Source organism: Dendrobates tinctorius, unplaced genomic scaffold (genome assembly GCF_039654945.1).
Source record: "Dendrobates tinctorius isolate UK_male_01 unplaced genomic scaffold, ASM3965494v1 ptg000059l, whole genome shotgun sequence".
Taxonomy (NCBI): domain Eukaryota; kingdom Metazoa; phylum Chordata; class Amphibia; order Anura; family Dendrobatidae; genus Dendrobates; species Dendrobates tinctorius.
Window position 1 is genome coordinate 12,400,477 of NW_027361727.1, and position 144,179 is coordinate 12,544,655.

Sequence of the window (144,179 nt, forward strand, 5' to 3'; positions counted from 1 at the left end):
CTCCGCTCTGTGTTCTCCAGGTCAGGGTTCAAGCCAACCTCCAGGCAAGATAGGTTCTCCTCTCCAGCACTCCGCCAACGTGTACCTGACTGAACGACTCCTCCAAGGCGAAGCACTCCAGTACTTAGTTACCCTGGAATGCCTCTCTCTAGGTGTTCCTAGTCTCTACTTGTATGACAGACAGCTGTAGCCTGCTTCAGGGGACTCTCACTCCAGAGTCCCGGCTCACTAATAAGGTGCTGTTGTGTCCCAAGTCTATGATGGGAGTAAGGTGTTAGCGGCTCACTACTCCACCGGTGTCTGTTGCTGGACATAAAAGATCCGATCAACCTCGGGGACCGGGCCCCGGCCTTTGCGCTCTGGACTGGAAGGGTTCTTTCTCTTACTCAACCCGCTTCCCACTGTCCTATTCTCCTTCGTTCCGATCTGTTCTGTCTCTCTTCTGGAAGGTTAGGTCATCAATCTTATCAGTCTCTTTCTATGTCTTTCCCGTGCCAGCAGCCCAGATCACTGGGACCTGCTGCAGCACGTCCCTCAGACATCCATCTTCTCTTCGTCTCACTCTCTCCATCTATCTCCCCCTTGACCTCACTCTTCCCACTCTCTTGTATCATCTTGCTCATCAATCATGATATCATGATATCATCTTGTATCATCAGGGAGTACACATAATACCAGAGCGCCCCCACAAGCAGTCAGGGAGTACACATAATACCAGAGCGCCCCCACAAGCAGTCAGGGAGTGCACATAATACCAGAGCGCCCCCACAAGCAGTCAGGGAGTACACATAATACCAGAGCGCCCCCACAAGCAGTCAGGGAGTACACATAATACCAGAGCGCCCCCACAAGCAGTCAGGGAGTACACATAATACCAGAGCGCCCCCACAAGCAGTCAGGGAGTACACATAATACCAGAGCGCCGCCACAAGCAGTCAGGGAGTACACATAATACCAGAGCGCCCCCACAAGCAGTCAGGGAGTACACATAATACCAGAGCGCCCCCACAAGCAGTCAGGGAGTACACATAATACCAGAGCGCCCCCACAAGCAGTCAGGGAGTACACATAATACCAGAGCGCCCCCATAAGCAGTCAGGGAGTACACATAATACCAGAGCGCCCCCACAAGCAGTCAGGGAGTACACATAATACCAGAGCGCCCCCACAAGCAGTCAGGGAGTACACATAATACCAGAGCGCCCCCACAAGCAGTCAGGGAGTACACATAATACCAGAGCGCCCCCACAAGCAGTCAGGGAGTACACATAATACCAGAGCGCCCCCACAAGCAGTCAGGGAGTACACATAATACCAGAGCGCCCCCACAAGCAGTCAGGGAGTACACATAATACCAGAGCGCCCCCACAAGCAGTCAGGGAGTACACATAATACCAGAGCGCCCCCACAAGCAGTCAGGGAGAACACATAATACCAGAGCGCCCCCACAAGCAGTCAGGGAGTACACATAATACCAGAGTGCCCCCACAAGCAGTCAGGGAGTACACATAATACCAGAGCGCCCCCACAAGCAGTCAGGGAGTACACATAATACCAGAGCGCCCCCATAAGCAGTCAGGGAGTACACATAATACCAGAGCGCCCCCATAAACAGTCAGGGAGTACACATAATACCAGAGCGCCCCCACAAGCAGTCAGGGAGTGCACATAATACTAGAGCGCCCCCATAAGCAGTCAGGGAGTGCACATAATACCAGAGCGCCCCCACAAGCAGTCAGGGAGTACACATAATACCAGAGCGCCCCCACAAGCAGTCAGGGAGTACACATAATACCAGAGCGCCCCCATAAGCAGTCAGGGAGTACACATAATACCAGAGCGCCCCCACAAGCAGTCAGGGAGTGCACATAATACCAGAGCGCCCCCACAAGCAGTCAGGGAGTACACATAATACCAGAGCGCCCCCACAAGCAGTCAGGGAGTACACATAATACCAGAGCGCCCCCACAAGCAGTCAGGGAGTGCACATAATACCAGAGCGCCCCCACAAGCAGTCAGGGAGTGCACATAATACCAGAGCGCCCCCACAAGCAGTCAGGGAGTGCACATAATACCAGAGCGCCCCCACAAGCAGTCAGGGAGTACACATAATACCAGAGCGCCCCCATAAGCAGTCAGGGAGTACACATAATACCAGAGCGCCCCCACAAGCAGTCAGGGAGTACACATAATACCAGAGCGCCCCCACAAGCAGTCAGGGAGTACACATAATACCAGAGCGCCCCCATAAGCAGTCAGGGAGTACACATACACTGCACTAATGTAGAATCCACACTACAAATATCAGACATTAGGGAATAACACAAGTCACAATACAGACAGGAGTGAGGTCTTGACCCCAGGAGCTACAGGCTGAGAACATGGCTAAAGTGCCTTCACTAGACCCCTGTACACCTGTATACTGTGGCCCAGACTTTATAGTGAAGGGACTGGAGTGATAACAGTGGGGAAAGCAGCGCTCTGTGTGTAGAGCCGGACTGCCCCCATCACTACAGTAGGACTACAGAGCCTGGCTCCTTCCTCACACGTGACTGGTCACATGGTCATGACATCATCACAGGTCCTTTCCCCCTTCCCTCTTTCACCTGCCATGTCTGAGGCTCACGCTGCAGTGTCCGCCTCGGGGCTGTGCGCGGTGTCCCTGCTCTGCTGCCTCACCCTGGCGTGTTCTTACGTGGGCAGCTTGTATGTGTGGAAGAGCGAGCTGTCCAGGTAGAGTAGCAGGTCCGGCGGAGGGAGCCGCATCCCCGGCTGCAGCACCTGCTGTGTGTGACACCTGTCTGTTTCCTGTCCCCAGAGATCACCCTGCGGTCATTAAGAGGAGGTTCACCAGTGTGCTCATCGTGTCCTCCCTGTCCCCTCTGTTTCTATGGGTTTGGAAAGAGTTAACAGGCTTCAAGGTAAATACAATAGTGTGTGGTGACCACCTCTGCCGTCTGCCCCGCCGGAGGTCCATCACCGCCTCTGCCGTCTGCCCCGCCGGAGGTCCGTCACCGCCTCTGCCGTCTGCCCCGCCGGAGGTCCGTCACCGCCTCTGCCGTCTGCCCCGCCGGAGGTCCGTCACCGCCTCTGCCGTCTGCCCCGCCGGAGGTCCGGCACCGCCTCTGCCGTCTGCCCCGCCGGAGGTCCGTCACCGCCTCTGCCGTCTGCCCCGCCGGAGGTCCGTCACCGCCTCTGCCGTCTGCCCCGCCGGAGGTCCGTCACCGCCTCTGCCGTCTGCCCCGCCGGAGGTCCGTCACCGCCTCTGCCGTCTGCCCCGCCGGAGGTCCGTCACCGCCTCTGCCGTCTGCCCCGCCGGAGGTCCGGCACCGCCTCTGCCGTCTGCCCCGCCGGAGGTCCGGCACCGCCTCTGCCGTCTGCCCCGCCGGAGGTCCGGCACCGCCTCTGCCGTCTGCCCCGCCGGAGGTCCGGCACCGCCTCTGCCGTCTGCCCCGCCGGAGGTCCGGCACCTCCTCTGCCGTCTTCCCTGCCGCAGCGCCTCCTCTGCCGTCTTCCCTGCCGCAGCGCCTCCTCTGCCGTCTTCCCTGCCGCAGCGCCTCCTCTGCCGTCTTCCCTGCCGCAGCGCCTCCTCTGCCGTCTTCCCTGCCGCAGCGCCTCCTCTGCCGTCTTCCCTGCCGCAGCGCCTCCTCTGCCGTCTTCCCTGCCGCAGCGCCTCCTCTGCCGCCTTTCCCCGCCGGAGCGCCTCCTCTGCCGCCTTTCCCCGCCGGAGCGCCTCCTCTGCTGCCTTTCCCCGCCGGAGCGCCTCCTCTGCTGCCTTTCCCCGCCGGAGCGCCTCCTCTGCTGCCTTTCCCCGCCGGAGCGCCTCCTCTGCTGCCTTTCCCCGCCGGAGCGCCTCCTCTGCTGCCTTTCCCCGCCGGAGCGCCTCCTCTGCTGCCTTTCCCCGCCGGAGCGCCTCCTCTGCTGCCTTTCCCCGCCGGAGCGCCTCTTCTGCCGCCTTTCCCCGCCGGAGCGCCTCTTCTGTCGCCTTTCCCCGCCGGAGCGCCTCCTCTGCTGCCTTTCCCCGCCGGAGCGCCTCCTCTGCCGCCTTTCCCCGCCGGAACGCCTGCCGGTAACACTTCTCTTGTCTGTCATGCTGCAGCGCGCCGTCACCCCCTTGACGGTCTATTCTGCTCAAGTGCAGAAGTATAACGATTGCAGACACTGTATGTTTGCAGCAACAGCCTTTTGTCTGTGATACTTCATCTTCCTACAGGGTTTTTTCTTCTTTTGCAACTATTTTGTTTTTTTTTTTTTTTTTGCCCCTTCCAAGAAATTGCTCCACTTTCTCCTACATTAGAAACTCAGCGTGTGCAATTCTGTGTTCTCTCTAGACAGAGGCAGCCATACTTTCTCTCATGGGTTTCCGCTTAGACGGGATCTTCACAGCAACCTTGTTACCGCTGCTCCTTACCATGGTAAGACGGGACGTCACGGCACTGGCAGCCTCACGCTTCATTTTCATGTTGCATTTATCACCTTTTCTTGTCTTCAAATGCAGATTTTGTTCCTTGGCCCTCTGGTCCAGCTGTCTCTGGATTTCCCGTGGGGTTTTCTTGATGGCTTGAAAGTTGCTTTTGGTAAGTATTTCTCTCTGAGTGCGACCATGGCACTAATGTAGGGACACTCTGTATGGCACTTTCATCCTGGGTCTTTTTTTTTTCTTGTCCTTGCTTGCAACCTGCAGATCCCTGTTTCTGGATGCTCTGTTTCACTGACATGCGATATGGCTTCGTAACCAGGTGATTGTGCCTCTTACAGAGGAGTTGGTCTTTAGAGCCTGCATGTTGCCCATGTTGGTACCATGTACTAGTCCAGGCACAGCTATTTTTACGTGTCCACTATTTTTTGGCATTGGTAAGTATAGAATTATATAAATGTAGTTTCCATTTACATATCTTTTCTGTTGCAAATTTTCAGATTTGTCCCACAACACACACGTTACATTGATTAACCCCTTACCCCCAAGGGTGGTTTGCACGTTCATGACCGGGCCCTTTATGAGGTGGTAACTCTGAAACGCTTCCATGGATCCCGGTGATTCTGACATTGTTTTCTCATGACATATTGTACTTCATGTTAGTGGTAAAATTTCATTCAAATAACTTGCATTTATTTGTGAAAAAAACGGAAATTTGGCAAAAATTTTGAAAATTTTGCAGTTTTCCAACTTTGAATTTTTATGCCCTTAAATCACAGAGGTATGGCACACAAAAAACTTAATAAGTAACATTTCCCACATGTTTACATCAGCACAATTTTGGAACCAAAATTTTTTTTTTTTTGTTAGGAGGTCATAAGGGTTAAAAGTTGACCAGCGATTTCTCATTTTTCCAGCACCATTTTATTTTTACGGACCACATCACATTTGAAATCACTTTGAGGGGTCTATATCAGGGGTCCCCAACCGCCGGTCCGCAGCCCAGCACCGGGCCGCTGCAGTGCCCTTGCCAGTCCGCGGACACAAGGGGAGCCAGGGGCGGTCAGTGGCGTAGCGGGGGCTGGGGCTGCGCGCAGCAGTTCTTAGCGGCGTGTGTAGCGGCGGCCAGGGAGCGATCCAAGCAGCTCCGCTGCCTGCAAGAGGGAATAGCAGGAGCGGAGCTGCAAGGACCCGTCCACTGCGTCCAGCTTCCTGCCCGCCGCCCGCGCTTCCTGTCTGACTGACAAAGAGAGGAGCGCGCCGCTGCTGTGTCAGAGCGAGGAAGCGCGGGCGGCGGGCAGGTGAGAGGAGAGACGTGGTGTCTGTGTGTATGTATAATGTGTGTGTGTGTGTATGTATGTCTGTCTGTGTGTGTACATGTATGTCTGTGTGTGTGTGTGTTTGTCTGTGTTTGTGTAGCCTGGCCCTGGAGGAGATGGGGACATGAGGAGAAGACCGTGATTGGGAGAGAAGGCCATGAGGGGGTAATGGGAGAAGGCCATGATGGGAGTGATGGAGAGACGGCAGTGATGGGGTGAAGGCAATGATGGAGAGACGGCAGTGATGGGGTGAAGGCAATGATGGAGAGACAGCAGTGATGGGGTGAAGGCAATGATGGGGAGAAGGGAGTGATGGGGTGGTGGCAATGATGGGGAGAAGGGGTGATGGGGTGAAGACAATGATGGGGAGAAGGGAGTGATGGGGTGAAGGCAATGATGGGGAGAAGGGGGTGATGGGGTGAAGGCAATGATGGGGAGAAGGGAGTGATGGGGTGGTGGCAATGATGGGGTGAAGGGAGTGATGGGGTGAAGGCAATGATGGGGGTGATGGAGCACTCATTCAAAACCTATGGTGAGTTGAGTCACATTATAAATGTTATTTAATTATAAGTATGCACTGCTACACCACAACCGTGTCCATAGCCCTGCCCCCTTATGACCAAAGCCCCGCCCCTGCCACACCTCCATCCCCGCCCTGCCGGGCCATGGAAGAATGGTCTTGCTTGAAACCGGTCCCTGGTGCAAAAAAGGTTGGGGACCACTGGTCTATATGATAGAAAATACCCAAAAGTGACACCATTCTGAAAACTGCACCCCTTAAGGTGCTCAAAACAACATTCAAGAAGTTTATTAACCCTTCAAGTGCTTCACAGGAATTTTTTGAATGTTTAAAAAAAAAAATGAACATTTAACTTTTTTCACAAAAAAAATACTTCAGGTCCAATTTTTTTTTTATTTTACCAAGGGTAACAGGAGAAATTGGACTGCAAAAGTTATTGTGCAATTTGTCCTGAGTACGCTGATACCTGATATGTGGGGGGGAACCACTGTTTCGGCGCATGGCAGAGCTCAGAAGGGAAGGAGCGCCATTTGACTTTTTTAATGCAAAATTGGCTGGAATTCAGATGGAATGCCATGTCACGTTTGGAGAGCCCCTGATGTGCCTAAACAGTGGAAACCCCCCCCCCCCACAAGTGACCCCATTTTGGAAACTAGACCCCTTAAGGAACTTATCTAGATGTGTGCTGAGCACTTTGAACCACCAAGGGCTTCAGAGAAGTTAATAACGCCCGGGCGTGAAAATAAAAAAATCATATTTTTTTCCACAAAAATGATGTTTGCCCCCAATTTTTTATTTTCCTAAGGGTAACAGGAGAAATTGGACCCCAAAAGTTGTTTTGCAATTTGTCCTGAGTATGCTGATACCCCATATGTGGGGATAATTTTATTATTTTTCCCTAACTAACGGGGTGATAACGGGGGGTTTGATTTACTATTTATGGCGGTTTTTATGTTTGGCAGCTGTCATATGCTAAGTAAAAGACGCTTTTTATTGTAAAAATAGTTTTTGCATCACCACATTTTGAGAGCAATAATTTTTCCATATTTGACCCACCGAGTCATGTGAGGTCTTATTTTTTGAGGGACGAGTTGACATTTTTTATTGGTACCATTTTCGGGCATGTGACATTTTTTGATCGCCTTTTATTCTGTTTTTTTGGACGCAGAATGAACAAAAACCAGCGTTTCATGAATTTCTTTTGGGGGGTGCGTTTACACTGTTCCGCGTGTGGTAATATTGATAAAGCGGTTTATTCTTCGGGTCAGTACGGTTACGGCGATACCTCATTTAGGTCTTTTTTTATGTTTTGGCGCTTTTATGCAATAAAAACAATTTTATATAAAAAATAATTATTTTTGCATCGCTTTATTCTGCGAGCTATAACTTTTTTATTTTTTCGCTGATGACGCTGTGTGGCAGCTCGTTTTTTGCGGGACAAGATGACGTTTTCAGTGATGCCATGGTTTTTATATCAGTCTTTTTGATCGCGCGTTATTGCACTTTTTGTTCGGCGGTATGATAATAAAGCGTTATTTTTTTGCTTTGTTTTTTTATTATTTTTTAAGGGGTTTCGCTAAAGAGGTTAACAAATGGGACAGTTTTATAGGGCGGGTCGTTATGGACGCGGCAATACTAAATATGTGTACTTTTATTGTTTTGGGTTTTTTTTTTTATTTCTAAAAAATGAATTTATTAGGGTTTTTTTTTTTTTTTATAAATTATTTACTCTGTCGCCTCATTGGGGGACACAGAACCATGGGTGTTATGCTGCTGTCCACTAGGAGGCGACACTATGCATAATCTGAAAAAGATTAACTATGGCTCCTCCTCTGCAGTATACACCCCTGGACGGCGTCCGCCTTCTCCAGTTTTTGCTTAGTGTCGCAAGGAGGCACACCTTTTTTCCGTTTTTCTTTTTCGTCCGGATACAGATTTTTAGGGGTGCCCAGTTGAAGTGGAGATGGCTATTCCCCATGTCGCTCCTTCCACAGTCCCTCGGGTACTGGTCCAAAGTTGAGACCCCTCTCCTTCCCCAACCCCTTTGGGGTCTGGGTTGAGGTCGAGGCGAGGATGAAGACCCCCTGACGGTGACAGACGCACCCTCCCTAATGCCCCTCAGGGGGCATTAGGTTGAGACACCTCAGGTAGAGTCGGTGAATAGGTAGCAGTCTGCACCAGGGACCCCAGACCAGCTGTGGGATCCTGCTGGGGCCGGGGGAGGGTGCAGGCAGACATGGAACAGCAGAGACAGGGCTCCCTGCGCCCCGTCTCTGCAGCAGCAGCGGCCTCATAGCGCCTCACAGGGACCCCTAATCAGGAACCGCTACCCCCACCGCGAGCCAGTCGCCCATTCCGGGGGGGTCTGGTGCAGATCCGACCCCCTCCCGGACTACCGCGCCGCCCTGGAGCCCTTCTGGGCATCAGATCTCTACTTGAGACCGCGGCTTCGGCCTAGCTGAAGCCGCCGCCTTTTCTCCGCCCGCCCCCCCGATGACTAAAATGATACTCTATAGTGTCAGAGGAGGGGTGGATCGAGGCAGAAAGGGTGCGTTTTTACATAGCCCAGCACGCCCTTTTCAGCTCTCCGCCCCAGCTCTCCGCCCCCTCCTTTCTCTCCTCAGCGTCCCGGTGGCCATTTTTTGGCTGCAGGCCATATCCCACAACGGACGCATGCAGCAAGCAGGAGAACCACAGCAGTCTCCGGGGGGCACAGAACTGTAAATTGGCGCTGGACCTAGGAGCACACTGGTGGGGTAAGATCACAGCTGGGTTCTCTTTACTCAGCTGTGAATCCATATTACCTATACGGCTCTCTGTGAGTTCCTCTGCGTAGCCACCCCTGTAGCATCCCTGAGAGCCAGCGTCTGTGCACTATGCCAGGCTCAAGAAAGAGAACCAGGCAGGACTGTTTCTATGCATTCTGCGCAGCCTGCAAAACCACTCTCCCCAGTGGCAGCACGTAGCCGCACTGCCGGGATTGCATCCAGAACTCTGGGTCAGAACCCCAGGGAGTCCCTACCAATGCTTCAGTATCAGATACCACGCTGGAATGGGTTACTCAGATGTCACAGTCTATGACACAGTCCATAGATAACTTAACCGCTACATTGCTGCAAGCTCTGCAGGGTTGTGGCTCTGCTGTGAACGTTGCCCAGCAAACGGACAGCTTGTCTCAGGAACATGCTGTTTCCGACTCTCACAGACGTAAACGGACCCACAGGTCGCGATCACCTGCGTCGTCCTATAGCACACGGTCAGCCCCCCCAGGGAGAGGCACCATCATTCCAGGTCACCTAGGCAGTCCCCTATCAGTGACAGACAATGCAGTTCTCCACAGAGATCCCCTACCACATCGCCCACCAGGGAACGTCTTAGCGATACACAGGATTCGGAAGGCATCTGTGACTCCGACTCAGACAACGAAACGGAGAGGTCTGTGGTACCTTGTCCCCCTAGCAATACAGCGCTAGTTGAGGACATAATTTCTGCCATCCATCAGGTGCTGGAAATTTCAGATCCAGCCTCGGAAGCCCCAGGACATAAGATTTACTTTGAAAGTGTTCTGAAACCGCCTAAGGTCTTCCTTAATCACCATGAGTTTCAAATGATACTTACTAAGCAGTTTTCGCAGCCCGAGAAAAAATTTGCCAATTGCAAATATCTGGAAGTGAAGTAACCCTTCACCCTCATGATTTTCATTTGGTCAGACATGCACTGTGAGGTCTTATATAGACAGGTGTGCGTCTTTACAAATCAAGTCCTCTCAGTTTAATTAAACACAGCTGGACTCCAATGAAGGAGTAGAACCATCTCAAGGAGGATCACAAAGAGATGGACAGCATGTGACTTAAATATGAGTGTCTGAGCAAAGGGTCTGAATACTTATGACCATGTGATTTCAGTTTTTCTTTCTTCATAAATTTGCAAAAATTCCTACATTTGTTTTGTTCAGTGAAGATGGGTACAGATAATGCATTAATGAGAAAAAAAATGACCTTTTTAATTTACCAAATGTTCGCAATGAACCAAAGAGAGACAAATTTAAAGGGGTCTAAATACTTTCCGTACCAACTGTAGACTAAGTTAATTGAACCCATAAATGCAGTAACATTAATAAAATGTACGGAGTTCAAGGTCAGTGTCGAGTTAGGTTATGTGCATACATCTTTTCCAGGAGGCTAACCCATTGAATTTTTTGAAGAGGAAGGTGATTCCAAAAATGCTGTTTTTTTCCTGAAGCATCTTTTTTTAGAGTTTTTTTTTTAGCATCCAGATGCCATCCATTTACATGGACTGATCTGAGAAGCTGTTATAAAGACTGATGAAACTCAGTTCATTTTTCTTGCACGTGAAAATAAAATGGACATATGAATGAACCCTAAGGAAAAGAAAAACTCCTCTAAAGAAAGCGTTTCCTATTAAAGTGGTTGTTTGGGATTTTAACATTGTTGGCCCATTTCTAGGATAGGACATAAATGTATGACCCATTTGGGTGTGACACCTGGCACCCCGTTGATCAGCTTTTCCAGGTATTGGCCTGCAACTGCTCATATGCTGAGCAGCACAGCAACGTCTACAGAATAGTGGCCGTGGATGGAAACTGCACATCCACCCTCTGTTGATTTGAATAGGGCACTGATGTGCAGTACCCGGACTTGGCCACTCTGCAATCAACTGCGCTGTGCTGTGCAGCTCCGCAACTGGGCTGACAGCGGGAACAACTGATCCACGGGGGTGCAGAGTGTCGCACCCCCATCGATCAGACATTGATGACCTATTCTAAGGATAAGTCAATGTTAAAGTCCCAGACAACCCCTTTAAATGAATGAATTCACCTCTGCTATACCTGTAGCTTATGTACTAGAAAAGAGAACACCCTTTTGTTCGGACACACAGAACCTTGTGCTGCTTAAGTTGATGAAGAAGGCGATGATGATGGGTTCATGATATAGTGCCTGACTAGACAAAGCCGCTTTACAAGACTTGATTATGAATGCAGACACTGACTATTTCTATCATTAATAATACTGGGTGCAGGTTGTGCTCTTCTTGCTCATTGCTGAGATAACAGATGGGCCTGTCCATTCACGTCTCTTTCCACCACATTTTGGTAACCAATGAAAGCATTGATCATCCCCGGGACAATTGTTGGCTATGAGTCATCTCTATAAGCTCAGCATTTATTTATTAAGTGCTTGGATAATAATTGAAACAAAACAAGAGAAACTTTCTTTTATTAGAGTTTTGATTTATCTGGTGAAAACTGGTGGCATTGCAAAATGAACAAAACGAACTGCCTAATACTGGATAGATGTACGAACAGAGCATCAGAAATAGGAAAGTGAATCAGTGTCATGTGGAAAGGGTAGGAGTAGCTCAGAATTAGGGCTCATTCCCACTTGCAATGAAATCGGACAAATGCAAATCCGATTAAAAATAAGATGCGTCAATTCTGGCACTTAGCCTCGCACTTCTCACATGCCCTGCAGCGGTGGCAAGTGTGGTGGTAGTTGGGGGGGTTGATGTCACCTTTGTATTGTCAGGTGACACCAAACCCCGAGGTTAGTAATGGAGAGGCGTCAATAAGACTCCCCTATTACTAAGCCCATTGTATGAAAACACACACACCCAGAATAAAGTCCTTTAATTGAAAGAAAGACACCGATTCCTTTAATACATCTGTGCATCTATCCTATGTGTATTTACTGTATGTAATCCATCTATTCTACGATGTCGGCTCCTGCTGTGATTTTACACTTCATAGCTGCTGAATTGCCGGCTTTTATTCTATCTAATATATCACACACTCAGGAACAGGCACCGTATTCTGCTTTAACAGTGTAACTTTACGTGATAACAAACAATCCATGGCAATTTCAGTACAGCACAAGTTCATGTTTTCAGCCTGAGCTTTCCCTCTCAATGCTGGCTCCTCTAGCCTGTGAGATGCTCTTTCTGGCTCTGCAATCCCCATATTCCTGCACCCACTTTCCCGTACTGGTTCCCACTATGGCTCCCCTTCACTGGGAGATGAAAACGGTTCCTCTTTCCTGATTCGAGCCATAGGCTCGTATTCTTTATGGGACATCATTGTACCAAGTGGCGGCTGACAGCATTCTTCTTTCCTAAGCGTTCTGTGCCTTTCTGTACGGTGTGGCCCTCTGGCCTATTCTGCCTTCTCCTGAACCACTCTCCAACACTTTCTTAACTTTACACTAATTGTGGTCACTAAATCCTATAAGGATAGAAGCGCTACAATCCCTCCCCCATTATGTAGCAATGTCCCCCATTGTGGGTGCATCCTGGTTTATGAAACACCCCTTTAAGCCGCCTCCATGGAAAGGGTGTCCCGTAGTTCTCACCTCAATAAGGAAAACAGCCTCCAACCGAATCTGTCTGGGAGCTGTAGTGGGATGCAGGAGAGTCGTCTTCTGTTAATGGTTGACTTGGGAAACCCTTGTCCACACTCCATACACACTCATAGGTGATGAGGTTGGAACACTTAGCCATTTATTCCCCTCTATAAATAAATCTGTTAATGTTGTCAAGTAACAGCAAAATAAATAGTATTACACAATATACAAATACAGACACAAGATGGGGTTGGCAGTAAACTTGAATGTTAGGGATGGCGCTTCCCCTTTAAATCACATGCACAATAGCATCACTTAAACTACAAATGACTGCACCAATGGAAACACCACATTCTAATGTTGGTGCCCAGTTGCCACAGATGTTGGCACGCTTGCAGAAACAGTTGGTGCACTCAATATAATAAACAAAATTCCCTACATGGCTTGCCCTATTATAATTCCTCATGCATTGAACCACAAATCCCAGCAATGCTCCATTATAGCTAGCTTTAATACACTTCCCAACAGTGGATTCACAAGTCCTTGTAGTAGCTACTCCGTAATGTAGCAGTTCGGCCATCACACAAGCTTCCAGCCTATGAGTTCAGCTGTGTCATCATACTGACTATTAACTTCATTCAAGCTGTCAAAGATAAGAATACTCATTAATAGTTGGAATAATATTCAATTATTTATTTTTCAATTTCCTATCAGTATGTATTTGGAGTGTGGGAGGAAACCGGAGAACCCGGAGGAAACCCACGCGAACACAGGGAGAACACACAAACTCCTTGCAGTTTTCTTTGGTTGGGTTTGAACCCTAGCGCTGCAAAGCAACAGTGCTAACCACTGAGCCACCGTGTTGCCCAATAGTCTTCAATGTGGCTCTAATTATGATAGGCCTCATGACGAAGACATAAATTAATATAGAAGTCACTTCATCTGTGAACTCTTCTCAGCACAAAAAGTCTGGTAAATGTCGAGAACAGATTCCAAGCCCGGAATCTGCTTCTTTATGCAGCAGGAAACTCACATTATTCCGTGAGTATGTCTGACTGCGGAAAGTCCTATAAGTGATATGTCCATAAGTGAGTACAGAGACCGAGCCCGGAATCTGCTTCTTTATGCAGCAGGAAACTCACATTATTCCGTGAGTATGTCTGACTGCGAAAAGTCCTATAAGTGATATGTTCATAAGTGAGTACAGAGCCCGAGCCCGGAATCTGCCTCTTTATGCAGCAGGAAACTAGCATTATTCCGTGAGTACGTCTGACTGCGGAAAGTCCTATAAGTGACATGTCCATAAGTGAGTACAGAGCCCGAGCCCGGAATCTGTCTCTTTTTTTCTGACATGTTTTCGTCTTGTAGAAGAGTCGTCACATCTGGCTGGATTCTTTATTCATTGACAGATCACACTCAGGCCTCTCTCTGGAATAGTGATCTGCAGAAATAACAAATATGACTGATTATGACTGAAGATGAAACAACTGGATATCATATATAAGTGGCATGCAATGTACTCCTGGTTACTGAATTATTGCCTTGCAAGAAAAGATTTAAGATAATTGATATTTGCTCATTCTTGGGTTAGGACTATACCCTCTATTCATATAGAGATGGCTGTCAACAAACTTCAGAATGGAGATTAATTACTTTTTGGTGATTTTAACATTGATTCAAATGGTTACTTAGACTCGACTGCTCAGACAGGGTAACTATCCCAAATATTAGACTAATGGCTAAATAAAGAAGAACTACAAGATGTATGTCGGTGTCTAAACATCTCTTCAAGGCAGATCACACACTACTCCGAATCATTACTAGAATGAAATTTGGTTCTCACAATTATATTCTCTTTATCAAAAATGTAAAAAATGGCTACTGGTCAAAAGACACAATCTGACCATTCCCATCTTATCGTACCTTTAAGTTTTCCTCAGGTCCAGCCATAAAAAATTCCAATTTAAGGAGATGCAACTATTATCGCCTTCAGGAGACAATCTATAAAGAAAAAATAGAATCAGGATTATAAAATGATTTTATAAAATAATACAGAAGGCTTATCTATATATACAGTAGAGCATTAAACCTGACGTATTCTACCAGTACATGCGCTTCTCTCCATGAGACACACTATGACATTGTGTTACGGTGGTACTTTACTCCAGTGCAACTCCACAGAGTATTTCCTTCCCAATTTCCTCTATGCTCGAGAGACTGTGGGAAAATGGGGTAAACTTTACCCATATTTTGGATTTGTCCATTTTTAAAGGAATTGTGGAAAGAAACTTCGAACTTATTCCCATGAATTTCTAAATCCAATATTACTCCATAGTTAGTAGTATTACAGCAAGTTGTAGAAGACATTCCACCCGAATTTCAACATATCTCTTGTTACATCTTTTTGGTGATTAAACATTTAATTACAACAAAATTAAAGCAAATAATTCATCAATATCAGACGTAATGGAAGGCGCATCAACACACAATATTAGAAGTTCAACTTTGTACTTGGGTTTTAAAAAAACTTTTTTTTACCTATATTGAGTTGGATGAATGTCATGATGTAAATGTGTTTTTTTTTTAACACATGCTAAATCCACAACTTAAAAACTAAAGGAGGTGTATTACCAAAATATACCAGATATGTACCAAATTAAATGTTTGTAAATATTATGTGCAAAATGCAACATTATAATAGTCGGTTTATTCCTAATAATAATGAGCAGCCTTGACTTTACTTTCTATCCTGTAACTTCGCGTTGTTACCCCATTCTTCCCTTTTTATCGCTCCCCAGTTTATAGTCCTTGTAAACATTATTGTAAAATTTGAAAATGTTAAATAAACAATTGAACAAGATGACCGGACATTTAACTTTTTTTCACCTGTGCCGTCATTCTCCTGAAACTATCATTGCTCGTCATTTTATTCCTGGGGCTCTCAATTCTCCCTTTATGTAAATCTAGTTTTTATTTTTTTTTAAGTGGGTATGACTTTCAAAATGTTTCTCTTTTTGAGAAATATCTTGATGATCATGCCTAGTTGGCTAAAATGCTTGATAAATATACAGGAAGACATATATCAGGAATGGGGAGATACGAGAGCCACAAACAACGCCAGAAAAAGAGCGGAATTTACACCAGGCTAAAATATATGCATAATTAGTTATGGAGCTTTGTTACTCTCATGTTATGGAGCTTTGTTATGGAGATAGAGGTATTATACAGATGCTGGGGATTACAGTTACTGATTATGGAGCTAATGCTAATCCAAATTAATTCTGCAAGAGATATGAGTGGGTAATGAACATATTTCTGTATGTACCTTCAGACTCTGTCTCTGCCGTCTTGCGGTCTTTTTCAATAAAGTGGGCACATGCCAAGAAGAATCCTCCTCCAATAGCCACGGCAACGGGACAAAACATGAGGGCGTACTGTAAACGGTGGAACCTCCATAAAGCCGTGTCTGGATTAAGACTTTTGAAGGTGTTGGATATCTGAAAATATGACAAAATAAATAGTTATGTATGGTTAATGAAAGTAAAAAAAAAACATAATTGACTGGACACAGTTACACTGACAGCAGTCAATGGATAACAATGAAATCTGGTGATCATAGAACTAAAAGGTGCCTCACTGCAGATAGTGGAGGAGCTTCCATCCTCCAAACCATGAACAGCACCGGTACCAGTTTCCACAGCCCCAGCACTACACATTGTCTAGAGACAGAATAGCACAATCTCAAACACAGATATCATAATCAGAATTCGGGATTTAAACAACCCGAATAAATATGGGCATCAACCCTGTGGAGCTCCCAAACAACATTCAAACACCAAAACATGGTGCAAATACACCACCAAAGGACAAAGGAATTTTTTAAATAGAATAAAATGTTATATTCTTTAATAGCATAATAAATAAAAAAGACAATTAATGAATTAATAGTGTATATAAACAGAGCTATCCGAATATGGCCACAGATGCCAAAATGTAAAACATGATGCTACAAACAAGACAAAAGGCTACTTTCACACTTGCATTTTTTTGTGCTTCGCTGCGTGCGCAGTGCAAACGCGCATAAAAAATGCATCATGCGCACGTCAGCGCTCCCATAGACTTTGATGTGTTTTTGGGTGAATTCCGTGCGCATGCGTTTTTTTTGAGACAGGTCGGACGCACCAAAAATGCAACAGGTTGCATTTTGTGCACCTGGGTGCACACTACGAAAAAATGCATGAGCATACAAATGCATACAAATGCATGACAATGCGCACCCATGTTAAATATAGGAAAACACATGCGCATGTATGCGCAAAACGCAGCGCAAGAAAATGCAAGTGTGAAATCAGCCAAATCAAGGGAAAAGGTAATACATTATTATTGACAGTATCCCCAATCAGAATATCAGTTCAAAATAAAGTGCCAGAGCATATTCTCCAAAGATATAGGGATGACCAAATCCTAAATGCATATAGGCAATACTACAATAGCATGGAGATTTCTCCTAGTTCTCTGGTCAGTGATCTATCACATAGAACTCACCACCTAGTAAGCTAAGGGGCCATAAATACTATAAATAGTTCTTACCCATATTGATGTCCATCTGTAGCCACATGCCCCGACGCGCATTTCGCAATGGCTTCCTCGGCGGGCTGGGAACCCCGAGGATCCCTATATCTTTGGAGAATATGCACTGGCACTTTATTTTGAACTGATATTCTGATTAGGGATACTGTTGATAATTATGTGTTACCTTTTCCCAAGATTTTGTCTTGTTTGTAGCATCATGTTTTACATCTTGGCATCTGTGGCCATATTCAGAGACCTCTGTTTATATACACTATTAATTCATTGATTGTCTTATTTATTTATTATGCTATTAAAGAATATAACATTGTATTGTCTAGAGACAGGACTGATGTGACATCCTCCTTCAGCAGATGATCTATGACAACTCCAGGACATCTTGTCTTTGGAGTTCTCCTGCCGGGCACACAAGGTAAGAATAGTTTGCTGGTGCATAGCTTCCATATATTGTCCTGCTGGTTAATGTATGTGTATGGATACTACTTGTATGTTCTGAATGTCTGCTGTCTGCAGAGGTAGAATTCGCAGAAAAAATTATCATTAGGCCATGAACATTCATTTGCAGGACACAACGTTCCTAAAAGCGATTGTTCATTTTCCTAAATGTGACCACCTAATAAATTATCTAATTACTTAAAGTGGTTATGTAAAGAAAAGATCAATAATACAAATGAAAATAAGCAACTTTGCAACAGATCTTATCTTGGACTTCAGAAAGGCGGATATTAATAGACTCAGAAATAGGGTAGGAGAGGTCCAATGGTTGGATGTTCTAGAGGACAAATGTCCAAGAAGTATGAGAGATTTTCACTGCACAATCCGTAACAATTCCGAAAAGAAGGAAGAATTGGAAGTATTTAAAGAGACCAAGATGGATGAACACAGAACTTAAACACTCGCTAAAAGGGAAAAAAATAAATATATATCAAATGGAAAGATGGGGCATATCTTAAGAATAATGTATTGCTGTTTGCAGGGAATGCAGGGCAAGCGTTAGAAGAGCTAAAGCCAGTAATGAAATTAAGCTTGCAAGGTGAGGACAAAAGCAGTAACAAAGGATTTTGGGGGTATGTGAAAAGCAAAAGAAAAGTCAAAAGACAGGATTTTTACAAAATGAAAAGAGTCAAGTGGTCAAAATTGATGTTGAGAAGGCCAAACTTTTAAATTCAGATTTTGCCCCTGTGTTCTCTAAGAGAGCAAATGTAACATCAAATGATCATTGGTGTGCTATCGAAGGAATAAATTGATTCACACTATCCGTAAACAGAAATATCGTGAGAGAACACTTAGACAATTTACATTAATTTTAATTTCCTGGTCCAGATGAATTACATCCTATGATTCTAAAAGATGTAGCAAAAGAAATTGCAGAGCCACTAGGAAAAAACCTGGAAGAACAGGAAAAGTCCCGTAAGATTAGAGAAGGGCAAATGTCCCTATGTGCAAAAAAGGAAAGACGTTAGAACCAGGAAATTACAGGCCAGTGAGCCTTATTTCTATACCAGGAAAGATCTTTGAACAAATTATTAAACAGCATGTATGTCAGTACTTGGATAAGATTACAAGTAACTAACAAGAGCCAGCATGGATTTGTAGCAAACAAGTCATGCCAGACTAATCTAATTTCCTTCTATGATGGAATCTCTAACTGGGTGGATCAGGGAAATGAGGTAGATATTGTATATTTTGACTTCAACAAAGCATTTGATAAAGTATCTCATACAATCCTTATTGAAAAAATGACAAGGTATGGGATTGACAAGGCTACGGTTAGGTGGATTCATAAATGGCTCAGTGATCGTACTCAAAGAGTGGTAATAAATAACTATTTATTACCACTCTTTGAGTACGATCAGTAGCGCATCCAATTGGAAGAGTGCTTCAAGTGGGGTACTACAAGGCTCTTTCCTGGCCACAGTGTTGTGCAACATTTTTATAAATGATCTAGATAAGGGAACTGAAGGTAAACTGATCAAATTTGCAGACAATGAAAAGCTAGGAATGAAGAGCTAACAATAGAGAAGATAGAGAAAGGACTCAGAAGGATCTAGATAAACTTGAATAATGGGCAGTGACTAATAGAATTATATTTAACATGGAGAAATGCAAGAATCTACACGTGGGCAAGAAAAACTAAAATTCCAATTACGGAATGGGAGGAATAGAACTAAGCAACAGTTTGTTTGAAAAAGACGGTATACTAGTAGATCACAGACTGCACATGAGATAACAGTGTGATACAGCAGCAGCAAAAAAGGCAAATGCAGTTCTAGGATGTATTAAGAAAAGCAGAAAAGAGTCTAGATCACGTGAAGTAATTATCCCCCTCTACTCCTCTTTGGTCATACCTCATATGGAATACTGTGTCTAGTTCTGGGCACCACATTTTACAAAAGACATCGAAAAACTGGAGAAAGTTCAGAGAAGAGGTACCAGGATGGTGAGCGGACTGCAAAGTATGTTCTACGAGGAACGGTTAAAGGATCTGGGAATGTTTAGCTTGCAAAAAAAGCTAAGAGGAGACTTAATAGCTGTCTACAAATATCTGAAGGGCTGTCACAGTGTAGAGGGATCACCCTTATTCTCATTTGCACATGGAAACATGAGAAACAATGGAATGAAACTGAAAGGGAGAAGATACAGATTAGATAATAGCAAAATGTTTTTGAAAATGAGGGTAACCAATGAGTGAAACAGGCTACCACGAGAGGTGGGAGTTCTCCTTCAATGGAAGTCTTCAAACAGAGGCTTGCCAGACATCTGAGATGGTTTAGTGAATCCTGCATTGAGCAGGAGGTTGGACACGATGACCCTGGAGGTCCCTGCCAACTTTAACATTCTATGTTTCTAGGATGTTCAAATGGAAAAAGATGTATGAATGTAGCTTTAAAGTGATGTGAAAATATGTAAAAGTTATTTACCAGCCTGATGACATAGGAGCTTCCGACAGTCCCCAGCTCGGACACTATCATAAATATGGCTTGTGCTGTTGATCGTCTTGCAGGAGATACTACATACTGAAACAAGAGAATATTCTGAGTGAGCAGAAGTAAGTCACGGGACGCAGCAAGATAAGAGAACATTGGCAAAGTGAACATATGTGAAACAGAAGTAAAGAGCACAGTCAGCCAGGATTGAAAAAAAAGCCCAGAAGCCCGTTATGTACTGAGATTTTATTAAAGAAGTTTTTAATCTTCTTGGGCCAAGTCTATTTTGGAGTTTAGTTGGGAATTATCCAACAAATGCTTGGATACAGCCAGGATTAAGGGGCCTTGATGGGTGAAACAGAACATACAGGCTGACTACATAAATATAATTTTAGCTTTGCTAAGTTTAGCGCTTTTCTCCACTCACCTGGCGAATATCAGCCGAAACGGAGCAGTTCAGATTCAGACACATGAGTCCGATGGACATAAACACCTGCAGAGATAAGGAACAATACATATACACATTATAGAATGTAGTAGATAAGCCCCGAAAGGCAGTGGCCGCAGCTTGTAGTGGAAAAGCGAGGTGACCGGTTCCCTTTAATCCATTCATCCCCAGTTTCCATACATTCCTAGACAGCCCCCGCCATAGTCTATGATTTCTACCGCTCATTACATCCGTCCTATTTCCGAGACCCAGTAAGGTTATAAAGCAATCTACACATCAGGTACTTACATATGTGGCCACGATACTGATGTTTCCCATAAATAGAGCCACGGCCAAGAAAACGATGCAGCCGAGCAGGCCCGAAGCACAAACCATCGGGTCGGCACGAGGGTTCTTCCTATATATCTTGGCTATCTTCGCACCTGTTACAACTCCCAAGATGCCAGAGATGCATGAAATTAACCCAAAGATCGGACTGCAAAGAAAAGTGGTAAAGAGATTAGTGAAGGAGCTCGAATGAATGAAATATAAATAATTTGATACAATAATTATTTAAAATATAATTTTTTTTTAAAGAGAAAACTGGGGTAGAGGGAATATTAAATTCCCAACAGTGATTGTCAAATCAAAGTTTGGTAAACTTGTACCTGTGATAGTCACCGCCGACTTCAGTCTGATTTTGTGCGCTCTCTTGTATGATGTCCCGGGCACGGTGCAGGAAGATAAGACCGTAGGAGCTGATGGCACCGGCAGCAAACTTTACAGCCGTCATGCCAAGAGTGCAAAACATAAAGCTTGGGCTGCAGAAAGGGAAAAGGGGAAAAAAACATGTAAATAATGTAGAAGTCACGGGGTAGATCAGTGACATCAATCAGTGCACAGAAAACACCTACTTTTTAATGAGATTTTTTACATCATAAATCCATGCTCTGAAGCTCAGCGGTTTGCTGTTATTTCCCTCTGCAGCTCCTCTGGTCGGCTCTTTTACAATCACACTCATGAACAGGAGTCCTATCATGCCCAGAACAGGGGAGAGCTGTGTAGATGAAGAAGGAGACATCACATATTACAAATACAGAGGTGTCCTCAGAAGAAAAGACTAAAGGGAATTAAAGGGCATCTATCACCAGGTGTTTTCTGCAAATATGTGAGCAACATAATGTAGGGACAGAGACCTCTAATCCAGCGATATGTCACTTGTTGCTCTGCTTGGTGTAGTTTTGATAAAATCTCTGTTTTTTCTGATGCAGATCTTGCAGAGCTTCTGAATGCTGAGCCCTTTATAACTCCGCCCACACCAGCTTTTTCTGTGTACAATGTATATAGGCATAAAGCTACCAATCAGTGGGGGAAGGGGTTACACAGAGCAGGAGGACTATGTGGCATGAGACAACTAGTCCCCTCCTCATAATTTCCTGCTGATAAAACAGTGATTTTTTTTTCTAAACAACTATAAAGAGCAGTAAGTGACACATCGCAGGAATCAGGTCCTCTGCCCCTACAGAGGCCTTGCTCTCAGATTAAATGATAAAAATATACTGGCAGATTCCCTTTAAAACCATATACGAGTTATAATTAAGATTCACAGTTTGTCCACAAGATCCCTCAGACCTATTACTTACCAGAAAGGCTATTCGCCAGTCGCCAGAGAATGCCCTTGTAACTTCAGAGCCAATGATGTAACCAAGACCACTGTAATAAACAAAAACAAAGTTGTCATCATTTCTGCACACACAGAAACATATAAGTGTGCGAGTGTCTTTCTACGGCTCCTCCTTTCTGATTAAGGATTCCTCATTACTTGCGGGGGGTTGTAAGATGCCATCCATATGTCTTGTACATGCATGCATCTGCAGTGCACAATCTGGGCGGCCGGAGAAAGTCCACAACAAGTCCGCCTTGTCGGAATTCCTCTAATCAATAAATAGGTCCACACTCACCGGCCAATAAATCCTGCCACGTAATAGCAGGAAAGTGCGCGGCTGCGCCGGTCTCCCACATACAGGTCGGCAATGATTGAGGGAGCAGTAATTCTAAAGCTTGCCTGTGCTGCTCCCAGCAGTCCAGTGGTCAACAGAAAAACTGGAAAATACTGTGAAAACACAAAAAGATATTCAGTGACTATTCAAGAAACTTTTCTTCGACATCTAAAGAAATACCATAATAGAAAGATTTGTAACTTTCCCTAATTTTGAGCCGCTCCTGCTTGTGGTTACAAATACTAATGCAAAATACTGATCTAGATACAAACAGGTGAGAGGCTTTACAGCTCCTGCAGACGTCTGTGGATCATGGTCCGATCACTGACTACAATGCACAGACCACGTGATGGTGATGATCGGGTCGGAAGACCCGCGGCCTGTCCGTGCATTGCGCTCCATGATGGCATCGAGATCCACAGATGCTTCCTGGCATCAGAGGCGCGTGACCGGAAGCCATCTTCTGAGCTTCCGGCCATGACTTAGGTGTTCCGTTCTCCAGCTTCAATGGTGCAGTGCGCATGGCCGTCAGTTCAAACTATGGCTCCCGGTCATGGGCAGTGCACGTCTGAAGCCAGGTAGCGTACACCCAGCTGCAGAGGTGCAGTGACGATGCCGAAATGTGCAGCGCCCGTGTGCGGGATGTGCAGGAGCTGGCGATGACAAAAGCTCCGGAAAATTATGTTATCACTCCCACAGGGGCGTGATAACATGAAAAGGGCTGACTAGTCTGGGGCAACTAACGACCCAACACCTAGTCAGCGCCTCCATTAGCACAGGAAATGGGGACAATATGAAGGCTTTATTAACCTCATTTTTACAGATAAATATTCTACAGGGCTGGTGAGGCAGGAATTTACTCCTAGATAAGTGAGTGCTGCTGGTTGGAGGGCGTGGAAGACCTGACAGGTTCAATTTATGCTCAGTTTACCTCATTGGGAACGAAGATCCTGCCGATACTTATTGCAGACCGGACGGCCATGCATGTACACGCAATGCGTTTCCTGCTCCAGCGGTCTCCCAGGTATCCAAAGACTAGACCAAACACGACATTGCAGACTGTGAATGCTAGAATGGGAAGGGAAAAAACAGGTCAAGAAAAACATTTCTATATTATTGCAATTTTTAAATTTGAGGATTATTTAGACTGTTGCACTTAAACACTTCTCCCGTCCTCGTCACTTTAGAATAAGATTTTATATTGAAATTTTACCTAATTTTAGAAAGCTGGATCCATTGTCATCCATTTTAAAGGCGGCTTTCAGGTAAGGCATCGCTCCTGCCAGAACAAAAAGAGGAACACAAGTGATTATTGTAATCAGAGAAGTGCAGGAAGAGACGTCACAGCAACTAACGAGCCTTCTCGTTGGCCATGAAGATTTCTTTCCTTTTATGTTGCAGTTAGGGGCTTTCTACACCCTGCCCCACCGACATAACCCACTGTGCCCCTACCTACCTACAACAATGAAGAAAGCCATGGTGTTAACTATATTGATGCAGGATAGAATGACTACAGTGCTGATGGAACGTTTGCTGGAAACTCCTGTCCGCTCGTGCAGGTCCTGTGTTTCGCCGTTTTCATCCTTCTCTTTACAGTCAATGTCTATTTTCACATCATCAGCTAAAATTGGCACTTTGGTGAGATCACTGAGAGATGTCATGTTCACAGAGCCCTGCAAACACTGGAGAAAAACACAGAAGATGGTACAAATATTACATTAGTCTCAGTCTGTGGTGCTCAGTGATAATGCAGTGTATGGTATAATAAGCAAAGAATAATAAGTTAAAGTCCCGTAGGGGAACTAAAAAATAAGGTAAGAATCAATAATTCTAGAGGGAAATCTATATCTGTCCCTCTATAATCAATTGCAGGTTGTGTCTCCCCCTGGGAAAGACTTCTGTAACTCTTTAGGCTAAGTTCAGACTTACCTTTCTCTCTCTCCAACGGAAGGCGCTGATAATAATAAATAATTAACGCTTTCTATAACAAGTTTTGCAACACACAAATTGTGACTGCAACGCACAATAGAAAGTGACTGGGGTCAGGCCGTCGCCCATAGGGATACACAGGGACCGCCAATTGTGACATCATCAGCCTGTCACATAGGGTTCTAAGTCATTGTGATGTCATCATGCAGTCCATAGGTATACGCAGGGACCGCCAATTGTGACATCATAAGACTGTCACTGGGGGTTCTAAGCCATTGTGATGTCATCATATGCAACATTCCTAACTGGAGGTATTTGCTAATATTTTTACACCTACTGCATATTGAGATAGGATCGTGGAGATGGGAATACCCCTTTTATATAATAAAAGAGGAAACTATGCAATTAAACGCCATCTCTTAATACATAGCATCCACTAGTTATATATATGGCATTGTCCCTAATTATATAGCATCCTCTAGTTATATATGGCGCCGTCCCTTATTATGTAGCATCCTCTCTAGCTATGTATGGCGCCGTCTATTATGTAGCATCTTCTCTAGCTATGTATGACACTGTCCCTTATTATATAGTGTTCTCTGTAATGTTCAGTGCTATCCCATTATTACTTAGTATCATGACTTATTATAAATAGCACCGTCCTTTACATAGCGTATTCTCATTATTTTTGTTAGTCTCAGCGCCTTCTCTCTAGCACATAGTCCTCTCTTATTAGATATAAAATGACTGCTGATGGGGCAGCATCTGACTAGAAGACCAGTCCATCAGCTCCTCCATCAGAATAGAAGCTTTCCCATGCTCCATCACCCATCACTGCATTACATTATCTAACAAGCGAGGACGGTATATAATAAAGCAGAAAATAACAAAGATAACAAGAGAATTTGACATGTAAAGTACAAGTACTTTGTTGTAAAAAAAAAGGAGGGAGGCCCAGACATATTTCTTGAACAGGGTTCCCAAGCTGTCAGTGTTCACCCCTGGGTACAATCATGTATATATATGTATATACACATATACTCTCATACTGACCTATATGTATACAAACGTACTTTCACAACTATAGCGGCACAAACATACTGTATATACTCGTGTATAAGCCGAGATTTTCAGCACTTTTTTTGTGCTTTTCAGCGTGTTTTCACACCCCTCTTGGCTTATACATGAGTCATTGCTGGTGGGGGAGGGGGTATGGGGGAGCAGAAGACATCATACTCACCCTCCTGGCCTCATCGCTGCATATCAGTCCCTGCATCTCAGTCCGGGCTCCAGCATCTCTCTTCCTGTCTTCCTTCCAGTGCTGAGTGGTAACTTGGTACCGCTCATTAAAGTAATGAATATGCACGTGTCTCCACTCCCATAGGTGTGAAGCGCATATTTATTTCTTTAATGAGCATTACCACGTGACTACTCAGCATCAGAAGACAGGAAGAGAGATGCCGGCGCCTGGGCGGAGATGCAGGGACTGAGATGTAGCAGTGTCTGGATGGTGAATAGGACTGGGGGGAGTGTGAGCCATGCAATATTCACCTGTCCCCATCAGGGAATATTTTAATATGGAGCATCTTATGGGGCCATCATTAACCTTTGTGCAGCATTATATGGGGAATATTTTAATATGGAGCATTTTATGGGGCCATCATTAACCATTGTGTAGCATTATATGGGGCATATTTTGATATGGAGCATCTTATGGGGCCATCATTAACTATTGTGCATGATTATATGGGGCATATTTTTCTATGGAGCATCTTATGGGGCCATCATTAACCTTTGTGCAGCATTACATGGGGCATATTTTTGTATGGAGCATCTTATGGGGCCCATCATGAACTTTATGGAGCATTATATGGGGCGTATTTTGTATGGAGCATCTTATGGGGCCATCATGAACTGTATTGCGCATTATATGGGGTGTGTTTTGTATGGAGCATCTTATGGGGCCATCATGAACTGTATGGAGCATTATATGGGATTCCTGTTTAAATATGGATATTTAAAAACATTTAACCTACCGATGTCTCAATTAATTTCACTATTATTGGTATCTATTTTTATTTATGAAATTTACCAGTAGCTTCTGCATTTCCCACCCTAGGCTTACACTCGAGTCAATAAGTTTTTTGTGACAAAATTAGGGGCCTCGGCTTATACTCGAGTATATACGGTACTAAAATAAGATAATAGCTTTATCAGTGGTGAAGCACTACAAATCCCTTATCTATCTATCTATCTATCTATCTATCTATCATTAATGTATCAATCCATAAGGAGGAACATTAATTTCAATATATACTGCAATACTGTGTTATTGTAGTATATAGTATAAACAATCAAACAATTATAGGTTTACATCCCCTAGTGGGACTAAAAACATAAGGTAAAAATCAACAAAAAGGTGAAGAAAAAAAAAACAAATAATAAAACATAAAAATTTAAATCATCTCCTGTTCCTAATTAAAACATAAAGAGATAAAAACATACATATTTTGCATGAATGTGTCCACAAAAGCAAGCATTTTTTTTTCAAAAGTAAAATGAATGGTGTTCTTCAAAACAACAACTCATCTCGCAAAAAAACAAGCTTTCACCTGACTGTGAGATCAGAGAAATGAAGAAGAGGAAATATTGACCTTTTCCTGAAACAGTTAATGCCGATTACAAGAATGTGTCTCTCCTGTTATTGGCGATGATTCTATAGGGAAATCTATATCTGTCCCTCTATAATTATCTGAAGGTCGTGTCTCCCCCTGGGAAAGACTCCCATAACTCATTAGATTAAGTTCAAACTTACCTTTCTCTCTCTTCTCTCTCTTCCTTCTCCTCTCTCTCTTCTTCTCCTCCTCTCTCTTCTCCTCTCTCCTCCTCCTCTCTCCTCTCTTCTCCTCCTCTCTAGCGCTGATAATAAATATCGCTTGATAATAATAAATATCGCTTTCTATATCAGACTTTGCAACACACAACTCGTGACTGCAACGCACAATAGAAAATAACTGGGATCAGACCGTCGCACATAGTTTTACACTGGGGTCAATTGTGACATCATCAGTGTGTCTCAGAGGGTTCTATTGTGTGATGTCATCAGCGTGGCACCGAGTGTTCTAAGTCATTGTGAATCAGCGAGTCACAGAGAGTTCTGTTGTGATGTCATCATGCAGTGCATGTGCAGTACATACAATCATGGCCAAACATTTTAGCATCCTTGAAATTGTTCCAGAAAATGAAGTATTTCTCCCGGAATATTATAGCCATTACACATGTTTCGTTATACACACGTTTATTTCCTTTGTGTGTATTGGAACAACATAAAAAAAATCAGAGAAAAAAAAACAAATTGGACATAATTTCATACAAAACCCCCAAAATGGGCTGGACAAAATTGTTGGCGCCCTCAAATTAATATTTGGTTGCACACCTTTCGGAGTAAATAACTGCAACCATCCACAAGCTTCTTACATCTCTCAACTGGAATTTTAGCATTAAACCAGGAGGATTTGTGGTTATCATCCGCGCTGCTGTACAAATAACGGTCCAGACGCGTAGAAGCTGAAGAATGGCGTTTTACTCTCTCAACACGTTTCGAAGTCTACAGGACTCCTTCATCAGGAGCTGCTATAATCCTACAATATGACCTCATACTGTTAAAATAGATTCCACATTCAAATCTGGCGCCAAAGGGAATCACATGTCCAGCAGTGTCAAAGCTCATGACTCTGACACTTAGCACAGCACATGACAGTTCAGGTTGTAACATTCAACACAATAAAAAGGAATAAAATAGATTCTAGAGATTTATAGATTTATTTAAAAGAAAAAATAAAAAGAAATAAGAACGAAAAGGAGCAACTGCAGGCAAGAACTTGCTCCAAAAAATTACGTATGGACCGAGTTTTGCAGACCCATCTAATGAATGAGCCACAACTCGAGATCGGAAAACTAGTTAAAATTAATAATTGATGATTTTGAATAAAAAATTAGTGATTTGAAATAAAAAAATGTATTTAAAAGGTTGAGATTACCACCATCAGGAATAATGGAGCAGAAGAAAAGGTCACAAAAGGAAAGAGCAAAGAGGACAGGAGATCAATCCCCAGCAGCGCACCAGGCAAAAACAACAACTAAAAAACAGTCCGCACCTCACACATTACACCAGGAACCCCTTGTTCAAATGTTTACAATATCATTATTTACAAGCAATTCATTTAGAAGAACCATTTACATTGAAAGTCGTAGTTTGAAGTGGTACTAACAATGGTAGATCCATTGTATCAGATCAGTATATGAACATGATATAATATCATTGACAAATCCATATAAAATCATTTACAATCTCTTATAGAAGTCACAGATGCATACACAGCACTGATTAAAAGAAATAATAAATATTATTCGTTACAAGGGATGAGAATTGTTATAAAAAAACCCTCTGTAATTTCATTTAGACCATGCGGTTTTATGGTATTAAGTTTGTATATCCAGTATATTTCTTTCCTATGTAATTTCTGTACTCTATTAGGGGTATCTCTGGGGATATGATCAGTTGGTTTTGAGTCGCCCTCGCTTCACCCAGGGCAGTGGGGTACTCGGTACCGGGCCGGTGTCAGGGGGATGATGTGTCACAGCAGCGGTGACCCGGTCCATGACTCAGGGCCTCAATATCAATGGCGGTGGTGTTTGGTTGTAATGTAAAGTTCGTGACGCCACCTGTGGTGTTCGGCAAATATGATGTTAGGCCGACGCTGCATGCAGATCCTCTGGGACTGATGGTGTGTGCAGCATAGATGGTAAAGCTCTCCACAGGCAGAGCTGTAGACCCAAGGCAGTGTATATGCTGTAATGGCGGGGAGACGAAGATGGTGTAGGTACAGGTACTCAGGTGTAGCGGTGCGGAATAACTGGAGGACACCAGGGCGTGCGGTTCCAAAGCTTTACTCACTGTTTGCAGTTCACACACATGCCAGCCTCCGCGCTGTGTTCTCCAGGTCAGGGTTCAAGCCAACCTCCAGGCAAGATAGGTTCTCCTCTCCAGCACTCCGCCAACGTGTACCTGACTGAACGACTCTTCCAAGGCGCCTTTAGGGGCGAAGCACTCCAGTACTTAGTGACCCTGGAATGCCTCTCTCTAGGTGTTCCTAGTCTCTACTTGTATGACAGACAGCTGTAGCCTGCTTCGGGGGACTCTCGCTCCAGAGTCCCGGCTCACTAATAAGGTGCTGTTGTGTCCCAAGCCTATGATGGGAGTAAGGCGTTAGCGGCTCACTACTCCACCGGTGTCTGCTGCTGGACATAAAAGATCCAATCAACCTCGGGGACTGGGCCCCGGCCTTTGCGCTCTGGACTGGAAGGGTTCTTTCTCTTACTCAACCCGCTTCCCACCGTCCTTCTCTTCTCCTTCGTTCCGATCTGTTCTGTCTCTCTTCTGGAAGGTTAGGTCATCAATCTTATCAGTCTCTTTCTATGTCTTTCCCGTGCCAGCAGCCCAGATCACTGGGACCTGCTGCAGCACGTCCCTCAGACATCCATCTTCTCTCTCACTCTCCTCCAACCCACTAACTAACTACTTAACTCTTGACCTCACTCTTTCCACTCTCTTGTATCATCTTGCTCCATCCGCCTCCCAGCACATCTCGTGTTACGAAGCAGGGTTCCACGAGGGGTGCTCTGCTAACCCCCCAGCCTGAAGCTGTTAGGTGGCCCCACTGAACTATCCTGTGTGTGGAATGCAGGTGTGGAGTCTGGAAAGGAGTTCCCACCCTACCTGGATGGTGGGGCACTACACCTTAGGAGAAGGTGCAGTACCTCTGTGGCGACTGAAGCCTCAGGGGCGCCAAATACCCCCCGTTAAACACAGCACGTCTGCGGGCTGCAAGACATAAAATTAACAGTACAGGAACACACAAAAAATTTTAAATGCCAATTAAGAAAACCTATCTAATCTTCCTAACATAAGAGGCACATCTCTTAAACGTTATAAACAGACTAACTTCCTATCTCAATATCAAAAATTTTTACTTAAGTGCAATTCTTAATTCAAAGTGCTATACTCAACACATTTTCTTTATTACATTTCTTTCTATTATTCTTCCTTCAGTTACTCTCTTTTCACTGGACGCAAGACACTGACCATCTACTCTTGGCCTATCACCTGTCGCGTTCAATTCTCATATTCTTTATTCAAGTTTCACATTCTATCTCAAAACTTTCCTAATTCTCTGTATCAAATATTCAGTAAAAGACATTTACTTTTCATAAGACACAACATTATCAAGTACTTTATCATAAAACATTCTAAATTCTTGTAAAGTGCTGAACACTGCTCCCAGCCAGGATTCTTGCAGTGTCCGTTGAGGTAGACATCATTCTTCGAAGAGTGTCCATTCAAAAACATAATCTTCACAAAGTGTCTATATATAAAGGGTATCTTCGCAAAGACTTCCATATGTAAAACCAAGAGAGAGCACCCAAAGGGGTGCAAACTATTTACAATAAAAGTTTTGGACCAATCAGCGTCTATGATCTCCACAGTTCAATTTCAAAAATAACGCTGCCAATTAAAAACTAGGCAACATGATGCAAAAAGTAGAAAAAGGCACAACCGGTCCAACTGACCCTCCTGGGTAACGAGATTTGTATATTTTTCTTTCTTTTCTTTACTGGTGATCCCCTCCTGGGTTTCTGGAACAGGTACTGGAACCAAGGTAATCATTAGCCATTTTTAAGTAGGCTTCCTCCCACGGTGTCAAGCCAGAGATCCTCTGAGGTTGCCGGGTTGGAGTCAACTTTGTAGTATCTGCAGACCTGGTAGCAGGTACCTGGGTGGTTTGGATGGCTGTTGTACGTGGAGGGGCATTGACGGGTTCCGATGGCAGGTACCTCTCAACAAATTCAGCTGGGATTCGGCGTACATTCAGGGTGTACCATCCCCTGAGCTCCTCATGGCGGGTAAACGTCACATACTTCCCAAGCTGCAGGTTCCTGTCGGGGTGTCCCTTCTGCAGGTGGGGTTCGACGTCCCTCCTGTTGAAAAATAAATCACTTATCCTCTTGGGGTCGGCAATGAATTCAAACCCCCGTTCTTGATTGACATTGAGGACCTGCCCCATCCAGCAGCGTCCTGGGAACTGTAACGTCCAGTACGGGCCCTCTCCTTCCTCCTCAAATCGGGGCCTACTACAGCCAGTCTCCGCTGTTCCCTCTCCCGATACTCAGCTGCTAGCTTCTTGATAGTAGCTCGGCGATGGGCCTCACTCTCTTCTGCCTCCTCCCGGGATCTACCGCTGCCGGTTGGAACCTGCGGTACCACCGTTGAGGGTTCCGGTGTCTCCCCCTGGGGACTGGCTTCCCGGTCCCACACCAGGTCTAGCACAACCTGACCAGCCGCTGCAGCTACGGGGCAACCCCGGGCCTTCCCGGGTGAAGGGGCGTCAGATGTACCTGAGGCCTCCCGGCGGTGCGGTCCAGGTGTTGGTGGTGGTGTAGCCGGTGGCGGCTCCGGATCCGCGGGGGCCTCAGTCAGGACCTGCGCAGCCGCAACAGGTCCGGGCGGGAGCACCATCTCAGCTCCCGGGCCCTCCGGTGACTTCTTCGGGCGAGCGGCACTCAGCTGCACAGACAGCGTGGAAGTGAAAACCAACGCTGCCGGAGGACAGTCTAGTGCAGCGGTGGCAGGTACCGGTGGAGAGGGTGCCGCCGGTGTAGGCTCCTCCGGGGCGTGCTGCCATCTCAGCTTCTCCAGAGCTTCTCTCTTCAGCTGCAGATTTGTGGTCAATGCTATTATGTCATCTTGCAATCGCTGGCATATTGCTCCGGACTCAGGGTTGGAGCCTTCAGCCATGGCGTCGGGGGTTTGCACTTCCCCACACTCCGCAGGCCTCCTTCCCTTGCTTCCCAAGATGGCGTTCTGGCGTTCTCCTTGCTCCGCCCTTCTGCTCGCCTCTGGCTTCCTCTGCCCATCCTTCTGGGGGCGGCGTCTTCTTCCAGCGCCTCCATACCAAGCCAGTATACGAACCCCTCAGGGGGTGGGCCATACATCTGTCACATAGTAATTCAGGCGGGGAAGGCACAATACTCTTCGCGGTCTTTTCTCAGGACCTCCCATCTCCTCACGCCCTTCTTCTCCGCGCCAGCGGCCATCTTTAGGACTCATATCACAGTCTATCAAATTTGGTCTTCTGCACATTTTCAAAAGTCAAAGTTCAACAAGCCACAGGCACACAGAACCCGATAGTGTCGGGTCTCGTCATCCTGTTTGTGACGCCAAAAATTGAGTCGCCCTCGCTTCACCCAGGGCAGTGGAGTACTTGGTACCGGGCCGGTGTCAGGGGGATGATGTGTCACAGCAGCGGTGACCCGGTCCCTGGCCCTGAGCCTCAATATCAATGGCGGTGGTGATTGGTTGTAATGTAAAGTTCGTGACGCCACCTGTGGTGTTCGGCAAATATGATGTTAGGCCGACGCTGCATGCAGATCCTCTGGGACTGATGGTGTGTGCAGCATAGATGGTAAAGCTCCCCACAGGTGGAGCTGTAGTCCCAGGGCAGTGTACACTCACTGGCCACTTTATTAGGTACACCATGCTAGTAATGGGTTGGACCCCCTTTTGCCTTCAGAACTGCCTCAATTCTTCGTGGCAGAGATTCAACAAGGTGCTGGAAGCATTCCTCAGAGATTTTGGACCATATTGACATGATGGCATCACACAGTTGGCGCAGATTTGTCGGCTGCACATCCCTGATGCGAATCTCCCGTTCCACCACATCCCAAAGATGCTCTATTGGATTGAGATCTGGTGACTGAGGAGGCCATTTGAGTACAGTAAACTCATTGTCATGTTCAAGAAACCAATCTGAGATGATTCGAGCTTTATGACATGGCGCATTATCCTGCTGAAAGTAGCCATCAGATGATGGGTACATTGTGGTCATAAAGGGATGGACATGGTCAGCAACAATACTCAGGTAGGCTGTGGCGTTGCAACGATGCTCAATTGGTACCAAGGGGCCCAAAGAGTGCCCAGAAAAAATTCCCCACACCATGACACCACCACCACCAGCCTGAACCGTTGATACAAGGCAGGATGGATCCATGCTTTCATGTTGTTTACGCCAAATTCTGACCCTACCATCCGAATGTCGCAGCAGAAATCGAGACTCATCAGACCAGGCAACGTTTTTCCAATCTTCTACTGTCCAATTTCGATGAGCTTGTGCAAATTGTAGCCTCACTTTCCTGTTCTTAGCTGAGAGGAGTGGTACCCAGTGTGGTCTTCTGCTGCTGTAGCCCATCTGCCTCAAAGTTCGACGCACTGTGCGTTCAGAGATGCTCTTCTGCCTACCTTGGTTGTAACGGGTGGCAATTTGAGTCACTGTTGCCTTTCTATCAGCTCGAACCAGTCTGCCCATTCTCCTCTGACCTCTGGCATCAACATGGCATTTCCGGCCACAGAACTGCCGCTCACTGGATTTTTTTTCTTTTTCGGACCATTCTCTGTAAACCCTAGAGATGGTTGTGCGTGAAAATCCCAGTAGATCAGCAGTTTCTGAAATACTCAGACCAGCCCTTCTGGCACCAACAATCATGCCACGTTCAAAGGCACTCAAATCACCTTTCTTCCCCATACTGATGCTCGGTTTGAACTGCAGGAGATTGTCTTGACCATGTCTACATGCCTAAATGCACTGAGTTGCCGCCATGTGATTGGCTGATTAGAAATTAAGTCTTAACACACAGTTGGACAGGTGTACCTAATAAAGTGGCCAGTGAGTGTATATGCTGTAATGGCGGGGAGGCGTAGATGGTGTAGGTACAGGTACTCACGTGTAGCGGTGCGGAATAACTGGAGGACACCAGGGCGTGCGGTTCCAAAGCTTTACTCACTGTTTGCAGTTCACATACATGCCAGCCTCCGCGCTGTGTTCTCCAGGTCAGGGCTCCAGCCAACCTCCAGGCAAGATAGGTTCTCCTCTCCAGCACTCCGCCAACGTGTACCTGACTGAACGACTCCTCCAAAGCGCCTTTAGAGGCGAAGCACTCCAGTACTTAGTTACCCTGGAATGCCTCTCTCTAGGTGTTCCTAGTCTCTACTTGTATGACAGACAGCTGTAGCCTGCTTCGGGGGACTCTCGCTCCAGAGTCCCGGCTCACTGATGAGGTGCTGTTGTGTCCCAAGTCTATGATGGGAGTAAGGCGTTAGCGTCTCACTACTCCACCGGTGTCTGTTGCTGGACATAAAAAATCCGATCAACCTCGGGGACCGGGCCCCGGCCTTTGCGCTCTGGACTGGAAGGATTCTTTCTCTTACTCAACCCGCTTCCCACCGTCCTTCTCTTCTCCTTCGTTTCGATCTGTTCTGTCTCTCTTCTGGAAGGTTAGGTCATCAATCTTATCAGTCTCTTTCTATGTCTTTCCCGTGCCAGCAGCCCAGATCACTGGGACCTGCTGCAGCACGTCCCTCAGACATCCATCTTCTCTCTCTCTCCTCCAACCCACTAACTAACTACTTAACTCTTGACCTCACTCTTCCCACTCTCTTGTATCATCTTGCTCCACCCGCCTCCCAGCACATCTCGTGTTACGAAGCAGGGTTCCACAAGGGGTGCTCTGCTAACCCCCCAGCCTGAAGCTGTTAGGTGGCCCCACTGAACTGGAGTCTGGAAAGGAGTTCCCACCCTACCTGGATGGTGGGGCACTACACCTTAGGAGAAGGTGCAGTACCTCTGTGGCGACTGAAGCCTCAGGGGTGCCACAGATTTATTTTTAATTCTTTAAAATCTTTATTGTGCACAATAGTGAAATGCCTAGATCGTCCATATAATAAAAGAACCCTCCCTGCGTGATGCCCCTCTAGGTTGCTGTCACTACTGACAGTGGCATCAGTGGTTACATGCCCACAATTGGTCCTAGCACCGATCGTGGGCATTGCTGCAGGGTGTCAGCTGTCACATACAGCTGACACCTGCACCCGATCACCGGAGTCCTCAGCGTGAGGCCGTGCGATCAGTGCGCCATACTAGTACTGCTGCTTGCAGGAAGGGGTTAAACAAGGCATAGGACCTTATGATACTGTATATTCTTGATCTTTAATAGGTTTTCTATTTTGACGATATCATGTCGTTATGCTCTGTGTTTTCACAGTAACCGTCTCAGAACAGATGGATTACCGCAAACAACGAAAAAGCGCGGCTTACACGATTGGACAAGGTCTTTAGTGAGGGATCGGGTAGTTTTTTTATACTTGAAATCCAGGGAAACTACTGATTTAACTAATAAATACAAGGAATTACTCAACAAATGCACCCACCTATGGTGGAGAAAAGCATTCCTAGCGAGATATATTTAACCCCTTCCCTACATTTGCCGTACTAGTACTGCAAACCGCAGTACTAGTACGGAGCTGCTATTTACGGTCACCATGCTGCATCGTGCGGTGACCAGGTTAAGATGGCTGCTGTCACTGACAGCAAACATCCCTGCACCTCACCCTGGGGGTCTGTACCGTCCCCCCATATTGGCGACTGCTGTGATTGGCTGGTCAGTTCTGACCAGAGAATCACAGCAATGTGACAAAGTTAGTAAAGAAAAAAAAAAAAAAAGTGGCATGCTGTGATCGGTGTTGTGTGACACAACAAAAATCCCAGTGGTCATAATGGGTGGGTTGATTGCGATGTTACCTCACCTGATTAACCCCTTTGGCATTGATTGGCCAGAAACTGTTATTCAGCCAAACAGCACCAAAAAGGTTAATCTAAAATGGTGATCACCGCCCTGCACTCCATCTTTGTCTCAGATTTGGCATGCAGAGCGGGTGTATAGCATTTTTGCCTGTTTTAGCTTGAAATAAATCCCTGCAAATCTGGAATAAGAGTGTGCGGAGAACGTCATGCTCCTTTATGGCTCCCATACAGGCTCGGACTGGCCCATAGGGTAACAGGGGAATCCCCCATGTGCAAATCTATTCCCCCAACCTTACTGTATGGGCAGTATTGGTGGTCATAATTCACTTTATTCTCTCTGTACAGAAAAAAGCAGCATCTCATTTATTAACCAAACTACCCAGTTTATTATATAGAGACATGGGTAAATATGTGAACCAGGGCCTTGTAATATTTGTATACAGGTGAAAAGTGGGCCCCCATAGTCAATGTTACTGGTGGCCCCTTGGCACCCCAGTCCAACACTGCTCCCATACACATTAGATAGCTGTCGGCTGACAGATCTTTGGGCAGGAGCGTTCTCAACTGACGATGTGAGAGCCGCTGTCACCCTCCTCCTCTGGCAAAGGCTTATCCCAAGGAAAATAAAAGATTTGGCAATGAAATCCAAGGATAATTGTAGGATAATTAGGTAGGACACATATACATTTATTCTATTATATCAGTTCCACCTTCTGCAGACTGCACAGAAGAGTATCATTGGATGACTGATTGGTAATTGCCCATAGATGTGGCAGACTAACCTATGGTGTAACCAGAATCCGATGAGTCTTGGTAAAAAATTTGTACCTGGGGTCCCCTTCATGTTGGTCAGATGTATTAGCCCTTGTAGCTTACTAAATCCTATAAGAACATACGTGTTACCACCCCTCTCTCATTATGTAGTAATGTCCCCCATTTTGAGTCCATCCTGATATATATGTCCCCCATCCTGGGATATATGTCCATTTTTTTGCATATGTCCCACATCTTGGCATATACTGCATGTCTCCCATCCTGGGCCCCATCCTGGTATATATGTCTCCCATCCTGGGCCCCATCATGTTATATATGCCCCCCATCCTGGTATATATGTCTCCCATACTGGGCCCCATCCTGGTATATATGTCTCCCATCCTGGTATATATGTCTCCCATCCTAATATATATGTTATAAATAAAATAAATAATCTTTATTTTTATATAGCACTAACATATTCCGCAGCGCTTTACAGTTTGCACACATCATCATATATGTTCCCCATTCTGGTATATATGTCCCCCATCCTGGTATATATGTCCCCCATTGTGTTATATATGTCCCCCACCCTGTTCTATATGTCCCCCATCCTGGGCCCCATCATATTATCTATGTCCCCCATCAAGGCACATATATCCCCCATCCTGGTATATATGTCCCCCATCCTGGGACCCATCGTGTTATATAAGTCCCACATCCTGGTATATATATCCCCCATCCTGTTATGCACACATGGTCAAAATTTTTGGTACCCCTCATTTAATGACAGAAAAACCCAGAATTGTGACAGAAATAACTTGAATCTGACAAAAGTAATAATAAATAAAAAAATCTATGAAAATAAATAAATGAAAGTCAGACATTGCTTTTCAGCCATGCTTCAACAGAATTTTAAAAAAAATTAAACTCATGGAATAGGCCTGGACAGAAATGATGGTACCCCTGAAAATAATGTGACAAAAGGGACATGTTAAATCAAAGCGTGTCCACTAATTAGCATCACAGGTGTCTACAGTCTTGGAATCAGTGAGCGGCCTGTATAGAGGCTACAGATACTCACTGTGCTGTTTGGTGACACGGTATGTATCACTCTCAACATGGACCAGAGGAAGCAAAGGAAAGAGTTGTCTCAGGAGATCAGAAAGAAAATTATAGACAAACATGTTAAAGGTAAAAGTTATAAGACCATCTCCGAGCAGCTTTATGTTCCTGTGACTACAGCTGCACATATTATTCAGAAATTTAAGCTCCATGGGACTGTAGCCAACCTCTCTGGATGTGGCCGCAGGAGGAAAATTGATTGGAAATCAAAGAGATGGATAATACGAATGGTAACAAAAGAGCCCAGAAAAACTTCTAAACAGATTAAAGGTGAACTTCAATCTCAAGGAACATCAGTGCCAGATTTCACCATCCATCGTTGTATGAGCCAAAGTGGACTTCATGGAACAAAAATCATAAAAATGCCAGACTGGAATTTGCCAAACTACATGTTGACAAGCCACAAAGCTTCTGGGAGAATGTCCTATGGACAGATGAGACAAAATGGAACTTTTGGCAAGGCACATCAATTCTATGTTCACAGACTGAAAAATGAAGCATATCAAGAAAAGAACACTGTCCCTACTGTGAAACATGGAGGAGGCTCTATTATGTTCTGGGTCTGCTTTGCTGCATCTGGCACAAGGTGTCTAGAATCTGTGCAGGGTACAATGAAATCTCAAGACTATCAAGGGATTCTAGAGAGAAATCTGCTGCCCAGTGTCAGAAAGCTTGATCTCAGTCGCAGGTCATGGGTCTTGCAACAGGATAAAGATCCAAAGCGCATAGCTAAAAACACCAAAGAAAGGCTAAGAGGAAAACATTGGACTATTCTGAAGTGGCCATATATGAGCCCTGACCTAAATCCTATTGAGCATCTTTGGAAAGAGCTGAAATATGCCATCTGGAAAAGGCAGCCTTCACACACGAGATAACTGAAGCAGTTTGCTCTTGAGGAGTGGCACAAAATACCTGTCGAGAGGTGCAGAAGTCTCATCGACAGTTACAGGCACCTTTTGATTGCAGTGATTGCCTAAAAAGGTTGTGCAACAAAATATTAAGCTAAGGGCACCATCAATTCTGTCCAGGCCTATTTCATAAGGTTTTTTTTAATATTTTTTAATTCTGTGGAAGCATGGTTGAAAAGCAATGTCTGACTTTCATTTTCATAGATTCATTATTTATTATGACTTTTGTCAGAGTCAAGTTATTTCTGTGGAAGACTAATTGGATATGGACCCTTAATACCGTCCAGCCGCATGGCCTCAATGATTACAATACTTTTGCACCCTTTTCTCTGACCACCATATCTACTATTTTTTATCCTTTATGTCTAACATGTATTTTACTATTTTATTTTGTGGTTTTAGTGTCCTTTTTATGTTATTAGTTATTTATTTATCTCTTACAGGTTTTCTACATGTACATGTATATACAGTGCCTTGCGAAAGTATTCGTCCCCCTGGAACTTTTCAACCTTTTCCCACATATCATGCTTCAAACATAAAGATACCAAATGTAAATTTTTGGTGAAAAATCAACAACAAGTGGGACACAATTGTGAAGCTGAACGAAATTTATTGGTTTTTTAAAATTTATGTGGAAATTCAAAAACTGAAAAGTGGGGCTTGCAATATTATTCGGCCCCTTTAACTTAATACTTTGTTGTGCCACCTTTTGCTGCAATTATAGCTGCAAGTCGCTTGGGGTATGTCTCTATCAGTTTTGTACATCGAGAGACTGAAATTCTTGCCCATTCTTCCTTGGCAAACAGCTCGAGCTCAGTGAGGTTGGATGGAGATCGTTTGTGAACAGCAGTTTTTAGCTCTTTCCACAGATTCTCGATTCGATTCAGATCTGGAATTTGACTTGGCCATTCTAACACCTAGATACTTTTATTTGTGAACCATTCCATTGTAGATTTTGCTTTATGTTTGGGATCATTGTCTAGTTGGAAGACAAATCTCCGTCCCAGTCTCAGGTGTTTTGCAGACTCCAACAGGTTTTCTTCAAGAATGGTACTGTATTTGGCTCCATCCATCTTCCCATCAATTTTAACCATCTTCTCTGTCCCTGCTGAAGTAAAGTAGGCCCAAACCATGATGCTGCTACCACCATGTTTGACAGTGGGTTGGTGTGTTCAGGGTGATGAGCTGTGTTGCCTTTACGCCAAACATCGTTTGTCATTGTTGCCAAAAAGTTCAATTTTGGTTTCATCTGACCAGAGCACCTTCTTCCACATGTTTGGTGTGTCTCCCAGGTGGCTTGTTGCAAATTTTAACCCTCCGTCAGGAACAATATTCGCACTAACTCGTAATGGAACAATGTGCCTGTCAAGCACAGGCTAGAAAAATGCCTAGAATATCTAATTTTCTCAATTTCAGTGATCAAAAAAGTGATCAGAGACCTTCATAGGGATGTAATAAAAGAGACTACACATTATCAGGTGCAAAACAAACCCATTTACTCAACATAAAAGTAATAACTTTGATATACACAAATTTCAAAACTCCCACCAAATAGCCCCCAATGATATCAAGTAACTGTTATTAAAAAGAGAAAAGTTTGGCACAAAAACATTTTCTAGGCACCTAGAATAATATTACACACAGAATTAATCTGAATTAGATCCTGAAGGTTCCCCAGAAAAAACACATTTGCAAAGCAAAGAGCAAGAATTGCAATACATTTTTGCATGTGTCAGGCAGATTGCATGATGACATTTGAGACATTCATAATTAGAAAGCCTTCTGTTCCCGCTTTCCATGGTGCAGGTGGTGCATCTCCTTCTTTTGGGAGGTAGTACAGGTGTTGGATTTTCAGTATCAATATCTGGGCGGAATCTTTTGAGCCTAACTTGAAGGCCAGAGGGGATACCGATGGTTTTCATACTTCTCCTGCGTAGCTCTCCAAGCATTAGTTCATGGGCCAATTGTTTCAGGTACAATCGTCTGCGGAGTGGTTCAAGCTGGTTTTCAAGGTAAATGATTTGTGAATTTATACCACCCAAATTTAGCATAGCGAAAAATATGACCATTGGCCAGCGCTTGGTGTTTCTGCTGACGCTGAAAGTTGAGCACATCTGATCAGCTGTATCAACACCCCCTTTGGTTTCATTATAAAATGTAATAATCTCTGGTTTTTGTTGTGCTTCAGATTTAGGATCGATGGCATCATCATTATGAAGCGTTGAGAGAAGAAGTACATTTTTTTTCGCGTGGTACATAGGAAACTAAAACCTTTCCATCATGGAATGCAAACATACTGCTGTACTGTTTTCTCCCTGTCACAGTAACAAGCTATGGCGGCAATTCTTTTTTATTTTTTCTTACAGTTCCGACATATGAAAGCTTCTGCGTTTTTAGATAATCAGTAAGATCACAATTTGAAAACCAATTATCAGCAGTTATATTGCGACCTGATCCAAATAAGGGCTCAGACATTTTTTTCACAACATCAGTGGGTTTGTTGCTGACACAGTAAGGACCATCTGGCTGTTTTCCAGCATAAATTTCAATGTTGCATGTGTAGGTCTTACTGGCATCAACAAGGGCATACATTTTTATTCCGTATTTGCTAGGTTTTGATGGTATGTATTGACGAAATGCGCATCTGCCGCGAAAACCAGGGAGCATTTCGTCAATTGTGACATTTGCCCCAGGGCGATAGTTTATCTTACAGTTTTCCACAAATTTTTGGAATACATCGCGAATTGGAGCAAGCCGGTCATATGTTTTACGTTCGGTTCGGGTAGTTCTGTCATCAAACCGAACGAATAAGAATCTTGAATCTTTTTAGAGACATAACAAGGCTAAATTTTTCAATTCCATCACTTTCTATACCCCAAAGTTCCTCCAAACTTTGCCGATTTGCCCTATAAGCTCCTGCAAGGTATAATAATCCCAAAAATGCACGCAGTTCGATTTCATCCGTGGGCTTCAGGATTCTGTCACAGATGAACTTGTGCTTTATACTGTCTATATATTGATTAGTGTATATGACAATAGAGTCCAGAATGTCATCTGTGAAAAAAGTATTCCAGCATTCAGCTGCATTTTTTTGCATTACGTGCTGTTCCCATAACTGCAGGAAGGTGAGTGATAATGTTATGAGGTTCCATACGTTTTTTTATGGGTGGATTCTTGTTCCATTTGATTTTTTTATCTTTTCCCATATAATAAGATTCTATATCTTCTTCCTCCTCATCACTGTCACCATCTTGCTCTGTTTCAGAATTTAGTTCACAGACTTCCACCTCATCATGAGAATCAATCTCACTTTCTTCAAAATCCTCATTCATTGTGGGGTCTGCATCATCATCATCATCATCATCTAACAGCATGTTTCCCACTTCCTCAACCTGATGGGGTTTTGAAAGATCATACATTTTCTTCTCCATTTCAGAAGATAATACGTTGGTATACACGTAATGTGGATCCTCTTCTTTTTTAGTCATTGCACTGCACTTTATTTATAAATCACATTATTATGATAGTATGGCAGCACCATAATAATGTACAATTGATTTTTTTTATTTGTGCACTGCACTTTATATTACTGCTTACATTATTAGGCTAGCATGGCAGTATTATATCTTTGCAATGTTTTATTTTGATTTCTATACGGCTTCCTCTTTATTATTATCCCATATCCTAGTGTGCGTCCTTGTCTGAGTTTTTATTATTATATATTATTCTTTTACCCAGCTGTTACCATTCACTATTACTTGTGTACAGTAAAGATTACTTTTATATCATTACATTGGGATGTTTATTGGTCGGTTTTTCCTTTCTTCCCCCCTTTTTTATCATATTTTAGTACCAACTGTCCCTTGCTCCTAATTTAGTCTGGTCTGCTTGGTCATATAATTTATATTACTGATTCATTATGATTTATTATAATTAATTGATTTATGACCTAGTTACACTACTGTTCAAAAGTTTGGGGTCACCCAGACAGTTTTGTGCTTTCCATGAAAACTCATACTTTTATTAATCAAATGAGTTGCCAAATTAATTTAAAATCTAGTCCAGACATTTCCAAGGTTCGAAAAAGAGATTTTTATTTGAAATAATAATTTTCTCCTTCAAACTTTGCTTTCATCAAAGAATGCTCCCTTTGCAGCAATTCCAGCATTGCAGACCTTTGGGATTCTAGCAGTTAATTTGCTGAGGTAATCAGGAGAAATTTCAGCCCATGCTTCCAGATGCCCCTCCCACAAGTTGGTTTGGCTTGATGGGCACTTTTTACGTACCATACGGTCAAGCTGCTTCCAAAACAGCTCAATGGGGTTGAGATCTGGTGACTGCGCTGGCCACTCCATTACAGATAGAATACCAGCTGCCTGCTTCTTCCCTAAATAGTTCTTGCATAATTTGGAGGCGTGCTTTGGGTCATTGTCCTGTTGTAGGATGAAATTGGCTCCAATCAAGCGCTGTCCACAGGGTATGGCATGGCGTTGCAAAATGGAGTGATAGCCTTCCTTATTCAAAGTCCCATTTACCTTGTACAAATCTCCCACTTTACCAGCACCAAAGCAACCCCAGACCATAACATTACCTCCACCATGCTTGACAGATGGCATCAGGCACTCTTCCAGCGTCTTTTCAGTTGTTCTGTGTCTCACAAATGTTCTTCTGTGTGATCCAAACACCACAAACTTGGATTCGTCTGTCCATAACACTTTTTTCCAGTCCTCTGTCCAATGTCTGTGTTCTTTTACCCATATTAATCTTTTCCTTTTATTATCCAGTCTCATATATGGCTTTTTCTTTGCCACTCTGCCCTGAAGGCCAGCAGGCCGGAGTCGTCTCTTCACTGTAGACGGTGACACTGGCGTTTTGCGTGTACTATTTAATGAAGCTGCCAGTTGAGGACCTGTGAGGCGTCGATTTCTCCAACTATAAACTCTAATTCACTTGCCTTGTTGCTCAGTTGTGTCCCACTTCTCTTTCTACTCTGGTTAGAGTCTATTTGTGCTCTTCTCTGAAGGGAGTAGTACATACCATTGTAGGAAATTTTCAGTTTCTTGGCAATTTCTCGCATGGAATAGCCTTCATTTCTAAGAACAAGAATAGGCTGTCGAGTTTCACATGAAAGTTCTTTATTTCTGGCCATTTTGAGAGTATAATGGAACTAACAAATATAATGCTCCACATTCTCAACTAGCTCAAAGGAAGGTCAAGTTTATAGCTTCTCTAATCAGCCAAGCTGTTTTCAGCTGTGCTAACATTCTTGCACAAGGATTTTCAAGGGTTTTCTTACTATCCATTAGCCTTCTTACACAGTTAGCAAACAAAAAGTACCATAAGAACACTGGAGTGATGGTTGTTGGAAATTGGCCTCTATACACCTATGAAGACGTTTGCAGCTAGAATAGACATTTACCACATTAACAATGTACAGAGTGTATTTTTTAATCATTTAATGTTAGCTTCATTGGAAAAACCTGTGCTTTTCTTTCAAAAATAAGGAAATCTATACGTGACCCTAAACTTTTGAACGGTAGTTTATAAACTCTCTGTTTCCCTTGCTACTCACCCATATACCCATCATACATAGCCGCCATCCCTTAGTCCTGTGCCCATATACCCATCATACATATCCTCCATCCTATAGTCCCGTGCCTATATACCTATCATACATATCATCCATCCCACAGTCCAGTGCCCTTATACAACAAAATCTGCATGTAACAAGTGGGGATTTTGATGAAGAACATTGGAAATGCTGCAGGTAGCTGGGGATAATCAGCAGAAAATCCACATCATATCCACTATTTATACTAGATATATACAAGGTTCTTGAACTTATTCAAGCATAGATCATCGTAGGACACTCATTATTAACCTCTCAATGACTGAAGCTTTTTCGATTTTGCGTTTTCGTTTTTCGCTCCGCTTCTTCCCAGAGCCATAACTCTTTTATTTTTCTGTCAATATGGCCATGAGAGGGCTTATTTTTTGTGGGATGGGTTGTACTTTTGAAATACATCATTGGTTTTAGCATGTCGCGTACTCAAAAATGGGAAAAAAATTCCAAGTGCGGTGAGATTGAAAAAGAAAGTGCAATTTCACACATGTTTTTTGTTTGGCTTTTTTGCTAGGTTCCCTAAATGCTAAAATTGACCCTGCCATTATGATTCTCCAGGTCATTATGAGTTCATAGACACCAAACATGTCTATGTTCTTTTTTTATCTAAGTGATGAATAAAATTCCAAAGCTTGCTAAAAGAAAGAAAAAACAAATTGCGCCATTTTCCGATACCCGTAGTGTCTCAATTTTTGATGATCTGGGGTTGGGGCTTATTTTTATGCTTGCTGAGCTGACATTTTTAACCCCTTAGTGAAGGAGCCAATTTGCAGCTTAATGACCAGGCCAATTTTTATAATTCTGACCACTGTCACTTTATGAAGTTATAACTCTGGAACACTTTAGCGGATCCCGCTGATTCTGAGAATGTTTTTTTCGTGACATATTGTACTTCATGTTAGTGGTAAAATTTCTTCGATATGACTTGTGTTTATTTATGAAAAAAATGGAAATATGGCGAAAGTTTAAAAAACCATTTTCAAACTTTTAATTTTTATGCCCTTAAATCAGAGAGATGTGCTTTACAGAAGTTTATAACATAGAGCCGTGAAAATAAAAAAATCATATTTTTTTCCACAAAAATGATCTTTTCGCACCCAAATTTTTATTTTTACAAGGCTAACAGGAGAAATTACACAACCAAAGTTGTTGTGCAATTTGTCATGAGTAGGCCGATACCCCATATGTAGAGGTAAACTACTGTTTAGGCGCATGGCAGGGCTTGGAATGGAAGGAGCGCCGTTTGACTTTTTCAATGCAGAATTGGCTGGAATTGAGATCGGATGCCATGTCACATTTGGAGAGCCCTGTGTGAGCAATTTAAGAGGAGGAGGCTTATACCAGATCCTGATTACCAACTCACCTCACTAATCAGGAGAGAGGAGCCAGGTATTAACTAACTTTGAACTTGTGTCCTGGCCTAGAACGACATCGCAGCGCCAGCCGACCACAACTGCGCCAGCTGTGAATGCAAAGTGCAGCTGATCCTCAGTATCGTGTGTATGATTAGTGCAAACTCTGTGCTACTTATTATCCTTATTATATACACTACCGTTCAAAAGTTTAGGGCCAATTAGAAATGTCCTTATTTTTTTAAAGAAAAGCAGTTTTTTTTCCAATAAAGCTAACATTAAATGATTCAGAAATACACTCTACAGTATACATTGTTAATGTGGTAAATGACTATTCTAGCTGCAAACGTCTGGTTTGTAATGAAATATCTTCATAGCTGTATTTTTTGCCATTGATGAGGCTTTTTCTAGTGTTAGCACCTCTGTAGTATCCATCTTGAGTGGAGGTGTTTTCTCCGACTAGTTATTTATGCTGGTAATTACAACTGGCTGGATATTTTTTAATGATAAGATTTTTTCTGTTTTGCTAGTATTATCAGCTCGCTATTGTGAGGTATTGTCATGATCTGCTTAGTTCATGGGATTAGGTAGTTCAGAGGTTAATCTGGACGGCCTCACTCTGAGATTCTGGGAGGCTTTTTATAGCCTCATTGTGGGCTCATTCCTCATTGCTTATACTCAGATCCTTGGCTGAGTGTTTGTGACCCTGGTGTGCTTTGTGACTGTGATACTTTATGCTTGTTTGGTTTTGATCTGGTCTTGTCCCTGTTACGAGTTCTGCCTGTTCCCTTTGTACTGCGTTGCTATCTCTGTGTATGACTCATTGCTTACGTTCTGACTATTCTCTGCTTGCCCCTCTGGTACTATGCCGCCCTCTCTGTGTATGACCCCCAGCTTGTCTGACCTGAGTTTCCCTAATCTTTACTCCAGGATTCCTGTAATAGAATCCTACAGTCATCTACTGCAACAGGACGCTAAGCCACGCCCCCTGTGGTCACATGATCGTAGGTCCTTGTACTCTTTACTACCTTTAGTGTCGCAGATCCTGTTCTGGGAACTTTCCCTGCAGTTTCGGACCCCGGGCCCTCCTGTAGTCTGGGTGAGTGACCCTGTTCAGCCACGGCAGTCCGCCAGCGCTGACAGGATCCTGATAGGTATAGGTCTATACAGAAGAGAGAGTATTATTATGTGTATCATTATCATTTTAGCTGGTACTTAATAAAGTGATTTTTTAATAAAAGTTTTGTTTCTTAGTAAGTTAGTTGTATAGAGGCCCATTTCCAACAACCATCACTCCAGAGTTCTTATGGTACTTTGTATTTGCTAACGGTGTAAGAAGGCTAATGGATGGTTAGAATACCCTTGAAAACCCTTGTGCAAGTGTGTTAGCACAGCTGAAAACAGTTTGGCTGATTAGAGAAGCTATAAACCTGACCTTCCTTTCAGCTAGTTGAGATTCTAGAGCATTACATTTGTTGGTCTAGTTGAGATTCTAGAGCATCACATTTGTTGGTTCCATGAAACTCTCAAAATGGTCAGAAAAAAAGAACTTTAATTTGAAACGTGACAGTCTATTCTTGCTCTTAGAAATTAAGGCTATTCCATGCGAGAAATTGCAAAAGAAACTGAAGATTTCCTACAGCGGTGTGTACCACTCCCTTCAGAGGAGAGCACAAACAGGCTCTAACCAGAGTAGAAAGAGAAGTGGGAGGCCCCGCTGCACAACTGAGCAACAAGACACTTACATTAGAGTCTGTAGTTTGAGAAATCGACGCCTCACAGGTCCTCAAGTGGCAGCTTCATTAAATAGTACACACAAAACGCCAGTGTCAACGTCTACAGCGAAGAGGCGACTCCGGGATGCTGGCCTTCAGGGCAGAGTGGCAAAGAAAAAGCCATATTTGAGACTGGCTAATAAAAGGAAAAGATTAATATTGACAAAAGAACACAAACACTTGACAGAGGAAGATTGGAAAAAAGTGTTATGGACAGACGAATCTAAGTTTGAGGTGTTTGGATCACACAGAAGAACATTTTGAGGCGTAGAACAACTGAAAAGATGCTGGAAGAGTGCCTGACACCATCTGTCAAGCATGGTGGAGGTAATGTGATGGTCTGGGGTTGCTTTAGTGCTAGTAAAGTGGGAGATTTGTACAAGGTAAATGGGATTTTGAATAAGGAAGGCTATCACTCCATTTTGCAATGCCATGGCATACCCTGTGGACAGCGCTTGATTGGAGCCAATTTCATCCTACAACAGGACAATGACCCAAAGCACACCTCCAAATTATGCAAGAACTATTTAGGGAAGACGCAGGCAGCTGGTATTCTATCTGTAATGGAGTGACCAGCGCAGTCACCAGATCTCAACCTGTTATGAATAGGTCACCGAGGAGGATAGCCGGGGAATAAGCTATGCAACCGGAAAACCAGAAAGGTTGGTAACTAAGTGGATTGCAGACCCCTAAAACTAACAACACAACTAGAATTAGCCATGGGACGTACCTACGATGCCCTAGACGCCTTGGCACAGCCAAAGAGTTAACTAAGCCTAAAGGAAGAAAGGGGTAAGCAAAACTGCCCTGGAGTAGAACCCCAAAGGAATAGATAGCCCCCAAACATATATTGCCGGTGAGACAAGATGAGGCACATACACAGGCAGAAAATAGAGTAAGCAAATGATGGGGCCCAAACTGTGTAGATAGAACAGGACAGGAAAGATACTGTCTGCAATCACGCAAAAAACCCTAAGAAAAATCCAACATGTCTGATATGCAAAAGTACTGAGGCCACACGACCTCTCCCCTAGTAGATCAGCATTCTGGTGTGAACAGGAAGCAAAGCAAAAGATACTGATATAACAGGGGACTAGTAATACTGAACAGACTGACATAAGCTGTGGCATATGGAACGGAGTCCAGCACTGGTCCCAGCAGGGAACAATGCTGAACCCACACAGAAAAGCAGAAAGCAGAGAAAGGCAAAAACTGGATCAAATGCAAAAAGATTCCAGCAAACAAATAACTTATCTCAACGATGCAGGACCAAGCAGGGGGCAAGCGGACTTCAAAATGCACAGGAAGAAAACCAAATCACCAGCAACAACTGAGGGAAGCTTGCTGACTTAAATCTTCCCAGTCTATAACACCTGACCTCCAATCATCCTCTTTAGGTGATTGACTAGTGTCAACCTGACCAGCTCCATTACTCGCAGCAACCACCAGTGGGAGAAATTTCTCCAGATTTGCTCAGCAAATTAACTGCTAGAATGCCAAAGGTCTGCAATGCTGGAATTGCTGCAAAGGGAGCATTCTTTGACGAAAGCAAAGTTTGAAGGAGAAAATTATTATTTCAAATAAAAATCTTTTTTCCAAACCTTGTCAATGTCTGGACTAGATTTTAACTTCATTTTGGCAACTCATTTGATTAATAAAAGTATGAGTTTTCATGGAAAGCACAAAATTGTCTGGGTGACCCCAAACTTCTGAATGGTAGTGTATATAGTGAAATTTGTTAGACATTTCAGAAACTTTAGGGGATATCAACGGGTTTGGTATATTTTTAACTCATTTTTATATTTTATATTTTTTAGATTTTATTGTTTAATTTTTTTTGCTTTTTCAACATTATTGCTTTGCAAGTATTTTTTTGTTTATATACCTACCTATATCCCACTTTTTCTTTTTTATTTGAGGGAGGTAGTGTTTTATCTGTTGCGATTGTTTGCAAAAAAAAATTTTTGCGCAAGAGTTGGGATATTTTGGAGTAATTTTGCTGTCATTTGGTTCTTAAACGTGTGTGTGTGCGAGTCTTGGACATGTCTTATAAATCTAGGGCAGTGTGCCATCTTGTGCAATTCTGACAGTACTTATTGTACATGTATGACACTTGGGGTGGGGGATATGACCATTGTTAATAATGACCATTTTCGGTCCACTTTGATTGGAAATCTTTCATCTTCGTCAAAAAAAAAGTCTTTATAAAAAGTAGAACTTGTTTGGTGGCTTCCATTGGTGGAAGTCTTAGGCTGGGGTCACACTAACCGACGCAAAATACGGTCCGTAGTTTACAGGCATAATACGGATGAATGACCCCTAAATAGTGCTCTGTATGTCATCCGTAAGCAAGGTGTGGTCGCGTATTTTGCGCATGTAAGCATCCGTATGTAATCCGTATGTAATCCGTATGCTGAGATTTTCTCGCCGGCTTGCAAAATGGACATATAATGGAGCCCTATGACAGGTTTTATAACACAAATGAAAGAATAGATATAGACACATAGAATATATATATATATATACATGTCATTGAGACACATATATATATTGTAAAAAAATGTGTGGGCTCCCGCTGTAATTTGTCAATGCGGGAGCCCACACATTTTTTTAACAATTAATTAACCCCTTAAATTAACACCTACACCTCCCAAATTTTAAACATCAACCCTCATCTAATTACTAATGAAAGACGTACAAAAAAAACATGAAATGAAATGGTTTACTGAATGTAAACCATGTGTCATTTCATGTCGGGTTGGGGAATGATTTGACAAAAGCCAGCAATTGAATTAGGCCTCTTTCACACATCAGGTTTTCGCCGTCAGGCGCGATCCGGCGCTTTTGACAAAAACCGGATCCGGCGAAATGCAATGCCGGATCCGGTTTCCCCCCCATTGACTTGCATTTGCGCCGGATCGCGCCGGATGGCCATGTGTTTCATCCGGTTTTCGCCGGATCCGGCATTGTGTCTCAATCCGGCGTCTGGAAAAAACGGCTACTGTAACGTTTTTTGTCTCCGGCGAAAAAGCCGGACACGCCGGATCCGGCGCGTCCGGCTTTTTCACACAATGAAAGCCTATGAGCGCCGCAATGCGCCGGATCCGGTATTTTTGGTCTGAGCATGCTCAGTAGCTCTGCCCACAAGACACATATATAAAAGCAAGACAGTGGGACCCTCAGCCACACCCAACATGGCACCCAAGACAGCAACCAGGCGCAGGACAAGGCAGGAGACATCTGCAGCAGCACCATCAGCACCACCACCACCCCAAATGGAGCAGCATGCTGAACAACGGGAGGGGAGTCCAGCAGCAGATGAGAGACGGTAATTATCAAATCCCCCATTCCTCCAAACTAGGGCCATGGAATATCAAGATATTCATTGCCCCTTTGTTTCTCTTTATTCAACAGCCGCCCAAGAGATGCAGCAGCAGCAGCAGCACTGGAAGCACTGGCAGCAGCAGTACCACCACCCACAGGCATGGAGTCTGGCCAGCAGGAAGACAGCACATCTTCTTCTGGGAGCCCTCCCTCGCATCGTCAGCGTTTGACGGGAAGTTTTTATTTCCAAAATCCATCATCTCTGTAATATATGTCTATTCATTGCCTTTTATTTCAAAACAGGAATCACAAGATGAAGAGGAGCTCCCAGAAGAAGAAGGAAGGGGTGGACAGACACCTGGAATGGGCTCACAATTGGTAAGTTTTTGGCATCAAACGCAGAAACACAACATCACACTACACACAACACATAGAAAACAATGTTCTGCAGACCACACACAGCAAACAAATGCCTACATCCAAAGACATAACATTTTTTGTTTTCTTCTCTAGTCTTCCCAATCTGGTGCTCGGCCAAGAGGTCCTCGCAGTGCCTCCCAGGGTCGTCGGCGACAGCAACGCGGCGGTCACCAGCGTGTAAGTATAAATATTTTTGCTTTGCTTTTTTGCACTTTTTATTTCATTTCTTTTGTGGAGGCTAATTATGTTATTTTTGTCTTTTTCTTTAACAGCCTTCACAGCGTGCTCCCGACTCTGACAGTGAGGATGGAGGAATCGATGTGGACCACCTCATCGATCTCGTCAGAGAAAGGGAGCCGCTCTGGAATATGGCTGACCGCCGCCACGCTGACCTGATTGTTACCCGGCGACTCTGGGAGGAAATCTGTTCGCTCCTTGTGGACCGCTGGGAGGACCTCGATGCTCGGGCCCAGATTAAAGAGCGTAAGTATATACAGTACCGGTTGCTTGATGTAAACCAGTGTTTCCCGAACAACAGTCCTCGTGGTCCCCACGGATCATGTGTTCAGGATTTCTATTTACTATGGAAATCCTGAAAACATGACCCCTGGGGACCATGAGGACTGGAGTTTGGGAAACACTGATGTTGTATACTAACCACTCCTTTCTCATTTCAGGGGACAGAAGTGTGAAGCGGTGGCGGTCTGTGAGGGATCGTTTCAAGAAGGAGTTCAATAAAGAGATGCGGGCCCCGAGTGGATCTGGAGGACGCAGGAGCAAGTACAAGTACGCACAAGCCCTGTCGTTCCTCCGGGATACAATGGTCACCAGAAGGTAAATATTACACACCACATGTGAAAAAAAATGTTAGATGTAACTTTTTTTTTTCAGCCAGGGCCATACCATGTCACTATTTTAATTGTTTTTTTTTCTCTTTATTCCACAGCACGGTGAGCAGCACTCGGGAGCCTGCACGATTGGACCCTTCTGAGGCGATCCCTGAGGAGACCGGCACCGAGGGACACTTCGACCGCCCCGGTACATCTGCACCTTCCCAGCCTTCCCACACATTCGACCCATCTGTCCCATCCACCAGCACAGGAGCATCGTGGCCGCCTACATTACATGAAGCTGCTGGTGAGGAGATCGATTTCCCTTTACCCCACCCTTCTGCCCCTGCCACCTCTAGTACACCTGCGGGTACTGGGCGGCAGCGGCAGAGGGGTCAGAAAAAGACTTATGCGCCAGAGTTCTTGCATCTGAATGCATCTTTCCAGAACTGTCTAAAAGTCTTGTCAGAGCAAATCTCCGCAGGCTTTCAGCAGATCAACTCCAGCATTCTGGAGGTGAAGACACTTCTGCAAACCATGCATTCAGAAGCAAGATCTTCGCCAAACCACACCTTTTTCAGGTCTGTTGTGGAGCGCATGGAAACGCTATCTACTACACAGCAGATGCATGTAATGCATTCATGCCACGGTGCTCTCCAGCACGTTACCTCCCAACCTCCTCCTCCCACCACAGTAGTTCCTCCACCTGCACCCCCTCCAGCCACTTTCCATCCTCCCCCTCCTATTACATCTGCACCCCCTCCAGCCACTTTCCATCCTCCCCCTCCTATTACATACCATCCACCTCCCCAGTACCAGCAACCTCCCCAGTACCAGCAACCTCCCCAGTACCAGCAACCTCCCCAGTACCAGCAACCTCCCCAGTACCAGACATCTCCCCACTTCCAGCAACCTGCCCCGTACCAAACTCCTTCCCCGTACCAAACTCCTTCCCCATACAACTTGCCATCAACATCATCTGCTCCTACAGTCCCTGCCCAACCCTCCACTCCACCGGCCACCACATCTTCTGCCTCCCACATGTCCACCCATTCTGTTGCTTTTTCCACACCATCACCTCTAACTGTTCCTTCCCCACCACGATCCCAATCCTCTCTCCACACTCCCAGTGTTGAAGTGTCCCGCAGCCCTTCCAGCAGTATTTCCACCCCACACTACACAGATTTATGATGTGTTTTGTAATAAAAATGCCCAGTTGGTTTCAAACCTTTATTAAAAAAGTTTTTTTAACTTTAAAAACAGTTTGCAAAAAAAAAATATTTTAAATAAAAGTTAAATTATTGTTTACACTGGTTGTCTGTCATTTCTTTCTGCGGCGAAATATGTTTAAAAAAAAAGGTTAAATACAGGGTATTTAAAAGGTAAAAAGGTATTCAAAACCAGGTATATAACTGTGGGTAAATTTTAGCTTTTTGCCACAGTTGTGTTCCTGGTTGTGTTTGAAGCAAAGTATTTCACCTAAAAAGTTGTGTTTATTGTTGGTGATTTCCTAACAATGTACACAACTTTTGTTAAAAGGTGAAATACTTTGCATAAAACACAACCAGGTACACACCTGTGGCCTAAAGCTAAAAATAGAGACCATGACAAGATAGCCAACTTTGGTTGGCAAAGGTATATACTGTTGGTACAGAAGGTACACAAGTTTGGTTAAGGGCACAAATCTTTCACAGTCTGTCATCCTGCCAGTGTACTCTGCCTTGAGGTGACATAAAGTATAGTGCAAAATTGTCCCTCATTACTGAAACCGTCACAGAACTTCTAGTGGTAATGTCATGGTAATCTTGCAAGGTGGTTTCTTCAGAGGTGTCCTCAATGGAAATGGGTTCCTTGCAGATAACAAAATTGTGGAGTACCACGCAAGCTTTGATCACCTCGTCCACAGTTTCTGTCTTGAGGTTGATCGCAGTCAATAGGACCCGCCATTTGGCTGTCAGAATACCAAAGGTACATTCTACCATTCTTCTTGCTCTTATGAGGCGGTAATTAAAAATGCGTTTTGTTCTTGTCAATCCTCTGCTAGAGTACGGTTTCAAAAGGTGTTCTGACAGCTGGAAGGCTTCATCCCCTACACAGACAAATGGCATAGGTGGACCAGATGTTTGCGGCAGCGGTCTAGGGGGTGGGAACTGGAAGGTGTTTCCATACAGTTTACGCCCCATGGCAGACAGTTTGAAAACTTGAGAGTCATTGGAGCGGCCATAGGCCCCAATATCAACAGCAATAAATTTGTATTCCGCGTCAGCGATGGCCATGAGGACAATTGAAAAATATTTCTTGTAATTGAAATATTCCGATCCCGATCCGGCTGGCTTTACAATGCGGATATGTTTTCCGTCCACAGCGCCCAAGCAGTTGGGAAACTGACATATCTGTTGAAACTTTTCTGAAATTTCAATCCACCTCTCTGTTGGGGGCTCTGGTAAAAACTCTTCAGCTAAGGAGTCCCACAGTGCACGGCATGTGTACTTCACTATTCCAGATATGGTGGAAATCCCGAGTCTGTACTGGAAATGCAGTGACGAAAGGGATTCTCCAGTTGCAAGAAATCTGTGGGGAATTAAAAAACATTCAATTAGTTTAAAATCACAGCATTACATACCAAAACTCAGCTATAACACTTGGAGATACAAACTACCACCAACAAGATTGCAGTGAAAGTGTGCTCTGATGCGAGCACATCCAATAAATGTGGCTTACCTTAAAGTCACCATCAGACGCTCTGCGGGTGAAACAGAGAAGCGGCAATAGGTGTCCGCTTTTCTTATGAGGTGTGCAATGCGCTCCACCAAGTAATCAAAATTCTCCATTTTCATCCGAACATATCCAAAAAATGTATCCGGGTTTCGTCGAAGGTCCATGCAGAGTGTAGAATAGACCCCACGCGTCATTCTCTTGGCTGTGATGGGGTGGATCCACAAACGTCGTCTACGATGCCTGATGCGCTGCTGTCTCGCTCTCTCCTTCTCCAGAACAATCACCCTCAAACGATTCGCCTCCGCTGTAAAATCCGCCAAATTCTTCAAAATATTTCCAATGACAACATCCATCTTTCGCCAGTAACTTGCTCTTCTCTCCAACCTGCACTTTCTCCTCTACAACCTGTCAAAGAAGGGCTGTAGGAACACGCTATATATAGTTTTCCAGTAGCCAATCCCGTTCGGAAGGCCACAAGGGGTGTTTTTAAAAACCGGATCCGGCGTAATCCGTCGAAAAACGGATAGAAAAACGGATGAACCGGATGAGACGGATCCGGTTTTGTCTGTCAAGAACAAGACGGATCCGGCAGAAAACCGGATCCGTCACATCCGGTTTTACAAAACATTTGCCGGATCCGGCGTTCCGGCACGACGCCGGATCGCGCCTGACGCCGAAAACCTGATGTGTGAAAGTAGCCTTAGCGGCTATTCTGCTATGAAGAACTCTGTGAAATATAAATATATATATGTGTCTCAATGACATGTGTGTATATGTATATATGTATTCTATGTGTCTAGATCTATTCTTTCGTTTCTTTATTAAACCTGTCAGTGTGAGTTTACTGTATAGCGCACTGAATTGGCGGTTTTCTAAAGGACACTGGGTGCGTATTTCTCGCAAGTCACATGTGTGGTCCATGTGTAATGCATATTTTTAGCGCACCCATAGACTTGCATTGGCGTACTTCGGGCGTAGTACGCTGACAGTCGCAGCATGCTGCGATTGGCACGGACCGTAGAATACAGACGAGAAATATACGGCTGATGGGAGCTGCCCCATAGAGAATCATTGGTCCGTGTGTAATGCGTGCTTTTAACGTCTTTCACTCGTCCGTATTCCTCTCTAGTGTGACCTTAATCTCTTTTCCTACAGTGGTGGCCTCTGGTAACCTGAGCTGGCCTTGATGCCTCTGAGATACAACCTGCAGGCGGCTAAACAGATTCTGGTCTTGTTTTCTTCACCTTCTGCACATTTAGTTACTTTTTTTCTGGTCCCCCCCCAAAAATACCTTAGGGATAGGCAAGCTCTTCTTCTGAAGACCCATAGGATATTTTAGGAATTATTTTCTAAGTCTTTTTGTTTGGGTGTGCCAGGAAAAAAATACAACTTTGTCAAAACACAAAAAATTACCGTAATACATTAAAAACTAATTTTTTGTATTTTTTGCAATATTTGTATTTTTTCCCCCTGTTACACCTATATAAAAATTGTTACCTAGGGTCATAGATTTTATTTATTTATTTATTTATTTATATATTATTTTTCTGGCTTGAGGATCAGGGAAAAAAATTGACATTGGGTTTTTAACTATATCAAAATTACTTAAACATTCTCAATTGATTTAATTTTTTCTCTTTCCATGCTTGAGGAAGGGGCTAGGACAAGGGGGGGGGGGGCTAAACAGCAATATGTCAAACCTTGTAATATTTCTGCCTAGAAAAAAAATATTGGTAATAATGAAGAAAACAAATCTGACCAATGAATTAAAGGCAGCAATTTTTTTTTTTTGACGAGAAAAATCAACATAAAGAAATACCTCCATGTGACCAAACATTTGTGGGCACCATACACATGGACCAGGATCAGACACGTTCCTTTGTGTTGCATACCAGGATTCATTGCCTGTTACAAATCTCCACCTCAATAGGGGATTATACCCCCTACAATGTCTAAGTGGAAATGGTCGTTGTTTGCTCTGCTTTATGGATCTATTGTTCTTAATCTTTGCTAATCCCAAGGTCACTGATCCTAAAAAACTCCATTTACTGGAGGAATAGTCAATCGCTATGAACATGCAAAGCTGCAGGAATAGCTGATTTATTTACTAGGACCTGTCTCTTGCCATAAATGTATTTATTTTTTTCCTGATGTAAATGCTGCTGTTCTCCTGAATCCGGTATTGTTTTACTTTCGTTCCTACGCCTCTCCGTTCCTGAGAAACGGCCATTTCTTTTCTGTATAAAAATCTAGTCTTGTTAGACAAGTGGGAGTGGTCCTCCAACTCTTCTGTGTGTGTTCTTGAGGAGCACTCCTGGTTGGCTAAAAAACCCTAGATTTTTATACAGGGAAGAGGGAGCCGTATTTCCGGAATGGAGAGGAGTAGGAACAAAAGAGAAACATTGCCCGATTCAGGAGAACAGTGGCGTTTACAACATATAAAAATAATATTAATATTTCTAGTTTAATTCGCCCAACATAAATAAAATCTTTTTTGGAAATGAAGATCTACACAATAGAGAGGCAATTATAGGGTACATATTTTTCTGGACTTTTTCATTCTTTTAGGGAACACTACACTCAGCTTGACATCTGATCACTGGGAAGGATATCCCAGAGAAGGGGATGATGACCTGATTCATGTTTTGTGACCTTCTGCTTCATTAATGCTCTCTCTCTAAAGGGACACTGGTCATCCTAACCTGCCCTTCACGCCGGGTCACCTGTCAGATTTTAGGGGAAGTTGACTTGTCATTCTCCGATTATCAGAACCTGACCCTGAATGTAAGTTAGTACTCTTCAGTGCAATCCAACCATGACTTTCTCATTGGAGTGGCACTGGCGGTCTTCTCCAGCATCCTCATTGGGAGCAGTGTCATCCTGAAAAAGAAAGGTCTTCTTCATCTGTAAGAGCAAGGACAGACGCGTGCAGGTGTGGAAAATGGGGAGCTCCAGTCTATGTGGACTTGGGTTGGATAGACGAGAGGGAAATGTGACCATCCACAGGATAGGGTTAGTGGGGGACTGATCACTAGTTCTCGAAATATGTGGGGGTCCCTTGTGAAAATGGAGAGGTAGCTCACAAGTGTCACCTCTACTCCAGTCACGACTATGGGTGTGTGTCATCTGTGAAGTTGATTATTCATTTTGTCTAGGTGCTGGTGGACACGGATACCTGAAAGACTGGTTGTGGTGGTCTGGACTTCTTACAAGTAAGTTTAAAGGGGAAAACACACTTTTTTACATCCTAACTGCAACAGTTACGCCCTTTTCTAAATCACTTCACTAAATGATTTGTCCTTTTGCTTCTATAAAGTCTTTAAGGCCATGTGCACACACTGAGTATTTGGTGAGTTTTTTACCCCAGTATTTGTAAGCCAAAACCAGAAGTGGAACAGTCAGAGGAAAAGCATAATAGAAGTATTTGCACCACTTCTGCATTTTTCACCCACTCCTGGTTTTGGCTTACAAATACTGGGGTAAAAAACTCAAAAGTTACAAATCCGCCAGCGCTCTGGGTTCTGATAGCTCTCTCTGCTCCCTTCTCTCTGTGTTAAAAATAGCAGCAGGGAGGAGGTTGTACATGGATTTCTAGTGTGGCAAGGGAATAAAGCATGTGGTGTGAATTCTCTTGATCTGACTTCTGAGTCGGGGCTCCCTCTGGTGGCTATTACGGGTAGTGGAGCTGGCCAGGTTGACAGAAGTCTGCCACCTGATGACGATGATTGGAAATCAGGGGTTACTGACTGGGAGGATATAATTGAGCAGGCTTTCCTCAGTTGCTGCTGGTGATTGGTTCTTCCTGTGCATTTTGAAGATTGCTGTCTCCTGCCTGATCCTGCATTTTTCAGTTAAATGGAATCTGTCACCCCTTTTCTGAGATATCATATAATGATATCATTCACTTGTGTGTCACATAAGGATTCTCTTAGTACTTTTGCTTCCCCCTGACCCCGCACCTTTCATGCATAAATACCTTTTTTATATCAGTTCAGATGTATGTAAACTGCCACGGTCCGGTCCAATGGGCAGGGCTTATTCAACTGCTCCCCCCTCCCTGTCTTGCTCTACACAAGAAGAAATGCGTAGAGCAAGACAGGGAGGGGGAGAGCAGCTGAATAAGCCCTGCCCAGCGGACAGGACAGCGGCAGTTTACATACATCTGAACTGATATAAAAAAGGTATATGCATGAAAGGTGCAGGGTCAGGGGGAAGCAAAAGTACTAAGAGAATCCTTATGTGACACACAATTGAAAGATATCATTATATGATATCTCAAAAAAGGGTGACAGATTCCCTTTAAGTTGTTCATTTGCTAATCCGCCCCATATGTTACAGCTTGTGTCAGTTTGTTCTGTCCCCTGTTATATTAGTCTCTTTTGCTTTGCTGCCAGTTCATACTAGAATGCTGATATAGTAAGGGAGAGGTCGTGAGACCTCAGTGTTGTTTGTACATCAGACGTGTTGGATTTTTTAGGGTTTTTGCGTGATTGCAGACAGTGTCTTTCCTTTCTTATCCTATCTAGACAGTTTGGGCCCCATCATTTGCTCAGTCTACTTTCTTCCTGTGTTTGTGCCTCATCTTGTCTCACCAGCAATATATGTTTGGGGGCTATCTATTTCTTTGGGGTCCTACTCCGGGGCAGTTTTGTTTTCACTTTTCTTGCTTTAAGCTTAGTTAGTTCTCCGGCTGTGCTGAGGCGTCTAGGGCATTGTAGGTACGCCCCACAGCTGCTGTTAGTTGTGTTGTTAGGATTTGGGGTCTGCAATCCTCTAAGTTACCAACCTTTCTGGTTTCCTGGTGGCCTAGCTTATTCCTGCCATCCTCATCGGTGACCTATTCATAACAATGTGGTGTCTCAAGGATGGCAAAAAAAAAATAGGAAGAGGAAAGCATCAAGAATAAATCAATGCAGGTTAGAACCTGTGTTGCTATATCAACCTGGATACACCCATATACCTCTTTGTATACTTTTTTCCTGCCATGTAAACGGTATTCATAGTATTTCATTGATTGACATTGTAACACCCCATTTTTAAGTCATGTCTATACCCGCTCTGTTTTGATCTGCTTACAACATAGAACTAACCTCAGATCTTCTGTGGATGTCACTTTTGTAAATCCTTGTCTCTTCATGTAATCCCAGACATATGAATGATGTTGTGATGGGGTCTATGTGGAGGTCATTGTCATTATTTTGAGGACTCCTTGTTCTTCTCTACTTTGAAGAATGTTCTTAATGCCTTTGGGGTCGATGTACTGCTTTAGAATAAATTTGAAGTCAGACGTCTCCTTGATGGTATTATATGATGGATCAACGTCTGTATTCCTTAGCATTAATTACACCAAGAAATGGCAATCTTGAGGACTGTAGTTGCAGTCAGCAGCCAAGGAAACTTAGTGCAGCAGATGAAAGACACATGATGATTACTTCCCTTCGGGAGGTGTCCAGCAGTGCCATCAGTTTAGAATGGGACACAGTTAAGCCCATCTACTGTTGAGAGAAGTATGGCCTTGAGTTGGAAGCATCATGGCCAAAAAACATCTGTAACATGGAAATGAGGCACGTGACTCTACTGTCCACGTAAACATAGGAACTAGGATGCAGAAAACTGGCAGCAGGTGATCTGGACTGAGGAGTCAAAATGTGAAATATTTGGCTGTAACAGAAGATTGTTTACTAAAGGGCTGGAGAGCGGTACACAGTGACTGCAGGAACAGTGAAGCATTGTGGAGGTTTCTACAAGTTTGGGATGCATTTCGGCAAAGGAATTGAGAATTTGGTCAGGACCAATGGTGTCCTCATGGCAGAGTAATGCATCCAGATACTTATCCATAATGTAATACCATCAGGAGGCATCTGATCATCTCCAAATTTATTCTTCAACAGGACGACCCCAAACATACTGCCAATGTCACAAAGAGCCTGAGTCCTAGAAGTGATTATATGAGAACCACAGAGCCCTAATCTCAACATCATCCAGACTGCCTGGAATTACATGTAGAGACAGAACATCTGTTGTTACTTCTCTCAGATGTTTGGGAAAACTCTTCCAAATTACTTCCCTCCCACTCTCCTTATACCTGACTAGATGGTGGCCCGATTCTAACGCATCGGGTATTCTAGAATATGTATGTAGTTTATTTATGAAGATTTAAAGGGAATCTGCCACCCTTTTTTTAGAATATGTCCTGCCGGCACCGCCATCAGGGGCTTATCTACAGCATTCTGTAATGCTGTAGATAAGCCCCCGATGTAACCTGAAAGATAAGAAAAGAAGAGTTAGATTATACTCACCCCGGCGTCCGGTCCGGTCCGATGGGCATTGCTGTCCGGTCAGGCGCCTCCCATCTTCATACGATGCCGTCCTCTTGTTTTGTTCCTGTCGTGGCTCCGGCACAGGTGCACTGCTCTGTTGAGGGCAGAGCAAAATACTGCTGTGCTCAGTGCTGGACCTCTCTGACCTTTCCTGGTCTCATAAGAGGAAGATAGAACTTTTTGGTTATAATTTTAAGCAGTATGTGTGAAGAAAACCAGGCACTGCTCATCAGCTGCCCAATAAAATCCCAACAGTGAAATATGGTGGTGGCAGCATCATGCTGTGGGGGTGTTTTTCAGCTGCAGGGACAGGATGACTGGTTGTAACTGAAGGAAACATGAATGCGGCCAAGTACAGAGATATCCTGGATGAAAACCTCTCCCAGAGTGCTCTGGACCTCAGACGTGGCCGAATGTTCATCTTCCAACAAGACGATGACCCTAAGCACACAGCTAAAATAAAAAAGGAGTGGCTTCAGAACAAATCTGTGACCATTCTTGACTGGCCCAGCTAGAGCCCTGACCTAAACCCAATTGAGAATCTCTGGAGAGACCTGAAAATGGCTGTTCCCCCACTTTTACCATCCAACCTGACAGAACTGGAGTGGATCTGCAAGGAAGAATGGCAGAGGATCCCCAAATCTAGGTGTGAAAAACTTGTTGCATCATTCCCAAGAAGACTCATGGCTATACTAGCTCAAAAGGGTGCTTCTACTCAATACTGAGCAAAGGGTTTGAATGCTTATGACCATGTGATATTATAGTTTTTTTTTTTAATAAATTTGCAAAAATGTCTACATTTCTGCTTTTTTCAGTCACGATGGGGTGCAGAGTGTACATTAATGAGAAAAAAAAATAACTTTTTTGAATTTACCAAATGGCTGCACTGAAACAAAGAGTGAAGAATTTAAAGGGGTCTGAATACTTTCCGTACCCACTGTATTTATAGGAGTTGTGGAGCTGATGGTATGCTCCCTGACACTCTAAAGGGTTAAATATATTTGATATTCATGTATGTTATAAAAAGGTAGCATTCACTGGGGCTGCAGTTACCTTAGGCAGGGGTAGCTGTAATGGCTGGCCTAGTTTGGGAGGGGGAACTGAGAGTCAGTGTGAGGATCACAAAGTTTGAGGCAGCTGAGGGACAGTAGTGTGAAGTGGCAGCAGCAGTCTCATGAACTGGGCTGCTAGGGACAACATGGGCCTAATACTCTTGGTTGCCAAGAATGCCCTTCCATGTGATTCCGTCTACCGGCTTGGGGAACCTCGAGATGGACGTCAGGGCCTTTGGGCGCACTCAGCTTGTGAAGCTACAGTGAAAGATGGACTCAGACTACATGGGGCGGAAGGTACTGCAATCTGGATGCACTGCTAGTGGTGGAAAAGACTTCCTAGTGCTAGAGAATATAGCAAGAGGAACACTCTACCTATGTAGGAGGATGGACCGGGATAGGGCGGCTCCTTGCTTGCCTGGTCTGGAACTATCGGGGCTGTTACCAGGGGTAAGGATTTTCTGAAGAACTTTCTGACCATCGCAGACCTGTGCACCTGACTGAAGGGGGTGGGGTGGACATAAAAGGAGTGGAGCGCGTGAAAATAGGGCTGTTGGCGGGAAGACAGTGCACACACAAGGAGAAGGTTCACTCTGCCTTCGCTGCTCTACATCAGCCAGCAGGCCTACTCTGAAGCCTGTCCGCCCCAGCGCACGCAACCCGTGCACACCCAGAGCTGAGCATCTCGCAGACTCCTGTACCAGAGAACCCTGACTGGTCAGCACCCCTGACAATAACTGACAATCTACGCCGTTCCGACCATGTAGCACACGCTCATTCGGAAGGCCCTGCTGTCGCCTCTACCCCGGGACTTTGTGTCACACATGCCGTGAACTCCAACCTCTCGTACAACACCGTGTTGCTGGACCGGGAGTTCACATCTGGAAAACGCAGGATACACCGTTTCGGTACAGAGACAGTGCTACAACTTCATCCGGTCTGCTTCAGAGATGTCTCGCGTCACCTGCGCCGCCATCGTGAGATCTTTCAACCTTGCCCGTCCAGGAGCTACAGACTGATAAGTTGAATCGTCTTTGTACTATCTGTTGTTAGCGTTGCATCTCCACCGTTTTTCTTCTTGCATTTGTATAATATCATTTTTCTGCAATCTCCCTGCGTGGAGTATTCGCTGATTAGATTTCTCTGCATAAAGTACCCGTTAACTCTTGCTTTGCCTCCTGCTCGTCACTGCATCCCGTGTTCCTGCTAGAATCTTACACCTATACCAAGAATTAGGGTGAAAGTTGTGTCCGGTACCTGTGGGAAAGACGACAACCCATTGGGCCTTATCCTGTAAGCTTGTTTGTAAAGTCTGCCATTCATTAAGTAAAAGTTGGACTGTTTTTACAAATCTTGTGTCCACTGAATTGATTGCTGCTGAGGTTCCAGAAGAGGAAAACTTTAAGCCAATGGAGGCCTGTAGGCTCAAAGTAAGTGTGATGCACCCCACACACAGCAGCCCACTGGGATGAGGACAAATGTTATCTGTAGAGTGCCAGAGCCAGAGGAGCCACAGCTCGCCAGGACTACCTCGCATGGGCACTTTAGATATTCACTGTGGGACTTTAACTTATCATTATTTGCTTATTATACTACAGTTGTGCTCAAAAGTTTACATACCCCGGCAGAATTTTTGCTTTCTTAGCCTTTTTCCAGGAGGCTTCTTACGTGCAAGCTGCCTTTAAAATGGATGACAGTAGATCTGGCCTTATAAACTTAGGTAAAATTTCAACATAAAATCCTATTCTATAGGTCACTTGTGAGAATGACAATTATTCCAGGCTGGAATCTCGTGACATCATAAGGCTTCACTTTGGTAGCATTCATACGATGTCTGCCTTCAAATTATTATAGTTACCAAAAATGCAAAAAGTGATGAGGACGAGAGAAGGGTTTAATGCAACAGTTTAAATAATAATAATAATTATAATCCCCATATTTAGAGATATATAATTTTTCCATATTTCAGCCCACAGAGTTATGTGACAGCTTGTTTTTTTGCGGACTAGTTGACGTTTTTATTGGTACCATTTTTAGTCACATGACTTTTTTGATCGCTTTCTATTCCGATTTTTGTAGAGGCAGAATGAACAAAAACCATCAATTCAGGAACTGACCCCCCCCCCCATTTAGGGTGTGGTAAAATTGATAAGACAGCCATATTCTTCAGGTCAGAACGATTACAGCAATACCCCATTTATATATTTTTTTATGTTTTGGCGATTTTACACAATAAAATTTTTTATAGAAAAGAAAAAATTGTTTTTTATTCTGAGAGCTATAACTTTTTTTATTTTTCTGCTGATGTAGCTGTTTTTTGTGGGATAAGATCACGTTTTCATTTATATTTGTGTTTTTTTCATTGATATTTATTCCAGTTTTTCCAAGCGGTATGATGATAACGCATAATTTTCAAATTTTTTATTTTTTTTATTTTTAAGGCGTTCACTCAAGAGGTTAACTAGTGTGAGCTTTTATAGATCGGGTTCTTCTGGACGCAACGATACCAAATGTAAACTTTTTTATTTCATTTTTTACATAAAAATGTGTATTTGTTAGTGTAATTTTATTATTTTGTATTTTTTCATTTAATTTTCCTTTTTTAACTGTTTTCTTACTTTTTTACTTAGTCCCTTTATGGGACTTTCACTTTTTACTTTGATTGCCGGGATAACACATGGCAGTACACCAGCATTGCAGTGCATTACACCTATACTGAAAGCTTCTGACTCCAAGCTGTGAGTGTGGTGGGTCGCCCTCCCAGGGCTGTGGGGTACTCGGTACCGGGCCGATGTCAGCGGGATGTGTCACAGCAGCAGTGACCCGGTCCGTGGCCCTGGGCGCCCAAGTAATAGGGGAGATTGAATGGTGGAATGTAGTTGGTTAAATTAATAGTTCGTGACGCCACCTGTGGTGTTGGGCAAGTGAGATGTTAAGCCGACGATGCATGCAGATCCTCTGGGACTGATGGTATGGTGCAGCGAAGATGTAAAAGCTCCCCACAGGTGAAGCTGTAGTCCCAGGGCAGTGTAAATGTGGTTGGCACGGGCATATAGCAGTGCCGGAAGGGTAGGAAGAAGACAAAGACACAACAGGGTGCAATTTCTGTACCTTTACTTGATAAATGCAGTCCAGGGTCCTGATTACAGATGGTACCGGAGCAGGCTAGCCTGGAAGCAGCTCAGGGATTCTCTCTCAGCAGATGGGCTGTGCAGTCTCCTTCCTAGCGCTTATTTGAGTGAAGTACTCCTAGTACTGAGTTACACTGAAGTTCCTCCTAATTCTCTTCTACTAGCACTCCTCGTATGGCAGACAGCTGTAGCCGCATTCCTCTCTTGGCTCACTCCGTGCTGTTGTGCCTCCGAGTCTTAGATGGGGTAGGGCATTTACAGCCTCCTACTCCTCTGGGTTCTGTTGCAGGACCATTAGTGTTATGATTGAGTCACCGTAGGAGGCAAAAGCAGAAATACAAGCTAAGTCCAGAAAACCAGAGAAGTTGGCAACTATCAGATTGCAGACCCCTGAACCTATCAACACAACTAGCAGTAGCCGTGGGGGGTTCCTACGATGCCCTAGACCCCTCGATCACAGCCGGAGAAATACATAGGTTTAAAGAAAGAAAGGGGAAATCTAAACTGCCCCAGAGCAGACCCCAAAGCAATAGGCAGCCCCCAACATATAATGACGGTGAAGCAAGATGAAAATACTAACACAGACAGAAAGATAGACTGAGCAAAGACGGGGCCCCAAAACTACCTAGATAGGAAAGGAAAGGAAGGCTGCTGTCTGCAATCTGCCAAAACCCTATCAAAGACAAAAGCCAACCAGCTGATATGAAAAAGACCCTGAAGCAGCTAGGCTTCAAAAACTGAATCAGCACTCAGGTATTTTCAGAAGACAGAGCTAAATGAATTCAGCACACCCCAGCAGGGAATGGCAGAAATCCAGAAAAACAAAGCCAAAACAAAGTCAATGCACAAAAGCAAAAGGCCGAGCAGCAAACTTAGCTTTGGAGGAGTAGGAAGTCAGACTGGTCTCCAAGGATCCCACAGAGAAATCACCCGCAGGGCAGAAGGGCGTCGGCAGCATTATATCCAGTCCGTAACTCCACTCAGCCTGTCACAATCATCAGCCTCAGGTGTTTGACAATCAGGCTCACTACCTTTCTTTACCAGAAGAGGGAGTTCCTCGGGCCTCAGTAATGAAGGGGAAAATGAACTCACAACAGTACCTCCCCCTTGAGGAGGGGTCACCGAACCCTCAACTATGCCACCAGGGCGATCAGGGTGAGCCCGATGAAAGGCACGCACCAATCGTTTGGCATGAATATCAGAGGCGGAGACCCATTAATTATCCTCCTGACCATAACCCTTCCACTTAACCAAATACTGGAGTCTCCGTCTAGCCAGACGGGAATCCAGTACTTTCTCTACCTCATACTCTATGTTACCTTCAACCAATACAGGGTCTGGAGGTGCCACCCCCGGAACAACAGGTTCAACAAACCTCTTCAACAAAGATTTATGGAACACATTATGGATTTTAAATGTGACAGGAAGAGCCAAACGAAAAGAGACCGGATTAATAATCTCCACAATCTTGTAAGGTCCAATAAATCTAGGCTTAAACTTAGGAGAAGCCACCTTTATAGCAATATTTTTTGATGATAACCACACCATATCACCAACCTTAAACTGGGGACCAATGGTCCTATGTCGGTTGGAAAACCGCTGGGCCTTCTCCTGGGAGAGAGATAACTTATCCACCACTTGGTCCCAGATCTGGTGCATTCTCTCCACCACAGTGTCAACACCTGGGCAGGCAGAGGGCTCCACCTGCCCCGAAGAAAATCGAGGATGAAACCCAAAGTTACAAAAAAAAGGTGACATCAAAGTGGCAGAACTAGCTCTATTATTCAAAGCAAATTCGGCCAAGGGCAAAAATGAAACCCAATCATCCTGATCAGCAGAAATAAAACATCTCAAATATGACTCCAAGGTCTGGTTTGTTCTCTCTGTCTGCCCATTGGTCTGAGGGTGAAAAGCAGAGGAGAAGGACAACTGAATTCCCAGCCTGGAACAGAAAGTTCTCCAAAATCTAGACACAAACTGCACTTCTCTGTCAGATACAATGTTCTCAGGAATCCCGTGCAAACGAACCACCTGTTGTAAAAACAGGGACACCAACTCAGAGGAAGACGGCAACTTAGGGAGTGGTACAAGATGAACCATCTTAGAGAGCCTATCACAAATCACCCAAATAACAGTCATCCTCTGAGAGACAGGCATATCAGAGATGAAATCCATTGAAATATGGGTCCATGGCCTCTTGGGGACAGGCAAAGGCATCAACAACCCACTAGAGCGAGAACACGATTTAGACCGGGAGCACGTCCCACAGGACTGCACAAAATTCCTGACATCACGAGACAAGGAGGGCCACCAAAAAAAATGACTCACCAGATCTCTAGTACCAAAAATACCTGGATGACCAGCCAAAGCAGAGCAATGAACTTCAGACATCACTCTCTTCTTCCACTGGTCAGGAACATACAACTTTCCACTGGGACAACGCTCAGGTTTGTCCTCCTGGAACTCTTCCAGAGCACGTCTCAAATCGGGCGAGATGGCAGAAAGAACTACCCCTTCGCCTAAGATGGTAGCAGGCTTGGTCACCACTGGAGAATCAGCAAGGAAGCTCCTAGAGAGGGCGTCTACCTTGACATTCTTTGTTCCAGGAAGAAAAGAAACCACAAAATCAAAACGTGTAAAAAACAAGGTCCACCTAGCCTGTCTAGGGTTCAAGCGCTTAGCCGACTCTAGGTAAATCAAATTCTTGTGGTCAGTGAGGACCACGACTTGATGCTTAGCTCCCTCCAACCAATGTCTCCACTCCTCAAATGCCCATTTCATGGCCAACAGTTCCCTATTCCCCACATCATAGTTACGTTCAGATGGAGAGAACTTTCGGGAAAAGAAAGCACAGGGATTCATTTTAGATGTTACAGGATCCTTTTGGGACAAAATAACTCCTGCACAATCTCAGAAGCATCCACCTCTACCTGGAATGGAAGTGAGACATCAGGTTGCCGCAAAACCGGGGCAGAGGTGAATCTTCGCTTCAACTCCTGAAAGGAAGAAACAGCCTCCGGAGACCAATTTAACACATCAGCACCCTTCTTAGTCAGATCAGTCAATGGCTTGGCAATACTAGAAAATTTTGCTATAAATTTCCGATAAAAATTAGCAAAACCCAAAAACTTCTGGAGTGCCTTCAAAGAAGTGGGCTGAACCCAATCGTGAATGGCCTGTACCTTGGCCGGGTCCATTTCAATAGTTGACGGGGACAAAATAAATCCCAAAAAAGAAATCCTCTGTACTCCAAAAAGGCATTTAGATCCCTTGACATACAGGGAATTCTCCCTCAAGATCCGGAACACAGTCCGAATATGTTCCACATGAGAATCCCAATCCTTGGAGAAGATGAAAATATTATCCAGATAGATAATCAAAAATTTATCGACAAAATCTCGGAAAATATCGTTCATGAAGCACTGGAAGACAGAAGGGGCATTAGTGAGCCCAAAAGGCATCACCAGGTACTCAAAATGTCCCTCCGGAGTATTAAACGCCGTCTTCCATTCATCCCCATGCTTAATGCGAATAAGATTATACACCCCCTGAGGTCAAGCTTGGTAAACCAGCAAGCACCTTTAACTCTGGAGAATAGATCAGAAATCAGGGGTAACGGATACTGATATTTAACAGTAATTTTGTTGAGGGCACGATAATCAATACAAGGTCTTAATGATCCATCCTTTTTGGCTACAAAAAAAAAACCGGCAACCAAGGGTGACGAGGATGGTCTAATATGACCCTTCTCCAACGCCTCCTTAATATAGGATCGCATAGCCTCGTGCTCGGGTACAGATAAATTGAAGAGCCGACCCTTGGGAAATTTACACCCCGGGCTCAGTTCAATTGCACAGTCATAACTCCTATGAGGAGGCAGAGACGCAGACTCATTCTCACTAAATACATCATAAAAGTCCGCCAAATAATCAGGAACATCATGCGACTAAGGAGAGGTGGAAAACACCGGTGCCTCACTAAAGGCACACCGACAACCCCAACTCACCACAGACACAGATTTCCAATCCAAAACTGGATTATGAATCTGTAACCAGGGAAACCCCAGAACAACAGTATCATGCAGATTATGCAATACCAGAAATCTGCAATTTTCTTGATGGTCTGGGGCGACCCGCATTACCACCTGGGTCCAAAACTGGGGTTTATTTTTAGTCAAAGGAGTAGCATCAATTCCCCTCAAAGGGATAGGCGTCTGCAGAGGTGTCATCGGAAATCCACAACGTTTAGCAAAATCCAAGTCCATTAGGTTTAGGGCTGCTCCCGAATCCACAAACGCCTTGGCGGAAAATGTGGACAGGGAGCAGATCAGAGTAATAGCCAGAAGAAACTTAGGTTGAACACCCCCAACAGAAAACGTGTGTGCAAAGCGTTTCTCTCGTTTGGGACAGACAGAAATAATATGCGAGGCATCTCCACAGAAAAAACACAACTTATTACGCCTTCTGAACTCCTGACGCTGCTCTCTGGAAAAAACTCTATCACATTGCATAGGTTCAGACATTTGTTCAACAGGTGGCAACACCTCTCGTGCAGCTTTGCGTTGGCGCAAACGCCGATCAACCTGAATGGCTAATGACATAGAATCGTCGAGATCAGAGGGAACAGGAAATCCCACCATAGTATCTTTTACGGCTTCTGACAACCCCTTCCGAAAGAGAGCAGCCAAGGCATTATCATTCCAGGTAGTAAGTACTGCCCACTTTCGGAATTTTTGACAGTACAATTCTGCAGAATCACGACCCTGGCTCAATGCCAGCAGGGTCTTTTCAGCCTGATCAATGGCATTAGGTTCGTCATACAACAACCCCAAAGCTTGAAAGAATGCGTTCACATTAGTCAGAATAGGATCATCTGGTTTCAAAGAAAACACCCAATCCTGGGGATCGCCACGCAGCAAAGAGATGACAATTTTAACCTGCTGCTGACGAGTTAGGCTTCAAGGCAAAAAATAATTTACAATTATTTTTGAAATTCAAAAATTTAGACCGATCCCCAAAAAATACATCAGGTGTAGGAATCTTTGGTTCAGCAGCATGTGAATGAGCAAGGTAGGCGGAAATTCCCCGCACTTCCGCAGCGAGCTGCTCCACACGATCAGACAATTGCTTTATCTCCATTGAGAGAAAAAAAAAAATTCCCCCTACGGCCTCAGAGATATAGAGGAAAAAATATACACTTTTTTTTTTTTTTTTACAATTCTTTCCTGCTATTGAGTACCCTAGAATCTGCGGTATCGCTGGTGATTCTGTTATGAATGAGTCACCGTAGGAGGCAAAAGCAGAAATACAAGCTAAGTCCAGAAAACCAGAGAAGTTGGCAACTATCAGATTGCAGACCCCTGAACCTATCAACACAACTAGCAGTAGCCGTGGGGGGTTCCTACGATGCCCTAGACCCCTCGATCACAGCCGGAGAAATACATAGGCCTAAAGAAAGAAAGGGGAAATCTAAACTGCCCCAGAGCAGACCCCAAAGCAATAGGCAGCCCCCAACATATAATGACGGTGAAGCAAGATGAAAATACTAACAAAGACAGAAAGACTGAGCAAAGACAGGGCCCCAAAACTACCTAGATAGGAAAGGAAAGGAAGGCTGCTGTCTGCAATCTGCCAAAACCCTATCAAAGACAAAAGCCAACCAGCTGATATGAAAAAGACCCTGAAGCAGCTAGGCTTCAAAAACTGAATCAGCACTCAGGTATTTTCAGAAGACAGAGCTAAATGAATTCAGCACACCCCAGCAGGGAATGGCAGAAATCCAGAAACACAAAGCAAAAACAAAGTCAATGCATAAAAGCAAAAGGCCGAGCAGCAAACTTAGCTTTGGAGGAGCAGGAATTCAGACTGGTCTCCAAGGATCCCACAGAGAAATCACCCGCAGGGCAGAAGGGCGTCGGCAGCATTATATCCAGTCCGTAACTCCACTCAGCCAGTCACAATCATCAGCCTCAGGTGTTTGACAATCAGGCTCACTACCTTCTTTTACCAGAAGAGGGAGTTCCTCGGGCCTCAGTAATGAAGGGGAAAATGAACTCACAACACATTAGTATCCGTACAACCGTGGAGACCAGGCTCCAGTTCATGCTCTCTCACTGGAGATGAGCCTTTCCTCTCCGCTCGATCTCCGCGCTTCCTCCTCACGTCTGCACACTTCACCCTCCTCACACTAACTGACCACTCCTTTCTCTTGGCCCTCAGAGAGCACTCCTACCCTCAATTCCGCTTCAAAGTCCCCCCTGCTGGCCTGGAGTGGAACTGTGTTGCATGTATAGGTTAACTGCGAGAGAGACCCTTCACTGCTTCCAAGCCTGGCATTACCCTCCCTGGAGGAAGGCAAAGCCACTGTGACGGCCATACTCTTGGGGGCGCCACATTCCCCCCTAGTGCAGTCAGCACTCCTGGGCTGAACAAAAGGTGTAAAACATATAAACAGTTAAACAAGGTGAACAGTTATAATTGTACAAGATTTAAAAAAAAAAAAAAAAAGTTACAAAAACCAAGAGCTCCAAAAATAGTCTATGATGATAAGCCCAGCATCAATGTCCATGGTCCATTCCTGGGCAAATGGTGAACTAATTACAAAGAAAGTTTTTGACCACACACAGTCCTGTGGTTCAGTGTCCATAAAACAAGGTAAAAACTGGAAAATTCAGAGGAAACTCTTACAGATTACCTGTAGGCACAAAACTTGAAAACAGTTACATATACAGTGGGGCAAAAAAGTATTTAGTCAGTCAGCAATAGTGCAAGTTCCACCACTTAAAAAGATGAGAGGCGACTGTAATTTACATCATAGGTAGACCTCAACTATGGGAGACAAACTGAGAAAAAAAAATCCAGAAAATCACATTGTCTGTTTTTTTTTCATTTTATTTGCATATTATGGTGGAAAATAAGTATTTGGTCAGAAACAAAATTTCATCTCAATACTTTGTGATATATCCTTTGTTGGCAATGACAGAGGTCAAACGTTTTCTGTAAGTCTTCACAAGGTTGCCACACACTGTTGTTGGTATGTTGGCCCATTCCTCCATGCAGATCTCCTCTAGAGCAGTGATGTTTTTGGCTTTTCGCTTGGCAACACGGACTTTCAACTCCCTCCAAAGGTTTTCTATAGGGTTGAGATCTGGAGACTGGCTAGGCCACTCCAGGACCTTGAAATGCTTCTTACGAAGCCACTCCTTCGTTGCCCTGGCGGTGTGCTTTGGATCATTGTCATGTTGAAAGACCCAGCCACGTTTCATCTTCAATGCCCTTGCTGATAGAAGGAGGTTTGCCCTCAAAATCTCACGATACATGGCCCCATTCATTCTTTCATGTACCCGGATCAGTCGTCCTGGCCCCTTTACAGAGAAACAGCCCCAAAGCATGATGTTTCCACCACCATGCTTTACAGTAGGTATGGTGTTTGATGGATGCAACTCAGTATTCTTTTTCCTCCAAACACGACAAGTTGTGTTTCTACCAAACAGTTCCAGTTTGGTTTCATTAGACCATAGGACATTCTCCCAAAACTCCTCTGGATCATCCAAATGCTCTCTAGCAAACTTCAGACGGGCCCGGACATGTACAGGCTTAAGCAGTGGGACACGTCTGGCACTGCAGGATCTGAGTCCATGGTGGCGTAGTGTGTTACTTATGGTAGGCCTTGTTACATTGGTCCCAGCTCTCTGCAGTTCATTCACTAGGTCCCCCCGCGTGGTTCTGGGATTTTTGCTCACCGTTCTTGTGATCATTCTGACCCCACGGGGTGGGATTTTGCGTGGAGCACCAGATCGAGGGAGATTATCAGTGGTCTTGTATGTCTTCCATTTTCTAATTATTGCTCCCACAGTTGATTTCTTCACTCCAAGCTGGTTGGCTATTGCAGATTCAGTCTTCCCAGCCTGGTGCAGGGCTACAATTTTGTTTCTGGTGTCCTTTGACAGCTCTTTGGTGTTCACCATAGTGGAGTTTGGAGTCAGACTGTTTGAGGGTGTGCACAGGTGTCTTTTTATACTGATAACAAGTTTAAACAGGTGCCATTACTACAGGTAATGAGTGGAGGAAAGAGGAGACTCTTAAAGAAGAAGTTACAGGTCTGTGAGAGCCAGAAATCTTGATTGCTTGTTTCTGACCAAATACTTATTTTCCACCATAATATGCAAATAAAATGAAAAAAAAACAGACAATGTGATTTTCTGGATTTTTTTTCTCAGTTTGTCTCCCATAGTTGAGGTCTACCTATGATGTAAATTACAGACGCCTCTCATCTTTTTAAGTGGTGGAACTTGCACTATTGCTGACTGACTAAATACTTTTTTGCCCCACTGTATATACAATTTCAACATTTACTTATCTATACATGATATCTGATGGGTGGTAATCTTTATTTTTTTTATAAATATAATCTTTATGTTTTATATAGCGCTAACATATTCCGCAGCGCTTTACAGTATGCACACTTACCTTGTATACCTTGTGTAGTACGGGTAGACCTGCGTGACACTGGTGTCACTGGGAATCCTACTGGTTGTCTGGTGCTAACTACTGGTGTAGTGTGTAATGTACTGGATACACTACTGGTGGTTCTGCATGGCACAGGAATACTAGATTGTCTGCGAACTCTTAAGGCCCTTTTACATTTAGCGATGCACCAGCGATCCAACCAGCGATCCGACCCGGTCAGGATCGCTGGTGCATCGCTAAATGATCGCTAGTGAGCTTTCATACAGAAAGATCTCACAGCGATGCAGCAGCGACGCAGCGCACGATACTTACCATTCACACACAGCGATCCAGACGTCCTCCCGCCCGCCTCCACGCGTCGCTGGACGTCACAGCAGGAAGCCCAGCAGGAAGCGTCCGACGAGAAATGGAGCCGGACATTCTCGCGCGATCAGCGATGGACAGCGGGGGAGCCGGTCGGAGGTAAGTATCACACATAGCGATATCGCTAGCGATATCACTATAACGTCACAAAACCAGTGACGTTTTAGCGATATTGCTAGCGATATTGCTTAGTGTAAAACCCCCTTTAGACTCACCATGGGTATAACAGATTCACCACTGGCAGGGCGAGGGTTCTCTGGCTCCACTGCTGGGGTGGCATCTGCTGCCTGATTTTCCTGATCTTCAGGATTTTCTGGAGTCACGTCTTCCTGTTCTATAAATTGGGGAAAGTCAACACTGTCACCTCTATAGCATCATTTACTTTAGTCCAATTTGCAGGGAATTCTCCAAGTATTGTGCTTACCTTCTCTTCTTCTTCTATGGGTTTGGATGTTATCTTGTTCTTCCATTCTTTCTTTTAACACGTCAGGACATAATTTCAAATGATCCCTTGATCTGGCTGCTGAGGTTTCTCCTCCATCTTTGCTAATAAGACACACCTTGGTATTGTCAAAGTTTGAGGGTAGAATGGTGTAAGGCTCAGCTTCCCATTGGTCATCCAATTTATGCAATCTTCTTTTCCACTTGATAACTTGCTCTCCTGGTGACAAGGGAACCGCAGGTGCATGCTGATTGTAGTTCCTTTCTTGTTTTTGTCTTGCCTGGGCTAAACTCTTCTCCACACACTCCTGTACTCTTCTGTACTGTTGTTGTCTTCCTATATCCCAGTCAGCATCTGGTGACGTTACTTCAGGCGTAAGGACTCCAATGTACAAATCAATAGGCAGTTTACCAGGTCTTGCTCTCATTAGGTAGGCTGGGGTACAGTTGGTGGAATTCACCGGAATATGGTTGTAGAGGTCTACCAGATCTGGCAACTTTTCTGGCCACAGATTTCTCTCCTCCAAAGGCAATGTCTTCAGTAGGTCAATCACTACCTGGTTCATCTTCTCGCACATGCCATTGGTCTGTGGATGATAAGGGGTTGTCCTGATCTTCTTGCAACCATACAAGTTACAGAATTCCTGGAACACTTCTGCCTCGAAAGCCGGACCTTCATCAGTAAGTACTCTCTCAGGATATCCATGTGGTCTGCAAAAGTGCTGTTGGAAGGCTCTGGCTGCTGTCCTGGCTGTTTGATCTTTGACAGGCACAACTACCAGGAATCTTGAGTAGTGGTCCACGATGGTAAGAGCATAGATGTAGCTTGACCGGCTTGGAACCAGCTTCACATGGTCCAGGGCTACCAACTCAAGTGGCTGTTTGGTGATGATTGGCTGTAGAGGAGCTCTCTGGCTGTTTCGATCCTTTCTGTGCAAGTTACATTGTCCACACTCTCGGCACCACTTTTCAATGGCTTTTCTCATACCAGCCCAGTAGAATCTCTCCCGGAGCAATGCTTCCAACTTCTTCCATCCGAAGTGTCCAGCTCCATTGTGGTATGCTTCCAAGACCATTGATGCCTCTCTCTTTGGGACTACCACCTGCCAGACCAGCTCATGAGTGCGGGCATTGATACTCCTCCGACACAGCTTTCCTTCATAGATGAACAGCCGACCTCTTTCCTTCCACAACTGCTGGGTTTCTTTAGGAACATTCGACTCTGGGCATGAGTCAGCTTGTGACAGTAGCTCCTTCACCAGGCGGACCGCGGGGTCATTATCCTGAGTTTCTGTCCAGTCATGATGGGGCAATGGATTTAGGGTGACCTCTTTCAAGCCAGACCTTCTGTTTCTCACTCCCTGTGCACGTTGGGCCGCAAGGGGTCGGTGGAAGGGAGGCAACTCTATTTCTTAAAGTGCCTCAGGGTCTTCTCCTGCATCTGGCAGATTAGGCATTCTGGACAGGGCATCAGCATTGGCATCCTTGTGCCCTGTCCGGTACTTGATGGTAAACTCATAGTTAGACAGCCAAGCCATCCATCGCTGCTCCAGTGCACCTAGTTTTGCAGTGTCCAAGTGAGTCAACGGGTTGTTGTCCGCAAAAATGGTAAACTTGGCTGAAGCTAGGTAATGCTTGAATCTTTCAGTCACAGCCCAGACTTTGGCGAGGAACTCCAGCTTGAAGGAACTGTAGTTATCTGGGTTCCTTTCAGTGGGACGAAGCTTCCTGCTGGCGTAGGAGATCACTGTTTCTTTGCCATTCTGTACCTGTGACAATACTGCTCCAAGTCCCACATTGCTGGCATCAGTATACAACACAAAGGGTTTGTCATAATCTGGGTAGGCCAGAACTTCATCTTCTGTGAGAGCCATCTTCAGTCTGGTGAAGGATCTCTCCAACTCCTCAGTCCATTCAAAGGTGGAACTTTTCTGTTTGGCCTTCTTGGACTGCCCCACCAGAAGATTTTGCATAGGGGTGGCTATCTCCGTGAAGCCTTTGACGAACCTTCAGTAGTAGCCTACCAACCCGAGGAATTGGCATACTTCATGGAGGTTGCTGGGCTTTGGCCAGTCCCGGATGACTGTGACTTTGTCAGGATCTGATGCCACACCTTCTGTACTCACTACATGACCGAGGTACTGTACCTTGGGCTTCAGGAGGTGGCATTTGGAAGGCTTCACCTTCAGGCCAAAGTTGGACAAGGCTTCAAACACCTCAGCCAGGTGCTCCAGATGGTCTTCATAAGTCTTGGAGAAAACAATGACATCATCAAGGTACAACAGGACTGTCTCAAAGTTCATGTGTCCCAGGCAGCACTCCATCAGCCATTGAAATGTTCCTGGGGCAGTGCAGAGCCTGAATGGCATATAGTTGAACTAAGAGAGACCCATTGGGGTGGTAAATGCTGTTTTCTCCTTGTCTGCCTCTGCCACGGGAACCTGCCAATACCCACTAGTGAGATCTAAGGTGGAAAAGTAGTTAGCAGTTTTAAGTGCAGCTAATGACTCTTCAATTCTGGGTAATGGGTAGGGATCTTTATGTGTAATGCTGTTAATTTTTCTGTAATCAACACACATTCTCATGGTACCATCCTTTTTCTTTACAAAAACTATTGGGGCTGCCCAGGGGCTACAACTGTCTCTGATGACCCCAGCTTCCTTCATCTCTCTCAACATACCTTTAGCACATTGGTATTGTGTGGGGGGCATAGGCCGGTACCTTTCTTTAATGGGTGGATGATTTCCAGTGGGGATATGGTGTTGAACCCCTTTTGCCTTCCCAAAATCTAGAGGGTGTTTACTAAATACCCGCTCATATTCCTGGGTCACCCTGTAAACCCCATTTATCTGGTATGAAGGTGTAGAGTCAGTCCCCACCTGCAGTTGCTGGCACCACTCCTCCAGCTGCTTTACAGAGCCGTTGTCCTCCACCTGGTTGGATGAGACCAAGGGCTCTGCTGCCTGCATTGCATTATTACTGATAGTGAGCAGCTTAGCAACTGTGGCATACTGAGGTATTGTGGCCTCCTCCTCCCCGCAATTCAAAAGGCGTACAGGTACTCTCCCCTTTTGTACATCAACTGTCATGATCCACTTTTGGATCTGACAGTTTAAATGGACAAAGTGAACTTTTTTTCCTTTGGGTAGGTGCAAAGTGACCGTGATTGCCCCCGGTGGCCATTAGAATTACTACACGTGGTGTTTCATTCTAAGTTGCCCGGTGGTGGAGAATGGTATCGCACCTTAGCTTTAGTTTTAAAGCACAATTATAAATCAGGTGTGACACCCTATAAAGGTGTGCTAGGTGTGTGCAATCACTGCTGGTGATATTGTGTTCATTTGGGAAGGAAGCCTGGGTGAACATGGAGCTGAATAGGAGTCCTGCGCAGTCAGCCAGAGGGTACGAGTGGCAGCTAATGGTGTCTGCAAGAAAGTCTGGCATGGCCTGGTGGAGTCGCAGTTTATGGTGTCAGCAGGAAGTGCGTGCATGGCTTGGTGGAGTGACGACTATGGAGAGAGTCGCACTCGGCATGCTCAACTTGGTTGCTGATAGTTGAATTCAAGCATGCTTAAATTCTTGGCAGAGGCTGACTCATCTTTGGGACTCTGTTACTGGACTGCTGCAATTGGTGGTGGACTCTGCTCCAAGGCTGCACTATGGTGAAAGATCCAAGATGGTGATGGACCGAGGTGGAGGAGAAGACGCACGCAGGTGGTGGGGCTCTGTTGCAGGAGCGTAAGCACAGAGCATAAAGATAAGTGGTGTCCCCTGTATTGTCTTCTTTCCTCATGTGTGTTGTTAGTGCAGTGGTGGGATTAGTCTACGCACCGACCAATTCCCTAGTGAGGGTTTAGGGTCAGGGCGAGCAAAGGTTTTGAGTAGAGTTGAGCGAAACGGGTCGAAAAATTTCAAAAGTCGCCGACCTTTGGCAAAGTCGGGTTTCATGAAACGAAACCCGACCCTAGGATGAGGTCGGCCACGAGGTCGGCGACTTACTCGCCAAAGTCGCGTTTCAAAAGTTTGTTTTGCGCTCTTTTTCAGCCAATCAGGATCCACGGACACTGTGGGCAACGTGATGACATAGGCAGGGGTCACCACCATCTTTCAGAAGGGCATGCAAGTGATTGGCTTGCTTTGGTGGGCGTCACAGGGGTTATAAAAGGGCGTGCACGCCGAACGCCATCTTACTTCTGCCGATCTTAGCATAGGGAGAGGTTGCTGATTCTGTAGGGAGAGAGTTAGGCAGGGAAGAAGAAAAAAAAACTGCTTCTGCTGCTAGCGATTTTGCCTGTGCAACCCACCAGTCACTGTGTGTGCAGTGCAAGGGGAGGCTATATTGTGGTGGATCAGCGGTGTTGGTTGTTAGGCTGCCTTCTAAGGCTTCCTGACAGCTGCATTGCTGTTTCCCCACTGCTCTGCAAACTGCTTTTTTAAAAGCAATCCCAATTTTTTTTTTTTGTCCTGCTGAGGTACTGAGCGTGCATTTTTTCACACCATACAGCGGTGTACGCTCCTCACACAGTACCGTGTAACGGCTGTTATCACAGCCACAGTGAAGCTATCTGTGTGTCACTGTGGAAGGATAAGTGGAGGACTTGTTCCGTTCTTACAGACCTACACTCTAGGGAGATTCCTATTCTGCCCAATTCTACATACATCTTGTAGTTTGTGATACACTAGCCAATTTCTGCCTGTGACATAGCGCTCTGATATTCAGTGGGCCTCACACAATCCAAAAGTGTCCAGTGTCCACAAGTGTCTGCAGAAATTCAAAATCTCCCTTATCCTGTAGTCACTTTTTTCACACCTGTGTCATCGAGCCTGTGACATAGCGCTCTGATATTCAGTGGGCCTCACACAATCCAAAAGTGTCCAGTGTCCACAAGTGTCTGCAGAAATTCAAAATCTCCCTTATCCTGTAGTCACTTTTTTCACACCTGTGCCATCGAGCCTGTGACATAGCGCTCTGATATTCAGTGGGCCTCACACAATCCAAAAGTGTCCAGTGTCCACAAGTGTCTGCAGAAATTCAAAATCTCCCTTATCCTGTAGTCACTTTTTTCACACCTGTGCCATCGAGCCTGTGACATAGCGCTCTGATATTCAGTGGGCCTCACACAATCCAAGTGTCCAGTGTCCACTAGTGTCTGCAGAAATTCAAAATCTCCCTTATCCTGTAGTCACTTTTTTCACACCTGTTGCATCGAGCCTGTGACATAGCGCTCTGATATTCAGTGGGCCTCACACAATCCAAGTGTCCAGTGTCCACTAGTGTCTGCAGAAATTCAAAATCTCCCTTATCCTGTAGTCACTTTTTTCACATTTGTTGCATCGAGCCTGTGACATAGTGCTATGATATTCAGTGGGCCTCACACAATCCAAGTGTCCAGTGTCCACAAGTGTCTGCAGAAATTCAAAATCTCCCTTAGCCTGTAGTCACTTTTTTCACACCTGTGCCATCGAGCCTGTGACATAGCGCTCTGATATTCAGTGGGCCTCACACAATCCAAAAGTGTCCAGTGTCCACTAGTGTGTGCAGAAAATCTAAATCTCCCCTGTCCTATAGACACCTTGTACCTTGTTTTACATTACTATATAGTTTGTTGGATTTTGTCTACATTTCTACCAAAAATGAGGAAGGCTGGTGGAAGAGGCCGTGGAATTGGGCGGGGGTTGGCAGCTGGTAATGATGGTGTTGGTGGTGGATCTGATGGTAGTGGCACAAGCAAAATAGGACCGAATGCAGGAGGTGTTGCGCCTGCGTCATCGTCTGGCTCCATAAGGCTTTGAAGGCTTAGTTTTCTAGGAGTTGGCAAACCGCTTTTAAAGCCAGAGCATCAGGAAAAAGTTTTGTCTTACATTGCTGACTCAGCCTCCAGCTCTATCGCCTCTTCTTCTGAAGTTGTAAAAAGTAAAAGCACTGAGTCGTCATTGGAGGCTCATGTTCATGAACCACACCTTTCCTTGTGTCCTTCGCCCCAACCAAGATTGAAGGATGACGCAGGCCATACTACTGATTACTCCATGGAGCTGTTTTCACATACCATGCCTGGATTATCAAGTGAAATGGTGAATTACCCAGGCCAAGATGAATCTGACATGGAGTGCACTGATGCACAGCCGCTGATAGATGATTCTGCTGGTACAATCACTCAGAGCACTACATTGTCCTCGCAGTGTACAGAGCCAGATTCTGACCCTGATGAGACTCAGGTGCCCCTTCCCGCACACTATACCACCATACACGGTGACACAGAGGAAGGTGCACATGACATTGAAGAGGAGGTGATGGATGACCCAGTTGTTGACCCAGATTGACATCCATTGGGGGAAGAGGGTGCTGCTTCCAATAGCTCAGATGAGGAGCATCCACAGCAGACATCGACATCGCAACAGCTGTTATCTGGCAGGCCCGGAGCACTCCAAAGACAGGTTCCAAAAATCAAAAGAGTTGCTGGACAGCTTGTCCAGAGGGTCAAAAGATCACAGCGTGCTAGGCCGCAAAATGTCTGCCAGTAGTAGGAAGTAGGAAGAGTGCAGTGTGGCCCTTTTTTGAACAAAATCCTCATGATCAGGCCAAGGTTATCTGTAAGAAGTGCGCAAAGACCTTTAGCCGAGGGAAAAATCTGAAAAATTTGAATACCAGTTGCATGCTTAGACATTTGACCAGCATCCACTTGCAAGCATGGACACAACACCAAACCTCAAGTGCCACATGTGCAACTGATCACAAAGAAGGTAGTCAGCAACGCTACATTGTTTCCCCCACTGTTAGCCCACCCGTTAGCACAGCAGCAAATGTTGAGGTGTCGTTGCAAGGCCACAGCAGTCAGGGAATCTCACTGTTATATCAACGAAATACTGAATCTAGGCCATCAGAAAGAACACCAACTCCATCACCATCATCAACCCTCTCTCAGTCCGCCCTGTCCACCATTACTTCCACCATATGCAGCTCTCAAGTCCAGCTCACCCTCCCAGACACTATGAGTAGGTCAATAAAGTACTCAGTCTCTCATCCGCGTACACTGGGTTTGAAAGCCCACATTGCCAAACTAATCTCGTTTGAGATGATGCCCTATCGGTTGGTGGAAAGCGCAGCTTTCCGCGAACTCATGGCCTATGCAGTACCACGCTATGAGCTACCCAGTCGCCACTTCTTCTCTCGCAAAGCCATCCCAGCCCTCCACCATCATGTAAAAGACCGCATTGCCCATGCACTCAAGCAGTCAGTGAGTGGAAAGGTGCACCTCACAACTGATGCATGGTCCAGTCGGCATGGCCAGGGCCATTACGTGTCCATCACTGCGCACTGGGTTAATGTGGTGGATGCAGGGTCCACAGGGGACAGCGGTGGTGGGACAGTGCTGCCTAGCCCACGGTATAGGAAACAGTTGGCTGTAGGCGTTCGACCCTCCTCCTCCTCCTCCTCCAGAAGCGAAAGCTCGTCCACAGAGCGCAGTCGTACGAGCACTCCATCTGCAGCTGCCACTGTTGCACACGAGGTGTCCCCCTATCGAGCAGCTAGTGGAAAGCGTCAGCAGGCTGTGTTGCAGATGATGTGTTTGGGCGACAGACACACCGCCGAGGTGCTGGCCGAGTACTTGAAGCGACAAACTGAGTCATGGCTGGGTAGTGTACATCTTGAAGCAGGCAAGGTAGTTAGTGATAACGGCCGTAATTTTGTGGCAGCCATAGCCCTTTCAAAACTCAGCCACATACAGTGGGGAAAAAAAGTATTTAGTCAGTCAGCAATAGTGCAAGTTCCACCACTTAAAAAGATGAGAGGCGTCTGTAATTTACATCATAGGTAGACCTCAACTATGGGAGACAAACTGAGAAAAAAAAATCCAGAAAATCACATTGTCTGTTTTTTTTTCATTTTATTTGCATATTATGGTGGAAAATAAGTATTTGGTCAGAAACAAAATTTCATCTCAATACTTTGTGATATATCCTTTGTTGGCAATGACAGAGGTCAAACGTTTTCTGTAAGTCTTCACAAGGTTGCCACACACTGTTGTTGGTATGTTGGCCCATTCCTCCATGCAGATTTCCTCTAGAGCAGTGATGTTTTTGGCTTTTCGCTTGGCAACACGGACTTTCAACTCCCTCCAAAGGTTTTCTATAGGGTTGAGATGTGGAGACTGGCTAGGCCACTCCAGGACCTTGAAATGCTTCTTACGAAGCCACTCCTTCGTTGCCCTGGCGGTGTGCTTTGGATCATTGTCATGTTGAAAGACCCAGCCACGTTTCATCTTCAATGCCCTTGCTGATGGAAGGAGGTTTGCACGCAAAATCTCACGATACATGGCCCCATTCATTCTTTCATGTACCCGGATCAATCGTCCTGGCCCCTTTGCAGAGAAACAGCCCCAAAGCATGATGTTTCCACCACCATGCTTTACAGTAGGTATGGTGTTTGATGGATGCAACTCAGTATTCTTTTTCCTCCAAACACGACAAGTTGTGTTTCTACCAAACAGTTCCAGTTTGGTTTCATCAGACCATAGGACATTCTCCCAAAACTCCTCTGGATCATCCAAATGCTCTCTAGCAAACGTCAGACGGGCCCGGACATGTACAGGCTTAAGCAGTGGGACACGTCTGGCACTGCAGGATCTGAGTCCATGGTGGCGTAGTGTGTTACTTATGGTAGGCCTTGTTACATTGGTCCCAGCTCTCTGCAGTTCATTCACTAGGTCCCCCTGCGTGGTTCTGGGACTTTTGCTCACCGTTCTTGTGATCATTCTGACCCCACGGGGTGGGATTTTGCGTGGAGCACCAGATCGAGGGAGATTATCAGTGGTCTTGTATGTCTTCCATTTTCTAATTATTGCTCCCACAGTTGATTTCTTCACTGGAAGCTGGTTGGCTATTGCAGATTCAGTCTTCCCAGCCTGGTGCAGGGCTACAATTTTGTTTCTGGTGTCCTTTGACAGCTCTTTGGTCTTCACCATAGTGGAGTTTGGAGTCAGACTGTTTGAGGGTGTGCACAGGTGTCTTTTTATACTGATAACAAGTTTAAACAGGTGCCATTACTACAGGTAATGAGTGGAGGAAAGAGGAGACTCTTAAAGAAGAAGTTACAGGTCTGTGAGAGCCAGAAATCTTGATTGCTTGTTTCTGACCAAATACTTATTTTCCACCATAATATGCAAATAAAATGAAAAAAAAACAGACAATGTGATTTTCTGGATTTTTTTTTCTCAGTTTGTCTCCCATAGTTGAGGTCTACCTATGATGTAAATTACAGACGCCTCTCATCTTTTTAAGTGGTGGAACTTGCACTATTGCTGACTGACTAAATCCTTTTTTTCCCCACTGTACCTTGCTTGGCTCACACCTTGAACCTGGTGGTGCAGTGCTTCCTCAAAAATTATCCGGAGTTAACAGCCCTGCTCCAGAAGGTGCGAAGACTGTGCGCGCACATCCGCCGGTCGCCTGTACACTCCGTTCGTATGCAGAAGCTGCAGCGATTGCTCCACCTTCCCAACCACCGCCTCATTATCGACATTGCAACAAGGTGGAACTCCACCCTGCACATGGTGGAGCGGCTGTGCGAGCAGAGGCAGGCCATAATGCATTTGTGGGAGGATACACGGCCAGGCACTTTGAGAGCAGACATGGAGTTGACAGGTGTGAGTGGTCGAAGCTGAAAGACCTCTGTAAAGTCCTTCAGTGTTTTGAGGAATGCACACGGCTGGTAAGCGCAGATGACGCCATCCTAAGCATGAGCATCCCACTTATGCGTCTGCTCATGCAAACTTTGACGCACCTTAAGGAGCAGGCGTCTGCAGCCAATGTTGACGAGGAGGAAGAGGTGGAGGGAATCCTTGATGACATTCAGCCATTGTCTCCTCAGGGACCTCTCCTGGACGAGTTGGAGGAAGAAGAGGAGGAGGAGGATGATGATGGGGATGATTACTTAGGGGAGGAGGATGCATCTCGTGGGGCAAGTGAAAATGTTGGCGTGGCAAGGTCTGGTACAGGGTTTGTGCGTGACTGGAGGGATGTGGATTTGCCAGAAAGTGCTCCTCCAACCAGCACTCGCAGTGCATCATTGACACCGGGAACATTGGCCCACATGTCAGATTATGCCTTGCGGATCCTAAAAAGGGACCCCCGCATTGCCAAAATGATGAACGATGACGACTACTGGTTGGCCAGCATCCTGGATCCACGCTATAAAGGCAAATTACAAAACATCATGCCACAGGAGAACCTTGACCTAATATTGGCTAATAAACAAGCAACTCTGGTAAATCGGTTGCTTGAGGCATTCCCAGCACACAGCAGCAGTGATGGTTCTCACACGAGCCGTACGGGCCGGGGGCAGCTTGGCAGAGGTGTTCATGGTGCACACAGCAGAAGTGGCGTTGGAGACAGGGGTTTCATGACAATGTTGTGGACTGATTTTTCAAGTACCGCTCACACAACTGGTAATACAGCATCGATGGAAAGTGACAGGAGACAGCAGTTGTCAACTATGGTTACAAACTATTTTTCCTCCCATATCGATGTTCTCCCACACAGGTCATTCCCCTTTGACTATTGGGCCGCTAAACTGGACACCTGGCCTGAATTGGCCCAATATGCCTTACAGGAGCTCGCTTGCCCAGCTGCAAGTGTGCTATCGGAAAGAGTCTTCAGTGCAGCTGGATCAATCCTGACAGAAAAAAGGACCCGTCTGTCAACCCAAAATGTGGATGATCTAACCTTCATTAAAATGAACCATGCATGGGTTTCCAAGGATTTTGTCCCACCTTCCCCTGATGACACATAGGGTGACAGAAAAATGGCTTGCTTTGGTCCACCTCTTCCTGGGACTTCACCTATTTCGCCTTTTGCATCAGCTGAATGTCCAACATCAACATATGCCACTTTCTAAAACTCCCTAACTGTGCTGCCTCCCCCCCCATGGCCGGGGTCACCACCTAGCGCACGACACCGTGCGAGTGCCGTTGCCCTGGACAGGTGGGTAGGCCGACTCTTGGGCGCGGGCACTGGCACAGGGTCCCTCATAGTGCAATCAAGTGTCTCTGACGGTGGTGGTGCACACCCGCCGTCAGACACACCGCTGTACTATGAGGGGCCCAGTGCCAGTACCGACGCCCACGAGTGGGCCCCCCTTGCTTGGGCAGGACCCCAGCAGTTGCAATCTTTACCTCTCCCTGCTCCTCCGCTGTGTAATCTGGGCCGTCAAATCCATACTGTGCCTGACACCGTCTGAGCCTGCCTCCTGAGACATATATTTTGAATGTGTACGCTATCCATACATGTTATCTGGGGATACGGTACCCTTTCTAACCTTTGTGCAATCACGTGCAATCCATACTGGGCCTAACACCGTCTGAGCCTGCCTCCTGAGACATATATTTTGAATGTGTACGCTATCCATACATGTTATCCGGGGAAATGGTACCCTTTCTAACCTTTGTGCAATCATGTGCAATCCATACTGGGCCTAACACCGTCTGAGCCTGCCTCCTGAGACATATATTTTGAATGTGTACGCTATCCATACATGTTATCCGGGGATACGTTACCCTTTCTAACCTTTGTGCAATCACGTGCAATCCATACTGGGCCTGACACCGTCTGAGCCTGCCTCCTGAGACATATATTTTGAATGTGTACGCTATCCATACATGTTATCCGGGGATACGGTACCCTTTCTAACCTTTGTGCAATCACGTGCAATCCATACTGGGCCTGACACCGTCTGAGCCTGCCTCCTGATGTATAGACATATATTTTGAATGTGTACGCTATCCATACATGTTATCCGGGGATACGGTACCCTTTCTAACCTTTGTGCAATCACGTGCAATCCATACTGGGCCTGACACTGTCTGAGCCTGCCTCCTGAGACATATATTTTGAATGTGTACGCTATCCATACATGTTATCCGGGGATTCGGTACCCTTTCTAACCTTTGTGCAATCACGTGCAATCCATACTGGGCCTAACACCGTCTGAGCCTGCCTCCTGAGACATATATTTTGAATGTGTACGCTATCCATACATGTTATCCAGGGATACGGTACCCTTTCTAACCTTTGTGCAATCACGTGCAATCCATACTGGGCCTGACACCGTCTGAGCCTGCCTCCTGAGACATATATTTTGAATGTGTACGCTATCCATACATGTTATCCGGGGATATGGTACCCTTTCTAACCTTTGTGCAATCACGTGCAATCCATACTGGGCCTGACACCGTCTGAGCCTGCCTCCTGATGTATAGACATATATTTTGAATGTGTACGCTATCCATACATGTTATCTGGGGATACGGTACCCTTTCTAACCTTTGTGCAATCACGTGCAATCCATACTGGGCCTAACACCGTCTGAGCCTGCCTCCTGAGACATATATTTTGAATGTGTACGCTATCCATACATGTTATCCGGGGATACGGTACCCTTTCTAACCTTTGTGCAATCACGTGCAATCCATACTGGGCCTGACACCGTCTGAGCCTGCCTCCTGAGACATATATTTTGAATGTGTACGCTATCCATACATGTTATCCGGGGATACGGTACCCTTTCTAACCTTTGTGCAATCACGTGCAATCCATACTGGGCCTAACACCGTCTGAGCCTGCCTCCTGATGTATAGACATATATTTTGAATGTGTACGCTATCCATACATGTTATCTGGGGATACGGTACCCTTTCTCACCTTTGTGCAATCACATGTAATCCATACTGGGCGTGAGAACGGCTGGCGAGCTGTTAAGCAAGCTACAGCACCTGTGGTTTGCACACGTAAGTTTTTAATTTTTTCAGGAATGACGGTTAGGCCTAATTCCGGAACTGCGGTTGACCTGCACTTACTGGGAAATCATCGTTCGCGGGTAATAATTGTAATCAGTGATCCCCATCACTAACGTTGTTCAGCGGGTTTTCTGCACCCGTAAGCGACAAACGCTGGCCTTTTCAGTGTAGCGCACATGCAGCCACGGACATGTAAGGGCATGACACACCAGTTATTGGCCAATCTCATGTGCCAGAGCCTCACGTGTCCCTCTAGTAAGCCGGACTCGGACCGCGGGGCATGACGGAGTCTCGTTTGTTAACAGAATTAAGCTTGCAATGTGTGCATCTGTTCTGTAGCTGGCATGGTTGAGGTTTCCCAGGTGGAGTCGAATTTAACCGTAGGCTCCACTCCTGGTGGTGCCCTTCTGGACATTCCTTTAAGGTTCAGCTTTACAACCATACTGCCCACGTAAAACAAACACTTTGCCTTCATGAACGCTGTTTGGAGGGTCATGACTCGTGGGAATAATGCCGCCCAATCAGTTAACCTGCTAGAGAGATCCTTCGTTGCTCCCAAGCATGACATCACACTCCCTAGGAAGAAGGTAATGCCACTGTGGCGACCGTACTCCTGGGGGCGACACAAGTGCACTGATGCCCAGCCACTGCTCGATGAATCTGCTGGTACATTGACCCAGACCACTACATTCCCCTCGCATGCTACATGACCTGAATCTGACCCTGATGAAACTCAGGTTACCCTTCCCATATACAGTTCCATCTTACACGGTGACAAAGAGGAAGCTGCAGATGAAAGTGCAGGTTCGGCCCACCCGCCATCAGACACACCACCGTACTATCATGGGCCCTGTGCCAGTGCCGTCGCCAACGAGTGGGCCCCCCCTGCTTGCCCAGGATCACAGCACTTGCAAAGTTGAAATACTGTGCAGTGAGATGGAAGATGGGGACGACAAGGAATCCAGAGAAGTACAGGGATTCCCTAGCGAGGAGACTTATTTGATTGTTTTCAATGTTGGGACAGCAATTTTTGGGGAGCACTATACTCTGGAGAATGATAGATGGGGCCCACCATACACTGGAACATTCCAAAGGTGTACATCAGACACTGGAGCAGCATTTACAGGGCCCATTATACACTAGAGCATTAGAAATGGGGCCCATTATGTTTGGAGCATTATTTGGGCCCATAAGACAGTGGAGCTTCATCCATGGGGACCAACATATACTGTAGCATTATGTGGAGCTCATCATATACTGTTTCAAACATTATATGGGACCAATGATTCTGTATGGAGAAATAGATGGGCCTCATCATGAGATGTAAAAAGTGAGGTATTTTTCATTGTACTATACTGCTATTTCTCTGCCGTATCGGAGCATGATGAGTTGTGGTATGTGTTAAAGGGGCGCTCTTTCGCCCAGGGCACATGAAAACCTGCAGCCAGCCCTCCCCCCCACAACTTTAGCCAAATAACCCCCATTTTTCAGTGCGTAACTTGTATTATGAAGTTAATTAAGGTTGACAAGCTTAAGTAAGAAGAATTGATGCTTTTGGCATTCAAATGGGCACTGTAGGTGTGTTTCCTGTCCTCCTCTCACTGCCGACTTTTATTCCCCATTGACTTACATTGGGTTTCGTGTTTCGGGACGACCCCGACTTTTCCCTATAATCGGACGATCTTGCTCGACCCGACTTTTAGAAAAGTCGGGTTTCACGAAACGAAACGCGACCCTAAAAAATCAAAAGTCGCTCAACTCTACTAATGACATAGAATCGTCAAGACCAGAGGAAACAGGAAATCCCACCATAGTATCTTTTAAAGTCTCAGACAAACCCTTCCGAAAGAGAGCTGCCAATGCATTCCATGTAGTAAGGACCGCCCACCTTCAGAATTTCTGACAGTATAACTCTGCAGGATCCTGACCCTGGTTCAATGCCAATAGGGCTCTCTCAGCTTGATCAATAGCATTAGGTTCATTATATAACAACTCCAAGGCTTGAAAAAATGCATCCACATTAGTCAAAACAGGATCTTCAGGTGTCAAAGAAAACGCCCAATCCTGGGGATCGCCGCGCAGCAAGGGGATGGTAATTTAACCTGCTGCGCAGAGCTCCCCGATGAGTTAGGCTTCAAGGCAAGAAATAATTTACAATTCTTAAAATTCAAAAATTTAGACCGATCCCCAGAAAACACATCAGGAGCAGGGATCCTTGGTTCAACAGCATGTGAATGAGTGAGAAAGGCGGAAATTCCCCGCACTTCAGCAGCGAGCTGCTCCACATGATCAGACAATTGCTTAATCTCCATCAAGGAGAAAAAGAAAAAAAAAAAGAATCCTCCTACGGCCCCAGGAAAAAAAAGAAAATATACATACAAAAAAAAAATTCTGACACTTTTTTTTTTTTTATTTACAATTCTCTCCTGCTTTTGAGTACCCTAGAATCTGCGGTATGGCTGGTGATTCTGTTATGAATGGGTCACCGAGGAGGAAAAAAACAAAAAGCAAGCTAAGCCCAGAAAACCAGAGAGGTTGGCAACTAGCAGTAGCCATGGAGCTTGCCTACGGAGGTCCTAGACGCCTCGTCACGGCCGGAGAACTAAATAAGCATAAAGGAAGAAAGGGGAAATCTAAACTACCCCAAAGCAATAGACAGCCCCCAACATGTATTGTCTGTGAAACAAGATGAAAACACAGACACAGATAGAAAGATAGGCTGAGCAAACCATGGGGCCCTCACTAACTAGAAAGGACAGGAAAGAAAAGCTGCTGTCTGCAATCACGCAAAAAACCCTGCCAAAAAAAATGTCCAACACGTCTGATAGAAAAAGGCCCTGAAGTCGCTAGACTTCAAATCACTATATCAGCACTCAGGTATATTCTGAAGACAGAGCAAAAGAGATCAACTGATCAGAGACAAAATGGGGATTCAGCCCAGTCCCAGCCAGGGCTGGCTGAACACAAAAACTAAGTAAACCAGACAAAATCTCATATGAACAATAGCAGAGAAAACTTAGCTTTAGGAAGGCAGGAACCAAACTGGAAACCAGAAGCCACAGTCAGGAAAAATCGCCAGCAAGAAACTAGGGAGTCGGCTGCCTTAAATCCAATCAGAAACTCCTGATGTCCAATCGCAGTCCTCTTCCTCAGGTGGCCAGTCTCTGCCATTTAGATCAGCTTCATTACCTCCCTTCACCAACAGAGGGAGTCCTGATAGAGAACTCACTACTCCTCTGTCACAGCCAGCTCCATAACCCTCACCAGAAGCCAGAGGCAAACCCGAAAATGAGCTCACAGCAGATTCCCTCCGGTCCATCATAGCATCCATGGAGTAGGGAGAATACCTTGCCTCCATAGACATACAAGACGCATATCTCCACATAACATTTGCTCCCGCCCATCAAAGGTTTCTCAGGTTCGCGGTCAACCAAGACCACTACCAGTTTGTCGCTCTCCCGTTCGGACTCACCACAGCTTCAAGAACGTTTACCAAGGTCATGGCAGCCACCATGGATTTTCTACACTCCAGAGGCATTCTAGTCGTTCCGTATCTAGACGACCTTCTCATCAAGTGTTCCACCTTCAAGGACTGCGAGGTCAGTGTCTCAATCACAATCGACACACTAAGTCGTCTGGGATGGTTAGTCAATTTACAAGAATCATCGACTACCCCGAGTCAGACTTTAACCTTCCTGGGAATGCTATTCGACACCTCCAGGGGTCTTGTGGTCCTTCCCAAGGACAAGACACTGGCCCTCCGTCTAGGAGTGCGCACACTCCTCCGCAAACCTCCCCGATCTCTCCGGTTTGCCATGAGAGTCCTCGGCAGGATGGCAGCAGCAATGGAGGCAGTGCCATTTGCCCAGTTTCACCTCAGTCCTCTTCAACTAGCCATCCTCAGGTCTTGGGACAAGAACCCCTTCTCCCTCGACAGGGAGTTCCGGTTGACATCGTCAACCAGGAGGTCCGTACATTGGTGGCTCAAGCCAACTTCGCTTACAAGAGGAAAACCCTTTCTTTCAGGTCAGTGGAAGGTCCTGACCACCGATGCAAGCCTGACAGGTTGGGGTGCGGTGCACCTACATCACAGGGCACAAGGCAAGTGGTCACCAATGGAAGCGACCTTGCCCATCAATATCCTGGAAATTCGGGCCATCTTCCTGGCACTGAGAACCTTTCATCACCTGCTGGCGGCCTCTCACATACGGAAACAGTCGGACAATGCCACGGCGGTGGCATATGTGAATCACCAAGGCGGGACCTGTAGTGTCCAGGCGATGAGAGAAGTAACACATATTCTCCACTGGGCGGAAGACACCAGGTCGGTACTCTCGGCGGTCCACATTCCAGGGGTGGAAAACTGGGAAGCAGAATTCCTCAGCAGGCAAGGAATCGACTCGGGGGAGTGGTCTCTCCACCCCGAAATTTTTTACCAGATCTGTCAACGCTGGGGAACCCCGGATGTGGACCTAATGGCATCCCATCTCAATGCCAAGGTCTCCAATTTCATGGCCAGGACACACGACCCGCGGTCGCTCGGAGCGGATGCCCTGGTTCAGGACTGGACCCATTTCCAGCTCCTGTACATCTTTCCACTCTCCTCCTGATCTCCAGAGTAGTGAGGAAGATCAAACAAGAGGGAGTTCCAACCATCCTGATCGCGCCGGACTGGCCCAGACATACATTGTACGCCGACATCGTTCATCTTACAGCAGACGCCCCCTGGCGTCTCCCCGATCGTCACGACCTTCTGTCACAAGGTCCGTTCTACCATCAGAATTTAGGGGCTCTCAATTTGACGGCATGGCCCTTGAAACCCGGATTCTAACCCAGGCAGGGTTCACACCGGATGTCATTGCGACCATGATTAGGGCAAGGAAGCCAGCTTCTGCCAAGATTTATTATTGTACCTGGAGAACTTTCTTTTCCTGGTGCGAATCTCATGGACAGGTCCCACTCCCTTATTCTCCCGAAGGTACTAGGTTTCCTTCAGTCGGGCCTAGACGCCAAGCTATCCCTAGGCTCGCTTAAGGGTCAGGTGTCAGCGCTTTCAGTCCTTTTTCAAAGGCGCATTGCTACCAAACCGCAAGTAAGAACTTTTCTCCAGGGAGTTTCCCGATTGGTTCCTCCCTGCAGGCGTCCACTGGAAACGTGGGACCTCAACCTGGTCCTGACAGCATTGCAGGCACCACCCTTCGAACCCCTTAAAGAAGTTCCACTCTGTATTCTGTCACAGAAAGTGGTTTTCCTAGTGGCAATCACCTCGCTACGCAGGGTGTCGGAATTGTCAGCACTTTCCTGCAGACGGCCTTTCCTAGCTTTTCACCAGGACAAGGTGGTCCTCCGTACTGTACCATCCTTCCTTCCGAAGGTTGTGTCCACCTTTCACCTCAATGAGGAAATCTCACTGCCATCCCTTTGTCCGGTTCCGGCTCATAGAGTGCAGAAGGCTCTGCATACGCTTGACCTCATCAGAGCATTGCGGATTTATATGTCCAGGACTGCCCCCTTCCGGAAGTCTGATTCCCTCTTCATTCTTCCGGAAGGCGGTCGCAAGGGCCTGCCGGCCTCCAAGGCTACCCTTGCCAGGTGGATCAAGTCCACCATACATGAGGCTTACCGACTCAACAGTTCCTCTCTTCCGGCCGGTATCACGCCCCACTCTACTCGGGAAGTAGGGGCCTCCTGGGCCATTCGGCACCAGGTTTCGGCACAACAAGTGTGCAAGGCGGCCACTTGAACTAACCTACACACATTTACAAAACACTACAGTGTTCATACCCAGTCCTCAGCGGACGCGAGCCTGGGTAGACTGGTTCTGCAGGCGGCAGTGCCCCAAGTTTAGGGTCCTGCTAGCACAATATTCGTCCATTGCTTCCCACCCAGGGACTGCTTTGGGACGTCCCATGGTTCTGTGTCCCCCAATGAGGCGACAGAGTAAAGGAGATTTTTGTGTACTCACCATAAAGCCTCTTTCTCTTAGCCCCTAATTGGGGGACACAGTTCCCACCCTGTTGCCCTTAATTGGCGGCTGTTACGGTTGGGTTCTCATATTGTTCTTTGAGCTTGTACATAGTAGCCTTCTTACAGGCATGGTTATGTTTCTTCTGTTATGTTCCTCCTAATGCTTTTGCACAATACTGGAGAAGGCGGACGCCATCCAGGGGTGTATTCTGCAGAGGAGGAGCCATAGCTAACCTTTTTCAGATTATGCATAGTGTCGCCTCCTAGCGGACAGCAGCATAACACCCATGATTCTGTGTCCCCCAATTAGAGGCTAAGAGAAAGAGATTTTAAGGTGAGTACACAAAAATCTCCTTTTTACACTTCGCTGATCTGTCACATCACAGATCGCTGTGACAGATCAGCGATCTGTCACAGGTAGTGCTGCAGGCTTCCTCATGCCGGTGCTTTGCAGGCATGAGGAAGCCACCTCCCTGCAGGCCCCCAAAGGTCCCCACCGCCATTTTGGATTCGGGGACCTGCAGGGAAGGAGGCCCCCGCAACAGCGCTGCACATTGCTCTGCTACGGGGGTCTCAGGAAGCACGGAGGGAGCCCCCTCCCTGCCGATGATTCCCTAAACCCACGGTACACTGCGATCGTGTTTGATCGCAGTGTGCCAGGGATTAACATGTCAGGACGGTCCGTGACCGCCCCTGACATAGTGCCGGGTGTCAGCTGTGATAATCAGCTGACACCTGGCCGCGATCAGCGGCGCTCACCATGTGAGCGCCGCTGATCGCTATGACGTACTATCCCGTCCATGAGCATAGGGGCCCAGGTCCCATGGGCGGGATAGTACGTCAGATGGCAAAAGGGGTTAAATGGCATCTGTCTGTAGGAAAAACCCTCCTAAGCCGTCTATATGGGCATGTAGGTCATAAAAAGTTGGACAAAATGATACCCCAATATCTGCGATCTGATGTCTTATTCCAGAGAATTCAACATTCTATTCAATATGTAGATGAGCTGTTAAGATCTATGTGCTGGATGTAGATCTCCCTGAGAATCTGCCTCCACACATTATTTTACATGAAAGGAGCGTTACCAGTGTGAGACATGTAATGACTGGCAGTCTGCTCTCCTGATATACATGTCTCACACTGGTAACACTGCCTTTCATTTAACATAAGCTCTGTAGTTAGATCAGGGAGATCTACGTCCGGCCCATAGATCTTAACAGCTCATTTACATATTCTAGAGAAATCCATGCTTTTCTTAATAAGGCATCAGATCGCAGACATCATGATATCATTTTACACAACTTTATATGACCTACATGTCCATACAGATGGCTTAGGCCTGTTTCACACATCCGTTTTTTCACACTTTGGCGGACGTCAAAAAACGGATGTGTGAAACAGGCCTTAGGAGGGGTTGATCCTACTGATGTAGTCTTTAAAAAGAATACCTAAGCTATTTTTTATTTTTTTTTTTTATTTTGTCCAGAATGGAAAGTTATGAAACTTTCCAAATATCTTCATTAAGGAATTTGTTTTTATTGCTGTTTAACAAAACAAAAAAAAACACCTGTAAATGGCGGCTTTTCCTCAGTCTCTCTGCCTGCCTTCAGCTACATTGCTATCAGAACGTATTCCTTTGGAGTACAGATGATGGCAGTGATGAGTATTGCCTGACTCCTGAGTGTTCTGCTTATCAGAACGATCTCCTGCAGCAGCCTCAGGGACTGAACATATTTTTTCGAGTACACCGATATCACTTGGTTAGCATCCGAGCATTCTAGGATATCACCTTATCCAAGCACGTTCGCTCATCACTAGTGCTGTCCCATCACTGCCATCATCTGTACTCCAAATGCGTGCACTCTGATATTAATGCAAATAGACTGGGCAAAATCCGGGGTTTAGAAGCAACTTGCATGTTTTTGTTTTTTTTTTACTGGAATGAAGACAAATCCCATAATAAAATAATTTGCAAGGTTTTATAATTTTTTTTGTTTTCTCCCCCAATGTGGACCTGTGCACTAGCACGTACACTAGTATTGGTCTATGTGCAGTCTGTTGCACAAACGAATCAAACATACATTTGTCTGAATTTAGGCTCGGGGTAAGTTCAGGCAATTATTTTTACAGTCTGTGTGCAGCCAGTATTATCCCATTATTATCTAAGGTCTGCATAATATAAAAACCTCCACCAAGAATGATGATGCATTTTAAAACCTTGACCAAGAACTTAGGCTACGTTCCCACGATGAGTTTTGGGTGAGTTTTTTTTAAATTTTTTTTATACAATGCTTCTTTTTGAAAAGAAGGCGCGTAATCTATTTTACTTAAAGGGAATCTGTCACCTCGTTTTTCCGCTATAAGCTGCGGCCACTGCCTTTCGGGGCTTATCTACAACATTCTATAATGCTGTAGATAAGCCCCTGATCTAACCTGGAAGATAAGGAAAACAAGTTTTATTATACTCACCCGGGGGCGGTCCAGTCCGATCCGATGGGTATCGCAGGTCCGGCGCCTTCCATCTTCTAGAGATGATGTCATCATCCTCCTTGCTTTGTGTCTTGGCTCCTGCGCAGGCGTACTGATCTGCCTTGTTGAGGGCAGATCAAAGTACTGCAGTGCGCAGGCACCGGGAAAGGTCAGAGAGGCTCAGCGCCTGCGCACTGCAGGAATATGCTCTGCCCTCAACAGGGCAGATCAGTATGCCTGCGCAGGAGCCGTGACACGAAACAAGGAGGATGATGACATTCACTGCATGAAGATGGAAGGCGCCGGACCTGCGACACCCATCGGATCGGACCAGACCGGTCCGCCCCCGGGTGAGTATAATAAAAGTTGTTTTCCTTATCTTCCAGGTTAGATCAGGGGCTTATCTACAGCATTATAGAATGTTGTAGATAATCCCCAAAAGGAAGTGGCCGCAGCTTATAGCGGAAAAATGAGGTGACAGGTTCCCTTTAATGGGTGCAGAAATAGCGCAGAAAATCTGCAATATCAAAAGCTCATCGTGGGAACGCGGCCTAACAGGTGTTTGCACGGACTTCTGTGAACACTTTCTTGGGTGCGTTTAGGAGAGTACACTTGCTCTGCTTCATTCTTGGATATATAATTACTAATTTTATTGTATTTTATTTTTTTTCAGCTCATTTTCATCATGTCATTGAACAGCTGAGGTTTCGGCAAGGTACCGTCCTGAGCATATTTCTGTCTGCTGGTATGTAATGTTCCATTTTCAGACTATGAATAGAATTTTATTTTTATCATTTTGTCTTGTTTTTTTTTTTTTTGGTTTTTTTCTTTGCTTAATTTGCACAATTGAGGCCATTTTATTTTTCTTGTAGCTTTTCAGTTTTCATACACTGCAGTGTTTGGAGCATACACCGCTTTTATCTTCATAAGAACAGGTGAGAACGTGTGGCGTTTAGTCCTGATACAGACTTTGTTTCATTGCCATTTTTTTAAATATTATCCCACAAGTAGTAATGGATTAAAACAAAACAAACAAACAAATAGAAATGTAAAAACTTTCAGTTATACTTTTCTTTTAAGCTATGTTCACATAAGGTCAGGAAAAACCAAGATGGAAACTCTTGATTTGTCAGACATGCGCCACCGTATCAGCGCTGTTGACAGTAAGGTTATGAAATTAAAAACTTGCCGCGAGTTAGTTCATTTTATTTATTTATTTTTTTTTTTTCTCCTGTTTTTTTTCCTGGGGAACATGTTTTAAAATATTTGCATTTTGGGAAGAATTTCAGCAGTGTTAGTAAAGATTTTAGGCACAGAATCCATGTTTACTTCCTGACAATGTGAACATGCTCCTAGGCTTCTCATAACTTCTTAGAAAACTGCTCCATAGCGCAAAGTGTGAACTGAGCCTTTGAAAAAAAAAAGTGTTTTTTGTTTTCTTATTTCTTATTGTAGTTTAATGTTAATTTGAGATTTATCATGCCATGGCTCGTGTGTGGTTGTTGTGTGTTGTTTTTTTTTTTTTTATAAGCTGGGGAAAATGACTGATACACTTTGCATGATATATTTGAGTGATGGGCAATAGTCTTTGTCCACTTTCACCCGGGAGCATGACATGAAGACCACATCTAATAATTGTCATTCGGTCACTTTGCAGCTTGGAAAACGAGGCCGGAGTGGGTCACACCGTGGCTTTGGCCATGACACAGGTCATGTAGCTAAAGATCACTTTGTGCCACTTCTACATCCCCGCATAATGTGAATGTAATGGAGGTTGTATTGCAAACCGCAAGGTGCTGTGACCTTGACAAGCAAATCACAAAAATTCAGACCGTTGGATTTGTTTTTGTGTCTTTGTATTCTCACTGCAATGCAATCACATTCACTTGTATTACTCTGCAAAGTCGTAGCAGCATATTGCGATCTTTGGGCTTGCAACCAACATTGCAGCCAAAGCTGCTGCATAGCCATACCCCAATGGTATATGCACACAGTGGTGTTTTTTGAACAGAAATTGAGCAGAAACTCCCCAAATCCTTTTAACCCCTTTAACCTCCTAGGTGGTTTGCATGTTCATGACCGGGCCAATTTTTACAATTCTGACCACTGTCCCTTTATGAGGTAATAACTCTGGAACGCTTCCATGGATCCCAGTGATTCTGACTCTGTTTTCTCGTGACATATTGTACTTCATGTTAGTGGTAACATTCATTCATATAACTTGCGTTTATTTGTGGAAAAAAAAAAACGGAAGTTTGGGGAAAACTTTGAAAATTTCGCAATTTTCAAAGTTTGCATTTTCATGTCTTTAAAACAGTGAAATATGTCACACAAAATAGCTAATAAATAACATTTCCCACATGTTTACTTTACATCAGCACAATTTTGGAACCAAAATTTTTTTTTTTTATAGGAAGTTATAAGGGTTAAAAGTTGACCAGCGATTTCTCATTTTTACAACACTATTTTCTTTTACAGACCACATCACATTTGAAGTCACTTTGAGGGGTCTATATGATAGAAAATACCCAAAAGTGACATCATTCTAAAAAGTGCACCCCTGAAGGTGCTCAAAACCACATTCAAGAAGTTTATTAACCCTTCAGGTGCTTCACGGGAATTTTTGGAATGATTAAAAAAAATGAACATTTAACTTTTTTTTCACAAAAAATTTACTTCTGATCCAATTTGTTTTATTTTTACCAAGGGTAACAGGAGAAATTGGACCCCAAAAGTTGTTGTGCAATTTGTCCTGAGTACGCTGATACACCATATATGCATGTAAACCACTGTTTGGGCGCACGGCAGAGCTCAGAAGGGAAGGAGCGCCTTTGACTTTTTCAACGCAAAATTGGCTGATATTGAGATCGGACGCCATGTCACGTTTGGACGGCCCCTGATGTGCCTAAACCGTGGAACCCCCCCAATTCTGACTCCAACTCTGACCCCAACACACCCCTAATCCCAACCCTAACTTTAGCCCCAACCCTAACCCTAATGGGAAAATGGAAATAAATACACTGTTCAAAAAAATAAAGGGAACACTAAAATACCACATCCTAGACATCACTGAATGAAATATTCCAGTTGCAAATCTTTATTCATTACATAGTCGAATGCGTTGAGAACAATAAATCATAAAAATGATCAATGTAAATCCAAATTAATATCCCATGGAGGTCTGAATTTGGAATGCTAATCAAAATCAAAGTGGAAAATCAAATTACAGATTGATCCAACTTCAGTGGAAATGCCTCAAGACAAGGAAAAGATGCTTAGTATTGTGTGTGGCCTCCACGTCCCTCTCAGTATTGTGTGTGGCCTCCATGTACCTGTATGACCTCCCTACAATGCCTGGGCATGGTCCTGATGAGGCGGCAGATGTTCTCTTGAGGGATCTCCTCCCAGACCTGGCCTAAAGCATCCTCCAACTCCTGGACAGTCTGTGGTGCATTGTGACCTTGGTGGATGGAGTGAAACATGATGTTCCAGATGTGCTCAAGATGTGCTCAATCGGATTCAGGTCTGGGGAATGGGCGGGCCAGTCCATAGCTTCAATGCCTTCATCTTGCAGGAACTGCTGACACACTCCAGCCACATGAGGTCTGGCATTGTCCTGCATTAGGAGGAACCCAGGGCCAACCGCACCAGCATATGGTCTCACAAAGGGTCTGAGGATTTTATCTCGGTACCTAATGGCAGTCAGGCTACCTCTGGCGAGCACATGGAAGGCTGTGCGGCCCTCCAAAGAAATGCTACCCCACACCATTACTGACCCACTGCCAAACCGGTCATGCTGAAGAATGTTGCAGGCAGCAGATCGCTCTCCATGGCATCTCCAGACTGTCACATCTGTCACATGTGCTCAGTGTGAACCTGCTTTCATCTGTGAAGAGAACAGGGCGCCAGTGGCGAATTTGCCAATCCTGGTGTTCTGTTATAAATGCCAAGCGTCCTGCACGGTGTTGGTCTGTGAGCACAAGCCCCATCTGTGGACGTCAGGCACTCAGACCATCCTCATGGAGTCGGTTTCTTACCGTTTGTGCAGAGACATGCACATTTGTGGCCTGCTGGAGGTCATTTTGCAGGGCTCTGGCAGTGCTCCTCCTGTTCCTCCTTGCACAAAGGCGGAGGTAGCGGTCCTGCTGCTGGGTTGTTGCCCTCCTACAGCCCCTTCCACGTCTCCTGGTGTACTAGCCTGTCTCCTGGTAGCGCCTCCAGCCTCTGGACACTACGCTCACAGACACAGCAAACCTTCTTGCCACAGCTCGCATTGATGTGCCATCCTGGATGAGCTGCACTACCTGAGCCACTTGTGTGGGTTGTAGAATCCGTCTCATGCTACCACGAGTGTGAAAGCACAACCAACATTCATGAGTGACCGAAACATCAGCCAGAAAGCATTGGTACTGAGATGTGGTCTGAGGTCCCCACCTGCAGAACCACTCCTTTATTGAGGGTGTCTTGATAATTGACAATAATTTCCATCTGTTGTCTATTCCATTTGCACAGCAGCATGTGAAATTGATTGTCAATCAGTGTTGCTTCCTAAGTGGACAGTTTGATTTCACAGAAGTTTGATTTACTTGGAGTTATATTCTGTTGTTTAAGTGTTGCCTTTATTTTTTTTGAGCAGTGTACATTTTTTTATTTTATTTTTCTCTAACTAATGGGGTGGTAAAGGGGGGTTTGATTTACTATTTATGGCGGGTTTTTATGTTTGGCATCTGTCACGCTAAAAGACGCTTTTTATTGCAAAAAATTAGTTTTTGCATCACCACATTTTGAGAGCTATAATTTTTCCATATTTTGCTCAGTCATGTGAGGTCTTATTTTTTTGCGGGACGAGTTGACATTTTTATTGGTATCATGTTCGGGCACGTGACATCTTTTGATCGCTTTTTATTCAGATTTTAGGGGAGCAGAATGAACAAAAACCAGCAATTCATGAATTTCTTGGGGGGGGGTGTTTATACCGTTCCGCGTGTGGAAAAATTGATAAAGCGGTTTTACTCTTTGGGTCAGTACGATTACAGCGATACCTCATTTATATCATTTTTTAATGTTTTGGTGCTTTTATATAACAAAAACTTTTATATAAAAAATAATAATTTTTGCATCGCTTTATTCTGCGAGCTATAACTTTTTTTTATTTTTTCCCTGATGGCGGCTTGTTTTTTGCGGGACAAGATGACGTTTTCAGCGGTACCATGTTTATTTATATCCGTCGTTTTGATCGAGTGTTATTCCACTTTTTGTTCGGCGGTATGATGATAAAGCATTGGTTTTTTGGGCTTTTTTTTTTTTAAATGGTTTTCACTAATGGGGTTAACTAGTGGTACATTATAGGTTGGGTCGTTACGGACGTGGGGATACCAATTATGTGTACTTATATGGTTAAGAGTTTTTTTGTATTCAAATACTGATTTATTGTTAAATAAATATATATTTTTTTTTAAATATTTTTACTATTATTTTAAAAGATTTTTTTTATTTAATTCTGACTTTTACACTTTGTCCCACTATGGGACACTTATTTTGTTCAGGCTGCTCGCTTATCTGCATGCTATAGAAGCTGTCAGCACTGCAGCTTCTGCGCACTGACAACAGAGACTTCCTGACATGCGCTGTGCATGACTGGAAGTCTCTCAGGCCTGGAGACCTGGATGTCATCATGACGTCATCGGGTCTTCATGTCAGCTATTGGGACCCCGCAACATGCCGTGGGGTCTCCGATCCAAAGGCAGAGGTGCTGTCACAGCTGACAGCCCCTCTGCCTGCTCCTGAAACACTGCGATCATGTTTGATCACAGTGTGCCGGGGGTAAAAGTGCAGGGAGCGGTCCGTGACACCTGACACCTGGCTCCCACAGCTGATACCTGGCACTATCAGTAGCGCTCCCCCCCGTGAGCGCGGCTGATCAATGATGACGTACTATCCCGGGAATAGTACGTCATCTGGCAGAAAGGGGTTAAAAAAGAAAAAAAAATTGGAGGTTGTGCTCATTTTCTGAAAACTTTGCAAAAATACTGTCTGCACATAGCTTTAAGATGCATGTGAATTGTGAGTTGCCTATAGTCAGGCTGCAATTTAGTGGTGTGTTTTTATTTTGTTTGTTTTTTTCAGGCAATTCACAGCTTTAAAATATTATATATATTACTGTCAAATTTAATCTCTCTTTTCTAAAAGACAGGAGTTATCACTTTCAGTCAAAAGATTTTAGTCTTGATTAACGTTGGGAAGTTTTCCAGGGGTCAGACTTGGGTTCTCTTTTAAAATCCATGGCCCAGATGAAAATGGCCAAATGCAGTGCTTGTTTGTTTCCAGAATAGTCTTTGCAACTGTACATATAAATCATAGAGGGTTTTAACCCCTTACATCAGACGTACTATTATGCCAATGTCAGTATCACCAGCTTTGATGAGGGCTCCGGCGGTGAGCCCACCTCAAAGACGGGACATGTCAGCTGTTTTAAACAGCTGACATGTTCTCGTAATAGCTGTAGGTGGAATTGCAATCCGCCCGCAGCTATTAACTAGTTAAATGCTGCTGTCACACTGACAGCGGCATTTAACAAGCGCATCCGGCCGGAAATACGCACACTGGATGACCTGCGTCACGTGATGGCGGGTCACCGATGTGTCGGCATAACAACCAAAAGTCTCCTTGAGACCTCTATGGTTGTTGATGCTGAATTACTGTGAGCACCACCATGTGGTCGGCGCTGATAGCAATGCAGTAAATCTGCTACCTATAGGCGATCTGAGCATCACTTCTATGTAGCAGAGCCGATCAAGTTGTGGCAGCTTCTAGCCTCCCATGGAGACTATTGAAGCATGCCAATAGTTAAAGAAAAATGTTTTTAAAAATATGGAAAAAAATGCAAAATATATAAAAGTTCAATTCACCCCCCCTTTCGCCCCATTCAAAATAAAACTAAAATCAAACCTACAGATATTTGATATCGCCGCGTTTAGAATCGCACGATCTATCAATAAATAAAGGATTAACCTGATCGCTAAATGGCGTAGCGAGAAAAAAATCAAGCCGCAAGTATTAAGGTTTTTTGGTCGCTGCGACATTGCATTAAAACGCAATAACAAGCGATCAAAAGTTTGTATCTGCACCAAAATGGTATAATTAAAAACGTCAGCTCGGCGCGCAAAAAAAAAAGCCCTCGCTTGACCCGAGATCACGAACAATGGAGATGCTACGGGTCTCGGAAAATGGCGCAATTTTTATTTATTTTTTTAGCAAACTTTGGAATTTTTTTTAACCCATTAGGCCTGTTTCACATTTCAGTTTTTTTGACGTCAGTCAAAATCCGCCAGGTTGTGAAAAAACGGATCTGTCTCTATTGTGGTACAAACAGATGCCACCGGATCCATTTTTGGACTGATCCGCTTTAGCAGCTAGAGACTGAAATTTAAAGTCTGGGAATGAGAGAGAGAGAATATTTTGGGTTAAATTTCCGGCAAGGAAATTCTTCCGGGCATGCTCAATGTAAAAAAAACAAAACAAAAAAAAAGCATATCCGTTGCCAGATTCCGTCAAATAACGGTTGGCAACGGATCCGCCGCCCTATCCGCTGTTTTAACGCAGACAAAAAAAGTTTCATTGTCTGTCCACTCAAGACAGCGGACGTCAAAAATATGGCGGATCCGTCAAAAAACGGATCCAACGGATGACCATCCGTCAAAATCCGCCGCTAGTGCAAGTCAATGGGAAAAAAACGGATCTGTCAAAAAAAATGGCGGATCCTTTTTCAAAACGGCGGATCTTGACTGACGTCAAACAACTGAAGTGTGAAAGAGGCCTTAGATAAAAAATAACCTAGACATGTTTGGTATATATGAAATCATAATGACTTGAAGAATCCTAATGGCAGGTTAGATTTGCAAACAATCAACAAACAAAAGTGGCTACCTGAAAGAGTATACACACCAGAAATTCAAAAACACATACAAATACCATAATTCAATAAATATAAAATAAATCATTACGAAAATTCATGCCATTCGGGAATTTTGTATCACGTTTTAAAATTCAAAAAGCTTCCCCTTATATTCAGCAATTTTTGCCTGTCACCTCCCCGTTCAGGGTTATTAACCCTTTCTAAAGCATAAAATGCAAATGAGCTAATATCGCCCTGGTGTGTTCTGACAAAATGTTTTACCGCTCCAGAATAAGCTGCGTTTTTTAATTCAATGTTCCTTAAATGTTCTGCTATCCTTTTCGTTATTTTTTGCATGGTGCAACCAATATATTGAATTATGATTCTCCAGGTCATTACAAATTCATAGACAGCAAACATGTCTAGGTCCTCATTAACCCTCAGACACTTTCAGACTCACTACACTCATCACTATCCCCAATCTCCTCTTCTTCCTGTCCTAATCTGGCTGTTCATCACTACAATGACACTCTTAGAAGCACCCTTGACCAAGTTGCTCCCCTCACCCTCAGAACCTCCAAGCACAGAGTAAAACAGCCCTGGCTCACATTGCAAACTAAACTTCTCCAGCGATGCTCTAGGAGTGCTGAACTCCTATGGAGAAAAACCCGCACACCAGAAGACTTCATCCACTTCAAATTTATGTTAAGAGCCTATAACGCTGCCCTTCACCTCGCCAAACAGACCTACTTCACCACCCTGATCTCACTAGCCAACTACCTCAAGAATCTTTTTGACACTTTTCACTCCCTCCTCAGGCCAAAAGCACAAGCTCCTGTCACAGACATTTGTGCTGATGACCTGGCCTCCCACTTTACAGAAAAAATCGATAATATTCGTCAGGAAATCTGCTCCCAACCACCAAGTGATGTGACTCCCATCCCTTCCTGCATCTCCCCTGGCTCACTTTCCACATTTGATCCCATCACAGAAGAAGAAGTCTCCAGACTCCTCTCTTCTTCTCGTCCGACTACATGCACTACTGATCCCATTCCTTCACATCTCCTCCAGTCTCTCTCCAGTCGTCACAACCCACCTAACTACAATCTTTAATATCTCCCTCTCCTCGGACATTTTCCCATCCTCCTTCAAACACGCCATTGTTACTCCATTACTAAAGAAACCCGCTCTCGACCCATCCTGCACAAACTACAGACCAGTCTCCAATCTCCCCTTCATCTCTAAACTTTTGGAGCGCCTTGTCTACTCCCGCCTTACCCGTTACCTCTCCACTCTCTCCCTTCTAGACCCTTCACAGTCTGGCTTCCGTCCCCTACATTCGAATGAAACTGCACTCATCAAAGTGACCAATGACCTTCTGACAGCAAAACGTAATGGTAACCACTCTCTGCTCATTCTTCTTGACCTATCTGCAGCTTTCGATACTGTTGACCACCATCTCCTACTCTCTAGGCTCCAGTCACTAGGCATTAAGGACACTGTTCTCTCCTGGTTCTCTTCCTATATCTCTGACCGCTCCTTCAGTGTTTTGTTCTCTGGCTCCACTTCATCTCCTCTTCCTCTTGCTGTCAGGGTGCCTCAGGGCTCAGTCCTTGGCCCCCTTCTCTTCTCTCTCTACACAGCCCCAATTGGACAGACCATCAGCAGATTTGGCTTTCAGTACCATCTTTATGCTGATGACACACAACTATACACGTCATTCCCCGACCTTACCCCCTCTGTACTACAGAACGCCAGTGACTGTCTGTCCGCAGTCTCCAATATCATGTCCACTCTCTATTTGAAACTCAATCTCTCCAAAACTGAACTACTTCTGCTTCCGCCGTCTACTAACCTCCCTAAATCTGACATTTCCCTCTCCGTGAGTGGCACCACAATAACACCCCGGCAGCAGGCGCGCTGTCTGGGTGTTATGTTTGACACCAATCTCTCCTTCACATCCCATATACAATCTCTTGCCCGCTCTTGCCGCTTACACCTAAAGAACATCTCTAGAATCTGCCCTTTTCTCACCATGGAAACGACAAAAACCCTCACTGTAGCATTGATCCACTCCCGGCTGGATTACTGCAACGCTCTATTAATTGGCCTCCCCGTCACTCAACTATCCCCTCTCCAGTCCATACTTAATGCAGCAGCCAGGGTTGTCCATCTGGATAATCGGTACTCGGACGTGTCCGCTCTTCGTCAGTCATTACACTGGCTGCCCATTCATTATAGGATCCAATTTAAACTACTTGTTCTCACCCACAAAGCTCTCCACGGTGCGGCACCCCCTACATCTCCTCCCTCATCTCTGTCTATCGGCCTAGCCGATCGCTGCGCTCTGCAAACGACTTTCGACTAACCTCTGCACTAATCCGTACCTCCCACTCACGACTCTAAGACTTCTCCCGTGCTGCTCCTATCCTCTGGAATACTCTACCCCAAGAAAGTAGGACTAAACAATTTGCACAGTTTTACGCGCTCCCTCAAAACACATTTGTTCAGAGCGGCTTATCACGTTCACTAATCAAAGTCATTCTATGTGTAAGGGTGCGTGTGTAGCCCATTCACTATCTCCATCCATCCTTCACTCCCTCTAGATGGCTGGACCATCATTGTAAATACACCATTGTAAATACACACCTGTACTCTGTATCTCCCTCACCTCATTGTAGATTGTAAGCTCTCACGAGCAGGGTCATCTTATTTTGTCTTATTTTGCTTTAATTATTGTATTGTTAACCTTGTTACTTATGACTTGTGTTTTAAAACTGTTAAACTGTAAAGCGCTGCGGAATATGTTGGCGCTATATAAATAAAGATTATTATAATTATTATGTAAGTGGTGAAAAAAAATTCCAAAGTTTCTAATAAAAATTGCGCCATCTTCCGAAACCCCTAGCGTCTCCATTTTTCATGATCTGGGGTTGGGTGAGGGTTTATTTTTTGCGTGCCAAGAAGTTGTTTTTAATCATACAACTTATGTGCAGATAGACTCTTTTGATCGTCTGTTATTGCATTTTAATGCAATGTCGCAGCGACCAAAAAAGCGTAATTCTGGCGTTTTGATTTTTTTCCTCGCTACGCCGTTTAACAGTCAGGTTAATTCTTTTTTTTATCGATAGATCGTGCGATTCTGAACGCGGCGATACCAAATATGTGTAATTTTTTTTTAAATGGGGAGAACGGGGTGTGATTTAAACTTTTATATATTTTTTTATTTTTTTCATATTTTTAAAAACTTTTTAAAATTTTTTTAGCATGCTTCACGGGAGGCAAGAAGCATCCACAACTCGATCGGCTCTGCTACATATAGAAGATAAGCAGATTGCCTCTATGTAGCAGAAATACTGCATTGCTATGAGCGCCGACTACCGGTTGATGCTCATAGCAATCAGGCAGCAAGAATCAGAGAGGTCTCTATGAGATCTCTGGTTGTTATGCCAACGCATTGCTGACCCCCGATCATGTGACGCACAGTGAATATTAAAAATGTAGAGTAGGACCCCCCACATGAGACTGCCTTGGCGGGGTGGCTCGATTTATTGATCAATATTTTGCTAAATGTCTCATTTTGAATACAGTTAGATGCTAATATGTGCATATGCACCTCATGTTATGCGTTCTGACCACCGGCAGCGCTGGCTTCTCTCTTTTTTTGGTATATGTGTATGTGTATACGGTGTATGTGTGTGTATACGGTATATGTATATATGTGTGTATGTATACAGTATGTGTATGTATATGGTGTGTGTTTTCTCCACACATACCACTTAGAAATAAAACTAAAAAGTTCTATCTTCGTCTCATCAGACCAGAGAAACTTATTTCTCATAGTCTGGGAGTCCTTCATGTGTTTTTTTTTTTTTTTTTTTTTAGCAAACTCTATGCAGACTTTCATATGTCTTGCACTGAGGAGAGGCTTCCATCAGGCCATTCTGCCATAAAGGCAGGGTCGGACCTACCGCCTGTGCAGCCGTTCATTGCAGGGCCCCAAGGGGACAGGGGGCCCCTCCAGCCTCCAGCACCGCATGGCTAATTATTCAATGCAAATTAGCCATGTGGAGCGCCAGAGCCAGTAAGGAGAGGAGAGCAGCCCTGAGGGCTAAGGTGAGATCATCAGCCAGCAAGTGCGGACACTGTGACTGGAGAGTGGAGTGGACAGTGTGGATCCTCTTGGTCTGGGACTCTGGCCTGCCCTGCCTGCTCCAGGTAAGAGTACCAGAGCTGAGCAGAACTGAAGGACTGGGACCGAGGAGGCAGGCATGAATTTGGGGGGCTCCTGGGGTGGGGGAGAACTGAAGCATGGCAGGCATGATTTTAGGGGGCTCCGTCCTGGGGGAGAACTGAAGCATGATGGCCTGGCTGCGCATGAATGGGGGGGCCCCTGGCCTGGGGAAAATCATGGCCTTGGCTGCTCACGAATGGTGGGGCCCCTGGGGAGAAGCATGGCTGCTCATGAATGGGGGGGCCCCTGGTGGAGATGCTTGGCTGCTCATGAATGGGGGGCCCAATAGTGTGGTATTATCACCCCCATCATTCCTGCTTTGCACAATAGTGACGTATAATCATCACAGCCATCATTGCTGCTTTGCACAATAGTGCGGTATAATCATCACACCCATCATTGCTGCTTTGCACAATAGTGTGGTATAATCACCCCATCATTGCTGGTTTGCACAATAGTGCCGTATAATCATCACCCTGGTCATTGCTGGTTTGTACAATAGTGTGGTGTAATCATGACCACCATCATTGCTGCATGGCACAATAGTGCAGTAAAATCATCACACCCATCATTGCTGCTTTGCACAATAGTGTGTTATAATCATGACCCCCATCATTGCTGCATGGCACAATAGTGCAGTATTATCATCACCCCCATCATTGCTGCTTTGCACAATAGTGCGGTATAATCATGACCCCCATCATTACTGCATGGCACTATAGTGCGGTCTAATCATCACCCCCATCATTGCTGCTTTGCACAATAGCGCGTTATAATAATCACCCTCATCATTGCTGCTTTGCACAATAGTGCGGTATAATCATCACAGCCATCATTGCTGCTTTGCACAATAGTGCCGTATAATCATCACCCTGGTCATTGCTGGTTTGTACAATAGTGTGGTGTAATCATGACCACCATCATTGCTGCATGGCACAATAGTGCAGTAAAATCATCACACCCATCATTGCTGCTTTGCACAATAGTGCGGTATAATCACAGCCATCATTGCTGCTTTGCACAATAGTGCGGTATAATCATGACCCCCATCATTACTGCATGGCACTATAGTGCGGTCTAATCATCACCCCCATCATTGCTGCTTTGCACAATAGCGCGTTATAATAATCACCCTCATCATTGCTGCTTTGCACAATAGTGCGGTATAATCATCACAGCCATCATTGCTGCTTTGCACAATAGTGCAGTATAATCATCACCCCCAGCTTTGCCACCTGGCATTACAGTGCCATGTAATCAAGACTCCCATCATTGCTGCATGGCACAATAGTGCGGTATAATCATCACCCCCATTATTGCTGCTTTGCACAATAGTGCGGTATAATCAGCACCCCCATCATTGCTGCTTTGCACAATAGTGAAGTACAATCATCACCCCCATCATTGCTGCTTTGCACAATTGCGCGGTCTAATCATCACCCCCAGCATTGCCACCTGGCATTATAGTGCTGTATTATCATCACCCCAAGCATTGCCGCCTGGTACTATAGTTCCGTATTATCATAACCCCTAGTATTGCCACCTGGCACTACAGTGCCATATTATCATCACCCCAAGCATTGCCGCCTGGCACTATAGTGCCGTATTATCATCACCCCCAGCATTGCCGCCTAGCACTACAGTGCCGTATTATCATTACCCCCAGCATTGGTGCCTGGCACTATAGTGCCGTATTATCATCACCCCCAGCATTGGTGCCTGGCACTATAGTGCCGTATTATCACCCCCAGCATTGCCGCCTGGCACTACAGTGCCATATTATCATCACCCCAAGCATTGCCGCCTGGCACTATAGTGCCGTATTATCATTACCCCCAGCATTGGTGCCTGGCACTATAGTGCCGTATTATCATCACCCCTAGCATTGCCACCTGGCACTACAGTGCCGTATTATCATCACCCCCAGCATTGGTGCCTGGCACTATAGTGCCGTATTATCATCACCCCTAGCATTGCCACCTGGCACTACAGTGCCGTATTATCATTACCCCCAGCATTGGTGCCTGGCACTATAGTGCCGTATTATCATCACCCCCAGCATTGCCACCTGGCACTACAGTGCCGTATTATCATCACCCCAAGCATTGGTGCCTGGCACTACAGTGCCGTATTATCATTAACCCCAGCATTGCCGCCTAGCACTATAGTGCCGTATAATCATCACCCCCAGCATTGCCACCTGGCACTACAGTGCCGTGCAATCATCACCCCCAGCATTGCCACCTGGCACTATAGTGCCATATTATCATCACCCCAAGCATTGCTGCCTGGCACTATAGTGCCATGCAATCATCACCCCAGCATTGCCATAGCCGCAAAGAACCAACATAGGCAGACCCACACACCAGCATTCAGCTTTAGGAGCTTTCAGAGGGGAGGATGCGATGCCACGTCAATAATAGAGGAACTGACGATTCCAACGCTGACAATGCAATGTAGGAATGAGGCGGAGGGATTTCCGGGAGGCGGAGAGCCGCAGATAACCACTGCGCATGCCCGAGAATCCCAGACCCGCAGTGTGAATAAATCATAAACGACTGCGGGGCGGGATCTCAGGCCCACGCGATATGAAGGCCGGGATGTTATCTGACAGCACGGGCACGTCAGGAAGCGCTGACTGTGCATGCCCACTAAACTACAGTACAGCGCAAGCGCTAGCATTTCAAAAGAAAACGGAGGAGGAGGCGCCAAATACGAAATCAGTGATGAATGCGAGGTGTCTGTCAGAGGGGAAAGACCTGCCCCCCTGTCAAAATTCAGGTATTTTTGAACAATTATATAAACGATTATTTCAGCGGTGTAATGGAAGCTAAGTAACAGAGACACCTTGACAGAATGCAGCATTAGTGCTGCACAAGGTGGCTCTTTTACTTAAAAACGCCTGCGTGGGGGTCACAGGTTCCCTTTAAAGCTATGCTGAACTTTATATATTAACTGGAGGCTGTGCTAGGCTGTATTATATATTACCTGGAGTCTGTGCTGGGTGCTGTATATATTACCTGAAGGCTGTTGCTGTACTGTATATATTAACTGGAGTCTGTGCTGGGCTGTATATATTAACTGGAGGCTGTGCTGGGCTGTATATATTACCTGGAGGCTGTCCTGGGCCGTATATATTACCTGGAGGCTGTGCTGGACTGTATATATTACCTGGAGGCTGTGGTGGGCTGTATATATTACCTGAAGGCTGTGCTGGGCTGTATATATTAACAACTAGAGGCAATGCTTGGCTAGTGGGCTATATATGTTATTTGGAGGCTGTGCTGGCCTGGACATTGTGCATGTCACATGTGTGTTTTTAATCCAGTTTTTTTTCGTGCTTATGCATGATTTGAGACTCCCCACCCCTCTCTTGTGTGACATGCACATAAGGAGTTGTCTTGCACCAAGTGCCCATACCAGAAAGCTCCTGTCTTAATCCTGCTCATCTAGACACTGTTCATATGTTCAGGTTTTAAATACATTAGATAGGAACTGCTTCAATTCGGGTTACCTTGACGTTGGTGAAGCAGCTTGGTATACATTTTTTTGCAAAAACACGTGTCGACTAAATACCCTGTGTTTGTTATTACCTTTTATCAGCACTTGCAGATTACTGTTATATGTCTAATTGCAAGGTATTTTTGCACATTTGTCATTCTGTGCTTTTTGTTTGTATTACCTGAAGGCTGTTGCTGTACTGTATATATTAACTAGAGTCTGTGCTGGGCTGTATATATTAACTGGAGTCAGTGCTGGGCTGTATATATTAACTGGAGGCTGTGCTGGGCTGTATATATTAACTGGAGGCTGTGATGGGCTGTATATATTACCTGGAGGCTGTGGTGGGCTGTATATATTACCTGAAGGCTGTGGTGGGCTATATATATTACCTGAAGGCTGTGCTGGGCTGTATATATTGCCTGAAGGCTGTGGTGGGCTGTATATATTAACTGGAGGCTGTGCTGGGCTGTATATATTACCTGAATGCTGTGCTGGGCTGTATATATTACCTGAAGGCTGTGCTGGGCTGTACATATTACCTGAAGGCTGTGCTGGGCTGTACATATTACCTGAAGGCTGTGCTGGGCTGTATATATTACCTGAAGGCTGTGCTGGGCTGTATATATTAACAACTAGAGGCAATGCTTGGCTAGTGGGCTATATATGTTATTTGGAGGCTGTGCTGGCCTGTATATATAATTTTGAGGCTGCAACTTGCAAATCTAATATATAAAGCTCAAAGTGTGTATGTATGTATGTATGTATGTATGTATGTGTGTGTATGTATGTGTGTATGTCCAGGATAAGCATCCGCACCGTCGCAGCTACAGCCACAAAATTTAGCACAGTCGCACGTCTGGACCACGAGAGCGTCCTAAGCTATGCTGTGAGGCGAAATTTTAACCCCGCGCGTTCCAATTCACCAAACAATTTTGCCTCTATCTACATACTGGGGGAAAAAGTGTGTGCGTATCAAGCCCTGCCCCTCATTATCTCATAATGGTTGCCATGGCGACGCTGATGTCATCATAGGTTGCAAGCCCCGCCGCTCATTATGATGTCATAATGGTTGACCATGGGATGGAGGATGTGTGATGGGTATATGGGCATGGGACTATGGGATGGAGGATGTGTGATGGGTATATGGGCACTGGACTATGGGATGGAGGATGTATGACAGGTATATGGGCACGGGACTATGGGATGGAGGATATGCATGATGGGTATATATGGGCACGGGACTATGGGATGGAGGATGTGTATGATGGATGTATGGGCACTCTACTATGGGATGGAGAATATGTATGATGGGTATATGGGCACGGGACTATGGGATGGAGGATATGTATGATGGGTATATGGGCACGGGACTATGGGATGGAGGATATGTATGATGGGTATATGGGCACGGGACTGTGGGATGGAGGATAATTATAATTTGTTGTAACTAACCACAGTTAGTTACTATGCCCGGGCAGCGCCGGGCTCTTCAGCTAGTAATAAATACAGCCCAGCAGCACCCTACAGATATTATATCCAGCCCTGCATAGCATCAATATCAGATATACAGTACATTTACGGTGGGAAAATCCGCAACAAAAATTGACATGGTGTAGATTTTCCCGCTCTAAAAAACGCAGCATATCCGCTGTTTATTTTAGTGGCACCATGTAACGCGGATCTAGCACAACTGCACTTGCCGCGGCCGGCCGCAAGCCCGATAGAGAATGAATGTGGCTTGCCGGATTGGTGGCAGAGGTGCAGAAGTCTGCCGCATCTGCTGCTAGTGTCGAAAAACGCCAGTGTGAAAGAATCCTTAAGGGCAAAAAGAAAAACCATATCAAGTCGGATGCAGTTTTCGCCTGATCTCATTGGATACAAAAAACTCGCCTATGTGAAGGCACCCTAACTTACTTTCCAGCCACAAACACTAGAGAGTCGTTCCAATGTCAGGTAGAGGGTCACAAACCTATTTGTCCCTATAGGGCCCTATATCTCTCTCCTACCTGACAGCGGAGGTTGGCACCCTCTTGATATGCAAATGGCGCCCCCGCTCCTCGGCGGCTCTCCCTAATCACCCTGTTGACTCCTATCTAAATGACATCAGCTTGGAGTACAACAGATGGCCGGGGACAAAAATATAATAGATAATAACCCCATGCTACAAACCACCAAGACAAAAATATAAGGAATAGTAACTGGAAAAAACTCTAATTTTTGGCAGATTTGTAAACATTTGCTTTGGGAGGAAAAGGGGTCTAAGTAACCCTATTTAGGTGTCTCCCTGCCTGACAGCGGAGCTTTTACACCCTACGTTACTCTGGTGCCCCCGCTCCACGTGGGCTGACCCTTACTGACCCCTACACTTCTCACCCAGAAAGAGGAAAGAGGGTGTCAGAACATATGGCCAAGGGAGACAGGGGTAATAACTTAGAATTATCCCTGAAAAAATCCCCCCCAAAGACAAAAAATGTTTTAATAATAATAATAAAAAAAAATGTATCTGCAAACTGATGTATACAGTGTACGGGATAATAGTGCATTAGCAAAGGCAGTTGCAAGTAAAGGGGGTAAGATATCAATCAGAACAGATACACAATCATTTAAATGTTCTTAAGCAGCATTAATGTACATTTCTCACATCACAAAACGCTGCTATTGCCTCTAATCCCCAACAACACATTTTTCATATTGCATCATGCCCAAAACAATGAGCCATTGATCGCTCAGGCTCAAAATTGCACTGTCCCAAAAAAAAAAAAAATCAGCAAATTAACAAATATGTAAGAACTTAGCTCATGGCCACTGAAAAATCACCTCAATATATATAGTAGGCGGGGTGATAGTACTTTGACAAAGGCAGTTTCAAATAACGGGGGTAAGGTATCAATCAAAACAGATATACAACCATCTGAGTATTCTTAAACAGCATTAATAAACATTTCTCAAATCACCAACCGCTGCTATTACCTCTAATCCCCCATAACAGTATTTTTTCATATTGCTTCATGCCCAAAAACAATAAGCCATTGATCACCCGGCTCAAATTGCACTATCCCCAAGTATTAAATCAACAAAATTGACAAATATGTAAGAACTTAGCTCATGGCCAATGATAAATCGCCTCGACGCGTTTCCCTCCCGTAAAAGGAGTTCATCAGGAGGCCCATGATGTATTATGAATTATTTACCACTACATAATGGCGGCGTCAGGTAGGAAGTAAATGAAAGGAGGTATTTTTGGGACCTAAAATCATGGCGCAGATGAACTATATGAAGTGTAGACATATAAGGATCATAAGTACTATGACCCCATTTTCCTCTATCACTTTGACTAGGTTGTAAGGTCACTATAAATGACCAGTGGTCACCACATACCCATTGATACCTGCAACCAGGCATGACATCTGATGCTCGGAGGGAGCATTCATAATACATCATGGGCCTCCTGATGAACTCCTTTTACGGGAGGGAAACGCGTCGAGGCGATTTTTCATTGGCCATGAGCTAAGTTCTTACATATTTGTCAATTTTGTTGATTTAATACTTGGGGATAGTGCAATTTGAGCCGGGTGATCAATGGCTTATTGTTTTTGGGCATGAAGCAATATGAAAATATGCTGTTATGGGGGATTAGAGGTAATAGCAGCGGTTGGTGATTTGAGAAATGTTTATTAATGCTGTTTAAGAATACTCAGATGGTTGTATATCTGTTTTGATTGATACCTTACCCCCGTTATTTGAAACTGCCTTTGTCAAAGTACTATCACCCCGCCTACTATATATATTGAGGTGATTTTTCAGTGGCCATGAGCTAAGTTCTTACATATTTGTTAATTTGCTGATTTTTTTTTTTTTTTTTTTGGGACAGTGCAATTTTGAGCCTGAGCGATCAATGGCTCATTGTTTTGGGCATGATGCAATATGAAAAATGTGTTGTTGGGGATTAGAGGCAATAGCAGTGTTTTGTGATGTGAGAAATGTACATTAATGCTGCTTAAGAACATTTAAATTATTGTGTATCTGTTCTGATTGATATCTTACCCCCTTTACTTGCAACTGCCTTTGCTAATGCACTATTATCCCGTACACTGTATACATCAGTTTGCAGATACATTTTTTTTTTTATTATTATTAAAACATTTTTTGTCTTTGGGGGGGATTTTTTCAGGGATAATTCTAAGTTATTACCCCTGTCTCCCTTGGCCATATGTTCTGACACCCTCTTTCCTCTTTCTGGGTGAGAAGTGTAGGGGTCAGTAAGGGTCAGCCCACATGGAGCGGGGGCACCAGAGTAACGTAGGGTGTAAAAGCTCCGCTGTCAGGCAGGGAGACACCTAAATAGGGTTACTTAGACCCCTTTTCCTCCCAAAGCAAATGTTTACAAATCTGCCAAAAATTAGAGTTTTTTCCAGTTACTATTCCTTATATTTTTGTCTTGGTGGTTTGTAGCATGGGGTTATTATCTATTATATTTTTGTCCCCGGCCATCTGTTGTACTCCAAGCTGATGTCATTTAGATAGGAGTCAACAGGGTGATTAGGGAGAGCCGCCGAGGAGCGGGGGCGCCATTTGCATATCAAGAGGGTGCCAACCTCCGCTGTCAGGTAGGAGAGAGATATAGGGCCCTATAGGGACAAATAGGTTTGTGACCCTCTACCTGACATTGGAACGACTCTCTAGTGTTTGTGGCTGGATTTTGAAAATCAGCAATAAGCCTATTTTTTTTTGCCTGTTTTTTAAAGTTTTGAAAACTTTTTAATGATTGGTTAATAAAGTATCTTTTAAGGATTGATTTTTTTTGTATATGAGCCGTTGAATAATTAATCCAGAATTATATTTATTAAGAATTTTTGTCACCCTAACTTACTTGTTGCATATTTAATGAAAAATTAAACAACTTTACTATTTAGATTTGATAGTTGCGTTCTAAATAAATATTACAATGTATATGTTTACATAACTTTGTTGCCCTATGAAGGGCACGGGGGGGGCCAGAAAAATTTCTTGCACAGAGGCCCACTACAGTCTGTGTCCGCCCCTGCCCGACTGGTGAAGGGCTGCAGTGATAGTTGACTGTGGAACTTTTTCCCATCTCCCTACTGCATCTGTGGAGCTCAGCCATAGTGATCTTGGGGTTCTCTTTACCTCTCTCACCAAGGCTCTTCTCCCACAATTGCTCAGATTGGCTGGACGGCCAGGTCTAGGAAGACTTCTGGTGGTCACAAACTTCTTCCATTTAAGGATTATGGAGGCCACTGTGCTCTTAGGAGCCTTGAGTACTGCAGAAATTCTTTTGTAACCTTGGCCAGATCTGTGCCTTGCCACAATTCTGTCTTTGAGCTCCTTGGCCAGTTCCTTTGACCTCATGATTTTCATTTGGTCAGACATGCACTGTGAGGTCTTATATAGACAGGTGTGCGTCTTTACAAATCAAGTCCTCTCAGTTTAATTAAACACAGCTGGACTCCAATGAAGGAGTAGAACCATCTCAAGGAGGATCACAAAGAGATGGACAGCATGTGACTTAAATATGAGTGTCTGAGCAAAGGGTCTGAATACTTATGACCATGTGATTTCAGTTTTTCTTTCTTCATAAATTTGCAAAAATTCCTACATTTGTTTTGTTCAGTGAAGATGGGTACAGATTGTGCATTAATGAGAAAAAAAATGACCTTTTTAATTTACCAAATGTTCGCAATGAACCAAAGAGAGACAAATTTAAAGGGGTCTAAATACTTTCCGTACCAACTGTAGACTAAGTTAATTGAACCCATAAATGCAGTAACATTAATAAAATGTACGGAGTTCAAGGTCAGTGTCGAGTTAGGTTATGTGCATACATCTTTTCCAGGAGGCTAACCCATTGAATTTTTTGAAGAGGAAGGTGATTCCAAAAATGCTGTTTTTTTCCTGAAGCATCTTTTTTTAGAGTTTTTTTTTTTAGCATCCCGATGCCATCCATTTACATGGACTGATCTGAGAAGCTGTTATAAAGACTGATGAAACTCAGTTCATATTTCTTGCACGTGAAAATAAAATGGACATATGAATGAACCCTAAGGAAAAGAAAAACTTCTCTAAAGAAAGCGTTTCCTATTAAAGTGGTTGTTTGGGATTTTAACATTGTTGGCCCATTTCTAGGATAGGACATAAATGTATGACCCATTTGGGTGTGACACCTGGCACCCCGTTGATCAGCTTTTCCAGGTATTGGCCTGCAACTGCTCATATGCTGAGCAGCACAGCAACGTCTACAGAATAGTGGCCGTGGATGGAAACTGCACATCCACCCTCTGTTGATTTGAATAGGGCACTGATGTGCAGTACCCGGACTTGGCCACTCTGCAATCGACTGCGCTGTGCTGTGCAGCTGCGCAACTGGGCTGACAGCGGGAACAACTGATCCACGGGGGTGCAGAGTGTCGCACCCCCATCGATCAGACATTGATGACCTATTCTAAGGATAAGTCAATGTTAAAGTCCCAGACAACCCCTTTAAATGAATGAATTCACCTCTGCTATAGCTGTAGCTTATGTACTAGAAAAGAGAACACCCTTTTGTTCGGACACACAGAACCTTGTGCTGCTTAAGTTGATGAAGAAAGCGGTGATGATGGGTTCATGATATAGTGCCTGACTAGACAAAGCCGCTTTACAAGACTTGATAATGAATGCAGACACTGACTATTTCTATCGTTAATAATACTGGGCGCAGGTTGTGCTCTTCTTGCTCATTGCTGAGATAACAGATGGGCCCGTCCATTCACGTCTCTTCCCACCACATTTTGGCAACCAATGAAAGCATTGATCATCCCCGGGACAATTGTTGGCTATGAGTCATCTCTATAAGCTCAGCATTTATTTATTAAGTGCTTGGATAATAATTGAAACAAAACAAGAGAAACTTTCTTTTATTAGAGTTTTGATTTATCTGGTGAAAACTGGTGGCATTGCAAAATGAACAAAACGAACTGCCTAATACTGGATAGATGTAGGAACAGAGCATCACAAATAGGAAAGTGAATCAGTGTCATGTGGAAAGGGTAGGAGTAGCTCAGAATTAGGGCTCATTCCCACTTGCAATGAAATCGGACAAATGCAAATCTGATTAAAAATAAGATGCGTCAATTCTGGCACTTAGCCTCGCACTTCTCACATGCCCTGCAGCGGTGGCAAGTGTGGTGGTAGTTGGGGGGGTTGATGTCACCTTTGTATTGTCAGGTGACACCAAACCCGGAGGTTAGTAATGGAGAGGCGTCAATAAGACTCCCCTATTACTAAGCCCATTGTATGAAAACACACACACCCAGAATAAAGTCCTTTAATTGAAAGAAAGACACCGATTCCTTTAATACATCTGTGTATCTATCTATTCTATGTGTATTTACTGTATGTAATCCATCTATTCTACGATGTCGGCTCCTGCTGTGATTTTACACTTCATGGCTGCTGAATTGCCGGCTTTTATTCTATCTAATATATCACACACTCAGGAACAGGCACCGTATTCTGCTTTAACAGTGTAACTTTACGTGATAACAAACAATCCATGGCAATTTCAGTACAGCACAAGTTCATGTTTTCAGCCTGAGCTTTCCCTCTCAATGCTGGCTCCTCTAGCCTGTGAGATGCTCTTTCTGGCTCTGCAATCCCCATATTCCTGCACCCACTTTCCCGTACTGGTTCCCACTATGGCTCCCCTTCACTGGGAGATGAAAACGGTTCCTCTTTCCTGATTCGAGCCATAGGCCCGTATTCTTTATGGGACATCATTGTACCAAGTGGCGGCTGACAGCATTCTTCTTTCCTAAGCGTTCTGTGCCTTTCTGTACTGTGTGGCCCTCTGGCCTATTCTGCCTTCTCCTGAACCACTCTCCAACACTTTCTTAACTTTACACTAATTGTGGTCACTAAATCCTGTAAGGATAGATGCGCTACAATCCCTCCCCCATTATGTAGCAATGTCCCCCATTGTGGCTGCATCCTGGTTTATGAAACACCCCTTTAAGCCGCCTCCATGGAAAGGGTGTCCCGTAGTTCTCACCTCAATAAGGAAAACAGCCTCCAACCGAATCTGGCTGGGAGCTGTAGTGGGATGCAGGAGAGTCGTCTTCTGTTAATGGTTGACTTGGGAAACCCTTGTCCACACTCCATACACACTCATAGGAGATGAGGTTGGAACACTTAGCCATTTATTCCCCTCTATAAATAAATCTGTTAATGTTGTCAAGTAACAGCAAAATAAATAGTATTACACAATATACAAATACAGACACAAGATGGGGTTGGCAGTAAACTTGAATGTTAGGGATGGCGCTTCCCCTTTAAATCACATGCACAATAGCATCACTTAAACTACAAATGACTGCACCAATGGAAACACCACATTCTAATGTTGGTGCCCAGTTGCCACAGATGTTGGCACGCTTGCAGAAACAGTTGGTGCACTCAATACAATAAACAAAATTCCCTACATGGCTTGCCCTATTATAATTCCTCATGCATTGAACCACAAATCCCAGCAATGCTCCATTATAGCTAGCTTTAATACACTTCCCAACAGTGGATTCACAAGTCCTTGTAGTAGCTACTCCGTAATGTAGCAGTTCGGCCATCACACAAGCTTCCAGCCTATGAGTTCAGCTGTGTCATCATACTGACTATTAACTTCATTCAAGGTGTCAAAGATAAGAATACTCATTAATAGTTGGAATAATATTCAATTATTTATTTTTCAATTTCCTATCAGTATGTATTTGGAGTGTGGGAGGAAACCGGAGAACCCGGAGGAAACCCACGCGAACACGGGGAGAACACACAAACTCCTTGCAGTTTTCTTTGGTTGGGTTTGAACCCTAGCGCTGCAAAGCAACAGTGCTAACCACTGAGCCACCGTGTTGCCCAATAGTCTTCAATGTGGCTCTAATTATGATAGGCCTCATGACGAAGACATAAATTAATATAGAAGTCACTTCATCTGTGAACTCTTCTCAGCACAAAAAGTCTGGTAAATGTCGAGAACAGATTCCAAGCCCGGAATCTGCTTCTTTATGCAGCAGGAAACTCACATTATTCCGTGAGTATGTCTGACTGCGGAAAGTCCTATAAGTGATTATGTCCATAAGTGAGTACAGAGACCGAGCCCGGAATCTGCTTCTTTATGCAGCAGGAAACTCACATTATTCCGTGAGTATGTCTGACTGCGAAAAGTCCTATAAGTGATATGTTCATAAGTGAGTACAGAGCCCGAGCCCGGAATCTGCCTCTTTATGCAGCAGGAAACTCACATTATTCCGTGAGTATGTCTGACTGCGAAAAGTCCTATAAGTGATATGTCCATAAGAGTACAGAGACCGAGCCCGGAATCTGCCTCTTTATGCAGCAGGAAACTAGCATTATTCCGTGAGTACGTCTGACTGCGGAAAGTCCTATAAGTGACATGTCCATAAGTGAGTACAGAGCCCGAGCCCGGAATCTGTCTCTTTTTTTCTGACATGTTTTCGTCTTGTAGAAGAGTCGTCACATCTGGCTGGATTCTTTATTCATTGACGGATCACACTCAGGCCTCTCTCTGGAATAGTGATCTGCAGAAATAACAAATATGACTGAAGATGAAACAACTGGATATCATATATAAGTGGCATGCAATGTACTCCTGGTTACTGAATTATTGCCTTGCAAGAAAAGATTTAAGATAATTGATAGTTGCTCATTCTTGGGTTAGGACTATACCCTCTATTCATATAGAGATGGCTGTCAACAAACTTCAGAATGGAGATTAATTACTTTTTGGTGATTTTAACATTGATTCAAATGGTTACTTAGACTCGACTGCTCAGACAGGGTAACTATCCCAAATATTAGACTAATGGCTAAATAAAGAAGAACTACAAGATGTATGTCGGTGTCTAAACATCTCTTCAAGGCAGATCACACACTACTCCGAATCATTACTAGAATGAAATTTGGTTCTCACAATTATATTCTCTTTATCAAAAATGTAAAAAATGGCTACTGGTCAAAAGACACAATCTGACCATTCCCATCTTATCGTACCTTTAAGTTTTCCTCAGGTCCAGCCATAAAAAATTCCAATTTAAGGAGATGCAACTATTATCGCCTTCAGGAGACAATCTATAAAGAAAAAATAGAATCAGGATTATAAAATGATTTTATAAAATAATACAGAAGGCTTATCTATATATACAGTAGAGCATTAAACCTGACGTATTCTACCAGTACATGCGCTTCTCTCCATGAGACACACTATGACATTGTGTTACGGTGGTACTTTACTCCAGTGCAACTCCACAGAGTATTTCCTTCCCAATTTCCTCTATGCTCGAGAGACTGTGGGAAAATGGGGTAAACTTTACCCATATTTTGGATTTGTCCATTTTTAAAGGAATTGTGGAAAGAAACTTCGAACTTATTCCCATGAATTTCTAAATCCAATATTACTCCATAGTTAGTAGTATTACAGCAAGTTGTAGAAGACATTCCACCCGAATTTCAACATATCTCTTGTTACATCTTTTTGGTGATTAAACATTTAATTACAACAAAATTAAAGCAAATAATTCATCAATATCAGACGTAATGGAAGGCGCATCAACACACAATATTAGAAGTTCAACTTTGTACTTGGGTTTTAAAAAAACTTTTTTTACCTATATTGAGTTGGATGAATGTCATGATGTAAATGTGTTTTTTTTTTTTAACACATGCTAAATCCACAACTTAAAAACTAAAGGAGGTGTATTACCAAAATATACCAGATATGTACCAAATTAAATGTTTGTAAATATTATGTGCAAAATGCAACATTATAATAGTCGGTTTATTCCTAATAATAATGAGCAGCCTTGACTTTACTTTCTATCCTGTAACTTCGCGTTGTTACCCCATTCTTCCCTTTTTATCGCTCCCCAGTTTATAGTCCTTGTTAACATTATTGTAAAATTTGAAAATGTTAAATAAACAATTGAACAAGATGACCGGACATTTAACTTTTTTTCACCTGTGCCGTCATTCTCCTGAAACTATCATTGCTCGTCATTTTATTCCTGGGGTTCTCAATTCTCCCTTTATGTAAATCTAGTTTTTATTTTTTTTTAAGTGGGTATGACTTTCAAAATGTTTCTCTTTTTGAGAAATATCTTGATGATCATGCCTAGTTGGCTAAAATGCTTGATAAATATACAGGAAGACATATATCAGGAATGGGGAGATACGAGAGCCACAAACAACGCCAGAAAAAGAGCGGAATTTACACCAGGCTAAAATATCTGCATATTTAGTTATGGAGCTTTGTTACTCTCATGTTATGGAGCTTTGTTATGGAGATAGAGGTATTATACAGATGCTGGGGATTACAGTTACTGATTATGGAGCTAATGCTAATCCAAATTAATTCTGCAAGAGATATGAGTGGGTAATGAACATATTTCTGTATGTACCTTCAGACTCTGTCTCTGCCGTCTTGCGGTCTTTTTCAATAAAGTGGGCACATGCCAAGAAGAATCCTCCTCCAATAGCCACGGCAACGGGACAAAACATGAGGGCGTACTGTAAACGGTGGAACCTCCATATAGCCGTGTCTGGATTAAGACTTTTGAAGGTGTTGGATATCTGAAAATATGACAAAATAAATAGTTATGTATGGTTAATGAAAGTAAAAAAAAAACATAATTGACTGGACACAGTTACACTGACAGCAGTCAATGGATAACAATGAAATCTGGTGATCATAGAACTAAAAGGTGCCTCACTGCAGATAGTGGAGGAGCTTCCATCCTCCAAACCATGAACAGCACCGGTACCAGTTTCCACAGCCCCATCACTACACATTGTCTAGAGACAGAATAGCACAATCTCAAACACAGATATCATAATCAGAATTCGGGATTTAAACAACCCGAATAAATATGGGTATCAACCCTGTGGAGCTCCCAAACAACATTCAAACACCAAAACATGGTGCAAATACACCACCAAAGGACAAAGGAATTTTTTAAATAGAATAAAATGTTATATTCTTTAATAGCATAATAAATAAAAAAGACAATGAATTAATAGTGTACCTAAACAGAGCTATCCGAATATGGCCACAGATGCCAAAATGTAAAACATGATGCTACAAACAAGACAAAAGGCTACTTTCACACTTGCGTTTTTTTGTGCTTCGCTGCGTGCGCAGTGCAAATGCGCATAAAAAATGCGTCATGCGTTTTTAATGCGTTTTCTTGTTTTTTGTGCAAGGTTTTTACAAAAAACGCATGCATTTATAAAAGCAGATGTGCGCATAATCATGCGCACGTCAGCGCTCCCATAGACTTTGATGTGTTTTTGGGTGAATTCCGTGCGCATGCGTTTTTTTGAGACAGGTCGGACGCACCAAAAATGCAACAGGTTGCATTTTGTGCGCCTGGGTGCACACTACGAAAAAATGCATGAGCATACAAATGCATACAAACGCATGGCAATGCGCATCCATGTTAAATATAGGAAAAACACATGCGCATATATGCGCAAAAACGCAGCGCAAAAAAAGTGTGAAATCAGCCAAATCAAGGGAAAAGGTAATACATTATTATTGACAGTATCCCCAATCAGAATATTAGTTCAAAATAAAGTGCCAGAGCATATTCTCCAAAGATATAGGGATGACCAAATCCTAAATGCATATAGGTAATACTACAATAGCATGGAGATTTCTCCTAGTTCTCTGGTCAGTGACCTATCACATAGAACTCACCACCTAGTAAGCTAAGGGGCCATAAATACTATAAATAGTTCTTACCCATATTGATGTCCATCTGTAGCCACAGGCCCCGACGTGCATTTCGCAATGGCTTCCTCGGCGGGCTGGGAAGGCCCCCCGAGGATCCCTATTTCTTTGGAGAATATGCACTGGCACTTTATTTTGAACTGATATTCTGATTAGGGATACTGTTGATAATTATGTGTTACCTTTTCCCAAGATTTTGTCTCGTTTGTAGCATCATGTTTTACATCTTGGCATCTGTGGCCATATTCAGAGACCTCTGTTTATATACACTATTAATTCATTGATTGTCTTTTTTATTTATTATGCTATTAAAGAATATAACATTGTATTGTCTAGAGACAGGACTGATGTGACTTCCTCCTTCAGCAGATGATCTATGACAACTCCAGGACATCTTGTCTTTGGAGTTCTCCTGCCATGCACACAAGGTAAGAATAGTTTGCTGGTGCATAGCTTCCATATATTGTCCTGCTGGTTAATGTATGTGTATGGATACTACTTGTATGTTCTGAATGTCTGCTGTCTGCAGAGGTAGAATTCGCAGAATAAATGATCATTAGGCCATGAACATTCATTTGCAGGACACAACGTTCCTAAAAGCGATTGTTCATTTTGCTAAATGTGACCACCTAATAAATTATCTAATTACTTAAAGTGGTTATGTAAAGAAAAGATCAATAATACACATGAAAATAAGCAACTTTGCAACAGATCTTATCTTGGACTTCAGAAAGGCGGATATTAATAGACACAGAAATAGGGTAGGAGAGGTCCAATGGTTGGATGTTCTAGAGGACAAATGTCCAAGAAGGATGGGAGATTTTGCTAAATTAAATTCTCACTGCACAATCTGTAACAATTCCGAAAAGAAGGAAGAATTGGAAGTATTTAAAGAGACCAAGATGGATGACCACAGAACTTAAACACTCGCTAAAAGGGAAAAAAATAAATATATATCAAATGGAAAGATGGGGCATATCTTAAGAATAATGTATTGCTGTTTGCAGGGAATGCAGGGCAAGCGTTAGAAGAGCTAAAGCCAGTAATGAAATTAAGCTTGCAAGGTGAGGACAAAAGCAGTAACAAAGGATTTTGGGGGTATGTGAAAAGCAAAAGAAAAGTCAAAAGACAGGATTTTTACAAAATGAAAAGAGTCAAGTGGTCAAAATTGATGTTGAGAAGGCCAAACTTTTAAATTCATATTTTGCCCCTGTGTTCTCTAAGAGAGCAAATGTAACATCAAATGATCATTGGTGTGCTATCGAAGGAATAAATTGATTCACACTATCCATAAACAGAAATATCGTGAGAGAACACTTAGACAATTTACATTAATTTTAATTTCCTGGTCCAGATGAATTACATCCTATGATTCTAAAAGATGTAGCAAAAGAAATTGCAGAGCCACTAGGAAAAAACCTGGAAGAACAGGAAAAGTCCCGTAAGATTAGAGAAGGGCAAATGTCCCTATGTGCAAACAAGGAAAGACGTTAGAACCAGGAAATTACAGGCCAGTGAGCCTTACTTCTATACCAGGAAAGATCTTTGAACAAATTATTAAACAGCATGTATGTAAGTACTTGGATAAGATTACAAGTAACTAACAAGAGCCAGCATGGATTTGTAGCAAACAAGTCATGCCAGACTAATCTAATTTCCTTCTATGATGGAATCTCTAACTGGGTGGATCAGGGAAATGCGGTAGATATTGTATATTTTGACTTCAACAAAGCGTTTGATAAAGTATCTCATACAATCCTTATTGAAAAAATGACCAGGTATGGGATTGACAAGGCTACGGTTAGGTGGATTCATAAATGGCTCAATGATCGTTCTCAAAGAGTGGTAATAAATAACTATTTATTACCACTCTTTGAGTACGATTAGTAGCACATCCAATTGGAAGAGTGCTTCAAGTGGGGTACTACAAGGCTCTTTCCTGGCCACAGTGTTGTGCAACATTTTTATAAATGATCTAGATAAGGGAACTGAAGGTAAACTGATCAAATTTGCAGACAATGAAAAGCTAGGAATGAAGAGCTAACGATAGAGAAGATAGAGAAAGGACTCAGAAGGATCTAGATAAACTTGAATAATGGGCAGTGACTAATAGAATTATATTTAACATGGAGAAATGCAAGAATCTACATGTGGGCAAGAAAAACTAAAATTCCAATTACGGAATGGGAGGAATAGAACTAAGCAACAGTTTGTTTGAAAAAGACGGTATACTAGTAGATCACAGACTGCACATGAGATAACAGTGTGATACAGCAGCAGCAAAAAAAGGCAAATGCAGTTCTAGGATGTATTAAGAAAAGCAGAAAAGAGTCTAGATCACGTGAAGTAATTATCCCCCTCTACTCCTCTTTGGTCATACCTCATATGGAATACTGTGTCTAGTTCTGGGCACCACATTTTACAAAAGACATCGAAAAACTGGAGAAAGTTCAGAGAAGAGGTACCAGGATGGTGAGCGGACTGCAAAGTATGTTCTACGAGGAACGGTTAAAGGATCTGGGAATGTTTAGCTTGCAAAAAAAGCTAAGAGAAGACTTAATAGCTGTCTACAAATATCTGAAGGGCTGTCACAGTGTAGAGGGATCACCCTTATTCTCATTTGCACATGGAAACATGAGAAACAATGGAATGAAACTGAAAGGGAGAAGATACAGATTAGATAATAGCAAAATGTTTTTGAAAATGAGGGTAACCAATGAGTGAAACAGGCTACCACGAGAGGTGGGAGTTCTCCTTCAATGGAAGTCTTCAAACAGAGGCTTGCCAGACATCTGAGATGGTTTAGTGAATCCTGCATTGAGCAGGAGGTTGGACACGATGACCCTGGAGGTCCCTGCCAACTTTAACATTCTATGTTTCTAGGATGTTCAAATGGAAAAAGATGTATGAATGTAGCTTTAAAGTGATGTGAAAATATGTAAAAGTTATTTACCAGCCTGATGACATAGGAGCTTCCGACAGTCCCCAGCTCGGACACTATCATAAATATGGCTTGTGCTGTTGATCGTCTTGCAGGAGATACTACATACTGAAACAAGAGAATATTCTGAGTGAGCAGAAGTAAGTCACGGGACGCAGCAAGACAAGAGAACATTGGCAAAGTGAACATATGTGAAACAGAAGTAAAGAGCACAGTCAGCCAGGATTGAAAAAAAAGCCCAGAAGCCCGTTATGTACTGAGATTTTATTAAAGAAGTTTTTAATCTTCTTGGGCCAAGTCTATTTTGGAGTTTAGTTGGGAATTATCCAACAAATGCTTGGATACAGCCAGGATTAAGGGGCCTTGATGGGTGAAACAGAACATACAGGCTGACTACATAAATATAATTTTAGCTTTGCTAAGTTTAGCGCTTTTCTCCACTCACCTGGCGAATATCAGCCGAAACGGAGCAGTTCAGATTCAGACACATGATTCCGATGGACATAAACACCTGCAGAGATAAGGAACAATACATATACACATTATAGAATGTAGTAGATAAGCCCCGAAAGGCAGTGGCCGCAGCTTGTAGCGGAAAAGCGAGGTGACCGGTTCCCTTTAATCCATTCATCCCCAGTTTCCATACATTCCTAGACAGCCCCCGCCATAGTCTATGATTTCTACCGCTCATTACATCCGTCCTATTTCCGAGACCCAGTAAGGTTATAAAGCAATCTACACATCAGGTACTTACATATGTGGCCACGATACTGATGTTTCCCATAAATAGAGCCACGGCCAAGAAAACGATGCAGCCGAGCAGGCCCGAAGCACAAACCATCGGGTCGGCACGAGGGTTCTTCCTATATATCTTGGCTATCTTCGCACCTGTTACAACTCCCAAGATGCCAGAGATGCATGAAATTAACCCAAAGATCAGACTGCAAAGGAAAGTGGTAAAGAGATTAGTGAAGGAGCTCGAATGAATGAAATATAAATAATTTGATACAATAATCATTTAAAATATAATTTTTTTTTAAAGAGAAAACTGGGGTAGAGGGAATATTAAATTCCCAACAGTGATTGTCAAATCAAAGTTTGGTAAACTTGTACCTGTGATAGTCACCGCCGACTTCAGTCTGATTTTGTGCGCTCTCTTGTATGATGTCCCGGGCACGGTGCAGGAAGATAAGACCGTAGGAGCTGATGGCACCGGCAGCAAACTTTACAGCCGTCATGCCAAGAGTGCAAAACATAAAGCTTGGGCTGCAGAAAGGGGAAAGGGGAAAAAAACATGTAAATAATGTAGAAGTCACGGGGTAGATCAGTGACATCAATCAGTGCACAGAAAATACCTACTTTTTAATGAGATTTTTTACATCATAAATCCATGCTCTGAAGCTCAGCGGTTTGCTGTTATTTCCCTCTGCAGCTCTTCTGGTCGGCTCTTTTACAATCACACTCATGAACAGGAGTCCTATCATGCCCAGAACAGGGGAGAGCTGTGTAGATGAAGGAGACATCACATATTACAAATACAGAGATGTCATCAGAAGAAAAGACTAAAGGGAATTAAAGGGCATCTATCGCCAGGTGTTTTCTGCAAATATGTGAGCAACATAATATAGGGACAGAGACCCCTAATCCAGCGATATGTCACTTGTTGCTCTGCTTGGTGTAGTTTTGATAAAATCTCTGTTTTTTCTGATGCAGATCTTGCAGAGCTTCTGAATGCTGAGCCCATTATAACCCCGCCCACACCAGCTTTTTCTGTGTACAATGTATATAGGCATAAAGCTACCAATCAGTGGGGGAAGGGGTTACACAGAGCAGGAGGACTATGTGGCATGAGACAACTAGTCCCCTCCTCATAATTTCCTGCTGATAAAACAGTGATTTTTTTTTTCTAAACAACTATAAAGAGCAGTAAGTGACACATCGCAGGAATCAGGTCCTCTGCCCCTACAGAGGCCTTGCTCTCAGATTAAATGATAAAAATATACTGGCAGATTCCCTTTAAAACCATATAGGAGTTATAATTAAGATTCACAGTTTGTCCACAAGATCCCTCAGACCTATTACTTACCAGAAAGGCTATTCGCCAGTCGCCAGAGAATGCCCTTGTAACTTCAGAGCCAATGATGTAACCAAGACCACTGTAATAAACAAAAACAAAGTTGTCATCATTTCTGCACACACAAACATATAAATGTGCGAGTGTCTTTCTCCGGCTCCTCCTTTCTGATTAAGGATTCCTCATTACTTGCGGGGGGGGTTGTAAGATGCCATCCATATGTCTTGTACATGCATGCATCTGCAGAGCACAATCTGGGCGGCCGGAGAAAGTCCACAACAAGTCCGCCTTGTCGGAATTCCTCTAATCAATAAATAGGTCCACACTCACCGGCCAATAAATCCTGCCACGTAATAGCAGGAAAGTGCGCGGCTGCGCCGGTCTCCCACATACAGGTCGGCAATGATTGAGGGAGCAGTAATTCTAAAGCTTGCCTGTGCTGCTCCCAGCAGTCCAGTGGTCAACAGAAAAACTGGAAAATACTGTGAAAACACAAAAAGATATTCAGTGACTATTCAAGAAACGTTTCTTAGACATCTAAAGAAATACCATAATAGAAAGATTTGTAACTTTCCCTAATTTTGAGCCGCTCCTGCTTGTGGTTACAAATACTAATGCAAAATACTGATCTAGATACAAACAGGTGAGAGGCTTTACAGCTCCTGCAGACGTCTGTGGATCATGGTCCGATCACTGACTACAATGCACAGACCGCGTGATGGTGATGATCGGGTCGGAAGACCCGCGGCCTGTCCGTGCATTGCGCTCCATGATGGCATCGAGATCCACAGATGCTTCCTGGCATCAGAGGCGCGTGACCGGAAGCCATCTTCTGAGCTTCCGGCCATGACTTAGGTGTTCCGTTCTCCAGCTTCAATGGTGCAGTGCGCATGGCCGTCAGTTCAAACTATGGCTCAAGGTCATGGGCAGTGCACGTCTGAAGCCAGGTAGCGTACACCCAGCTGCAGAGGTGCAGTGACGATGCCGAAATGTGCAGCGCGCGTGTGCGGGATGTGCAGGAGCTGGCGATGACAAAAGCTCCGGAAAATTATGTTATCACTCCCACAGGGGCGTGATAACATGAAAAGGGCTGACTAGTCTGGGGCAACTAACGACCCAACAACTAGTCAGTGCCTCCATTAGCACAGGAAATGGGGACAATATGAAGGCTTTATTAACCTCATTTTTACAGATAAATATTCTACAGGGCTGGTGAGGCAGGAATTTACTCCTAGATAAGTGAGTGCTGCTGGTTGGAGGGCGTGGAAGACCTGACAGGTTCAATTCATGTTCAGTTTACCTCATTGGGAACGAAGATCCTGCCGATACTTATGGCTGCCCAGACGGCCATGCATGTACACGCAATGCGTTTCCTGCTCCAGCGGTCTCCCAGGTATCCAAAGACTAGACCAAACACCACATTGCTGACTGTGAATGCTAGAATGGGAAGGGAAAAAACAGGTCAAGAAAAACATTTCTATATTATTGCAATTTTTAAATTTGAGGATTATTTAGACTGTTGCACTTAAACACTTCTCCCGTCCTCGTCACTTTAGAATAAGATTTTATATTGAAATTTTACCTAATTTTAGAAAGCTGGATCTATTGTCATCCATTTTAAAGGCGGCTTTCAGGTAAGGCATCGCTCCTGCCAGAACAAAAAGAGGAACACAAGTGATTATTGTAATCAGAGAAGTGCAGGAAGAGACGTCACAGCAACTAACGAGCCTTCTCGTTGGCCATGAAGATTTCTTTCCTTTTATGTTGCAGTTAGGGGCTTTCTACACCCTGCCCCACCGACATAACCCACTGTGCCCCTACCTACCTACAACAATGAAGAAAGCCATGGTGTTAACTATATTGATGCAGGATAGAATGACTACAGTGCTGATGGAACGTTTGCTGGAAACTCCCGTCCGCTCGTGCAGGTCCTGTGTTTCTCCGTTTTCATCCTTCTCTTTACAGTCAATGTCTATTTTCACATCATCAGCTAAAATTGGCACTTTGGTGAGATCACTGAGAGATGTCATGTTCACAGAGCCCTGCAAACACTGGAGAAAAACACAGAAGATGGTACAAATATTACATTAGTCTCAGTCTGTGGTGCTCAGTGATAATGCAGTGTATGGTATAATAAGCAAAGAATAATAAGTTAAAGTCCCGTAGGGGAACTAAAAAATAAGGTAAGAATCAATAATTCTAGAGGGAAATCTATATCTGTCCCTCTATAATCAATTGCAGGTTGTGTCTCCCCCTGGGAAAGACTTCTGTAACTCTTTAGGCTAAGTTCAGACTTACCTTTCTCTCTCTCCAACGGAAGGCGCTGATAATAATAAATAATTAAGGCTTTCTATAACCAGTTTTGCAACACACAAATTGTGACTGCAACGCACAATAGAAAGTGACTGGGGTCAGGCCGTCGCCCATAGGGATACACAGGGACCGCCAATTGTGACATCATCAGCCTGTCACATAGGGTTCTAAGTCATTGTGATGTCATCATGCAGTCCATAGGTATACGCAGGGACCGCCAATTGTGACATCATAAGACTGTCACTGGGGGTTCTAAGCCATTGTGATGTCATCATATGCAACATTCCTAACTGGAGGTATTTGCTAATATTTTTACACCTACTGCATATTGAGATAGGATCGTGGAGATGGGAATACCCCTTTTATATAATAAAAGAGGAAACTATGCAATTAAACGCCATCTCTTATTACATAGCATCCTCTAGTTATATATATGGCATTGTCCCTAATTATATAGCATCCTCTAGTTATATATGGCGCCGTCCCTTATTATGTAGCATCCTCTCTAGCTATGTATGGCGCCGTCTATTATGTAGCATCTTCTCTAGCTATGTATGACACTGTCCCTTTTTATATAGTGTTCTCTGTAATGTTCAGTGCTATCCCATTATTACTTAGTATCATGACTTATTATAAATAGCACCGTCCTTTACATAGCGTATTCTCATTATTTTTGTTAGTCTCAGCGCCTTCTCTCTAGCACATAGTCCTCTCTTATTAGATATAAAATCACTGCTGATGGGGCAGCATCTGACTAGAAGACCAGTCCATCAGCTCCTCCATCAGAATAGAAGCTTTCCCATGCTCCATCACCCATCACTGCATTACATTATCTAACAAGCGAGGACGGTATATAATAAAACAGAAAATAACAAAGATAACAGGAGAATTTGACATGTAAAGTACAAGAACTTTGTTGTAAAAAAAGGAGGGAGGCCCAGACATATTTCTTGAACAGGGGTCCCAAGCTGTCAGTGTTCACCCCTGGGTACAATCATGTATATATATGTATATACACATATACTCTCATACTGACCTATATGTATACAAACGTACTTTCACAACTATAGCGGCACAAACATACTGTATATACTCGTGTATAAGCCGAGATTTTCAGCACTTTTTTTGTGCTTTTCAGCGTGTTTTCACACCCCTCTTGGCTTATACATGAGTCATTGCTGGTGGGGGAGGGGGTATGGGGGAGCAGAAGACATCATACTCACCCTCCTGGCCTCATCGCTGCATATCAGTCCCTGCATCTCAGTCCGGGCTCCAGCATCTCTCTTCCTGTCTTCCTTCCAGTGCTGAGTGGTAACTTGGTACCGCTCATTAAAGTAATGAATATGCACGTGTCTCCACTCCCATAGGTGTGAAGCGCATATTTATTTCTTTAATGAGCATTACCACGTGACTACTCAGCATCAGAAGACAGGAAGAGAGATGCCGGCGCCTGGGCGGAGATGCAGGGACTGAGATGTAGCAGTGTCTGGATGGTGAATAGGACTGGGGGGAGTGTGAGCCATGCAATATTCACCTGTCCCCATCAGGGAATATTTTAATATGGAGCATCTTATGGGGCCATCATTAACCTTTGTGCAGCATTATATGGGGAATATTTTAATATGGAGCATTTTATGGGGCCATCATTAACCATTGTGTAGCATTATATGGGGCATATTTTGATATGGAGCATCTTATGGGGCCATCATTAACTATTGTGCATGATTATATGGGGCATATTTTTCTATGGAGCATCTTATGGGGCCATCATTAACCTTTGTGCAGCATTACATGGGGCATATTTTTGTATGGAGCATCTTATGGGGCCCATCATGAACTTTATGGAGCATTATATGGGGCGTATTTTGTATGGAGCATCTTATGGGGCCATCATGAACTGTATTGCGCATTATATGGGGTGTGTTTTGTATGGAGCATCTTATGGGGCCATCATGAACTGTATGGAGCATTATATGGGACTCCTGTTTAAATATGGATATTTAAAAACATTTAACCTACCGATGTCTCAATTAATTTCACTATTATTGGTATCTATTTTTATTTATGAAATTTACCAGTAGCTTCTGCATTTCCCACCCTAGGCTTACACTCGAGTCAATAAGTTTTTTGTGACAAAATTAGGGGCCTCGGCTTATACTCGAGTATATACGGTACTAAAATAAGATAATAGCTTTATCAGTGGTGAAGCACTACAAATCCCTTATCTATCTATCTATCATTAATGTATCAATCCATAAGGAGGAACATTAATTTCAATATATACTGCAATACTGTGTTATTGTAGTATATAGTATAAACAATCAAACAATTATAGGTTTACATCCCCTAGTGGGACTAAAAACATAAGGTAAAAATCAACAAAAAGGTGAAGAAAAAAAAAAACAAATAATAAAACATAAAAATTTAAATCATCTCCTGTTCCGAATTAAAACATAAAGAGATAAAAACATACATATTTTGCATGAATGTGTCCACAAAAGCAAGCATTTTTTTTTCAAAAGTAAAATGAATGGTGTTCTTCAAAACAACAACTCATCTCGCAAAAAAACAAGCTTTCACCTGACTGTGAGATCAGAGAAATGAAGAAGAGGAAATATTGACCTTTTCCTGAAACAGTTAATGCCGATTACAAGAATGTGTCTCTCCTGTTATTGGCGATGATTCTATAGGGAAATCTATATCTGTCCCTCTATAATTATCTGAAGGTCGTGTCTCCCCCTGGGAAAGACTCCCATAACTCATTAGATTAAGTTCAAACTTACCTTTCTCTCTCTTCTCTCTCTTCCTTCTCCTCTCTCTCTTCTCTCTCTTCTTCTCCTCCTCTCTCTTCTCCTCCTCTCTCCTCCTCCTCTCTCCTCTCTTCTCCTCCTCTCTAGCGCTGATAATAAATATCGCTTGATAATAATAAATATCGCTTTCTATATCAGACTTTGCAACACACAACTCGTGACTGCAACGCACAATAGAAAATAACTGGGATCAGACCGTCGCACATAGTTTTACACTGGGGTCAATTGTGACATCATCAGTGTGTCTCAGAGGGTTCTATTGTGTGATGTCATCAGCGTGGCACCGAGTGTTCTAAGTCATTGTGAATCAGCGAGTCACAGAGAGTTCTGTTGTGATGTCATCATGCAGTGCATGTGCAGTACATACAATCATGGCCAAACATTTTAGCATCCTTGAAATTGTTCCAGAAAATGAAGTATTTCTCCCGGAATATTATAGCCATTACACATGTTTCGTTATACACACGTTTATTTCCTTTGTGTGTATTGGAACAACATAAAAAAAATCAGAGAAAAAAAAACAAATTGGACATAATTTCATACAAAACCCCCAAAATGGGCTGGACAAAATTGTTGGCGCCCTCAAATTAATATTTGGTTGCACACCTTTCGGAGTAAATAACTGCAACCATCCACAAGCTTCTTACATCTCTCAACTGGAATTTTAGCATTAAACCAGGAGGATTTGTGGTTATCATCCGCGCTGCTGTACAAATAACGGTCCAGACGCGTAGAAGCTGAAGAATGGCGTTTTACTCTCTCAACACGTTTCGAAGTCTACAGGACTCCTTCATCAGGAGCTGCTATAATCCTACAATATGACCTCATACTGTTAAAATAGATTCCACATTCAAATCTGGCGCCAAAGGGAATCACATGTCCAGCAGTGTCAAAGCTCATGACTCTGACACTTAGCACAGCACATGACAGTTCAGGTTGTAACATTCAACACAATAAAAAGGAATAAAATAGATTCTAGAGATTTATAGATTTATTTAAAAGAAAAAATAAAAAGAAATAAGAACGAAAAGGAGCAACTGCAGGCAAGAACTTGCTCCAAAAAATTACGTATGGACCGAGTTTTGCAGACCCATCTAATGAATGAGCCACAACTCGAGATCGGAAAACTAGTTAAAATTAATAATTGATGATTTTGAATAAAAAATTAGTGATTTGAAATAAAAAAATGTATTTAAAAGGTTGAGATTACCACCATCAGGAATAATGGAGCAGAAGAAAAGGTCACAAAGGGAAAGAGCAAAGAGGACAGGAGATCAATCCCCAGCAGCGCACCAGGCAAAAACAACAACTAAAAAACAGTCCGCACCTCACACATTACACCAGGAACCCCTTGTTCAAATGTTTACAATATCATTATTTACAAGCAATTCATTTAGAAGAACCATTTACATTGAAAGTTGTAGTTTGAAGTGGTACTAACAATGGTAGATCCATTGTATCAGATCAGTATATGAACATGATATAATATCATTGACAAATAGTGTTGAGCATTCCGATACCGCAAGTATCGGGTATCGGCCGATACTTGCTGTATCGGAATTCCGATACCGACTTCCGATATTTTTTCAATATCGGAATTCGGCATCGGAATCGGAAGTTCAGTTGATTGACGGCCTGACGTCATCATGATGCGCGGTGTGTGCGCATCATGATGCGCCGTCATTTCGGGCCTTCCGGGGGTCTCTGCCGGCCTGCCGGGGGGCTGTGCCGGCCTGCCGGGGGGCTGTGTGGACTGCCCGGGGTCTGTACCGGCCTGCCGGGGGGCTGTGCCGGCCTGCCGGTGGTCTGTGCACCCTGTGGGGGTCTGTACCGGCCTGCCGGGGGGCTGTGCCGGCCTGCCGGGGGGCTGTGCTGATGTCCGGGGGTCTGTGCAAGCATCGTCCGATGGGACTACAAGTCCCATCGGGCGATGCCTGCTACCATGACAGTGATTGACACATTAGCCAATGATGGGACAGTAGTAGTCCCATCATCCGGCTAATGTGTTAAATGTTAAAAAAAAAAAAAAAAAAAAAAAAAATACTACATGCATGCTACATACATACTACATACATACTACATACATGCTACATACATACTGCATGCTACATACATACTACATACATACTACATACATACTACATACATACTACATATATACTACATACATACTACATACATGCTACATACATACTGCATGCTACATACATACTACATACATACATACTACATACATACTACATACATGCTACATACTGCATGCTACATACATACTACATACATACTACATGCATGCTACATACATACTACATATATACTACATACATACTACATACATGCTACATACATACATACTACATACATACTACATGCATACTACATATATACTACATACATGCTGCATGCTACATATATACTACATGCTACATACATACTACATGCATGCTACATACTACATGCATGCTACATACATACTACATATATACTACATGCATGCTACATACATACTACATACTACATATATACTACATACATACTACATATATACTACATACATACTGCATGCTACATACATGCTACATACATACTACATACATACTACATACATACTACATGCATGCTACATGCATGCTACATGCATGCTACATACATACTACATGCATGCTACATACATACCACATACATACTACATGCTACATACATACCACATATATACTACATACATACAATACATTCATACAATACATACATAGACATACAGTACATATAACATAGAGTAACATACTTACCAATACTTGTCACATTGTTCCCCGAAGCCATTGTCTATTCCGGGATAAATATTAACATAACAAACCACAAAAATACTCACCCACGATCCGAAGCAGTCCACGAGTGTGTCCCACGACGATCTTGGGTAGAGAACTGCAGCATCAGATGATGCTGCCGTTCTCTACGGGCTGCAGGAATCCAATGACGGAAGGTAGGTATCCTTCCGCACTGTATTCCTCCGCCACTTAAAAAAAAAAAGTCCCTAGTCTCACTTTATGCCATTGCTGTGTGGGAATTTCCCACACAGCAATGGCATAAAGTGAGACTAGGGACTTTTTTTTTTTTAAGTGGCGGAGGAATACAGTGCGGAAGGATACCTACCTTCCGTCATTGGATTCCTGCAGCCCGTAGAGAACGGCAGCATCATCTGATGCTGCAGTTCTCTACCCAAGATCGTCGTGGGACACACTCGTGGACTGCTTCGGATCGTGGGTGAGTATTTTTGTGGTTTGTTATGTTAATATTTATCCCGGAATAGACAATGGCTTCGGGGAACAATGTGACAAGTATTGGTAAGTATGTTACTCTATGTTATATGTACTGTATGTCTATGTATGTATTGTATGAATGTATTGTATGTATGTAGTATATATGTGGTATGTATGTAGCATGTAGTATGTATGTGGTATGTATGTAGCATGCATGTAGTATGTATGTAGCATGCATGTAGTATGTATGTAGTATGTATGTAGTATATATGTAGTATGTAGTATGAATGTAGTATATATGTAGTATGTATGTAGCATGTAGTATGTAGCATGCATGTAGTATATATGTAGTATGTATGTAGTATGTATGTAGCATGCATGTAGTATATATGTAGTATGTAGCATGTAGTATGTATGTAGCATGCATGTAGTATGTAGCATGTAGTATGTATGTAGCATGCATGTAGTATATATGTAGTATGTATGTAGTATGTATGTAGCATGCATGTAGTATGTATGTAGCATGTAGTATGTAGCATGCATGTAGTATATATGTAGTATGTAGCATGTAGTATGTATGTAGCATGCATGTAGTATATATGTGTTATGTATGTAGCATGTAGCATGCATGTAGTATGTATGTAGTATATATGTGGTATGTATGTAGCATGCAGTATGTATGTAGCATGCATGTAGTATATATGTAGTATGTATGTTGCATGTAGTATTTATGTAGTATGAATGTAGCATGTATGTAGTATGTATGTAGTATGCATGTTGTATGTATGTAGCATGTAATTTTTTTTTTTTTTTTTTTTTTACATTTAACACATTAGCCGGATGATGGGACTACTACTGTCCCATCATTGGCTAATGTGTCAATCACTGTCATGGTAGCAGGCATCGCCCGATGGGACTTGTAGTCCCATCGGACGATGCCTGCACAGACCCCCGGAGCCTGCACAGACCACCGGCAGGCCGGCACAGCCCCCCGGCAGGCCGGCACAGCCCCCCGGAGCCTGCACAGCCCCCCGGCAGGCCGGCACAGCCCCCCGGCAGGCCGGCACAGCCCCCCGGAGCCTGCACAGACCACCGGCAGGCCGGCACAGACCACCGGAGCCTGCACAGACCCCCTGGCAGGCCGGCACAGCCCCCCGAAAGGCCCGTACAGACCCCAGAGAGGCTGTACAAGGGCAGGAAAGGGTTTTTCTTATTCCGATACCGGAAGTCCCATAGACTTGAATGGGACTTCCGGTATCGGAATCGGCGATACCGATACTTTTTTTAAAGATCGGCCGATACCATCCGATACGATACTTTGAAGTATCGGATGGTATCGCTCAACTCTATTGACAAATCCATATAAAATCATTTACAATCTCTTATAGAAGTCACAGATGCATACACAGCACTGATTAAAAGAAATAATAAATATTATTCGTTACAAGGGATGAGAATTGTTATAAAAAAACCCTCTGTAATTTCATTTAGACCATGCGGTTTTATGGTATTAAGTTTGTATATCCAGTATATTTCTTTCCTATGTAATTTCTGTACTCTATTAGGGGTATCTCTGGGGATATGATCAGTTGGTTTTGAGTCGCCCTCGCTTCACCCAGGGCAGTGGGGTACTCGGTACCGGGCCGGTGTCAGGGGGATGATGTGTCACAGCAGCGGTGACCCGGTCCATGACTCAGGGCCTCAATATCAATGGCGGTGGTGTTTGGTTGTAATGTAAAGTTCGTGACGCCACCTGTGGTGTTCGGCAAATATGATGTTAGGCCGACGCTGCATGCAGATCCTCTGGGACTGATGGTGTGTGCAGCATAGATGGTAAAGCTCTCCACAGGCAGAGCTGTAGACCCAAGGCAGTGTATATGCTGTAATGGCGGGGAGACGAAGATGGTGTAGGTACAGGTACTCAGGTGTAGCGGTGCGGAATAACTGGAGGACACCAGGGCGTGCGGTTCCAAAGCTTTACTCACTGTTTGCAGTTCACACACATGCCAGCCTCCGCGCTGTGTTCTCCAGGTCAGGGTTCAAGCCAACCTCCAGGCAAGATAGGTTCTCCTCTCCAGCACTCCGCCAACGTGTACCTGACTGAACGACTCTTCCAAGGCGCCTTTAGGGGCGAAGCACTCCAGTACTTAGTGACCCTGGAATGCCTCTCTCTAGGTGTTCCTAGTCTCTACTTGTATGACAGACAGCTGTAGCCTGCTTCGGGGGACTCTCGCTCCAGAGTCCCGGCTCACTGATGAGGTGCTGTTGTGTCCCAAGCCTATGATGGGAGTAAGGCGTTAGCGGCTCACTACTCCACCGGTGTCTGCTGCTGGACATAAAAGATCCAATCAACCTCGGGGACTGGGCCCCGGCCTTTGCGCTCTGGACTGGAAGGGTTCTTTCTCTTACTCAACCCGCTTCCCACCGTCCTTCTCTTCTCCTTCGTTCCGATCTGTTCTGTCTCTCTTCTGGAAGGTTAGGTCATCAATCTTATCAGTCTCTTTCTATGTCTTTCCCGTGCCAGCAGCCCAGATCACTGGGACCTGCTGCAGCACGTCCCTCAGACATCCATCTTCTCTCTCACTCTCCTCCAACCCACTAACTAACTACTTAACTCTTGACCTCACTCTTTCCACTCTCTTGTATCATCTTGCTCCATCCGCCTCCCAGCACATCTCGTGTTACGAAGCAGGGTTCCACGAGGGGTGCTCTGCTAACCCCCCAGCCTGAAGCTGTTAGGTGGCCCCACTGAACTATCCTGTGTGTGGAATGCAGGTGTGGAGTCTGGAAAGGAGTTCCCACCCTACCTGGATGGTGGGGCACTACACCTTAGGAGAAGGTGCAGTACCTCTGTGGCGACTGAAGCCTCAGGGGCGCCAAATACCCCCCGTTAAACACAGCACGTCTGCGGGCTGCAAGACATAAAATTAACAGTACAGGAACACACAAAAATTTTTAAATGCCAATTAAGAAAACCTATCTAATCTTCCTAACATAAGAGGCACATCTCTTAAACGTTATAAACAGACTAACTTCCTATCTCAATATCAAAAATTTTTACTTAAGTGCAATTCTTAATTCAAAGTGCTATACTCAACACATTTTCTTTATTACATTTCTTTCTATTATTCTTCCTTCAGTTACTCTCTTTTCACTGGACGCAAGACACTGACCATCTACTCTTGGCCTATCACCTGTCGCGTTCAATTCTCATATTCTTTATTCAAGTTTCACATTCTATCTCAAAACTTTCCTAATTCTCTGTATCAAATATTCAGTAAAAGACATTTACTTTTCATAAGACACAACATTATCAAGTACTTTATCATAAAACATTCTAAATTCTTGTAAAGTGCTGAACACTGCTCCCAGCCAGGATTCTTGCAGTGTCCGTTGAGGTAGACATCATTCTTCGAAGAGTGTCCATTCAAAAACATAATCTTCACAAAGTGTCTATATATAAAGGGTATCTTCGCAAAGACTTCCATATGTAAAACCAAGAGAGAGCACCCAAAGGGGTGCAAACTATTTACAATAAAAGTTTTGGACCAATCAGCGTCTATGATCTCCACAGTTCAATTTCAAAAATAACGCTGCCAATTAAAAACTAGGCAACATGATGCAAAAAGTAGAAAAAGGCACAACCGGTCCAACTGACCCTCCTGGGTAACGAGATTTGTATATTTTTCTTTCTTTTCTTTACTGGTGATCCCCTCCTGGGTTTCTGGAACAGGTACTGGAACCAAGGTAATCATTAGCCATTTTTAAGTAGGCTTCCTCCCACGGTGTCAAGCCAGAGATCCTCTGAGGTTGCCGGGTTGGAGTCAACTTTGTAGTATCTGCAGACCTGGTAGCAGGTACCTGGGTGGTTTGGATGGCTGTTGTACGTGGAGGGGCATTGACGGGTTCCGATGGCAGGTACCTCTCAACAAATTCAGCTGGGATTCGGCGTACATTCAGGGCGTACCATCCCCTGAGCTCCTCATGGCGGGTAAACGTCACATACTTCCCAAGCTGCAGGTTCCTGTCGGGGTGTCCCTTCTGCAGGTGGGGTTCGACATCCCTCCTGTTGAAAAATAAATCACTTATCCTCTTGGGGTCGGCAATGAATTCAAACCCCCGTTCTTGATTGACATTGAGGACCTGCCCCATCCAGCAGCGTCCTGGGAACTGTAACGTCCAGTACGGGCCCTCTCCTTCCTCCTCAAATCGGGGCCTACTACAGCCAGTCTCCGCTGTTCCCTCTCCCGATACTCAGCTGCTAGCTTCTTGATAGTAGCTCGGCGATGGGCCTCACTCTCTTCTGCCTCCTCCCGGGATCTACCGCTGCCGGTTGGAACCTGCGGTACCACCGTTGAGGGTTCCGGTGTCTCCCCCTGGGGACTGGCTTCCCGGTCCCACACCAGGTCTAGCACAACCTGACCAGCCGCTGCAGCTACGGGGCAACCCCGGGCCTTCCCGGGTGAAGGGGCGTCAGATGTACCTGAGGCCTCCCGGCGGTGCGGTCCAGGTGTTGGTGGTGGTGTAGCCGGTGGCGGCTCCGGATCCGCGGGGGCCTCAGTCAGGACCTGCGCAGCCGCAACAGGTCCGGGCGGGAGCACCATCTCAGCTCCCGGGCCCTCCGGTGACTTCTTCGGGCGAGCGGCACTCAGCTGCACAGACAGCGTGGAAGTGAAAACCAACGCTGCCGGAGGACAGTCTAGTGCAGCGGTGGCAGGTACCGGTGGAGAGGGTGCCGCCGGTGTAGGCTCCTCCGGGGCGTGCTGCCATCTCAGCTTCTCCAGAGCTTCTCTCTTCAGCTGCAGATTTGTGGTCAATGCTATTATGTCATCTTGCAATCGCTGGCATATTGCTCCGGACTCAGGGTTGGAGCCTTCAGCCATGGCGTCGGGGGTTTGCACTTCCCCACACTCCGCAGGCCTCCTTCCCTTGCTTCCCAAGATGGCGTTCTGGCGTTCTCCTTGCTCCGCCCTTCTGCTCGCCTCTGGCTTCCTCTGCCCATCCTTCTGGGGGCGGCGTCTTCTTCCAGCGCCTCCATACCAAGCCAGTATACGAACCCCTCAGGGGGTGGGCCATACATCTGTCACATAGTAATTCAGGCGGGGAAGGCACAATACTCTTTGCGGTCTTTTCTCAGGACCTCCCATCTCCTCACGCCCTTCTTCTCCGTGCCAGCGGCCATCTTTAGGACTCATATCACAGTCTATCAAATTTGGTCTTCTGCACATTTTCAAAAGTCAAAGTTCAACAAGCCACAGGCACACAGAACCCGATAGTGTCGGGTCTCGTCATCCTGTTTGTGACGCCAAAAATTGAGTCGCCCTCGCTTCACCCAGGGCAGTGGAGTACTTGGTACCGGGCCGGTGTCAGGGGGATGATGTGTCACAGCAGCGGTGACCCGGTCCCTGGCCCTGAGCCTCAATATCAATGGCGGTGGTGATTGGTTGTAATGTAAAGTTCGTGACGCCACCTGTGGTGTTCGGCAAATATGATGTTAGGCCGACGCTGCATGCAGATCCTCTGGGACTGATGGTGTGTGCAGCATAGATGGTAAAGCTCCCCACAGGTGGAGCTGTAGTCCCAGGGCAGTGTATATGCTGTAATGGCGGGGAGGCGTAGATGGTGTAGGTACAGGTACTCACGTGTAGCGGTGCGGAATAACTGGAGGACACCAGGGCGTGCGGTTCCAAAGCTTTACTCACTGTTTGCAGTTCACATACATGCCAGCCTCCGCGCTGTGTTCTCCAGGTCAGGGCTCCAGCCAACCTCCAGGCAAGATAGGTTCTCCTCTCCAGCACTCCGCCAACGTGTACCTGACTGAACGACTCCTCCAAAGCGCCTTTAGAGGCGAAGCACTCCAGTACTTAGTTACCCTGGAATGCCTCTCTCTAGGTGTTCCTAGTCTCTACTTGTATGACAGACAGCTGTAGCCTGCTTCGGGGGACTCTCGCTCCAGAGTCCCGGCTCACTGATGAGGTGCTGTTGTGTCCCAAGTCTATGATGGGAGTAAGGCGTTAGCGTCTCACTACTCCACCGGTGTCTGTTGCTGGACATAAAAAATCCGATCAACCTCGGGGACCGGGCCCCGGCCTTTGCGCTCTGGACTGGAAGGATTCTTTCTCTTACTCAACCCGCTTCCCACCGTCCTTCTCTTCTCCTTCGTTTCGATCTGTTCTGTCTCTCTTCTGGAAGGTTAGGTCATCAATCTTATCAGTCTCTTTCTATGTCTTTCCCGTGCCAGCAGCCCAGATCACTGGGACCTGCTGCAGCACGTCCCTCAGACATCCATCTTCTCTCTCTCTCTCCTCCAACCCACTAACTAACTACTTAACTCTTGACCTCACTCTTCCC

General features: G+C 44.4%; 1 pseudogene; it reads left to right on the plus strand.

Moving 5' to 3' along the window:
- Positions 1 to 2,217: 2,217 nt before the first annotated feature.
- Positions 2,218 to 99,423, plus strand: LOC141092348 (CAAX prenyl protease 2-like; annotated as a pseudogene).
- Positions 99,424 to 144,179: the final 44,756 nt, after the last annotated feature.